This window comes from Gymnogyps californianus, chromosome 5, assembly GCF_018139145.2.
Source record: "Gymnogyps californianus isolate 813 chromosome 5, ASM1813914v2, whole genome shotgun sequence".
NCBI lineage: Eukaryota > Metazoa > Chordata > Aves > Accipitriformes > Cathartidae > Gymnogyps > Gymnogyps californianus.
Genome location: NC_059475.1, coordinates 60,081,470 through 60,200,214, shown reverse-complemented (window position 1 = coordinate 60,200,214; position 118,745 = coordinate 60,081,470). Strand labels below are relative to the sequence as shown.

The 118,745-nt window shown below is 43.9% G+C and overlaps 2 protein-coding genes across 12 annotated transcripts; one reads left to right on the top strand and one right to left on the bottom strand.

The window, feature by feature from the left end:
- The first annotated feature begins 629 nt into the window (after nucleotides 1-629).
- Nucleotides 630-8,843, top strand: CKB (creatine kinase B). 2 transcript variants are annotated; one of them, XM_050897132.1, is made up of 8 exons: nucleotides 630-668; nucleotides 1,648-1,860; nucleotides 2,999-3,153; nucleotides 4,076-4,208; nucleotides 5,122-5,293; nucleotides 6,856-6,979; nucleotides 7,703-7,892; nucleotides 8,479-8,843. In XM_050897132.1, exons 2-8 carry the CDS (start codon nucleotides 1,668-1,670, stop codon nucleotides 8,655-8,657), a joined length of 1,146 nt encoding a protein of 381 aa, XP_050753089.1. In that variant the 5' UTR covers nucleotides 630-668; nucleotides 1,648-1,667; the 3' UTR covers nucleotides 8,658-8,843. The 2 variants fall into 2 exon arrangements, with proteins under 2 accessions (XP_050753089.1, XP_050753090.1); XM_050897133.1 differs by lacking the exons at nucleotides 630-668; nucleotides 1,648-1,860 and adding an exon at nucleotides 2,336-2,514.
- Nucleotides 8,844-31,210: 22,367 nt separating this feature from the next.
- On the bottom strand, nucleotides 31,211-95,512 carry MARK3 (microtubule affinity regulating kinase 3). 10 transcript variants are annotated; one of them, XM_050898498.1, is made up of 19 exons: nucleotides 95,171-95,512; nucleotides 82,180-82,371; nucleotides 76,177-76,230; nucleotides 68,567-68,615; nucleotides 67,767-67,832; nucleotides 65,186-65,256; nucleotides 59,632-59,688; nucleotides 58,471-58,707; nucleotides 58,264-58,383; nucleotides 57,433-57,532; nucleotides 57,066-57,178; nucleotides 56,132-56,285; nucleotides 54,353-54,570; nucleotides 49,120-49,223; nucleotides 44,182-44,346; nucleotides 43,198-43,455; nucleotides 40,804-40,830; nucleotides 35,967-36,011; nucleotides 31,211-33,714 (listed from the first exon to the last, which is right to left on the bottom strand). In XM_050898498.1, exons 1-19 carry the CDS (start codon nucleotides 95,219-95,221, stop codon nucleotides 33,369-33,371), a joined length of 2,427 nt encoding a protein of 808 aa, XP_050754455.1. In that variant the 5' UTR covers nucleotides 95,222-95,512; the 3' UTR covers nucleotides 31,211-33,368. The 10 variants fall into 10 exon arrangements, with proteins under 10 accessions (XP_050754455.1, XP_050754457.1, XP_050754459.1 ...); XM_050898500.1 differs by lacking the exon at nucleotides 35,967-36,011; XM_050898502.1 differs by lacking the exon at nucleotides 44,182-44,346 and having other exon boundaries at nucleotides 95,171-95,511.
- Between the last annotated feature and the right edge of the window lie 23,233 nt (nucleotides 95,513-118,745).

Sequence of the window (118,745 nt, the reverse complement as noted above, 5' to 3'; positions counted from 1 at the left end):
CGGCAGGTCCTTCCCCTGCGGGACGAGGCCGCCGCTCTTGGGTGCCGGGGGCTGAGTGCCAGATCCACAGGGGGATCTGCCAAGCCAACTCGGGGGCAGTTAATCACTCACGCAACTCAGGGCATGCAGGGCCTGGCGCTACAAAGCCCTTATTTTTAGGATGGCAGGTGATTACACCCGTTATGGAATCCTCAACCAAGGTGTGAAGCCTGAACGGCAACAGGGCACGTCCCTGTGTCGGTGTGCAATGGCACCGCCACCTGCGGACAACCCTTGGCCGATGGAACGTGGAGATGGATTTCCGCATGCATGTATGTGTTTAATGAAGTCCCCAAGGCCGCCGCTGCCTCTCCGCTGAGGGGACCAGCCCCGGCGGAGTCCCGCCGCGCCCCCCACCGCCTCCCATCCCCCACCGCCCTGCCTTCCCGCCTCCCCGAGGCCAAGCAAAATGGCGGCAAGCCTGGGCCCGGGCAGCGGCAGGGCGCTCGCCCCGCCCTCCCGCGCCTGGCCCAATGGAATGAATGGGCTATAAATAGCGGCCAATGGGGCAGCGGGTCGCGCTCTATATAAAAGAGGCGCGGCGGTGGTGCTGGGGCTCCACTTCGGCTAGGGCAGCAGTGAGGCGCTGAGCGGGCGCGGAGGTCCTTGCTTTGGCTGCGGAGCCCTCGGTAAGTCCCGGGGCAGTCGAGCCGTCCTGCAGCTTTAAAATAGGACTTTTTTTTTTTCTCCTTTTTTTTTTTTTTTCTTCTCTCCTCCTCTTCTTCTTTTCGCTGTGTGGGGTACAACCGGTCCGGCGGAGGAGGGGGAGCGGGGCGGCGGGGGGCAGCGCGGGGCAGGGGCGCCCGGCGTGCAGCCGAGGCGGGGGACGTGAGGCGGGGGACGTGGCGCGGAGCTCCAGTGGGGCGCGGCGCAGGTGCTTACGGGGCTTGCCCCCAGCTGGAGCGGGCCCCGCTCTAAAACCAGATTAACCCGGTATTTAGCAGGGTAGTTACATATGCTCGCCCCAGTCAGGTCCCCCGAGGGAGCCGTCTGTTGTATAATGGCTTGTTGGATGCTTCCCACCCCTCCGCTCCCAAGTCGGGGAGCAGCCGGGGCTCCGCGGGCGCGGAGGGCGCCGGACGCTATCGCTCCTCCGGCCGGGGCGCGGCGGGACCTGCTCCCCCCCCCCCCCCCCCCGCCCGGCAGCGGCGTGAGGAGGTGTGACCGCACACCGAGGGCGTCGCGGTGCCGCCCCGCTCACCTGCCGCCCGGCCCGGGCTCCCGGCGGGTCCGAGCCCCTCAGCCGCGCGGCGGCCCGGACGCTTCCCCCCGCCCCAGAGCCGCCGGCGGGGTCTGCCCGGCGCTGCCGCGGCTGCTCTGCGCGACCTTGGGCGCATCCCTTCAGCCGGGCGGTGCCCCGGAGGAGCGGGGAGAGCCCCTGCCCTTGCGGCTGGGATGTTTAAGGACGGGGCAAGGCTGGCGGAGGTGAAGAACTTTTTTCTTTCCTCCTTCCTGGCTCCTGTGGAGGGTGGTGTAGCGGCAAAGGTGTAAAAGGCACGGGTGGAACAGCAGCCAAGGTGACCTTGCCTGGGTGCCTGGCTTCCCACCTCGGGCAGTTCGGAGGCCTGCCAAGCCCCCGGTGATAGGCTTCCCCTCTTTCTCCCCCAGTGACTGCAGTAGGGTCAGACATGCCCTTCTCAAACAGCCACAACCTCCTGAAGATGAAGTACTCTGCTGATGACGAGTTCCCTGACCTGAGCGTTCACAACAATCACATGGCCAAGGTGCTGACCCTGGACCTGTACAAGAAATTGAGGGATAAACAGACTTCCAGTGGATTTACGCTGGATGATGTCATCCAGACTGGGGTTGATAACCCAGGTAATGGCTGGGGACCGTTAGATCTGCATAACAATCTGTTCTCCCTCCTTACTGGAAGTGCTTCTTGACAACGGCACCCAAAGCTCTTGAGCTGCTGAGAGGCAAATCTCATAAAGCATTGAGAGATGGCTCTAAACACATGGCTGTGTTAAGAGGCCTTGTTCTATCAAGCCATGTTCCTTGCTGTGATCTGACATATCAGTTCCCAGACACTTCAATTATGTAACTGCTCTGCTAAATACTTTCAATCTGGAAAAAAAAAACCCAACCAAAAAACCAAACCAAAACCCAAACTAAATGCATTCTAATTATAACACAACTGGGGGGGGGAAATGTTGGCTTACCTGGCTGTTCTGGTCTATTCCTATTCCAGACTAGTTATGTCATATTCTCTAGCACTTCTATGAAAAAAGGGGGAGCAGATGTGGTTTACATGTTAACATTACAGTATTTATTTTTACTCTAGCAATATCAAAATGGCCCAACTAAATAATCAGAGACTGCCTCCTGATGAGGAGTACCCGGACCTGAGCACCCACAACAACCACATGGCCAAAGTTCTAACCCTGGATTTATACAAGAAACTGAGAGACAGAGTCACGCCCAGTGGCTTCACCCTGGATGATGTCATTCAGACTGGGGTTGATAATCCTGGTAAAATGCGTTGAGAATATTCTGTGTGAGCCAGCTGAAGTAACTGGTGCTTTTGAATATGGTGACTTAAAACTAATCTTGTGGAGGTGGTATTTATGAGCAGACTACAGAAATGCAGCTCTGTCTGTAGCAGAAGCAACAAAAAGCAAAGCATGCTTGCTTACAGCAAAGCATGATTGTTTAGACATAGTTCTATCCAGTGGTCTAAATTCGCTAGTGAAATTGGATGTGCTATGCAAATTTGTCCTAAACCAAGCTTGACAAATGAGTGTGGTTTAATGGCAACAGCTATGGGTTTCCATAGCACTGCATTTTACTAACTGGATGAAGTGTAAAATGTAGGGTCTCTCCAAATGTTTTTAATGTAAGAATGCATTTCTAAGTGACTAGACCTGCCACTAAAGAACTTGCCTGGTTGGTGCTGCGCTGGAGTACAGCCAAACATCACCCGAACTTAGCTCTTCTGACTTTATTACCACTCCAGGCCATCCCTTCATAATGACAGTAGGATGCGTAGCTGGTGATGAAGAATCCTATGATGTGTTTAAGGAACTCTTTGATCCAGTTATTGAAGACAGGCATGGTGGCTACAAACCAACTGATGAGCACAAGACTGACCTGAACGCTGATAACCTGCAGGTATAAACTTTTGATCAGTTACTGATGCCTACTGGTCTGAGGACTGTGTAAAGTTGTTGGCAGCCGCCTAAACTGATTGCTCAGGCTCTGTCCCATCACTTTCACCCAGCACAGGCCCACAGGCTGTGTGTCCAGTGCAATAAGACTAAAGAGCTCGCTGCTGTAGGCTGTCAGTGGCTGGGTAGAACCAGGCAGCTGACATGCAGCAGGAGCTTGCTTCATGTGCTGCTGCAACGTAGGTCATGTCAAACATGTTCAACACATATTTCCATGAACTGTGGGCTGTAGTAGTCAAGCTAAACAACACTGTCCTAGGAGTCAAGGACTGTCGTAAAACTTAACAGTTTCTGCTATCTGATCTTGGCTCTTAAATATCAACTGGTAATCTCATACTATAGAATAGACATTGTTATGGCTAGGAGTAAGGATTTCTGCCCATTTTATGGATTTCAAATGTTAATGACTCTAGGAATTCCTAATGCCATGTTGATTGGCTAGCCGTAGGTCATCTTGAAAATAAGAGACTTTGGATGACAGTAGTGAATAATTCTCATTTGCAAGAGTAGACACCTACCTAAACAACAGGGGTTTGCCTCATGTTGGTACCTCTGGATTGCAGATCTGAAGGGGTAACAGAAGCCCGGACTGTAGTCTGAAAGGGGCATAAAACTGATGGTCTGGTGGTATCCCTGTCTTCTAGCACTACTTAGTAGCTGTAGCCTTAGCCTCAAAACAAGGGTTGTGTTACACAGATACTTGAGCTAATGCTGAAGGAAATAGTGCTGAAGTAAGATGCTGGCTTACAGGCCAAGTAGTCAATATCTCAAGTATAAGGTGCATGCTTAAATGCATGGGAGCTACATGTATTTAGGGTAGGTTTCTTGGCAACAGGGTTGTACTCACTGGTTTCCTAATCTTGTAGGGAGGTGATGACCTGGATCCCAATTACGTGCTAAGTTCCCGTGTCAGAACGGGTAGAAGCATCCGTGGATTCTGTCTTCCCCCGCACTGTAGTCGAGGAGAGAGGCGGGCTATCGAAAAGCTCTCTGTTGAAGGTAAAGTGAGAACTGGGTGCATTGGGGAAACTACTTATGTGCTTTGCGCAGGAGGTATTCTTTGCAGTTTGAAAATGGAGGCAGTTGGCAAAAGCCGCCTCCCTCAAGACTTAGTCTGAACATGGAGCCTTCCCTGAAAAAGGCTCATTACATTACAGCTGCCTCAGCATTGCAGTTTGTAGCTGAGAGCAAGAGCACATGTCAGAGAGAAGTTGGAGTGCATTAAGTTGACCCTTGCTGATCTTGAAAGCTGCTTTCTGTGTGTGTGGGGGGAAAGAGGTTGGTTCATCATGGCTCAGACCTGAAGTGTAACAGGTATGTAGCAACTTCAGGGCTTGAGTCATGGTTGCAGTATTTTGTGGCTGCTTTTAATTGACTTTCATTAATGTTCAGCTTGCTTAGAGGTGTAATCTTGCTCCAAATGTGCAGTTGACTAGAGTAAGCCCTAGTTTTCAGTGGAACTACTCAACTGCGGTTTTTTCTATTGCCTCCCAACTCCATTAAGTGAGAGGAAAGGATACACTCAAGGTGCAATTCTGGAGACTGGGTGTAGTTGTTCCAAAACCTCTCAAGGGCAGGGTAACAGTCCTTGACTAGAATAATACTGTTTATTGTATTCATGACCTTGAGTCTCCTTGGAAAAAAGCACTGCTTCTACAGTTAAGGAGCAGTAATGATTCTATACTGCATTTAAGGGAACAAAGGCTACTTGTATAAGCCTGGAAGGTGCAGACAAATCATCTGATACTGCCTTGAGTTCTGTAATGCCACAAAGGCATTGCCATTGCAGATGAAAGCAAGGGAGGAACCAAACCCAGCAGATCAGACATTGCCATACTTTGTGTGTGGTCTCTGAAGTGCTGGGAATGTCTATCATCTTTCGTCCCATCCTAAAAGTGACTCTCTCTTTCAGCTCTGGGTAGCCTGGAAGGTGATCTCAAGGGGAAGTACTATGCTCTGAGGAACATGACTGATGCAGAGCAGCAGCAGCTGATTGATGATCACTTCTTGTTTGACAAGCCAGTTTCTCCCCTTCTGTTGGCATCTGGGATGGCACGAGATTGGCCTGATGCCAGGGGTATCTGGTGAGTATGCCTGGAAGGGAGGAGTTGTACAAAGTCCCTGCAAAAAAAATCTTGCAGTTTTGGTTGTGGCTCATACTGTTGGGCAAAATAGCAGCTTCTGAACTCATATTATGGAATCTAATGAGAAACTTGTGTGGTATCCTCTGGGGAAGTTGCATCTAAACCAGCAGAATTTGGACAAGTGTTACCATGCATCACATTGGGCTGGTAGGAACAGGCCAGCTTGGCTAGCCTGTAACCAGAGCTACCCATCCAGCACAGGTTAGTGAAGCACCAGGCAATAATTGAAGCAGCTTATGAAAGTAGGTGACTTCTAAAGGAGTAGATGGGCCACTACATTCAGCTCTTGTCCCAGGAGCTTAGAGTAACTTGTGGTAACAAACCATAGCGTTGACTTAGCTCAGACTTGGTACTGGATGCATAGTTGCTCCCTTGTAGTCTCATCACTTCTGCTTGCAGAAACTCACTGATGCTGGACTAGTATGGCTTTACCTGTGCAAGTGATAAGATTTCCCCCCCTGCCCCCAGAGACTCTGTGACATGAGTTGACTGATGCAGAGGTGTGGAATGGAAGGATTCTGCTTGTCAGATGTAGGTCACCTACATAAAACTCTGCATCTCAGGAGCTTCTGCAGCGCAATTAACTTGCTCCCTTGTAAGCCAAGGGCTAGGTTTTTATCAACTGAAATACTCCTATCTTATTACTGTAGCTGCTTCAGTACAACCCAGAGGAAGCATGCTTTGTTTCTGTAGGTCACCTTTAAGATTGCATCATCTACCTGCAGATTGCCAGCACTAGATAGTGCTGTCATCTGAGCATGACTAATCTACAAGCTTGAAGTGTAAAGTCTCAGTGTTGTCTGCATAAATAACTTTCCTCAGGTACTAGTTAATTTTTGATCCTAATCAAGCTGAGAAATTATCGGCATGATAAATATTGACGATAGTACTTGCTGCCAGCTGCAAGCTAGGACAAGAGGGGCCCATTGGTGTTCAGAGGTTTTTATAGCACCTCTGAAGAGCCCCGATCTAAAATTAATAGTGAAAACTCAGCTTAGTTCTCTGATAAGGTACAAAGTGCAGTTTAACAGAATCTGACAAAATTCTGATAAAAGGCTTTGTTACACATTGTCAACATGGTGTCATTATGAAGATCACTGTACAGGGCTGCCTCGAAGTCTGTACTGATCACCCTTCTGCAAACTCTGCTGAACAGATGAAATCTCTTAAATTTGTAAACTCAGGCCACAATTGAGCTAGGGGGATGACTGGATTTTTAGGATTGGATACTGTAAGACTGGCTAATGTCATGTTATTACTCATTCTGACCTGTTTAGATACAGGCCAATTCAGACTACCTCTTGAAAAGAGCAGGGTAAAAACTACTAGCTTAACTCTGTTAGGTCCTGCATGGACAAAAGAAGTAAGATTAATTTCTTTGAAGAAGCAACTAAGCGAGCCTCTCGAAATAAAAACTACAATGATGAGTAATTTGGTGCTATTACAATTATCTTGAAAATGTCAGGTGGGACGGACAATAAGTTGTTTGCCTTGTCTCCTAGGCACAATGATAACAAGACCTTCCTTGTTTGGATCAATGAGGAGGATCACCTTAGAGTTATTTCCATGCAGAAAGGTGGCAATATGAAGGAAGTATTTACCCGCTTCTGTACTGGGCTAACACAGGTAAATCAATGTTGCCTGAGCTGCGCGTTCAGATGGTACACGTTTCTCTGGTTAGAGCTGAGAATGCAAACTCTTTCAAGCCCCCTCTGGAGTCCTGCATGGTGGTTTTTCATAGCCTGGGTCTCCGGGAACACCCTGATGAGGTGCAGAGCTGTGAGGGCTCTGAAACACCTATATTGGCAAAGCATTGTGGCTATCAGATCTAGAATGTGTCCTCTGATGTGGCACCCTTATCCAAATATCTAAACTGTACTTAAAGGTTTTCTATGTGGTTCTATAAATCAAGCATTGAGAGACCCTGGGTGGGAGGAGAAATTGCTTGAATGTGGATTGGCAAAGCTGGACTGAAGCTTCTAGACTGAATGCTTTTTGCAGCTTCTAGTCTTGATATGAACTTGAGCTTTACCAGTCCCTTCCCTAATCCTAACAGACGTGCTGACTTGACATGTACTAAATCAAGCTTCCCAACAGATAGTGACTTCAGATTTTGTAGTGTAGCTTGAACTTAGCCTGTCTCCCTGCTAGGAGCAAGATTAAGGCCTTAAAAGCCCCTTGTTGGTGGCCCTTTTTTCTAAATGGATGGCGCTTAGTGACTGACTTAAATAGCTGTTGAAACTGTTGTGGCTGTTGCTATGTAACTGAAGCTGTAAGTGAGCACTAATGGGTCACCTACATCCTTCAGGCAGAGAACAATCTCTAAACATCCATTCTCTCTATTTATAGATAGAAACTCTCTTCAAGTCCAAAAACTACGAGTTCATGTGGAACCCACACTTGGGCTACATCCTGACCTGCCCATCCAACCTTGGAACAGGGCTCCGTGCTGGTGTGCACATCAAGCTACCAAACCTTGGGAAACATGAGAAGTTTGGAGATGTCCTTAAGAGGCTTCGGCTGCAGAAACGAGGCACAGGTGAGGTGATACAGGGAGGTCCTACTCAGGCTGCCCTAAGACACCAGCAGAAGTCTGGCTACAGCCAGAGCCATGTCTTGGTTCACACTGGCAATGCCTGTCAGACCATCCAAAAGGTACCCTTGTAAAGCACATGGAGAGAACCAAGCCTTAAAGTCATATCTTGGAGGAGCTGGGGATGCCAGTGCTCTGCTTATACCTTACTGCCTCTGGCTATGTAGGTATGTCCTTCTGTGTGGTCTTTCTGAGCACCAGAAAAGGTGGACCTGGTGGCAGCCGTTTCTGTTGTAAGCAGGGATGGGAATCCTGATTTAACTTCTGGCTAGGAAATAGCTACAGTGGGTACTTCTGACCACAGGTTAGATTGCTCATGGGTTAGAATAATAAAGAGCTGGCCTAATGGCATGCTCAGTGGCTCATGTTGGCAGTCACATGCAGCTTTATCTCCCTGCACGTAGGAGGAGGCAGCAGTGGCAGCTTGTAGACAATTGTCTTGCTGTGTTCCCACCTCAAGCTAGTGAGGGAAGAACGGCAGACTCACCTGCTCTGGCAGTGGTCAGTGTACTAACCAAATTTCTTGCTCCAGGTGGTGTGGACACAGCTGCTGTCGGAGGAGTGTTTGATGTCTCCAATGCTGATCGTCTTGGCTTCTCTGAGGTGGAGCTGGTGCAGATGGTGGTGGATGGTGTGAAGCTGCTTATTGAAATGGAAAAACGCCTTGAAAAAGGCCAGTCCATTGATGACCTCATACCAGCTCAGAAATAAAGCACTTTATTCTCATGCTTCCTAAGTTATTGGATGAATAATAAAATGTCACTCCAGTTCAAACCCCTGGGGTCAGAGCCCACTTAGTTACACTGTAGAGAAGTCTTCCATCCATCTGTGTTAGAGTTTATTTTTTTGATGGCTGATATGTTGCTGAAAATGAAATAAACTATTGTTTTGGCCTGAGATGTCTTAAATGTGTTAACTGAATGTCTTTGAGATTTAAGTCACTTGGTTTTCTTAGTTATGCTAGATGGGCTGGGTTTGTGTGCTAGCACATCTTCCTGGCTGTGCTGCTGCAGTCTGCTTGAGTTGGAGTGTGGTTAAAATAGCGTCAAAAGTGAACCTTTAACTTGATTGTAGTTGCTGTAAACTTGAGAACTAGTGTTAAACATGAGTCACTGCAAACATGCCCTACCTCCAAGGCTTTGAGTTGTGCATCTGCTCGTGGCAACTGTAAACTGTCATTATCCTGACTGCAGCAAGCCAGGCTGGCTCCTGTAAGGGAAGGGAGACAGATCTGGGTACAAAGGGCTGCTGTTTTCAGACAGGTCCTGGGGCTGCAGGGCAATGCTCTGAGGTCAGACTTCAGCCCATAATAATAGTGACACTAACCTAGTTAGTGGGGAGAAGATCACATCTTTAATCTAGAGATGTGCAGAGAGTTGGTGTAAACAACTAATCACTCTTGGGTGTAAGGAGCGAGGGGAAACTTAGATTAAACCCATGCTTCTCTCTTAAGTGGTTTCAGCTCAGCCAGGGAAGAGATGGGGGCTGTAAGCTGGCAGTTACAGGAACATATCAGATAACTGTAGCTGGCTTCAGCTGACTTGTTGGCCTGTGTGCCGTTTGTCCCATGAACCTAAAGACAAGCAGTATAGTCAATTAAAATATGCTAAATAGTTGGGCTTTTTTTCCAAGCAGGCTGGCTTGCAAGCTCAGGCTGTTCTCTGGGTGTGAGCTTACAGTGTTGTATCAAGTAGGTCTGTTCTCCAGAATGGCTGTAGTCAGAGCACATGTGTGCTTGCTGTGTGGAAGCATCACATTATTAACCTCTAAGAGCAACATTTTCCAGAAGTATTGATAGCTAGGAGTGTCAGACCTGCAGTAACAACAGCTTTTGCAGCTTGTGCAACCTGGGAAGCAGATAGCACCTGCTCAACAGCTCTACCCACTGCTAAAACCTGGCTTTTATAGAGGGAGCGTGATGAAAGGTTGATACATAGCTTCACAGCGTGCAGCTTTATATAGGTTTGCATAGATAACTGAAGCTTTCTTTTGTAGAGGCTGCGATATTTCTAAGGCTGTGATTGCAGGCTGTCACTTAGCTGAAGTGATGACTCCAGTTGGGGTAAGCTAATTAAATTTTGGTGAGGGAAAGGCAGAGTGAACATCTCAGATGAGATATTTTTTTTTTTTAATACAGCTTTCTATGTGATTCAAATTTAACTGGGTGGGGGAGAGGAGATCACATGTAAGAGTTTTGTTCTGTGCTGGGTGATGTTCCTGTATTTGAGTTAATCAGCACAGGGATTTTTCTGTACAAGGCTTGTGAAAGCAAGGAAGGGAAAATGGTGCAAGAGACAACTGGTTGGTTCTGTATATTCTTTAGATCCCCCTCGCTGTGCTTCATGTCACTGTTCACAGACGCTTGGCAAATAGCTGGTGCTGCATCTTGTAATCAGAGAGTGTTCATTTAGTGGTGCCTCTCCTCAACATGGTGGTGTTACTGTGCTCACAGCAATTATCTAATGGAAGGAGGTGCCTGAAAACTTGTCTATTTTTTTCTAGCTATATCAGCTGGACTAATAAAAACATGTCTCTCCGTGTGCATCTTGTTTCTCCTATGTCCTTAGCCCATCAAAGCTGCTACATCTCTGTCTTGTTTTAGCCCCTCGGTCCCCACAGTCTGAGGCAGGACCTGTAGCTGGCTAAAAAATTATGGTCAAAGCAGCAAGCTAGTCTTTAATGCTTGCATCCAACTAGAAAATATTTCTCTTTAATTGGTTTTCTTTCCCACCCACCACCTTTGCTGTGTTCCCTCCTGTTGCTGCCACGAGGAATAACACGACTGTGCTTTTGTTTCAGCTTGTACAAAGCAATTGAAAATATTCCAGGGAACGAACGTGTCACGGCAAAAGGCTGGACACAGCGACCTACCCCAGCTGGGACTTGCTAAAAACCTGTGATCAAGAGAGAAATTAAGCCTCCCACCCCCTCGCCTTAAAAGCTTTGGTTTGATTCTCAGCATTACTCACCGTTGTGCCCGGGGTGCCTACCCTGGGTCACTCAGATACTGCGGCCGTACAAAGTAGGTCATATGGAGTAGCTGCTCACTCGTGCCTCGGGCACCTGAAATTGTGCTGGGCAATGGCAAGCTGCCGTGGGTCAGGGGTGCCTCAGCCTTAAACTGGGGGGAGGAGAGGGAGGTCATCAGTCGCTGTTGTGCTTTATATAGGGGAACTGCAATTAGCCTGGCTGGCGGAGCCACCCGTGTCATGTAGCTTTTGGGAAGGACGCGGGAGCTGGCGTGGCCAGCAGAGCCCTCTGGACGGGTGAGCTCATGCTCTGCATCCCACCCAGTGCTGATGGCGTCATTCCTCACCAAGCCTGGAGCGGTGCACAGGCTCCTCCGTTGGCCAAAAAAGTGCTGACGATGTGTGGGTGCAGGCTAGGGGAGGAGAGGGGCCGGGAAGCCCTTCGGGCCGTGCAGGCGTGTGTTGCATCTCTGGGCTTTCCTGTGAAGTTTCAGCTGAACTTTTCTCACTTACAGATTCAGGAGGAGCGATCGTCGCTGCCGTCCCGCTGCCAGGGAGAGCCGCTGAGCTCTGCCGGCTGTAACACGGGCCTTGTTGTGTTGTCCTCTTTCGCTGCCTTCACACGCCCTGCTCCCACAGGCTGGCATGCTGTCCCTCGGCTGCCGGCTCGCCACTTGAAACACACACCGTTTTTATAACGTTTTTCAAGGGGAATTTCTTTTTGTCATTGTCTTTTTCTTCTGAACGTTTCTGCTCTCCTCAGGGGAGCAGCTGCCTAGCCCCGGCCTGCCTGCGATGCCCATGCAGGGCAATGCCTGTGCCGGCAGCAGTCAGCCAGCCCACTCCCCTTCCCTCTCGGCACACGTGGCACAGGCAGCACATTGCCTGCTGGGACCCCAGGGTTCTTATTCAAGAAATTAAGCTGCTTGGGAAACCATTTACCTCTCACATTACACTTACTGGCAGTAGACTGCCCATAAATGCTCCTTATTCCACTTTCGTGCTATGTACTGGAAAATTATTCATGGTCTTTCACCCGCTTGTGGACTAAGCCACACAGAGGATGGTGGTAAGCCCAGCATTACGGCATCAACCCTGGGCACCCTGCCATGGTGTGGGAAGATCCCAGGCCTGAGTGAAGTGGTCAAACTCCCCGCACACTCCATTGTGCCCCAGCCAAGAGAGGGGACAGGATGGCTGCTTCATGAGGAGGTCCGTGTGCTGCAGGGAGGCTCCTGCTTCCTGGGACGAGGTGGCCAAACCGTGTGACTCCTCTCTCACAAAAACAAAGTATGGAGCAAGGTGGTTTTATCTGCTGGACACCTGGCGAGAGCCCTGCCTCGGGCGTGGGAGGCTGCTGCTCAAGTCCTACCCTCCGCCGGGGATCCTCGCTCAGCTCAGCTCAGCTCGGCTTGGCTCAGCGCGGCTCAGCTCAGCTCAGCCCCAACCACAGCTGAGGCCAGGGCAATGCTTTCCTCCGGCTTTCCATTTTGCTCAGTGTAATTAATCCATCACTAGACCAAGAAGAAAAAGGAAGGTGCTATTGCCTAATGTCTCCGGCAGCCATCTGGGAGGGAGGAGATGTAGGCTCCAGCCTGTCCTCAGATGAGCGTTACCATATTTTTACGCAACGTGGAATAGCTTGAGCAGAAGTTTGAATGATTTTTTTTTTTTTTTGCTCCACCCACCCACCCACACACAAAAAATGTGGTAGCGTGGTGGGCAGGGCACTGTTCTGGGAATGGAGACGGCATCACAGCCTTTTCATCTCCTGTTTGCTTTTCTTTTTCCCCTGGGGAAGCAGCAGGCCAGCAGGCTCCTTTGGCTGCTCTGCGTTCCTCTGGCTAGTCTGCCTTCCCTCCTCTCCTAAAAAATCGTAGTTACAAAGCTGGAAATAGCCTGGATGACCATTTACTGCAGCCTTCCACCAGTGGGAGAGGGCACTTGTCCACCATCCTGGGGCTTCGTTGGGTTTATTTGTCCCCAGTGAAGGGGGAGCCAAGCCCAGTGATGGAGGAGGACACCCCATAGCCTAGGATGTTGAGATGAGAGGCTAATCAGAATGAGGTCTCTTGCACCGCTTGACCCTCTTCCTCTGTCTTTGACATTTTGGGGTTTATTTTCTTGCACAGAAATTAGGCAAGCTCCTGCCCAGCTCCATTTCGAGGCCCAGCCTGCTTGCCCTGGGTTCCCGGCCCCACAGCACCTCTGCCTCACCGGCTGCGAGCCGCTGGCCGCTGCACAGGAAAACCCAATGGTGAGGGCTGCCCTTGGGCCGCAGGGGTGTTTGGACGTGGAGATACTGGGTTTCCCCCGCCTTTTGAAAGACCATCTTTTTTTTTATTCAAATGCTGCATAGAGCCAGGTCAAGTGCATCAGGTGAGAAGCCGTATCTACTACACCCACAGCGTGGGTCTAGTAATTAAATTGGCAGCGTGGGCTCAGACTGGGATCGACAATTAACGGGGAAAATCTGCATTACCAGACAGGGTAAAAATAAACAGAGATGCATCCAAACCTACTGAAGATTTTTGTTTTCCTCCTCCAGCCAGTGAGTAAGACTATGAGAAACCATGTATATATATGTATGTATATTTTTATATATACATATATATGTATTTTTTAATATATGTGTGTATATATATATGAATATAAACTTTCAAAGGGCAAAATGTCTCATACTTAACACTCGGGAAAATGGATAGAAAGGGTAACACTCAGAAAAATGTGAACGTTGAGGTTTTTATAATGTCAAAAGCTTCAGCTAAAAATAGAGAATAGGCAACCCCGAGCTTTCTATGATGCAATTTCAGAATGAAACCAGAACTGAAGATTGACAGATGATACACATGCAAGGCCCAGATCTGTGTAAAGACTTCAGCTTCTCACTGTGTTTAGTGCAGGTGGGTGCGAGGTTCGGCCAACGGCTGCAGTCTGATCGCTCTTTCCACATCCATTATTGATGACCAGAGAGTAAAACTGAGAATAACCTGTGCTGAGGAGGCCTTGGAAGTGTCAGCTTATATTTTTGCAGTGACTTATTGTGATGGTGTTTGATGGTAGTACTCAAGCACAACAAAGCTTTCCTGGATTACTGGGGAATGAGCGAGACTGAAAAATAAGTGAATTAACTCAACTGAAACCCCATGTTCTTTAGCCTGATCCAGCAGAGCGGTTAGCACATACACTGAGGACAGTTTTGCTGGGATGTAAATAGTGGCTGTTTGCAGTTCAAATGCTTCCGTGTGTTCAAAGCGCAGTGAAACTGGAGGGGAAACCGACAGCAGGTTCAGCGCTGGTGCCAGCCCTGCCCGTGGGAGCTGATGGAGGCTGTGCACCAGCTTCGGCACAGAGGGGATTTCTCCTGCTTCACTGGCCCAGCTGGCCTGGGACAAAGCTGGAGGCGACCACAGCAGTGAGAAGCAAACGAGATGGTTTTAGGGCACTGGGTGGTGAAGTCATCTTGGGCAGGAAAGCTGGTGTTTCAGTAAGCGTGGGCCAGGCTGCGTCTGCCCACGGAAACTGGCCGGTCTCCCTCCACGGCTATGGTGAAATCCCCTGAATCATCGCTAATCACCGCTCGGGCTGATGACGTTCCCAGGCTGCTGGGCAGAGCGCGCCTGCGATTGCTGGGAAGCCAGCAGAGCCGTCCTGCGCTGGCAGTGCCGATCCGGAGGGATGCGCTGGGAGCAAGTGACTGAACGTGTCCAGATGGGCACGAGAGGAGAGGTCTCCAGTGGGGATGGACACCAGGAGAGCTGTGGGACCACGCTGCTCCACAAGTGGGCTGTCTTCAGCAAAGGGCATCGGGATACCATTGTATCGGATTGCTGCTGTAACAGCCTCCAAGTTGGGACTTGTCTGGGGAGAGACGGCTCCAGAGATACTCGTGGGAATGTGCATGAGAAGAGGATTGAGATGGATGGGAGCGCTCATGGCCCCAGAGTGTCAGCTCCTCTCCATGGAAGAGTGATGGCAGGCTTTTTTTTTATAAGCCATTGTTTTAAGGCAAAATATTGTTGAGGATCTTGAGGATGCTCTTTCTCCCAGAGCTGGAATAAGTGCCTTACTTCCTCCCCTCTGCCTCTGGGACATCCCTCCTGCCCCCCTGCCAGGCCAAGGGGACATGCTGCTGCCAGCACCATTTCCTCTCCTCTGTCTGGTGGGTGGCATGAGGTGCTCTCTGCTCCCACAGAGGGGTGGCTGGTGGGGCCCCAGCAGTGCCCCAAACCTTGCACCTACCTAGAGAGTGGAAAGGGCCATGAGGAATCAACAGCTCAGCTATTTCCCACTGCTGAAAGCCTCGGGGGAGGCTTGAGGATTTCTTACAGCTGTCCTGGAGGCCGGAGGAGAGCAGAGGAGGGAACGCAAGGCCAGGCACGTGTGGATGTGTGTGCAAGTGCTGCAGTGTACCCAGCCGGCTCCGGCGCTCAGCCTCAGTGCCCACTGGGTGCTCTGGGCACCTCCCCATTCTGCCTGTGCCTCTCCACAGGCTGATCCCCAGCCTGCGCTGGCTCTCACAGCATCCCAGAACGTCCATTCTTCCCCCCACCAAACTCTTATGAAGCCCCATCTCAGCAGCAGGAGGTAAGTGCTGGCGAAGGGTGCACCTCCCCACCGCAGTGATGTCCCAAAGGGCTGTGTCCTGGCCAGTGTCCCTGGCCACCGGTGACCATACAGACCATTTCTCACTGCAAGGCACCTCCTGATTGCATTAACATGGAAGACAGTCAGGTTGAGAGGCAGTAGGGATTGCACCAGCCAGCTCTCTGCAGGGCTGTGTGAGAAGCACACTAATGCAGCAGCGGCTGCGTATCACGCCTTGCATCTGAGTATCACTCATCCTTGTGCAAAAGCTAAACCACCACCGGTTATCTCACCAAAGTGCTCGCTTTGACTTACTCATGCTGTGGGGTGCTATGAAGTGGGGCAGGGCTGAGGGCTCATCTAGGCGAAAGGCTGAGCTAACTTCACAGCCAGCAAGTGGGGGACGTGACCAACCCAGAGCCGTAAGCTACATGTTTTCTGTTACTTGGTGGTTTGGCCTTTTTTGGCGCTTCTTTTTTTGGTGGTTTTTATTTGCAGTGATGAACCCTGTGGTTTGCAAAGAAGAGACTTGTCAGCAGGACGGAGACCTTGCAGCTTAGCATGGGGGGAGCTGCCTGCCTCGGATTGCAGGCAACAGTCTGTGTCATCACTGAGCTGGAACAAGGTGATGAGGACAACCTCAGCAGGGGACGGAGAAGGTCCATCTCCGCCGGACCTGCTGCTTGCTGCTGTGTGGCAGCACCCCCAGCACAGGGGGCTGGTTTCCAAGTATGTCAGAGGGGAAGGGTCCCTGAGGCAGCACAGGGCTCTGCCTTGGTTCATGTGCCTCATTTCCTGGCAGTAACCTAAATTTTGGACAAAGCCAGGCCCCAGCCCCAGCAGCCACCCCTAGAGCATCCAGCCTCTTCCCCTGCCGGCAGTCACAGATGCTCAGCAGCGTTTTGTGCCGGTGGTCACTTGTGTCCTCACACAGGCAACAGGATTGCATGTTTTGGGATGCAGCCCTGGGCTGCTACGCACTGTTGGAAAGGTGCCACATCCCTCCCCTCTCCTGGGGGGACCAGGACGTCTCCAGGGGCTGAGCACCCCTCCCCACAGCCCCTTCCTGCTCCCCTTGAAATGCCTTCGAATTGATTCGGGTGGTCCTGGTGCTTGGGCATGACACCCCTGAACGCCTGGCTGGGAAGACCCTTGCATGTAGAATAAAACACAGTTTTAAAAGCAGACAAAAGTTGTACTTTGTTTTTCCTCACAAGGTATAAAGGATCAGCCCTCAAGCAGTATTTACGAGAAATTACACCAAGCGGTGGGTCAGCTGGAGCCCCTGAAGAGGCATAAGACAGCAGACGTCCAGTGTATCTTTTCCAAATACTTTTAGATGATCAGTGTCAAAGCCAGCAATGACATGTCTTTGTAGTTAGCCTATGTGCCCTTTCAGCCTTTACTTTCCTGGGGTACCTGTACACCGTCCTTCTCTTTTGAGATCATTTCCATTTCGCTTGCAGTTGATGAGGCCACATAGAGATTTTTCCTACAACTTAGTTCAGGAGTGAAACCTCCACCAAGAACAACTCCTCTGGAGAGCCATCATATCGTACAGGAGTTGTTTAAATGCCCAGCTGATGTGCCTTTCAGCTCGGTTTACTCACTTTCAGTTAACGCCAGCCCTGAGCAGGGACCACTGAAAACACAAATTAGATTAAATTACCTAAAAGGGATTTGGAATAAACACATCAAGAAGATATAGAGAAACAGTGAAATACATTTATAAACCCAAGAGCTATTTGAGGCTGAATGGGCATGGGAACAGTTATTAAAAAGACTCATAAAACTAGGAAGTAAGGTAAAACAATTTTTAAGATACTAAGAAACATCTTCCAGTGGGTACCAGTGAGGTGGGAAACACTTTGTTGTTTGCCGGCACTCTTAGTCCCATGACACAAACATCCACCATTAAACCTTTATTAATCATCTTCCCTCCTGATTTTTCTGTGGGTCATTTAGCATTACTTAATACTGAGCTTAGGGGAAAACCTAATAAGTCAACCACTAATCTTTGAACTTGGCACATAATTCTCCGTTTGCTATTCCTCAACATGTTCTTTCTTGTCCTTCCACCCCACTGAGAAAAACCCTGGAGTGCTGGCAGAGGTAACTGCGGACGGCAGCAGCAAGCCGGCCGCGGCAGCGAGCCTGTGCTCACACCAGCACCCGGGACACGGTGGCCGTGGCCGAGTGGCTGCAGTTTCCAAACGAGCTGTTGCGAGAGATATTTTGGGACTTGGAAATGAGCCTCTCAGAAAAGGTAACCTGTGGTGACGGACTGTTATCAAGCCACACTGCGACTGTGGGATCTTTGGAAAATAAGACAAGAAAATTAAATACATGTATATTTATTTTAAGCAACAGCACTTACACTCTGCATGAAGCATGCAGCTAGAGCATATTTGAGAAGTGGCTGAAACCTTGTCAGTATTTTCTTTCCTTTCCAAGGTAGAAAAGCCCCCTGCCACCCCCTCAGGGGGGGACACGATGCTAACCCAGGAGAAGGACACCTCCAGGGCTGGGATTTGGGGGCATCAACAACAGTGAAAGCCCAACTCTGGCTTGGGAAAGAAAACAAGATTGCTCCTTCAGCTTATGCCAGGCTTAGCGCTAACAGTACTTTGCATTTGTATGATGTTGCATTCAGCAAAGCATCATGCAGGCTTTTAATGGGCCCTTGGAGAGTATCATTAGCCCCATTTCACAGTGTGGAGGAAGCAGCTTTACTGAGGCTGGGGACAGGGTGGCCAAGGCAGCTCTCGGACATGGTCCTCTGCCTTCCCACTCACCGTCTTCAGAGATAAGGGTTAACCTGGTCACTCTTCTTCTTCTCCAGATGGAATATAGAAAAAAAAAAAAATACTGGTTTGAGATGCAGACTCCTCCCTTAGCTGACTGTCTCTCTCACGTACAAACTCACTCACAGCCCTGGGCGAGGATTTTGACTCAGTGTTTTTGTCCCAACTAGCTGGATTTTATTTATGCCCCTTTTAGTCTGTTCCTTCCTCAAGATGAAAAAAAAACCCCAACAACAAAAGTAAAAATACAGTACAAAGGTCTCAAGAGAGCTCAACCTTTCCTCTCCCCGCTGCCTCTCCTGCAGAAATAGAAAATTCCTGCAGAATTTCTCTTGGGAACGGAAAAGACTGTAAAAAGCATGAAGAGCCTTGTGGTCCACTCACATCTGGAGATCCTGGTCCCCACAGGTCACCTCCCACCAGCGTGGGGAGGGCACCAAAGGGGACATCACCCTCCAGCACAGCTCAGGGCAGGCCCTTGCACCAACCCAAGCACTGGCGGCAATAAAACCCTGCAGTAGATGTGGCTGACTCCTGGTTCCCAGCCCCCAGCTCCTTGTTTCAGGTGCTGGTCTTTGTCCTCCAAGCCATTTTGGGGTGTGGGACCCCTTGTGCCCCACACCCTGGGGTGCCGGTGGTGGCAGGACGGGGCTTTGCTGCCCCAGGAAGGCTGGGAAGGCTTGGGGGGCAGCAGGAGTAGTTGCAGAGAGCAGGGACCACAGTGAGGGTCCACCCGAAGGAGCCCCAATAAGGAAAGGGGGTAAAAGCAGGAAAGAGCCAGGGAGAAATCTCCTTGCAGGGTGAAAGTGGGGTCAGAAAGCCGAGGCGGAGCGGCACTGCCCTGGCAGGCTGCGTTCCCTCGTTCTCATGGAAACAGGAGCGATGCCCTCCAGCTTGGCTGTTTTCTCAGCTTATTTTTAAAGGCGGCTCCTGTTTACGCTGGCGAGTTTCAGCAGCCCCCTTCCCGGGGGCTCCCCCCGGCAGGACCCCGGGGTGGCCTTCGAGGAGCAAGGCAGTGCCGTGAGGCACAGGAGAGCGAGCTGCCCCTGCACTGGGAGAGCACTATCTAATCAGGGCGATGGCTGGAGCCCCATAAATGGCAGCGCCGGCGAGCCCTGGCCCCGCACGCCGAGGAGGCTCTGACAAGCCGGTGGTAACTCCCGTGTCTGCTGTAGGTCAAAGTCACATTCGGCGGAAGCCAGGAGCGCGAGCTGGTGTATTTTGACTTCCCCTCTACGCTGAGCAGGCGAGGAATCTTCTAAGTAAAAAATCTCCCTTGGCCCAAGCGCAGGGAACAGCCGCCTTTTGAATAGTTGGGTCGAGCAAGAGACTTCCAAATCAGGGCATCCCGGTCCCCCCGTGGCCCTCACGCTGCCTGCGTGTGAGCTCTGAATGGGGAATGCTCTTTTCTCCCCGTGCTAGAAACGGGTGCCCGTCTGTTCCTATTAAAGGATATTGTTTAATCTCTGGCTGGGCTGATGTTCGCGCAGGCTGGAAGCTGCAGCCCAGGAGAAATCCTTGGCAAGTCACGTTAGGACCTTGGGTCTGTTTGGAGATGCTCATATTTTTGTGAAGGGTGCAGCTCCAAAACACAGCAGGGTGTTGCTGTTACAGGCAGGGGTCCTTGCAGCAGAGCTGATGGGTCCCAGGAACTGAGCCCCCATCCCACCGCTTGGGTGGTGCTTCCATGGGGCAGCACCCTCCTGCCCTGCCCTGGGGCAGCCCCCCACCAGTGGGGGCTTGCAAGACCTGCAGGTCTGAGGGATGCTTTGTGAGCCTGAACATCACTCCGCAGGTGACAAGAACACAGCCCAGGAGAGGGGGACGTGGCACCAGCCCCTTGAGGTCCTGCAGGACTGCCTCCACCCCGGGGGAGGACAGGTCAGGTGAGCACCCACCAGACACGAGGAGCTGGCAGCAGGGGACTGCACTGCTTGCAGTGAGCAGGGTCACGGCACACGAGTGCACCTGCCACGGGAAACCCCAGCATCCAGCTGGATTTGGGCCGGGCTCAGGGACACTTAGCTTGGCAGGCGGTGAAAGCTGCCACCACCACCGGCCATGACCGAATGGTGCCAGCAGGCAGGGCACAGCCCTTCGCTGTCCAGGATTTGGTTACCTCCAACTGCATTGCTCTCCAAACCCAGGCTGACTCCACAGCAGCAGGCTGCGGACGGGTCTCCACTCACCTTTGGAGCTGTATTTCCAGACCATCCATCTGCAGGCCACAAACCCAGGGCCACCACGAGTTTCTGCAGTTTGGGGCTGACCTGTTTTAAATCACAGATGGTCCCTACTGTCACCTCAGAGTCCACCAAGCTGAACAGGGCCAAACCTGACATGATGTTTCCTGCAAAGCAGGACATGTTCGCCCCACTGAGGTTCAGCTTGGCCCAGAGGTTCACAAAAGCCATAGCTGACATTGTCTGGGAGCAGTGAGCGGGGAAAAGAACTCCCTTGCTTTTTCCTACATGCACACCAAGGCATTGAGCTTTGCCTTTAGCTCAGGCACAGCCAGGTCTGGCTGCCAGCGTGCTGAGCCACCTCTGTCCTTCCTGTCTTCTCCTCCTCCCAGCTCCCCAAAGGCAAGGAGGGGCGCAGGCTCATCACAGCAGCAGATGACTTTTTCCACGGAAACAGATGCCTGCTTCAGCCGACGTGTTGTCTTTGTGTTGAGCTTGATCCCACCTATTCTGATGGTGACTGTTGTTATTATTTCCATGACCATTTTTCCTCCAGACTTCCGGCGTGTTCCTGCTCTGGGAACACATTACTTCAGCCCTGCCCGCTCCTGGGGCTCGGAGGCTTCAAAAGGCACCTGAGAGACCTGTCTTTCCTGGTAACAAGTGCTCCTTCTCTTGGATCCTCTGGGGACGTCCTCTGCAGCACGTCACACGTGGGGAGGAGCTGCCCAAGAGAGCAGGACCATGGCTGTGGCCACAGGAGGAGGCACGGCCCGCCAGCAGCCACCCCGGGAACTGCTCAGGCTGGGGCAGGAGGGGAAGCGGTGATGCTCCTGGCTAGCACGAAACCAGAGGCTGGCTTCGCTCCTTCTCTGCCAAGGGAGAAAACTTTGCTTGAATTCAAGCATATGATGGTCTAAACAAGAGCCATTGCTCAGGGTTTTTCTGGGTTGCTGCAGGCTAAGTGATTCACAAAACAGCTTGCTGCTTCCTTCAGCGGTGGTGGTGAGATGGTCACAGTTATCCACCCAGGGAGACTTCAGCATACATCCCCCAGCTCCCTCCCTGGGATGTGCACAGGACACCTCCGGTCCAGCTGACACAAGCGGCCATGCTTTGGCCATAGCCAGGGCTGTGAACAAGATGGACAGCCCTTTTCAGTGCCGCTTCAGATACGAGCTCCTTACAGCAAGGATCCAAGAGACTTTCTGGCTCCCCAGAGACATCACTGGCCAACCATCTGCCTGAGTCGACTGTGAATATTTATGACTTCCAGAGAGGACAGCAGCAAATAACCATGGGGTTGATGTATGGTGCCTCTTCCTAGTTCTTTGCTGAGCTGTATGACTATAATACAAGCTTGAAGGTCCTCCTGACAGTGTCCTTGGATGCTGTGAACCCCTTTCTCTTCCCTTCTCTAGGAGAGAAAATTTCAGCAAAGTTCTCACAACGCTGTGAAAAATTATCACTTTACTTTCCTGAGAAGAAAATTTGGGACCTTCTCAAACTACTCCACTTACATCTACCAACAGAGAGCTTTTGTTGTCCTACACGTCAGCCTACCCACACTCATCACGGCGGCCAGAAAGAGATCTAACTTGAGACTTGGGAAGTCTGACTCCTACTCTTCCTGCCTTGTGACAGACACTTGCACAAGCTGCATCACTCGCCGTGTGCGAGGCCAGGACCTTCCCTTCCTCTTTCACACAGGGGCTAGCCTGGCCCACGTGGAAGGTCCTTCTGAAGAACGGCCAGCAGAAGAGCATCCATCCAGCCAAAAGAGAAGTTGGTCTAGCAACTAGACAAGAAGCCAGAGCTAGGAAGTGTCCTGGCCCCAACCCAGCCTGGATTTCGGCCAGAAAAGAGAAATGAAACCAGCTGAGATAAGAAGAGGCTTTTTGCTATGATTAAGCAGCGGTTTGTCCTTCACCCTCCAGCTCGCCTCCATCCTGGGGCAGCACCCACCCCTGCCAGGCACGGCTGCTGCGCTATGGGGTAAGACAGCAGCAGACCAGGGTGCTTTTTTGTGGCAAACCATAACCAGAGAAGGATGCGTCAGTGGGTGATCTTATTTCTTCTGGGTACTCCCCCACACCTGCGAGGCCAGAGCCTTGCTGCGGGCAGGCAGTGGTGGTGGGCGCTGGTGACCATGCATTGGTTGTATGGGGATTGCCCCAGAGGGGTGCAGCATGAGGCGACCCCTGTTACAAGCACTAGACGGGGAGGAGGAACAAGTTACTGTCCCAAAAACTGACCCAATCCCATGCCTAGGAGGAGGGTGCTGAGGGAGGGAACTCCTGTTACTCCATTTTCAAATCCATTGATCTATTCTACCTACTTGAAAGCAGAATAGAAGCAGAGATCAGATCACTCCAGCCTTTCCTCTTCTGAACTCGGCTCCACTCCTGCTCAGTCTCCTGCTTCAGGAAATGGCCTAGTTAGGGACCCCATCACCCGCAAAGACAGATTTTAGTACCTTTTCCTGAATCTCAGCCCACTCTGGGATTTTCTGCGCAGCAGCTGGTGAGTGGGATTGCTGGCAGGCCTTTTTGTCTCTGATGGCATCAAGGCTGAGCAGGGCTGTGTTCTGGCTCCTACTGCATTTAACACCTCATTTCCTTTGCTGTCTGCCCCAGAAACATGGGGAAAGGAGGCTACGTGCCCTTTAGGCTCAACAACAAATTGTACACCACCACGCAAGGGCAGACAGCTTGCTGTGTTATGAACTGAAGAACTGGTTTGGGAGCTCAGATTTGCTGGTGACCGCATCCTCTTTGCGCGTATGCTGATTTCTAAATGGGTGCAAGCCCTTCATCAGAGCGCCAGAGAGCTGGCAGAGGGCCTCCTAAGCTGCACAAAGAGCATCTTTGCTGCAGAGGCTGCTCATGCCTCAGCCCTTTGCCCTTGCACCAGAAGCCAGGCTGGAGGGTGCTCTGCAGCCAGGGTGGGTGTCAGGCACCGCTCAGAGAAGAGGCTGAGAGAGGCAACCAGAAAATCCTCCTCTAGCACAGTCGGTTTGACATGGCCAGTATTGCATAAGAGGTCCTTGCCAGCATGACCCACATTTGGAGATGTCTCCAGCCATATACTTGACACATGGTAATTAAAGAAAGGGCAAGTTACAGCAATGAGTGTTGACTTTGCATGCTCAGTTCGCTGTAATCTTCAGAGCTGTCTCCTGCACTAGAGTAATTTCATTTGAAAGGACTGACTGGCAGTATTGTTTCCAAGACATTGCTGTGGACATGAAGAAGTGGAAACTCCTGGTTCTGCCCTGCCGGCAGGCTGCAGGGTGCTCGGGCTGGGCAGAGGACATGGTTTCAGGTATCCCAGCCCCAGCAAAGGGTTCAATAAAGATTTGGATGTCATACCAAAAGTACACACAAATTTGAGCAGATGTTGGTAAAAAGGTTTGAGCTGTTGGAAAAACAACATTGAACTCTTAACAGAGATGGACCAGCATCCCCTTACCCCTCCTTACTTCTCTCCCTGTATTCTGTGGGAAGCCACTTTCAAACTGAATCAGGGTCTCCCACCTCTCAGGCCATAGGGCTTCTGCAGGTTCAAGCTGTGTAGAAGTGGAACTCTCCAGAGCTCTGGTTGGAGCAGGCCAGTGTAGCTTAGACTTGCTAAGTAAGGGCAAGAAACTACCATTTTCTGTCTCCAGGCATATACTCCTTGCTCTAATAAGCTGCAAAGGTTGAGCACTGCTGGTTGCAGAGAAAGGAGAGCCCTAGCACAGTGTCCCACACAGTCTTTGGGTGAGAGGGAGGGGGGAAATCAGACCCTTTCAGAGGTCAGAATTTGGCCTCCAACCTCAGCAATGCCCTACCCACAGCCCTATCACCAGTGAGTTTAGCAGCACAAAACCCCATTTCTCTGCAACCAGCCGATACCACGGAAGAGGTGACTGCCACCACGCTCCACGCGTCCCCAGCTAGGACGCTTGCACGTGCCGTAAGTAATGATAAAAGGACACGTTACAGCAGTGAGCGTAACAGGTGCAATTACAATAACCACAAATTTCAATGCAATACCATGCTGATCCAGAGCTTTACTTCCAGGTTTTTGGTTTTCCATTTAGCAGCATGTCTATCTTTGGTTCAGTCCAAATTTAGGATTTGTTTTCATCCCCTGCCTTCCCTGAATTCAGCTGCTAAATCAATGAAACTCAGTGTTGCAGTGAAATGCTGAACGCTACTGCTTCCAAGACAGAGAACTGGGAAAAGGCATCATCCAAGCGACAAAACAAGGCGAGGATGAAACATTCTTTATTCTCACATGTTGCAGGAAAGAAGGGGAGGGTAAGGTAGAGGTAACACTAAGTTAACGAGAAATGCTGGATGCTGGTTAAATAAACAGCGTGTCTCCCCATAAACCTTGGCTCTCATCCCTCTGCTTTATTTTTATCTTTGACGAATGCTTTTGTCACTGCCTTTACTTTTACTGCTTTGCAAAGGTGGTTCCACATTTCCCCGCTTCTTCAGCGGAATTAGCCAGATATAAAATAGTCAGGAAAGAAATAATAATGTCTTACATCATGCAACACTCACCCTGGCAGACCAAGCTAATAATGTCAGCAATAAAAAGAAAATTGGAGAACAGCCTTTAGTATTTTAAGTTACCCAAGTCATTGGGTGCACAGACTAGAGCTGGGCTCCCGTTTGTGCACAGCAGAATCCATCCCTATTCCATCAGGATTCACCCTCAGCACAGCTCTGACCTGAGAAGTGACCTTTTAAGGAGAGCTGCCTCTTGATCGGCAGATCTGGTCCCTGCTGTGAACTGTCATGGTTTTTAGGCTAGTTTCCCAGAGAAACAAGCCTTACGTAGCCATGCACTGTGTGAGAGCGCCTGTGCTCGATCTGCCCTCCCTGTAGCTGCTGAACCTGCAAGCTAGCTTCAACCAGGGCCGGCGGATGAATCAGAGATAAACATCCCTGCAAGTCCCCTGAAAACAGAGCTCAGAGGAGGAACAGGCCTTTCCACGCAGCCCCTGCGAGCTGCAGCTTCACCCCCAAGAGCCGTTTGCACCAATGAACACAGTGTGAGACGATATGGGAAATGGTACGCTGAGCCCCAGCCACAAATCCACGTGAACCGGGGGGCACTTGAGGTGGTGCTCACCGAGCTCCTTGTCTGCCACCAGTAAGCTCCCACCATCTCTCCCTTTCACCTTGCAATACTCCTTTTAATGTCTCTCCTAAGCAGAACCAAAGGGCCATCGGGGAGAAAAATGGACGTGGTTCCCTACAGAAACATGGCCAGGACAAGCTTTTCCTCCTGCTTATGGAGGCCTCACAGTGAGAGCAGGCTGCTCCCTGAAGAGCCACAACAACAGGACAGCCCTGCCCCGTTCATTGGTACATAAAGCCCACACAGCTCCTCGCTGGGGCATTTTGTTGTCGTACATGTTGCCCACCACTGTGCAGGCCCTGCATGCATTACAGAATACACCTAATTCATTACAGAATACACCTAATTAAGTATGCATTCTGGTGAGGTGTTTGATTCCGTAACGAGAAGTCTGGAAAGCACCTAGGAACTGAAGTCATCCAGAAGAGATGACTCTCCTTCCTCCTCATCCTAGGGACTGCTCTAAATTCAACCATTCATTACAGCCTTGCACTTGAGCTAAACTATCTGCCAGGTCTGAAGAATCACTTCAGCAACTGAACACTGAGGAGATCCCTTTGCATTTGCCATGCTCTGCACCACAGACCAGCGTTGAGATGCTTCAGGGGGCCCTGGAGCACTTGTACTCTTTCCCCAGCTAGAAGAGCACTTACAGACCCGATCTGGAGAGATTCACAGAGCTCTGACACCACAGGAGACCTCAAAAAGGGACTGTCTCTTGAATCGAGACTTTAGCCTGAAGAAGCATTCAGCCAGAAGGGTTCAGCCAGGGCTCAACTCTGGAGATAAGGAGAAAGCAACAAGTTTTAGATGCCAGGGATAAAGAGGTTCATAAAAGGGTCAGTTAGATAAAACCACTAAAATATATATATTTGACCCAACAAATTTGCTCTGGTGGCTGCTCCCAGATAGGTGACGAGGAACAGAACTTCCCAACAGCAAAATTCTGGTTTTGCTGCTCCCACCGCACGGCCACGCACAAAGCGATGAGCACTGCGCACGCCGCTCGCTGTGAATCCCAACGCAACCAATGCTTTAGGGCATCGCCTCGGGAGGCACAGAAAAGGGCTCGGCGGCAGCAGCCGATGGGGTCTGGGACTGCAGGAAGGAGGGGACGAGTCGCAGGGCTCCTGCACAGAAAGAACACGGAGGAGCCTGAGATCGACCAAAATAAACAGCTTCTCCTTTTTCACTTGCCAAATCCAAACATCCCAATGATAAATATTAGTACCAGTCACTATTAATCCCCCAATGGCAAAATTTTGATTACAATAAAAGTGAAAGCTGCAGCAAAATATGTAATTTGAAAAAAATTCTGAGCAAATAAGGAAGTTTCACTTCTTGCCTATTTGAAGCACAAGTGACAATATTTCTCTGCAGGCATAGAAAATGCAAGGCATAAAGCTTTAGAGTTACTTAATACAGTGAAATACAAATGGCAAGTGATCCCAGATTATTTTAGAAAAGGCTGGCTGCAATTTACAGCCTTCATTAGGCTGATTACTAAAGGATGAACAACAAAATAGCTTCAGTAATTAAATTTATGAACAGGAAAACAAAGAGTCTTACTCTTTAAAAAGCTGGAAATGAATTTAAATATTCAATATTCCTTTTACCCTTCTCAGCAGAAAAACCTGCTGCCCGACACAGTCATTTTCTAGGAAAGGAGACAGAACAGGGCTTGACAAAGAAGTGGAAAAGAATTTTGCAGCCCTACAGGTTTTCTATGGCAAAGCTAAAGACCATTTAACTACACCTCAGCTCTGAAAGCAATAGAACATAATGGGAAGTTAGATGTAGCATTATGGTATTTTTCAACCTGAAAAATATGCAACTTCCGTCACCATCTTGTGGTGCATTTTTCCCTAATGCTTTTAACAATAAGTCAAAGTTGTCCGAGCGGATGGTAACACTGATAACCGATGTGAAATCGCCGCTCTGCATGGAGCAAGTGATCCTTGGAGCTCTTTTCTAAAAACATTCCAGATGAACACCAACCAGAGCGGTGTTTCTGCATTTGAGAGACATCCTGTGGCCACTGCAGACACTGCAACGTCCCTCTGCAGCTCGCCTTTCCTTGCAGAAGGGACCATCCATCCACCCATCCATCCACCCACCCACCACTCCACCCTGCCGGGCAGCCTCCAGCTTTTCAGCAGGCGCCCCACACCGCCAGCCCCTGCTCCTTTGGGCACCGAAGACAGAGGACAATTAAAACACATGCTTGCAAGTGTCTCCAAGCTCCTATCAGGCTGGCGTTTTTCCCATCTATGTGGAAACATGTGTGAAAGCACTTCATCTCATGCCTTTTGGCTGGGTAAGGCGGGGGGGAAATAATTCTGTGCTTAGAAAGACTTTGCTGTTTGTAGTTGGTTACAATGCTCACGCTGAGCTGAGGTCTTGGTAAGAGACACCTCCAGGCAAACAGGACTTTACCTCGAGACAGGCAAATGATTGAAAACCATGCGATTGTAACACCAGTAGCATTTTACTTTCCGATTTTGCATCCCCATGTTTTAACAGAATTATTTTCATGGTGAGATATTTCATTACCTTTTATTCACCTAATACATTCAGTGTGACCAGCAACTACAAGGAAACATGAACTGTACGAATATTTTGGTTTTATGCCCTGAATTTCATAAGGATATTATTAAATGATAACATAAGGGTATTAATGGGATGAGAACTGCAACATGTCTACGCCTTGAAATTCAATGCCGTGGTTCCCACAGCAACCATAACCATGGCCACTCTGCATGAATTTTACATCTGAGTCTCAGAACACACGGTTCCAAGTGTTCAACACACATAAGCAAAAAACAAGCAAAAGCGTTTTTTTCCCCTGTAATAAATATCTTACCTGCTAAGTCACAACCACTACAAGGTGTTAATGGCACCTGTAGGTGAAGATGAACTCCCAGCTGGCAATTAATGCCCTGAACATGGCTTCGGTGCACAGATACTTACAGGATTCATAGTGTTGGTATTGACACAGCTTCTCTTTTCAGTTGTTTCTGGAACAAGAGCTCACTGTTTGTACCAAAGGTTAAAGGTTAACCTCTTAGAAGGCTAAAAAAGACCAGTTAAGGGCCTTTCAAATACCATACTGTTGCAACTTCAGCAGCATTGGGTGAAGAGACTGCTCCTCCATGGTTTTGCTCATTTTATCCAGCCCCTTTGCTTGAAGGCAGTACCTGGTAGTACATTAAGAAGAGACCAGCAGAAACAGGAACATGAAAACCATCGAGTTATCTGAGCTTTTTTCTGCTCTTGTCAGAAGTAAGGAGCACACACATGGAGAACAATTACTGTATCTGTCTTGTGTTTCTTGGATTTCTCTAAGCATTTACTGCTGCTGTAATGCAGGACGCTGCTGGGCCTTTGGTATGAAGAAGTGTAACTTTTAAAAAATTCTCATTAATTGCACTAGGTTAAGCTTTTATCCAAAGCTTATGCCCCTTCCTGCTAGATAACAGTTCCTTCTCTGAAGCGATGGAGTAATGGTCAGTGGTGAAATCAATGAAACAATTCACTGCTATCGGAGGGAAAAATTCCAGTCAAAGGTGGAATTTTCACAACCACACTTCATCAGAATGTCACATCAGGGGTTTAACTGGCAGCACCAGTGACTTGTAATAACATGAACCTATCTTTACAGGAAAGCTCCAGGGTTTTTCTATGAAAACTTACAGAAATGAGATTGCATTGACAGTTGGAAATACGGGAAATTGCAAATCTACATGCTTAAAATTAAACGTTAATCTACAGTGGGATCAGCTTTCCAAAACTGTATTTAGTATTTCCTAAACATCTGCAATGTGAATTAGAAAACAAACATCTTACATTAGTGTGAACCCCCCCCTCCCCCCCCCAAATAGCAGAAATACCATCTACTACGAAGATTCTCTAAATATTTAACTCTTAGGCTACTAAGAAAAGACACGGTCTTGGATAGCTGATCACAGACTGCACAGCAAGAAACACCCAACCACCCCACCCTTGAAATACAAAGAACGACACTAGTCCGTAGGTGGCCTCTGCCCATAGCCAGCGAGGTACCTGAGCCCTTCAGGAACCAAAACCAGCATGACCAAGCGGGTTTTAATTCGAAGTGGCCATGTACATACTGCTGCTCCAGACCAGGGCTTAACAGAGAAAATGGTTCTCTGGGTTGGCTGCAGTTCTAATTAAATTGCAATCCACAACACGGTGTATGACACAGCAGCTGTGGGAAAAGACTCATTAAAAGCCTCTACACATTATCCCAATAGGCCCAGGTATATCTGAATTTTAACTGAATTGGAGAGATCTCTATTTAAATTCCAGATCTGCTACAATCTTTCCATATGACTAGAAGGACTCCTGAACCTCTGACTTCATTTCTTTAGCATAAACATGTGGATACTAATTTCAGATTATTTTTTTTTAATAATCTATCTTGAACAAAAAATGCTGCAATTAAAAAAATTTGGGATACAGTATCTCACTATATTTGATCTTGAAATTTCACTGTAATACAAGAGAAAAAGGTGAACCTTGCCCAAATCTGTACTAAAAATCTTTGAACCCACAAAGACGGGACCAGATGCTGTAGCTTGAATAGAAGTAGTATGCAAAACACTTAGAGCAGCAGGACTAGCTGTTCCTCTAACATACCCCTCTCTACTTCTCAACATGGTCGAGGACCTTAGACCTTGTAAAGAGGTCCAACAGAAGTGTTTTCGAAAGCCTAAGTACAGTGAAGGTTTGCATGAGAAAAAGTTTATCTGAACTTGTTTGTTCCTGCTCAGCATTTAGATTTTTTTTTTAATGTACGTATCTAAACACTTTTATTTAAAGCAGTCAAACCCTCGCAACCCAAACTCTTAACACATTTTTCCCTGCCAGACCCAGCAACCAAAAGACATCTTCAGAGTTGGATGACATGAGTTTTAGCAGTGCAAACCTTTAGTCACAAGCCCATTATAAACACCCCCCAACACACCATTCGGACCACACATTCCAGGACACCAGTCATGCCATTACATAAAACCACTTCTCAGTTGCTAGACACATCTCAAAATGCCTAGGCCTGCTGCCACCTCCTCACCACACACTGACCTCCAATTATTTTTAAAACTTGTCTCTTAAGGAGAGAAAAAACAGCTGTAGTTCTGCAGAGTCGTATCAGCAGCAGTGCTGATAAACCTACACAGATCCCCAAGGAATATGAACAAGTAAAAGGCCTGTGTTTGGGAAGAAGTTCGTCTTTGGTTTGGAGATCTGAACAAAGCAGTGTTCCTTTCCAGGCAACTCCTAGAGCCTTGAACAGCAAGCGTGCAGTATGATAAAGAAACAAGGGTAACTTTCTTGCAACTTGGTAATTTTACAAGGCATTTGGGAAGGAAGCTGTTAAAAATCTGTTTCCAATTAGAATAAGTAATTTTTTTTTTTTAATACCTCAAATACAGATTTACTCTGAAAGAACCTTTTGAGAACACTTTAAGAAAAATACTTAAGTACAAACTTTAAATATCCAAAGTATGATACTGGTGCACTTTTTAGAAACAATTACATACTTAACAGGTGAAGTAGGAAGAGAGTATTTCAGAAAACATTTAATATGAAACCTTTTGGAACGTCCATCGAATACAGATTTACATCATTTATCAGAACACTTTTTCAGTTCAGACAACAAAGTGCACTGCCAGGTGAAAAAAATACATTTGGAGGAGTGCTTAAAACGCAGGAAGTGAAAGGATAGGTGACCATTCACCTGAGAAAGTACAATGACTGCCCTGAAATGTCTTATTGCTATTACAAAACGGAGTCTTCATGGAAAAAACCATACTGAGCAGCACAGGCACGGGCAGAGCACTGAAAGCCAACTGAACTCCGGTAGCACCTGGAGTTCTCAAGCCATGGCATGATACAGAATATACAGAGAATAAAATGCAAATTCAGGAATATTTACTACATTTAACAACTACGATTACCCTTTAAACTAGCATAATCAATATCAATGCTTAGGGGGAAAGAGAGGGGAAGTCTGCTGCCTTCACAGACTACAGATCACAAGAACTAACTTGCAAAATACTAAGGATTTTGCATTTTCACCTTGGGTCAAATCTGAACTGTGTACTATGAGTAACTATTAGCTCACTGCAAATTTAAAATGCAAATTTAGGCTCCAGTTTAAAGCACATGTTAAGTACATGCTTAAGTGCTTCACTGAAATATAACCATAAAACATTAATACAAGAAGTCAAGTAGATAATGCAGGATATTATCTACAGAAGTCCTTGATGAAATAAACCGAGTATCAGTAGGAAACAATGCATGAAGAAATCTCTTCATTCTAGTTTGCAAAATCAAATCCGGCTCACCACAGTGATGGTTAAAAAGTGGGGACCATCCCAGATTAGCTTCACGTCCTACAGAAAGCTAGTTGGCCATCAGAGGAGTTCATCAAGGGCGGGTTTCCACACTGCACATTAGAAGAGCGACAGTGGACTCCCTCCGCAGCAGAAGCTAGGAGACACAACTGGCACAAAGCCATCAAAAGCAATACAACCAGAGCCAAGTGGAAGCACGCTGGAAGAGAGCTGCAAGGAAAAGTTTTAACTGCTACTGCCTATGGCTGTAGTTTAGCAAGGTGGATGTTACAACAGAGGAGATCAGTAGCCAATTTGATTCCCACTTTTGGGTTTCAATACTGTGCGCGCCCAGAACGCAAAGGACAGTACTGCCACATGTGCAGCAATACCTCAGAACGGCACTGACTCGGACGTGGCGACTTGCATCAAAATACGGTCGTTATTTGAAAGTCCTTTTGTGCTTTGTATCAGTCTGACCTAGTCTAACGTGGAGAACTTGGTCTGAAAGAAAAAGTCACTAGTCAGCATTTAGCACATCCTTTTAGACTGCCTCATTCTGTAGAGGAACGGTGGAACAACAGAAAAGTGTTCTTAGCTGCAATCAATACTCATAAGCCAAAAGGACAAAGATACAATTTTAGTAGTTTAGCAGAAGCAGAAGAATGGAAGCGTTTACCCAAATTTTAATGCACAAATCAACTACATTTTTAAAATTTGATTCAGACTTAAATAATAAATAGGTGGGCAAAATATAATGCAAGACTTACTCAGTAAAAGTGAATTTTTAATAATCTCATGAGATCTACTTAGAAAACAGGACTAATAATGTTCACAACCGTAAATCCAAACCCTTCACACACTTTTTTTTCTTAACACAGCAGTGAACTGTAAACCTGCATTTACTGGTTATCGCTTCAGTTATTTTAAATATTAACTCAAGTGTTTCCTCCTTGGCCATTTCAATTTTTAGCACCAAAATTAGCCCAAAAAGAGGTACTGGTACAGCTCGATGTCGTAAATGAATTGTTTACATATAATACTTTATATATTATACACACATACTGTACATTCACACGTCCACACAAACAGGAGGCATATTTAAATGAATATATTCTGTGTTTCAATTTGTTGTCAAAGACTTAGGAGCAATGGAAATAAAGCAGAAGGGGTAATATTTTACATAGTAGGCAACTTTAATGCTGTAGTGCACTTATAAAAAAAGTCCAACTCTCCCTCCCAGCTCAGCAGCTTTTTTTCTTTTTTTAATATCACTATTCAGAAGGATGCAGAAGTTATTGCCTAAATGTTATTCTATACATTTCCATTGGAATTCTCAAAAACACTTGAAATTGCTAACTAATTTACAACTTAACTATTTTTCTTGTTACAGCTTTAACTCATTGGCAATTTTGGAAGCAATGTTTTTAAAAGCTATGGATGTTCCCGATATCCGCTTAAAGCGAACTCCATTCAGGGACAGTCTTGGCAGTTTACACACCTCCATCTCCCACTGTACAAGGTTTTCCGCATGCCCATCTCCATGGACACAGAAAAGCAAGAAACGCTCTCTTTGTTCATAGTCACAATTATTGGCATCCAGGACCTTTCGTATTTCCCTCATCATGTCATTGGGATCCATGGAGCTGGTGGTTTTCATGCTCCAGGTAAAACGCAGCGACCGAGGCTTGGCTTCCTTGTTCTCATCCTTCTGATCCACAGCTACATTGCGGCTGAAAGACAGGAATTTATGAGTTAGCAGGGCCAGCTACCTTCTCTGCGTTTCATGTTAGTGAAGCAAACTAACACTCAATGCACGCTACCGGTATTAGAACAGCACCTAGAGGCTCCGGCTGCGAGTAATGCCCCGCTTTCCTAGCTGCTGTACAAACACACAGTCAAGGTAAAGCATTAGCTGTTGGGGCTGAAACGAAGGTGTGGTACGACAGGTGACACAACTGGAAGTCACTGGAGTCAGGAGCACGAGGGAAATGACTTTGCGAAGGCAGAACTACATGCATCACCTACGACTCGATTTTACGGCAGGTTCTGCTCAAACCCCTATTCTCGGGCCACATGGACAGCTGAAATGCCAGCTCTGTGCTAGAAGTTTCTGGAACATTCAAATACCGGCAACTTGTGACAAAAGGGTGCTCAGCCCAGGTCGTGGGAGTGCCAGTCCATGGGAGGCGCCCACTCATATGGAATGGGAATGAGCCCGTGCAGAAAGATCCTGGGGGTTCCTCTGCACCTCCTCCTGAGCAGCAGGATGGACACCAAGCACTGGGAGGGCCCATGGAGTCCCACAGTAGTTAGCTGCTAGCAGGACAAAGGACAACAGGACCGGGGGACCTTGCCAGGGGTCACCCACCTACTACCCCAGGGCCAACATGTGCCACCCAGTTCTGGGCTGGTTCAGTTTCACTCTGGCCTCCCTGCACTGGTAAGTGTTTGAGATGATCACTAGAGACCCATCACGCTGTAGGCTACTGGGGTTACCTTCAACAGGGAGGAAATACTTCATCTCTAAGTTGGTCAGTAATTTCTTTAATACCAACAACTGATGGAGTTAAAGTGATGAAATCTTTTGCTGCTACAAGCTATGCAGCTAAGTGCTTTTGAGGCTGAAATGCAGGAAGGAGAGTTGGAAGTCACTATTAGACACCTCCTCAACGTTGTTAGTAAAGATGGCAAGTAAGAGGGTTACTATTACTGTCACAGTTTTAAGAGATAAAGCACAAAATATTGAGGTTGCATTTCCCAAGTCTGCAACTTTTTTTTTTTTTTTAATTAAAAAAGCTTTTCCTTTGGTAAGGATAAATAAAGTTATACAGGACAAAGAAAAGAAACGTTCCAGAAATTTCTAGTTTGCGATGGTTCTTCTACTTCAATTAAAATCAGTGGTCACGCAGCTAAAGAATAAGGAACTACATTTGGACCTCCATGGAAAAAATATCACAGATTTGCTTTATGAATATTTGCACGCTGTCAGTCGCCTCTTCAAATTTACTTGTCCTCAGGAAAAGAGACTTAAATATATTGACGGTCATGCTTAAGTATTTTCTGAAAATACCGAACCTAACTGACCCCAAACCATGCAGTTTAGGTCTCATGTTGAGCTTCAAAGTTCAATTTGCAATATTAAGTCAAGCTGATCTTCAAAATAGTTGGCAATGAATTTCTAGTTACACAAGGCTTTTGTTCTACCACCATTAAGCAGGCAATTATGAAGAAGTTAAATAAAAAGTGATAGCAAGGTCAAAACTAAATAAATACATTTCTCAAAGATAACCTATTTCATAATTTTACCTTCTATTAGAAAGGCTTCCAGTAACTGCGAGAGTCATAGGATTATGCCGTCAAATCCAGCTACGGGATTTCCCAGATGTTATAAAATTCAGCAAGCAAATTAAAGAGTACTTTGTTTTAACTTTAAGGTTTTAATTTAATAAGGCTGTAAGGGGGCAGGGGGAACACCAACTTTTATTCAGTGCTCATTTTATTTTTGAAAGCTTTTTCTACTTGAAAACAGCTGGCAGAACCAGCACAAGTTTGATAATTTCTAGTATTTTTTGATATGCAGATTTTGGAAGAAGAGTATAACATGAAAAACATTGTTTAACTATGTGATTTTGGAGATGAGAAGTATCTTATCACCCTTCAGTGGTTATCCCACACGTTTGCAGCCTCCCTAGAGACCACTTACCTACACATCTACAAGACAACAGCAAATTATAACGACTAAAATGCAAAAAAAAAAAAACCAACAACCACACAAGGGAAAAGGCAACAGGAAAGATGAAAGTTTAGAATCGAGTCAGTTAGTGCTTTAATAGCTGTTTTGCAGACAGAAATGCTTCTTTGTTTAGTTTCAAAGCCTTACACGAAACAAAAGCTGCTGCCTGAAGCCACTATGCCACATAATCAAGGGGAGAAAGGTTCAAACTCACCTAAGTAACATTTTAAACAAAAATTTTACCCTCACCTTGAGCCCTCAAATCTCCCGTTCCTCTCATATTCAGTCGGGAGCCTCATTGAAAAGAATGCAGAAGCAAAAGGAAGTGGGAAAGAGAAGACAAATCTTACACTACAATATACAATATCTGAGTAGTTCCTAAAAGATACTGCAATCATACCAAAGGTGTGTTAAAATACAAAGCAACAAAGATGTAAAGAACTTCATAGGTTAGACCAAATTCAGAATATAACATACTGTCAAACCAAATGGAAGTCTATAAACTACAGTTTTTAAAAAGGCCATAACTGATTTTTACAATGTATGTTTATATATATTAATACTGTAGAACTCACTGAATGAAGTTGAACTAAAAGCAGAAAATGTGAAACTAAAGTTACAAAGCATATTGAAGTTATTGTATTTAGTAAGTACCTCCTAAAAGAGAAATAACTCCCAATTATTTTTCAGCTAATGATATTTAAGTGTTTTATCTGGGAATACAATATATATTTGAAAAAATACCCTATTTACAGACAAGTCTGGTCACCCTGTGTGTTTGCGTGCACATCAGATCTGAGGTATTAGGAACAATATCAATTACGTTCACGCAAACGAACAAGATGCATATACATTTTAACAAAAGTTTAGAGGTAAATCCAAGATTTCTCAAGCTGTGGTAACTCCATCCTATTAATTCCCACACTGACGCATCTTCCACATCCAAGAGTAAGCTTAAAATTTCTGTCTTCTTGCATCGCTTAAAGCTACATTGCTGATCACTACCATTTTTTAAAAGCCCAGTATCAAGCAGAATTAACAGGAAAATCATCTTCCTCTAGCTTCCCATTATTGCAGTACTATGGTTCAACATCTCAGCATTAATTCTGCTTGCAGGGAATCTGCCTTTATAAGGCTCTTATCAAGACTACTTTAAGCTAGTACATGGCTTCACTGAATAACGTAAATTATTAAAGCAGTTTGGTTGACAGGTGTCTAGGGACAGGAATGTAAGACAGGAAGCTTATTTTTTGATGCACAGCGGTATTTATATCAGGGTGTGTGGGGTGTTACAAGGCTTAATTTCCTCCTTTCCCTCCTTTTGAGGGTTGCGGTGAGGGAACAGGCTTGTAAGATGACTCTGTGCAGTCTCTGTCACGAGTGAACAGACACTGTGCTAGCACTGCGAGGAGCATGGTGGCAGCACTCGCTGTATAGGCTATGGAGCCTGCTCCTTGTTCAAAATTCATACTGCTGCTGCAACAGAAACCCAATTAAGAAAGTGGTAAGTCACTCAGCTATGAACTGCTTGTCACAACAGCATCTGATCAGAACCCTGCTCTCTGAGGTACTGCACAGCACATGGTATGACGGGGTCTTTGCTAGGAAACGTTTGCCATTGACTAATGAACAACTGTCACAAGCAAAAAGGATAAGGAAGATAATGAGAAGATAACAACTGACAAGTCCTCAACTAATTCTAGTGCTTCAAAGTGGGTTTTTAATGGTAGTTATCTTCATGAGATATCATGCTACTTATCTATGGTAGATATAGGAGAAGGTGGAAAAAGATTTTTAAGCTCTGCATATACAGTCCATGAACTCATCCCTTTATGACAACTCTGTAAGACTGAGAAGGGGGTAGGTGGGAAGGGAGAAACCATCACGTGTACCAACTGAACAAATCTACACCTTTCAGATGACCTGAGAAAGGCTTGTTTTATGGGGCAAAACAAGCAACAAGTTTGAAGACACTGCTCAGTTGAGAAACTGAGAGTACTTGAACTTTAAAGAGCCTACTGTGTTCCTACGAAGTGGAAGATGACAGCTTTGTTAAGAGCTGCAAGTATTTATGGATTTTTGGTTTTTTGTGTTGGTTTTTTTTTTGTTTTTTTTTTTTTTTTGAAACTTGCCAAAGGTTGTAGAAAACAGGAGCATAACCAGTCTCCCCAACAACAAATAGCCTTACTGTTACTGGAATCTGTCCAGAAAAGTCTGAGAGGAAAAATCCCTAATGATGTTCTTAGACCCTTTTTAGGTTGAAATTAAGCCAAACTGTTCAGTTTTTAAACCACTATACTCTAAATCTAAGAAAGGTCATTATTTACAAAATACCTGCCGCTTTGAAATAATAAACAGTCTTTCATGGAAGCCTCTCGGAAAATTCTTACTTTGTTCAGTTTTTCCATGCATCAGTGTTCCATTCATTTAGCACGAGAAACTGCATTCGGTGACACGCACCCTCAAATATGAGCCATCATGCCAAGCTTTGGAGAGCTGCGCCAGTCTCTCTAGATCCTCCTTCCTTCATGAAGGACAAGGTTATGGTCCAGTTCTACAGCCCAGCACTGGTGCTTCGGGTACAGTCACGTACTGTACTGCCAGTATTGTTTCGGTGGGTCTGCAAGTCAGATGCAGCCCTGAGGCCTCCTCACTGCTAATACAATCGTCACTTCTGCAGGAACCGCAAATTGCTAGTTTATGCTCTAAATTTTCTGCTTTTGCTTGTATTTTTACATAAATTATTTTTATGGACCAAGACACTCCTTGGTCTTGAGAATGGACCAAATATATAGGAAAGTTATGTTCTCATTTGTCATGCAATGCCTACACACTATCTCCTTTATGGTTTGTGAAAGGCTTTCAAAAATAAGAATGTTTCCATACATCTGTCCTGAGTTATGCTGTGTTTTCTGTTCTTTACATCTTTGTACACTCAGTGTTAAAAATCCAAATAAACACAAAGAAAACTGTCTAAAAAGATACGGAAAAACAGCAAGAAGTGCACGACGCTAAAATAAGATCAATATATGGAAACGGAGAAAAGATGCTGTAATAAAATCCAGAACACAGAAAGTGATTTTTGCTGTCAGAAAAAGAGTCAGACTTCCACAATATGCAGATTGGCAAGGACAGTGCATGGTACAAGAGATATATACATATTTTATACCTCTGTGTACCGAGTACAATATTAGAACTCAGTAGTTCAAAAAGGAGTAACTGATTAGCTACTTTTGTTCAGCTCCCTAGAATGATATTGCAGTACTAAATATACGTGCTATTGGGTTACAGTAGTTCTTTCAGTATCAAAGACAGTGAGCTTAGGTAAGATTCACAGCATATAAAGCAAGAAAAAATTGCCAAAATCCCCAACATTTTCAATTTAATTTTATACCTACATACAGATCAGGTATGGAGGGACACCACGCACACTTAAAACAGAATTTAAACAGCACACTCTGGTCCTGTGTAGGTGGTGTAAGACTCTGCAAATCTCTTACTCAAAAGACACATTCATGGAAGCCGTAGCAGCTATTTCCACAATAGTCTAAGATTCCTGGCCTCAAGTCAAAGGAAAGTTTTTAAAAATGAGTAAAAAATTACCTTTTTTAAGTCTCAAATTTGAACAGTAACCTTCTAGTTTAAAAGTGTACTCATATTAGCATTTTCCATCTTTCTTCAGAGCAGCAGTGTAACAAACTTATATGCATCCAGTTCTGGAGGTTGCACAGATCACAATCCTCTGTTTTAAAAGCAATGTGACTACAGAGAGACAAAAGCTCCCTCTTACAAAGTGGTATGCACCCCACAGCTCATGATGCATGCTGGGTTAAAACTATTGTTGCTGCTCAGTTGCATCTGTATGCTGTGTTGGATGGTTTCTTTCCTTAACTAACAGTTGGTGCATGTTCCTTTTCTCACGTTAGCTGTGACAATGCCAGCCAACCCGACCAACATCAGTTCTAAACACAGTCATGTTTGGAAGAGCTCTGATTATTATTACCATGGCATGGAATTTACTCCTTTAATTGGGTAGGGTACCTTTAGACTTGGACTGTACATAATAAACCCAAATTTATGCAGCAATTTACATATCTCAGGTCTCCCTGATCTAAGTATTTCCTTGAAATGGTCTGACAAACTTCAAATTACAGTCACATGCATAGCCTTGCATTTTGAAAGTTAAAACAGATGTCTGGTTTTCAGTCTCCCTATTTTTGATCAGTAGTTGGAAACTGAAAGTATCACCCTTTAAGAAGCTCCAAGATATGATACAACTAAACAGAGTATTACAAAATTCTACTGGAAAATTTACCTGCGGATCAAAATTGTATAACCAACTTTCATGAGTCATAATGGATTAACAAGATATATAGCAGCTTGATTCATTCCCAAATTGTAAAACTAAATTCAATCCTTTGGGCTTGAAATGTGAATCAAGACTTCCGAGCTTTTCCCTTTTGTTAATAAATTTGCATAGATGTTATACTTTTTGTTTATAACTGAAGTGCTCTATTTGCACTTCAGCTGCAATTCTCTTCAACAAATACATCCCATTTTAAAATAAATACACAGCCATTGCATCTTCGTTCAATCTTCCATACAAAACTGTTATTCACAACCACGTTCAGTTTGCTTTCTATTTTATCAACTGCAGAAAATACTTCAAACTGATTTTTTTTTAATAAAATATCATAAAACAAAGAGAGAATGTACATTTAGCATCACTTACCTTTATTTGCTTGTAACCTTATGTTTTGTTTATACTTTCATCATTGTTATCAAACACCTCATTCTTCAAACATAAGCATGCTAAGTGTATTAGTACAGAGAACAGAATTACTTTGGTACTACCAACTCTATCAAAGAAAGAAGAATTCACAAGGCATGCTTAGCATCTTGTTATACAGGTGCCACAGATTCTTAAGTATCATCATGAGTTAATGGATTTATTTTATGCTTTCCTCTCGAGAAAGAAGTATTTAGTTCTCAGCAGAAAGTTTAGTTTTCAGAAAACCAAGGCTAGAAAGCCATATCTGTTGTTAATTGCAGGAGCCACTTTTTTTTAAATATAAATAAATCCTACCTTTTGATAAACCTGAATGACATGTTTCTAAAAGAAATTAAGCCAAAATAATAATTAACAAAAAGTTTTGTACAAAATAAATTGAAAAAGCCATTTAGAGTGAAACATGCAAAAAGATCTCATTTAAAATGCACAATGAAATTACACTTCAATACATTCTGAGATTAGGCAGATGATCTAGGGTCTGAAGAGCCAAACTCTTAGCACTGCTATTTCCAAACTTAATTTTTCTGGGAAATATGCCACCAGTAGTTATGAATTAAAATACGTACTGGTGTCAAAACACTTTAAAACTCATAATCTGCAAGGTCACATAAAAATGTTTGGATTTTCTTCATGTATTTCAAATAGAAAGCAAAAATCAGTAACTCTACTATAATTAGATCTTGAGCATCTTCAGAGTTAGGTTTCTTACATCCTTCATAACATTAGGTCAGCCAGGTTGTGCCAAAAACTGCCTTAAATATTTAGTTACTTCAGTGGCAGAAGCTGTAACAATTGCCTACACCAGAACATAAGCAGTTCATAATCAAAAGGATTCTGATTCCCCATAGAGAATGCCAGAATAAATTAACAGGTTTTAAGGGTTTTTTAATTTATTTAAAGAGAAGAAACATAACCATGTCCTTTGATGGCACTATCCACCTCCTTAGTAGTTTGTTCAGTACCTAGTATAACAGAGCCCCAACTGTAAGAGGTCCTCCAAGTGCAAACTTAACCATCTGTAACAGTGCTATTGTGTTACAACTGCATGTTATTTAATCAAGTCCAGATGGAATTTAAACTATTGTCAGAAGCAGTGGGGAAAAGCTTCAAGAAAGCCACACTGCACTGCAAAAGTTGAAACTCGGAGGTAATGATAGAAGTTTGAATGCTGCCTAAACAACTGTGAAAAGCTTGCACGTTCACAGTTTGAGCGTCCACATTTGGAACGTCGGATGGAAAATTAAGTAAGGATATTACAAACAAAAGTACAGAAAGAAAGATGTGCCAAAAGGATGTGTCTGATTAAGACTTCACTTGACAAAAAGCAGATGACTTAATTCTTAAAAAAAAATTTTCAAATTAATCTTTTCTCTCTCTCTCAATAGAAAAGGGGGGTGGGGAGGGCGAGAATTTCATACAGCACAGTATTTCCCAGGGAAGTGTTAGCTGGCAGGGAGCTGAGCAGGGTAAAACATTTACCAAAGGCTAGGCTGTCACATTGTCATTTTTCACAGAAACAACTTCTACATTTTTAAAGAAATTCACTCTCTAAATTGAAATCAGCCAGTTGTGAAAAACTGGAGTTTGGCTTAGCATTATTTTGTAGGAATGGGAGACTATAAAGAAGATGCTGAGAGGGAGGCATGTATAGTCACAGAACAGACAGGAAGGAAATGGCTTGGTGCTGATGTCATATAAGCCTAAAACAAAAGCAAGCAGGTCAAGATCAGAATGATATATTCCAAAAAATGTCACATGACGAGGAGGGTACAAAAGCATGGATATTATCTTAAGGCAAAGATAAACAAACCCTCACTTCTGCGAACACAAGTTGTGGATATCAGAGTGGTCTGAAGTATGTGGTATGTGAACAGACAGGTTTTAAATATAGAAGGAAAATAGGTGGTTTTCAATTTTAGGGTTTGTAGGAACTAATTTAAATCATACATGGATTTGAAACTAGAAGTCCAATTAGAATAAAAACTGTTAGTGCAGGAACAACACCTGCTTAAGCTAGGCTTTGGCTAGACCAACATACCTGCACACCAAAGCCAGAATCTGCACATGAACTAAAGGTCAAAATAGGAGTAAGTTTTTCAAGGTTTGACCAGACTCCTGCCTAGACTGAAACTATAGTACTGCCATTATTTTAAGATGACCTATGCTAGCACTACCGCCAAAAGAAGCTTTTGTCTCCTGCCCCTACCCTTTCACCTGTGGTATTTCTATTCGTGTGTTGCCAGCAAGGTTATTCTGGAAACACTGATAGCCTAAGTGATTAGGAAACACAACCTGAGCTTCTAACACTACATTAAATATCAAGACTGGGATCCTAGTTTATGCCATCTACTGATAGACCATGCAGTCAGAGTGAGCAGCTTTTGAACTGAGCTGAAAAGTTTCAGCTCTGCAGCATTTGTACCTCAGACAGGAGGATGAAGAGCACAGAAGAAATAGCACAGACCAAACTGTCTCACTTTTTATCCCATTTGATTCAACTGCTAAAAACAAATGGCTTCTGTAACCGAAAAGAACTATGAAGAAATCATAAGCCAGTGAATTTAAATTGCAGAAATTGTCAAGCCTTTAATCAGAGAATGTGGACAAAACCACCTAAGCAATGAACTACTAGGTATTTCTGCTACTGGATAAAAAGGAAACGTTGCATTACCGTTTTAAGAGGCTTACCTTCTTGTTAGTTTTGAAGTTAGTTTACTAAATAGATTAGTGGAACCCCTGGTTCGAGTCTGTGAGAGTGGTGTTGCTTCATGGGACAGACTGGGGGAGGCTGGTGGTCCGTTGTAGGTAGCAGTACGTCGCTCTCTGAGCTGGCCATGGAAAGTGCTCCGACTAGCCGTTCCTCTGGGGAAACGAATACGATCAGGTGTGGTTGCACTGCTAATGCTGTGAGTTGAAGCAACAGGAGTTCTTTGATCGGGAATAGTGCTAGAGCAGAAAACAAACAAACAAAAATGCTAGAACTTCTTTACAGAAGCACTATGGTTCTGCAGGAAACACAAAACACTACGTTCTACAGTAAAGCATAAGCAGACACTTTTATATAGGCCAGGGCTGGAAGTATCAACATTATCACAGCACTGTATGGAATCAAAACTTGTAAGAAGTTAGGATTAAAAGGCTGCCGAAACAGAAACCTACATAGGCAGAAAAATGCAACAGGAGTATCCTGGAAAAGACCAGATAAACTAGGCATACAATGTTACACTGAGACAACTGATAAAAGAATAGATGAGTAAAGTTTTCCCCCAGGAAAGAGAAGCAATAGGTAACTTTAGTGTCTCTCCCTCCACATTCTATACATCTTTGAAAATCTTGCTAATTTGAAAGTATCCTACACAAAATTCTCTACAAGTGAACTGCTCCAAGTAGTGAAGTCCTTCAGGATACACAGTTAAAGTCTCCCACAAATTTTGACAATAGGGAATGTCCAATACTCCTAACACTAGGAAAAAAATTAAGGTTCATTATTGCAGGATTATGTCACAGACAGCCTGACACACCACAAGACAAATGTAAACAAGACTAAAAAAAATGAGGAAACACACATCTTGTGGGCAATATATACTAGAACAATCTAGGACTAAAATTCCACAGCACAAAGTTAAGAAGCAGTGGGTATAAGTTAGTTTCACAACGATTTCAGGTTCTTACATAGGCCTGAAGTTATCTGCGCCATTGTCTATTGGAGGCAACATCATCTTCGTGTGCACAGAGGCTGACATGGACATCGACTTCTGATGTCGCAGCCGAACACTGGAGAAGGATGTAGTACAAACTGAAGAAGGGCTAGCTGCGTAAGCGAACATTTCTGTCAGGCTGTGAGAGGGTTTGGGTTCAGGCAGAGGCAGAAAGAAGAGCATGATGGACCAACAACAAACTACTGCATAGAAAAAAAGCAAACTTTTCCTTCTATTAACTGATTTATCAAAGAACACGAACTCTAACAGCTCTCTTCTATGTAAACAGCAGTAACTACCCTACACTCCCCTTAAAAAGCATCCTTACTATAGCACTTGCATCTATGAAGTGATCATTCTCTTACCATTAGCATTAATTTGTGGTGATACCCTCCTTGACGTACAGAACCTGAATAACTCAGTGTTCTGTGCCAAAGCACTAGTATAAAGCACTGATGTAACTCGTATTGGTCTTAACATTAAAAAATGCATTAAAAAACCCACCAACTGCACTTTCCAAAAGACTGATGATAGCTCCATTACTGCAGTGAAATATTTTGTTTTCTGAATGTATCCACGTTAAAAGAAATCAGTGTAAGTTGGGCAAGCTGTCACATCTCAATCTACATCTGATAACTGAGGGACTTCAAAGGCGCAATCGAAAACAACAATATCATGATCTTTAACAAGTCCAGAGAGGCCCTAACAAAAAGGCTACTATTAATCAACCTGTACATGCAGGAGGCAATGAATAATGCTTGGCGTTCTCTGAAGAAAGAGGTATGACTGTTGAAGAGCATCTCATATTGCTTGGCCATGAATCTTAAATTCTCCAAATTACCATTCAGGCTTTGAAGGAAGGTATACAGTGCTGTCTTCGCAGAATGGCCAGTAAGCTGCGAGCTGTATAGTATGTTAAAAACAGGAGCATGGAATCTTTTTCTTTCTTTGGGCCAAAATACTCTTTGCAGCCTTCACACTATCTAAGTAATGGTAAGGATGGGAGAAAACTGAGAGGCCACGAGATGTATTGGGCCTTTCATGCTACAACACCGTATGCCATTCATCTTAAGTTTGTCTTAAAAGGCAACTGTAATTCAGAAATATTGTTCGAGGTTAAGAAATCAGTAATTGTCAGTGACAGTTTCATGACACTGCATGTTCACTTCCAAGTTACTTCATGGTTACACATACTGAAATCCAAGTCCTGTTATCTCATTCTGGTATGTCAGACTTTGAGAAGGAGAATGCTAGTCCAGCTACAAGTATCAGCTGACCCACTTCTCCGGCTTAGCTCCCAAAGCACTAGTAGAAAACACCTCACAGCTCAGACATCAGAACTGCTGGCTAAAATGGTTAGCAAAATCTACTTCTTTTTGTTTTGTTTTTAACTTTTCAGAACCTGGAAAACTTCATTTGAGTCATGCATGCATCTCCCTACAATGCTGAATCCAGCAGGATGCCAACTACAGGCACTACTACAATGAAGCCTGCAACACAGCCCAGCTTTTACATCACCCCAGTGTATTAAGACATTGTAAGGAAATGAACATTCATCTCAAAAGCAATACCTGAAGTCAAGTAATCCCCAAATAATTGGTCACTAGCCTCTCAAGCACTTCTAGCTCCTTTCCTCTCAATTTGTTGCAAAAGAAAGGAGAACGAATCTAGTTTTAAAATACATTAGACTCCAGTTTTATTTAGTCACCTGCCTCCAAAGATGTGATAGCTAAATGTATCAATAAGGTACCAGAGCACATATTAAAGCATTTTTCTCTCTTCCTCTGAAGCTTTCCTTGGATTACTAGCCTGGGAACACAGAAACAGCGAGCTAAGATTCACCAATTAGTGCCAAGGCTTATTAAAAATCTGAGGCTGTTGTAAATCATTTGTAACACAAATGATTTAAAGCAATTGCCTATCATTATGAAGAGTGTTTCACGAGTCCCCAAGTGCGTTAATTAATGCTCAGGCTTTGGAGGAAAGCCAACAGAGTCATCTCCAGCAGAACGCCTGTGTCAGCCACACAATGTGTTAAAATATGGATGTGAGACTTAAAAACTCTTTTGCTTCTACCAGTCTGGCATGGGGTCTTCAAGACTACTTTCTCCAACATCAAGTCCACTAGCTGACTATCGATTCTTCCAAGTTTCCATACCTTCAGAAATAGTGCCTTCTCAGAATTCAATGTGCAAGATAAAAATAGAACAAGCAACATTTTAACACTTTCTCTACAGAAAGAATGGAGACTTCAAATGTGCACATCTTGCCTCTTAAGGCAAGTCTCCCAAGTTTTCACTGGGTCACAGTCAGTATCTGACTGGCTATGGAAAATCTAAAATCCAATCTGTAACAAATCATTTATAGTAATTATTCCTACCTTTAACATTTGCCACCAACAGACATTTCAAAAGCACAGAAAGCATTTTTAACAAAACCTTGGATTTATACAAAGCCCAGGTTCTACTTCAGATCTTGCTTCACAGAAGAAAAACCATTACAAGTTTCTAAAGTTGCTTTCTGCCAAGTTGAGAGTACAATAATATTAGAGATACTACAGAAACACCTGAAGGCAGGCAGAATTCATTCTGAAGAGCCAGTCCTATCAATAGCCATGTTGATTTAGCCTGCATTAAAGGACCCTGCATTTCACGTGATCAGTCAAGCCTTTGCCCAGTCAGAGCAACAAAACATATTCAGACATAAATTCTGAATTCTGCGCCAAATCACAGTAATTCTGAAACTGTGCCAAAATGAATGTGCAGTTTAGTGTTGAAGTGTTTCAGACAATGAGAAGTCTCCAATTGTAAAACAATTAGCAATGCATTCTCATTATCTTTTCTCATTTTAACCCTCTATAAAGAGTAACAAAAGTAGTAATCAAAAATACATGATAAAAGCTATAAAGATTTTCTTTTTTCCTAACAGTTAAAATATAAATTTCAAACATTTCAACGTTTCAAATGACCCAAAATGGGCTAAAGTTTGCAGGATAAGCAAATCATGTTTGGATACCATATTGACAATAAAAGGTAAATTGTATAAGGATAACCAATTATGGATATAAAATAGAATTAATATAGTTGCCAAGTACTACTCAATGTTAACTTTGAGCTTAATGCCCATACGTGACAAACCAGAAAGACAGCAGTTTGCTGAGAAACTCAAAGCTGGGGAAAAAAAATAACTTCAAAAGACAGCTCGTTAGGAGCATGAAGTTACTCCTAAATTAAGGGGACATCCGAATCTCAAGCATTCCTAGTAAACAATATCTAATAAATTTTAAACATGTAATAAAGAAATTATAGATGAGATATTGCAAAGATACTAGTTTAAAGATGAACAAAAATGTTATTAAACCAAGAAATCAAGTAATCAAATCAGATCAAAATTATTTTGGACAGAAAGATTCATTTTTCAAAGAGAGTTTGGAAAGAAAAAAAGCTATTAACATACCAAATCAAAGAAAGGATGGTGAGCTTTAATCTAAACAAACTTGGTAACATTAACAAGGACTAACCAATGAAGGCTGAGACAGACACACTAAGAGACAGTACCAAATAGCTGTGCTGTACTTCACAAGACAGTTGACTGCAGGCCCAGCTGACCAGCTAGACTTTTGGCACTCTTCAAATCTACACTTGACTTTTTCCTTAATTACTTTCAGTTTGCAGAAAGCTAGGAGGAAGAGACAGGGTCAAAATCATGTTCTTTATCCCTAGGCTCCAGGAGTCAAACAAGCAACAGACACACTTTCCATTCAACATCGTAACTTTGCCACTCTTCCTTATAAACTGCCGAAAGGAAGGGGAAAAATTCTGTGCAAAAAATGGCAGATCCTTCACCAACTTCAACACGAGCTAGAAGAAAAGTATTTTCTTCTCACCCTTTACAATATATCATAAAATTAGGAAGGGGTGGAGAAAATTGGGAAGAGTAGGAGAGAGGTACACATTCCTCCAAGCTTAAGCATTTTTATTAAGTACTAGCTATCTGGGCGCTCTCCTGGCAATGGTCAACTACTTAATTGTTACCAGCTTCTGAGACCAGTAAAATTCTGTGAAGAACAGCTGGTTGGAACTTAAAACACCTCAGCCAACCAGGAAATTTGGTGGTACTCTTCACAAGTGTTACTCTATACCTAACGTCTACATTCACTATTATATTTATTTTCTACAGCTCTCCTCAGTCTTTGGTCCACAGTGAAGGACGGCACTAGATGTGGCTATGGTGTTAACACGTGAACTGGTTAACTTCAATTCCATTGCATGCTCCAGTCAGGCTTTCATTCACTAAAGTAAGAGGAAACCTTTTATTTCTCTGACTGTTTTCACTCAGAATACGGAGATACCAGTGCTTCCCTTCTCAAGATGAGTTCTGTAAATACTGAGCAGCAATTAGACTACAAGAATATCAGTAAGGAACGTTATTAGTCCAAGACAATGGCCTATCACTGTTTCATCTTTGCTCAGAAAAAATCAACTTTCTCCCCGAGACTCTGTAGAAAAAACGGTATTCCAAATAATCCCACCAAAGTAGGTTAGAGTGAAATGTAAAAAGAGAATGGCCCAAGAGAGATGGACTTTGTAGTTTGACACTAAACATGCCTCTTCTGCAAGCGTATGTTGTTTAGCCACAGGAGTTAACAACTTATTTAAGATGAAGTACAAATATGACATGTATTTAACCAGAAATTAGGAACTTCCTTTTACATTCTAAGTACAAAGACTGTATGAATTAAGTATAGAAAAAAAGCCCCCAGCATACTTACAGGTGCTCCATAACTGAAGATCTGTACTCACCTTTCATTAAGAATTACACTAGAATATTATTGCTTTTTAAATTAGGCATTGCAATTTTTTTGGAAATGTGAAGACGAGGGACATACACCATAGGAAGACATTTCATATACCTGTTCTCCTTGCCATTTTGTATCACTGAATGCCTATCAGCAGTGGTTCTTTCACTACAAACATATGTGTTGCGCCGTGTCATTGCTCCGGGGGCAGTATTATTCTACAATTAAAAAACATAAGCTTGTTATTCCCCACAAAAAGCTTTTCTGGGGTTAAGTCTACATGTAATTGAAGGCTGTTTTACTTCATGCTAGTTCTACACAGTTATAAAACTTAAAATAATTAATATACAAACATCTTCCAGTATTTTTAAGGAATAATGCAACCAGAAAAACAATTCTAGTAAGTTGTTCTTGTATTTCATGTTGATGCCTCAAAATTAATATCGCTTGAAGTTTTTAATTACCAATGTTCTGAATTACAAATTCTCAGCACGTATAGCATTTGTCTACATCTGGATAGCCTATTTTTGAAATACTTTACCACTTGTAGATTGTAGAATTTTCCTTTAAGTTAAAATCATACCCTTAAACAAGATAGGAAAAGCAAAGACTTAAGAAACAAATGTGGTAAAATTCAGTGGGAAGGTAAACACGGACTTTTAAATATTAAAATACTATAAAACACTAGACAAGTTTTAAAAACAGGGAAGAATAAGTCAAATTAAAGAGACAAATTGCAGAGAATTTTAATAAGACATTTTAAAAAATATACATTTAAATACAAGCGTAATACATTGAGGACAAGAGAACCAGGGGAACTTAAACTACAGACCTTACTTTATAGGGGAGAAAAGAAATAGAATTACTTTGCCTCTGTCTTTACAGAGAAAGAGGGTGGAGATATGCCCAAGTTGGCGGTCAATTTTCCAGGAACGACTGAGAAGCTAGGTAATTCATAGATAACAGAATTATAAAAAGTTAGATGCAATTACTGTAGGAAAAGCATGGTGGTCCAGATAAACATGCACCCCCAGGTTGTAGAGGAAGTAAAAGCCGGCAAGCCTTATATTTTTTCTCCCCACCCCAAGAACGTAACACAGGAAATTGTATATGGTTGGAAAGTGGAAAAAACCTTTAAAAATTTTCTTTAAAGAAAAGGATCACAGGGCAAAGCAGGAAGCAATATAGGCTATTAACTTTAAACATCACTGCTGGGGAAAGTCTTGGAGGAGGCTAGCTTAAGGGAATGACTGGTCAGCACCTGGATAAGCACACGTTCAGTAAGGATGGCCACTAAGAATCAGGCAGGGGACTTCATGCTCAACTAACCTTTTGGAGTTCTTTGAAGAATTACTGCTATGACAGACAAGGGAAATTCAGCGGATTTTTAAAATAGCATTAAGAAAAAGTTTCACATAAATGGCCACAGTAGAGAATCATGGGAAGAAGGATAAAAAAAAAAAGGAAAAACTAGTTCAAGCACAGAAGGAGAGCAGCCAAACCTTTTTTGTTTCCAAACCTGAAATAAAACTGTTAAAGTGGAGTATTCTCAATAACCAGCAAAAGCTCCTCCAGTACCTTAAGGCAAAATATTTGCTATACAGGGAGTCTCAAGCAACGCAATCCCTGAGCTGCAGATTTAACATCTTCTCTGTTTAAAAGACTGCTGACCTGTTATACATCCTCATGTGAATATACAAATAAAAAAGAAAAAGTGAACTGCGCAACCTCCTGGTGTTAAAAAGTACGAAGAGTATCAAGAGTATTTTAGATTAGCAGAACTATTAATTAAATCATAAGATGTATGTAGTTGTCTCAAGGGTTCTCAAGTATTCTTCACTGGATATTCCTTAGGGATAGGCATGTGCCAAGCATCAGCAGAAGTCCTCCTGGCCCTTTCCTTGTACTTTATTCCTTACACATCCCTTGTCTTCAAATCTGTTTATTTCTTAAAAAAAAAAATAAAATTTGATTCTTCTACTTTCCTCTGACATTTGTCATTGTGCAAACGCCCCTCTCTTTACTAAACTTGCTAGCAATGAAAGCTCTGCACCTAAGGTGAAGTTTTGTTTGTATGTTCTTGAGAGGTCACGCTGTGCAAGACACTTTGTGGAGCCCTCGCAAACCAATGGTACATTGAAGTATTGCATATTAATATTTGCATATAATTTTGTTCTGTGTTCCTGAACACATTAGAGAATGAAGCACCTACAATATCCGACAGTGTTTTTCTGGTGGGAAATATGCACAATAATGGGTGCTCCCTTCTTTCCACCTGCTCCCTTAGAACATTAAATATTTGTTTCCTTTGAGAAGACACCACATAACATTAAAACGTACTGTGATGTTGCACATCTAGAAATACAAGACAGCAATCTCTGTGCTGGATCAAACTTAAAAGACTATGCGTTTTCAGGTTTGGGAGTGGACAAGTTTTGGTATTTGTATCTGAAATGAGAGGACTCTAAAGATGCACTTTCCCAGCTCTTTCTGGAATGCAAAGACAGAAGGATCAGTATATATTTTTTCTGTTTGGCTCAGATTTCAGAGGTCGCAAGAGGAGATTTAAGCATTTCAAGCTTTCAAGTTTCAGTTTTGGCAAGAATACAGTCTTGGTATTGGGGCCTTTACACTTTTTAGTGTACGACCTTTCATAGTTCAAGGAAGTTCTTCAGCTACGACTTTTTTGTTCAGCCAATCTACAGACTATTAATCTCTGGACATGTCTAAGTTGCACAGGTGCACAGCACAGGAAGCCTGAAACTGGTGTCAACAGCGCCACACTCCTTGATGGAATGACAACCCCTAGGGTCAGGGTTAGCTGCCTAAGTTCATCCTCATGACGTCATCTGCCTTCTTTGCAGGAGGTGTTGACACTGCAAAAGCACATCTTAAGAGACTTCTGAGCATACGCACAAGGTCCAATCACAGCACAGAGGAGGAATTTGTGGTACAGAGCCCTCCTCTCTCCCTAGAGAGTCTTGTGTCCACTGCTTAGGCAGGCTATTTTCACATTAAGAGACACCAAGTTGAGGACTGATGAAAAACTGAAAGAATCAGCTTCTGACTTACAGTAATGTACCAATCTATTTTCTTAAGAGCACTAGTATGTTTTTTGGTCCTAAATGATTTTCCAAACATATCATCTATTCTCCTTTTCCAGTTTTCTTAAAGCTATACTAAGGGCTCTGTGGCAGCCTTATTACAAGCATTGAGGAAAAATCCAAAGCTGTGAGTAATAAACAGGGAGTTATTAAACCAAGGAATTATTAAAACAAGGAGTTATTAGTTGCTGCTAACTATGCAACCCCTGTAGCAGGTTTTCGTTATTAACTTGGTATTTGCCCAATGAACTTGAAGATTTTTGATGTGCACTTGTTCAGCTTGCAGAACTATTTAGTTTGCAAGAGTTAAAATGCTCTGTCAACATTAGAAGTACAGTTTGGAGCCCCTTACTCCAACCCCAGACTTAGCTCTATCTGCTCTACAAGCACAACTCTTATCCTTAAGTGCATGCTTGTAAGCTTTGTTATTTAATAAGAGCAGCACACAACTGGCTAAGGGTCTCCAGTGAGGACCAGTTCTACTACTTTCGCTGTATCTGTCAAAGTAGTAAGTGTTTTTAAACAGTATTTTTTCTGTCTCTTCAGTGATTTTCTCATCATATTACTGATTTTAGGGCTTAAGTGCTCAGTGAGAACACAAACTCTCTCCACCTCAAGCTTTGTTCGGCTTCAAGACAATATGGTAACTCCAACATCCTTTTTTTCCTTCTAGGTGCATGCCAATACTGTAAGAAATAAAACTCCCTAATCAGTTCCAGGAATTGTGTAAAAAAAGTCAGTGCTTCCCTCCATCCCCAACAGCCAGAAAGCAAAAGACTAATCTCTAGCAGGGGTGGGGGGGGGAAGGGGAAGTTCGCACTGTCTGACATGAAGAGCTATAAACAGAGACAATTTTAAACACTAATTAATTGAATGACATCACAAGTCTGATTCCATATTCACCACCTTGTACCACTGCTTGTAAAAGATCAGTTGGATCAGTTGCACACTGAATCAGAAGAGAGAAGTATCTTATGGTTATGAGCTCAAGTTTCAAGCTACAGTAGTACGAAATTTGAAATAAGACTACTGGAATAAATCCCCAGGATTTGCAAGTGGTGTAGAACAGCAGATCAAAATACTAAAGATACCAAATGTAAAATGCATTGTAACTGTGATGCAAAGCTCTTGAATAAGGCACTATACAATACTGAGGAAAGTCCAATGTAGGACAAAACAGATTTGATTATCCTACCATTTTGAGACTCAGTAGCTAAGAACCGTCATGTAAGAAGAAATAAAATCTGAATGGTTTCTGGACTGATCAGAAACCAAGGGAAAGGGCAGGGGACCACAAAAATCAGAAAAGAGTCCCCCAAAATCATGAGCTCTTGTTCACATTTATGAATGACAGCTGCTACAGTAGAAGACATGTCTTTCCAAGGAATCTCTTTGGCTGAAATCCTCCAGCCAAGTCGCTATCAGCCACTGAGCCAACTGACAATACAGAGCCAATAAAGTAAAACAAATCTTATTTTACTTCTTTTGCTTCAGATTGTCAAAAAAGCTGTGAGCTCAGGAAGTTCTGTTCTCATTTGTTGTAAGTAATGGTGCTAGGTATATGACCAATCAGGACAGCTTTGTGGGATAAGTTTTTTAAAAAAAAAAATAAATAAAAAAAAAAAAATCACGCCATTGCAAGTTGAATAAAGGACTGGGAAGTTATTTCGTCTGAAAAGAAGGAAGTTTTTCAATACAAAATCCCAAAGTTTTAGAAATTAAATGTTACAAGACTCAAGAGTTATTATGTGAAAACAGATTTCCAACTTTGCCTCAGAGGGAGGCACCACAGAATATACAAGTTAAAGCCAAACTGAACAAAGGATTTTCTTTCTTTTGGCACACTGCCTACTGCTTGACCCTGTAAATTCACTAGTTATGCACCTTACTGTGTTTTTTTTGTTGTTGTTGTTGAGGTTTAGGGGCAGGCGGGGGAAGCCCACAGTTCAGTTTCTTTTTTCTTTTTTTTTTTTTTTTTAATGATTTTTTAATACCCAGACTATGTCTGTTCACTAACAGCTACTACTGCTAATTATTAATACCTACTAACTACTTCAGGAATATTAAGAGGTTACTTGAGCAGCTGACTGATGCAGGGGGAAAAAAGGCAACAGTGTGAGATACCTACGTTTACTCTTGATGAATGAAAAGCAAAATCAGCACCACTGATATATCACAGGTTTAACACCTCTTCACCCCTCAAAAACATTTCATAGTTTTGATAAACAAGCATTTCTACTTACACTAGGAACAGCCGAACTTTTCTTACGTTCAGGAATATCAGCCTTATTGGGATTGCTGGCATTTCCAAGCATTGGACTAGCTGGTGCAATTCCTCTTCCTGCAACAGCACTACTGCTGGATTTTCTTGACTGAATTCCTTCCTCTTTGAGGTCACTGTCTGTAGTACTAGTCTGGCTTCTTTTGGGATATGCCACTACTGAGGGGATGGATGGTCCAGCTTAAAAAACAAACAAAAGAAACAGGAAAAGGATTTTTCTTCTCAGAAGTTCAGTAGCTATTTTTCACTACAATGGAAATATATTCACAGATGAGAATCAAAATAATTAACACTGGGAATCAGAGTTGCAAAAACGTAATTATTCAAATTATCGAAATACGCGTATTTCAGAAGACAGTAAAGTATTGTTAAAAACAAAAACTTCTCCAGGTGAAGATAGTACTTGATTTCCATGAAAGAATTATGAATTTCATGGAGGCTTCTGGTGTTTGAGTACTGACACTGGTTTGGCTTGCTAGGAAAAACCCTTTAGAGTCACCTTAAAGACACTTAACAAGTAACTGATTCATTCAAAGCAGACGATCCTTCATTAGCACAAAGCTGGCACATGCTGTTCAAGCCAATTCCTGATAAAACCAGGCTCCTGAGACAGGTACCTGGTGACACAACCCTGGACGACCAGCAGCACTAAGGGTCGGCGGACTGTGCTCCTGGAACACCCCAGAAGCAGCAGCAGTTTTCCACCAGTCTCCCCGGGTGTGCTAAGAACAGAAAACTGCTCCGGCACACCTGAGAATGAGGCAGCCCCTTCAACAGTCCCAAGCTCCCTCTCGCTGTAATAGGTTCCTGGACACTGGGAAAAACCTGTGGGGATGTCAGGACTGTGTTTTCTGCTGCCTCAATTACATCTCCTCAGAAGACGATACATCAAGATAAATCAACTTTGTAGTTAGTGTTTTAATAACAATTAATCAAAACGTGTATGTATATACACACACATATAAAAATACATCTAAATAGCTATAAAATATATAAATATATATATAGAATATATATATAAAAAAGCATCACAAAACACAGTAACCATCATCCCAGGAGACTCCCCAAGGAAAGCAACCTCTGAATGCACTTGAGGTATTTAAAAGTAGACCTAAACAGAGACTCCTTTTATGAGTTAGTGTCTGAGCAGGAAGATGTTTAAGATATTTAGAAAACCCTAAGCTACTATCTTGCACACTATTAAGCAGAAGAGTTCTAAGTTTGTCTGAGTCACTGTTCTTTAGAAATTTAATTCCTGCAGGACAATCAAGTGACACTACCCTCAGGAAACAGGAAACAACAAATATTGGCAAACTGACATTTCTTCAAGTTTTAGACATAAGCTGACCTACTAGTGTCAAAAGAAAACAAAAACTGAACAGACATACAAGAGCATGGGGGAGGAGTGCTGTGCTTTTAATGAAAAGGGGGTTGCAACATTCTCTTCAATTTGTGTAACAAGACTTTCCCAGCACGGTCAGGAATGCAAGGGACAACACAAGGCAGAATAACAGAATTAAGTTGGTGTATTCAGCATTCCTCTAGAAGCTGTTTTTGAAGGCTTTGTAACAAAACCATTTAAAAAAAAATAGTAGTTATTCAGTAAATTATTTAACCACCATGTTGTGAGCTACACTGTTGTCATCCTCCTTACCTTTCTTTAGGGGATGGAGACAAATTCAGAAACCGATAGAACTGGAAGTCACTATATTCTGCAACACTGAAAATGAGAATTGCTCACCGTGATCACTGTACCGCCGCTGTTTCTGGCTAGAAGATATGCTTCTCTGAACTTTGTGATGAGGAGATTGTCCAGTGCTATTATTAAGATCACTACTTGGCCTAACTTTGGCAAGTGAAAGATTGCTGCTGGAGCTTGAATCACTTGCATCCAACTACAATACAAATGAGAGTATTAAAACAAGGAGTTCAGACAAAACAAATTAAACATCCACCACATTATGGAAGCAGTAACAGGGAGGCAGAAGGAAGATGGCTCTGGTACATAGGAAATTTTGTGACAGCAAGGAAGTTGCTTAGAGGCCCTAACTTTTTAGATTCTTGTGCAACTGTCTTAGGTAAAACTCAGTGGAATTTGCAGCTCCTCAAAGGACAATCAGATAAAGAAAATCCATCTCTACTTTCAGTACTCTCTCCTCAGAGTTCTCTAAGATTTTAACAGGAAGAGAGGATACATTTCGTAGAAGCCACCACACCAACTCCTCCAGCAGAGGAACCAAGAGCAGCTTACTGATGCCGAGTCCTCTCACCATCATATGGAAAGGTAATCTACAATGCAAGAACTTTTTTAGGTTGATCGGTCCTGCTCCTTGGTTCTCTTAAAATATTTACAGCTGGCACATTCACACTTGAGCTCCTAGGCTAGACAGGACAGTAACTGGCATAAAAGTCCTTCAGAGGAGTAACTGCTGAGCAAGCAGGGTAGCTTTGGGGAGCCTAAAGGCAAGAGTTTACTGACTCAGATCAGAGTGAGAACAAACACAGCATCATTTAGACAGCTGACAGTGATGATTAGAATAATGTGATTTTAAGTGTAATGGATTTCTGTGCAGGAATGCAATGCCTATAGTTACTGACTTAATTTTTGCTTCTAACTTTGCAAAGGACACTTTCTGATTCCTTTGTTTCTTTGCATTTGTAAGAATGGTACTTACCTCTGACGATTTCCTTCCCAGCAGTAAGTATGTAGCTGTGATTTCATCATACTTCATTTTACTAAGAGATTCTTGAATTTCTTCTTGAGAATATCCCATTCCTACCATAATATCTGAAAACAAACACATTCTGTAAGTGACAGAAACACTCTGACGTTTAGGCTGGCTGGGTGTTTAAGTTCAAGAGAAAGAATGGAACATTTAAAGAATTAAACAAAACGATTAAGTGTGAGAACATAAGCCTGATGAAATATCAGTATTAAAAGATTAGTTACTTTTTCCAAATGGCAAACCAATAGAGTGCTGGAGGAAAAAAACCCACCCACACCATGCAAACAGTATCATATTCTGAAAAATGCTTGATTACCTATTCTTTTCTGGTCCGAGATGTCTAGTTCTGGTTCAACAAAAGGTTTAAGTTCATCCTCCTCATGCCCTGCATTGATCCACCTGTCCTTCATAATTTGCTACGGAAGAAAGGGTTTTGTTAGTACAATACACTTACCAACAAAGAAAACGAGCTGTTGAAAGAACAACTCCCCTATCTACCAAACACTAAGGCCTTTTCTTATTTTTCTTTTCCAGAACAGGCCCCAGCACCTACTCAGTTTTGTTTTGCTCCACTGAGGAGAATCAACTATGCACATCAAGCCAAGCTGCTTCCCAGTCAGCTGTATTCTAGCACACAGCTGAAAGCTAAAAGTCTGTAACACAGACCAGCAGCAGGGCAACAACTCCGACAAGTTCAGTAGGTCCAGGCTCGACTATGGAAGTCCATGGAAGACAGTATTGTTTTGGCCTTTCTCCTCCATGATGGTACAAAATGCAGGTGGAAGGCAATTACATCATAACCTAGCAGCCAATACTTCCAGTTCACATTTGAAAATGTGGAAAATGCCCTGGTGGATCATCCATTAATGCAGGAATCCACAAGGTAACCATCAGGAAAAGTCACATGACATATGCAGTGTAGTCTCACATTCATTTTGAAAGTAACTGTGGAGTCACGTGCCTTGTAAACCCAGTAAACAAAATCTTAAAAAAAAAAGTCATATGCTTCACTCAACAATGCCCCCCTCCTGAACCCACTCCAAATAAACTATTCAGGAACAATATGACAATAGTAAGTTACAGCTCAAAAATACAGTTTGCAAAATATAACGTCTAGCTTTCAGATGCACCTTATTTGCACCATTACCTCTAGAGTGCCTCTTTTTGTTGGGTTTAGCACCAGGAAACGTTTGAGGAGGTTTTCACAGTCTGTGGACATGTAGAAAGGAATCCTGTATTTTCCCCTTAGCACTCTTTCTCTAAGTTCCTTGGTAACAGAAGAACAACAGACAGTAAGTTGTAAGCAGCAAATCGCTTATCATAAACATGCCCAACAAGTTCTACAAAAACGCACCTTTAAGTTCTGTCCATCGAAAGGAAGAGATCCGCTCACAAGAGTATAAAGAATAACACCTAAACTCCAAACATCTACTTCAGGTCCATCGTATTTCTTCCCTTGAAAGAGCTCTGGAGCAGCATATGGTGGGCTGCCACAAAAGGTGTCCAGTTTATTTCCAACTGTAAACTCATTGCTAAAACCAAAGTCAGCTATTTTAATGTTCATATCTGCATCTAGCAATAGATTTTCAGCCTGGAAGAGAAAGAATGGTTTGTAAGATGAACTTAAAATACTTGATTTAGAATGCTATTGTCTGTTTTTACTCATTTTTAAAAGGCAAAAAGCTGAAATATCTGTTAACATTCCCTTCCTTGCAAGGTCTTTAGGTATGCTTTAGTCTATCATTCACATATCCCCTATTTTAAAAATCTCTGTACAATGGCTTCAGACTATGGGGGCTGTTATGCTACCTGAAAACTGTGTTATTACCATCTATCTGTTTTCTCCACAGAAATGCATCCTGAGCTATTGTAACTTACATTTTGATCTATTAAGATGGAAACAAGATATAGACTCACTATCCATACTTTATATGGCATTCTTGCAAAAGTTTGGTAATACACGTAACCTTTAAACTTTTTTCAAGTGTTTTTTTTTGTTGGTCGTGGTGTTTTGTTTATTTTTTTTTTAAGTTACAAAGCTATGTTGAACAAGTTATGTGGCAACACTATTAATATAAAAGGCACAGTTTAAAGAAGGGATATACCATTTCATGCCAAGCTACAAAGAAGCCATACTTCAGTTTCATCAACACAACTGGTAATTCATTCTGTTTGAGACCAAAACTTGTCATACCTCTGTCAAACTACCTTTTTTTTTTTTTTTAAAGATCTCTCAGCTAACACTGACCTGCATCAGATTTGAATCTGACCACAGGGTGAGAGGCTAGCTTTCAGCAGCCATTAAATTTCTGTATTTAAAAGCCTTACAAATCCTCTTCCTTTTATTTGAAATGGTTCTATACTGTAAACATTCCTCAAAACTTGCTATAACACATGCCAAAAAAAAAAAAAATTCAGAAAGCTTAAGATACACTACATTTTATCGGCACAATAAAGACCATACCCACAGGTACAGACGCTGACACACACACTTCATGCACTTTTTCCTACTCACCTTGAGATCCCTATGAACAATATGCTTTTGATGGCAATACTGCACTGCAGATACTATCTGGATAGAAAACAAGCCCAATTATATAAGTGACATCTCAAAGAAACAGGAGTTTTAATCAAAAAGTTCAACATTTATTACTAAAGTTGACATGTACTTATCCACTCAGGGCTACATAACCAACTACTACAGTGACCAGCGTATTTGGGGAAAAGCTGCTAAATAACTTAGGTGTTTGTTATTTGATCTATTTGGTTTCTACTATACTTGAAAGAGGATTTTGTTTTTCCTGTGTGGCTAATTATAGACCAGTACAAGCAATGACTTTCAGAAAGGTTACTGAAGTATTTCCATTCCAATACTGTATACAGCTATAAAAGCTTTCCCTCTAGACTGAAGTTTTCCAGTCCCTCTCCAAAGGTGATTTTTCATGGTGCAGCATGGAGAGAAAAGGGTAAGAAGTGGGCTTAGCTACTGGAGAATCTACTGGGAAACAGCTTGTTTGTCAAAACTTATGCAGTGAGAAGCACCTATACATCTCACAGATGTCTGCTGTCTAAGTGCATATGGTTTATTGCATTTTGTATACCGGACAAGAGTAGCAAGCTCAATGGAAAAAACTCTCTGTGTCGCTCAAGTGTAACAAAATAATTTCTTCCATCGTAATTTCCAAACATCATTAAGTTTTCCCTGCTTTATACAGCAAACTATATAAGCTATTTACACAGTACAGTGGCCTAGTACATTGCTTTAGAGTCATAAGCATTGCTACAGAACTCCACATGTATGGAAAAGCTGGATAAAGTCTTACTGTTACATGATCACAAATGCAGTCAAATACATTTTATTGTCATGCATACATAGTCAGAATTGAGGCAGATGTTATGACTTCTTAAAATAAGTGGAACTGCACATAAAAATAATTCACTGTAATAACTATGCTTAAATAAATGTATTTCCATTCTTCGTTCAAGATTAAGATGATTTCCAACACAGAAAGATGAGGTACCATTACTGTTACAAAAAATAACTCATGATCAGACCACCCAGATTAGGATAAGGATCCTCCTGTACTGGTAGGAAGCAATGGTTTTCTCTCCCAGTATTCAGAGTAGGTGAAAGTAAAGTTCTTGGTAGGTCAAAGAACTGACCTACCAGTTAATTTTGCATTCGAAACTTAAGCACCAATGTTATGATCTTTGTGCCCCTGTATTATTGAATCATGCATGTGCAAAATGCAACCTTAGAAACCAAGCAGTCTATGAAAAGTTGAAGTATTTCTATTCCCGACACTTTCATTCTGTTTTTGCTTGTTCCTTTATGGATTGGCTCCCTCTTTCAGACTCCAAGTTCAGCTTTTTAGTTACTGAAACTGCCAAAGTGCTCCCACACCACCACTTGTACCACCATCCTTTTGGCTTTCCTTCCTTTCCTCTCCGCTACCATTACTTTAGCGCCAGTCACAAGCTCCCTCTGCAGGGGCTTCCAAGGCTGACAGCATGACAAACACCTCAAGCTTTACTCAGGACTGCAGAGACTCAGCACTATACCACTTGCTCCTAAACTGCTTTTACTCTACCTAAGAGCGGAAGGTCTAGCAGATGATCAATCAGTAGTTTCCTTTGGAGATGCTTTTGAACTACTCTGCATTGCAACAGGATAGCACAGAGACTGCAGAACTGAGTCCAATCTAAATGAAATGGAAATAATGCAATGTGTATGACATTAATAATTGAAGAACAGCAGTCATCACTGAATGAAAAATAGCACAAAGCATGGCTGCACCGGATTGACTCCCTTGTCTTCCACCTTCCATCACTGCTTCCATTGACAGCCCCCTCACCCCCAACCTACTTGAGTGTGAGAAATTTGCTGACGCTTGGCAGGTGGGGAGAAGAGGGGAAGAAACAGCAGACCTTTTTGCTAGAGGTAACAACTGGAGCATTGAAATACATTTCTTGGGAGGGATTTCAAAAATCTGTAATCATAGGTTTTAAAGAACAAGTTAGAACAAGTTATCTCCAGGCAGAAAAACCATTCTTCATGAGCATTAAATGACAAAAGGATTGATAAATGACCTCTCAAGGTCCCTTCCACACTGCCGCAAGTATTTTGTTTCTTAACTGGAACATACAAGTAAGACATATTTTGTGGATTTTTTTATTTTCCAAGATCTGTCCTAACATCTACCAGCATTACAAATTCTAAACTGCTTCTGCAGGGAAACAGTGGGAAGACTGAAGGAGGCCAGATCTAATTGGCTGCAGTAACGGAAGAGAGGGAATTAATATACAGGAGTTTTGGGAGACCCTCTGCCCTGAGTCTTGGCTTCCCATTTTTGCATTAATTCTTATCCAGATGGGCAGATTTTTCTATGGAAAAAGGATGGTAAGATTGAACCAGAACTGCCTGGAAGTCTGTAATAGGGGAAGAAAAACGAGGTGACATTAAGAATGCAAAACGTTCTGGATTTGAATTTCTCACACATGGCTGCACAAAGGGAGTTTGAAATGGAGAACTGCAGAGCATGGCTGTATTTTTAGTGTTTGTACCCTCTCCTGTGTTCCTTGTCAAGCGTGACTGGAATAACGTGATCACTGCCTTTTACATTCTTTTTTCCTGCTAAAAAATCTTAAGTATGCGTAACAAAACGGACCAAAAAAAAATTTTTGTTTTTTTAACAAGCAAAGAGGGGAGAATTACCAAATTCTGCTCTTTGCCTGCTAGAGAGGAAGTGTCTCCTCAGATAAAACACAAGTGTTTGATCCAGAAATCACATCTACTGAAAGAAGAAACATGATCTGAAAACAAGACATAATACAACCTATTGTAAGAACTAAGCTCAATACCATGGCACAACTGTTTCTTCAGTTTAAAGAAAGCCACCGTCTGTTAAACCAGTTAGCAAATTAAAAAAAATAAATCCCTATTATGTCGTAAGTCTCCATCTAACATAAGAACAGCTGCACTGAATCAGATAAGATCACTACAGTAAGGTAAAATGAATAGTTTTATGACCTGTAAACCCAGTAAGATCTAGTTTCCTTCGACACTGTCCCAGAAAGTCCTAATGTCTAATAAATGCCAACCTCTGATCAAAGTTGCCTGACTGCTGTCCTGCACGCATGGCTCTTCTCTCTAGCAAAGCGCAATGAGCTCGTGCTATAGTTTCTCTCCTCGGGTTATTACTATGGCTGTCTCTTTTTTTCCAGGCACTCATGCTTTTGAAGCTCTCAAGAACCTCTCATCTTTGAGATCAAGGTCCTCTAAAATTGGTTGAGCTCGGTAGCCAGGAAGTCAGCTGTTGAGGGAGGACAGAGCACAGCTGCCTGCGCCAGGAGACAAGACTTATAAGAAGAAACTGAAAACATACTTCTGTGTATTTCAGTGGATTCAATTGAGGCCATCTATATATCTTTACAAATAGCATTTAGTCTACTGAAGTACCAAGGGGGGGGGGGGGGGGGAAATCAAGCTGAGAATCTGAAATACATAAAATCAACTCTTGATAGGTCAAATACCCAGCTCAGCAGGTAACTACCTTTTAAATTGTATCCCCTCACATCTGTTTCTGAAAAATGAAGTTACATATATCCTGTACTACCCACATTTCCCCATAATATTAAGCACTAAGTGTACCTGTAAAACATGTTTGACCTGTTTCCACAAGTTTTCACTTAAAGGGGAGTCAAATTGTTAGAAAAAAACCCAGGTAATTGTTGAACAAACATGCAATTTCAATGGAATTACTGCAAGATCTTTTTCCACACAGGTCCTGATAAAAGAAACTGAGGACAAAGAGCAGAGAACCACACCAGCAGAAGTTTTCAACATTCACATCAGAGAGAGAACAGCAAATCATCTCAAGTTACTCTCAAGCTCTTCAAGTGACATTACAAAGAGCAAGGCAACAGTCTGGGATTTAGAAGAGACAGCTGACGTGGGAACGACTGCTCCACAACCCATCACACCTACTCCAACACAGCACAGAAACACATACCAGAAACCCTCAGTCACAAAGGAAAGTTCTCTACCTGAAGGAATACAAAAGGGAGGGAAGCAGCTTTAAAAAGACATGTAAGATTTTGTTGACGAGGAAGAAAAACTTTTCTTACTATCAAGCTGTATAACTCCAGTAATCACAAATCACTTCTCGGGATATGAAGTCTGCAGCTGCTTTTTTTGGGTTGTTTTGTTTGTTTGGTTTTTGGTGGTTTTTGGTTTTGGTTCCTCCCCCCCCCCCCCCCCCGAAGATTAAAGAGGGTAAATACAAGATTTAAAGAGATGAGAGAAAACAAAGGAACAAGGATTCCACAGAAACGCTTTTGTTGCCTCCTTATATTGGGTTAAATACCTTTCTATTTTTCTTTATTTTCATTGAGTAAAGTTTACATTTCACTTGAGCTTACTGCTTATATTGCTTTCACACAATTCTTACTATACGAGACAGAGGGAGTAAAACAGTTGTGGCACAGTTTCCTAGTTCCCAAATTGTTCCTTTCAGTCACACTACCCACACTAGAGAAGTGCAAAAGTTTTCTTTACAAGGCATTTTGTGAAAGTCATTAATTAATTTCCTGGAAGTCTCATATATCGTATCAAATTTCTTCTACTTTTGTACGGCTACGCTTAAGAAGTGAAGCTATCGGAGCCTCTCCTTCCACCAGTGAAACTATCATGTCATTGCCACAATTCACCAGTTTAAAACCCCTACATATCATTCACTAAAACACTCTTATCCCTGTTCATTAAAGTGTCATTAAGCAGAAGCATAATTTTGATATTTACTTTTCACAACGTTATCCAGGTTATCCAAGTGACCAAAGGGATGGAAATAATGTAGGCATTTACAAACTTCTGCACAAGAGCAGAAAACAAAGTATATCGGACCAGTCAGATCTGCAAATGAAACTCTAGATGCTGCAAGAGCAGAGATTTGGATTTAAATTAATTATGCAAAAATATTTGGTTATGTTCAATACTGCTTTACTGTAGAATGGAAGTGCTTTTTACAGATCAATGAAGTTCCAACGTCTTTGCAGGGCTAGTTTATCCATCATAAAGCAAGCTAAACTAACAAGCCTAGAAATTACTTTTCCATGATTTTTTAGAACAACTATTAAACTGCATCTTTTCATGTAAGCGGATGGATGTGAACGGATCCCTGTTACATGCACTGCCAGCATTTTGAAACTGGCTTGTTTGTAGCCTGTTACATTTGAATAACTTCCAAAATGTTACAGACCAGCTGAACTAAGGATATATGAAATCAACCCAGAGGAAATGCATTTTGGAACGGAATACACTTCCAAATCAAGCAGTTACTGTGTTCTGGCACTCCTGGACACCCTGGCACACAGCACTAAGAAAACTAGCACCACTGAATGGACTACTAACCCCTTCAAAGTACTACCACAGTTCTTTTTGCTCACTCAGGGCTACAAGTCTACAACATGCTGAACACTGCTAGAAGTCAAACGCAAAGGACAGCCGTTTTACTCATTTCAGCATTAAAAACAGGGGGGTAAAACCTTATCTATAGGAATGTTATACATACCTGTCTAAATTTAGCTCTAGCCTCCTTTTCCTTCATTCTTCCATGTGCAACCAGATAGTCAAACACTTCCCCTACAATTCAATAACGAGATACATTAATGTCAATTTCAGGATCTAGAGATTCCACTCTAGCAGTTGCCCACAGCAGCTTCACTGGAATGATTATACTTCAAGTTTATGATTACAGGTTAGCTCAAGAGAACAAGGCACAACTGCTATGCAATGTACTACACTGTCATCTCTTATGCAAGAAAATAATAAGACTTAATGAATGACTGGATATAGACAAAAAACCCATTTCCTTCCAATTATTTATGATAGAAACTGAGCAGCATACTTCTGTTCTGTAAATAAAGATGACACGTACCCCTTCACAGACTTTCTCACATGGGTTTCTTTTGCCCCACAAAAAAACTTCATATATGAGAACATCTGGATATTTGTAAATATTGTCATACCAGCACTAGAATTTTTCTTTGTGCATGTGTATAAAATTATTCTAACCAAAATCAGAAATCTTAGCTTTAACCTAGGCTTGGAAGAGGTACTCACAAGGAAGGTCACAATAACGAGCACAGCAGGACACGTTGACATAATCCACCACACAACCATCAGATCCGTAAGATACACTGAGAAGGATTACTCCTGAACAAGCCCAATGTTGTATGGCTGTGGACGACTAAAGGAGATTACTAAAGATCTGTTGTGTTTTGGTTTTTTTTCCCCTTTAACCAATCCAGTCATTTTATAGCACGTCAATACAGACTACAGCATTTGGGCTTTAGGTGCAGCCAACTGGCCCATGAAACACTGACATGTTTGTGAGAGTATGGGAGATTTTCTTTACTAAAAACCAATAGTCACGTACATAAGAACTCCTACAAACACAGACTAGCACACAGTTTGAAAAATTCTTTGCTAATATGCAAAATTAATAAAAACTTTAGAAGTGGATCAAATATCTAAATATTCTCTACTGAGCATGAAAACATTTTTTGTACCACCTCACAAAGGAAGAGCTGAGTAACTTCACATTTATTTTTGAAAAGAAGCAACTCTACCAAATTGGAATAAAAAACCCAGAGTCATACAGCAGGAAAAGCAACAACTGAGCAATGTGAGGGAAAGTCAGGATTTTCTACAAAATAGCCTTACCTCCCTCTGCAGTGTATAATTTAATACTCAACTCATAACTCTCTCAGCTGTATTTCACAGCTGTTTCTTCAAAAACCTTGAAGAAACAAACCTGAACATATCTTCATAATTCAGGGAAAATGACACCGGAGAAAGAGTTATCCCCAATTTATGCAACGCGTTGCAGTTGTAGCAACAGTTTCTTTCATCCTGCAGCCACAGAGTTCATATGCATCATGCATGACCAGTATGTTGATAAAGAGGAAATATGGGAAATTGATGCCTGCCACTGAGATTACCAGCCACTCCTGTCTTGCACAACATGGCGCATGCTCACGGCCTTTTAGACCAGTACAGTATGTATCTTTCCATTACTCTAATAAAGATCCTCACTGCTTTAGAGAACTGCTGGCCCTTCTACCTCCTAGAAGCTAATCACTAGATGGCAATAGGACTTCACTTTTAAGTCTAGTGCCATCAAACAGCACAGAGATGCCTCCACAAACACCTGTACTAGCTAATATTTTAACAGTATTTTACCAGCTTTGTTTCTGTTTAGACAAATCTTGGCTGAGCATTTAGTGAGATGCTAGAAGAAAACATAGGCAGGTAGAAAATCATTACCTGATTTATAGTAATTTGTTAAACTTCGTGTAATCTAACATCAGAGTCAGAATTCAATGCTGATTTTCTCTGAAAAGAAGTCTCTCTATCTCCCTCCCAAAACTAAAGAAAAGCCTCAACTATTTGAGATTCCCAGCTGCTGATGCTAAAGGGTCACACTGACAAACTGAGTGCTATTAGGTTTTAGCCAGCAAGGAGTAACTTAAGCCTGAATGCCTTAATTCCAGCCCTGGTGAAAATATCTGACATTGCATGATGCGCACTTTCCCCTCCTCCTGCCCCCTGCAATCAGGAATAAATGTTTAAGTTTCTCCTAAAATGGCATAAGGCTAAGCCTAACAATTCTTGACAGTAGAAGGTCTGTGACTAAGATACATCAAATGTCATCAACATCTAAAAACAGAAGTTGCACTACTCGTGCTTTTGAAAGCAACAGTTAAAGAAACACAGAAATATTTCATTTGAACATGTTTTTACCAAGTATCTTACACAAAATAGGACACCAGAGGTAGGGAGCTGAATACAATAAATTGAGAAGGTTAGCATTTGTTATGGACAGGAACAATCAATGGCCAAATAAAGATTCCCATTAAATTTGAGTTGTGAAAACAAAGCAAATGTTACTAAGTTGCAATAACTTCAGAAGCTGGTTTTACAAGTTATAATTAATTATGTTGCCCAAAGAAGTCCCAGAGAATATTAAAGATTTTGCTGAATATTTTACACTACCATGACATTAGTATTTGCTGAAAAAGAAAGCAAAACAAGTGCTTTCTCTCACTTTGCAATTTGTTTACATGTGTCATCACAGCAGAGGTACTTACCCCCACTTGCATATTCCATTATTAAATAGAGAGTTTTTTCGGTTTCAATGACTTCAAATAGCTTCACTAGAAAAGAAAGACATTTATTAATCAGTTAACTAGTTGCAGAAGTATTATGTTAACCCCACTGAGAATTCTGTCAGAGACAAAAAAAGACCACCTGTTTGCTTGCTGCTTGACAATATCAGACTATTATTCTAAAGAAGCTTTTTCTGTCTAATGTTCCTAAATGGAAAATACTGTAACACATTTGGTCGACTCATACAGAACAACATTTTCTCAAGAAACAATACTTTGCTTCTGTTACATAGGAAAAGCAACTAAATTAAGCAGAACTTGCACAGATTTGAGCATCACCAATAGCCATTTTTATGCACTAAACTGGCACACACGGTGACAAATGAGTTATCAGTCAGTTTGCTGACAGTCCCATAACAATACTATATCATTTAGACGTACAATCCTGAACAATTTCTTGACCACTTCTTGCTTTTGGTATATGCTTATTTTTAATGAGAGCCTGAATTCAGTCAAAATCAGCATTATACTCAAAAGGAGCAAAATTATCAGTTAGCTATGCAGTAACAGTTTTGTGCAAAGGGACCAAAACGTTTTTTGGGGGTTTTTTTGTTTGTTTGTTTTAAAAAACACACAGCTCTGAAAAAGTATTTTACTGCTATTTTACAGTAAATTGGCCCCCTAGTCCAGAATCATCTTTTAAACTCGTACCACAACAATTTTAACAGTGAAAAAGCTAAAATTTCTCCAGAGTTGGAAATTATGTGAAAGAAACAATGTACCTATATTTGGATGATTTAAGATCTTCATTATTCTTACTTCTCTAAAGAGCTGAAAGAAACATAAAACATGAAATAAGTTAATGAAATAGGTAATACCCATTCTTCCTAAAGCCTGATCACTTTGATATACTTATTTAAACACAAAGGGCAAACATTATTATTAGCATTTCAATGAAGTTCATGAAATAAGTACTTATTGGAGGGAAGAGTTTAGTGCCTGCTTCTTTTAACATCCTGCCCCAAACAAATCAACCCTCAAAAACCTGAACACACCCACGAAGCGCTCCAGATAGCTCAAGAGAGAAGTGATCTTAGCTCTGTGGTTTGCAGACTTTTGGGGCCAGAAGACCATTATGAGCCCATGCAGCTTCTTGGGGCCAGCACATCTCACACCATCTTTCACCCCCTTCACAGAAAATACTGTTTCCAAAGCTTCGTGAACCCCAACCAGAGCACCTTGTGAAGACCACTGCAGTATGTTACTGGTATGAATTCATCGCTCTTCGGTACTTCGTTAAAGCCATGGAATTACTGTGCTACAACAGGAACTCACAGGTGAAAAATCAGCTGCTTATATTGCACAGAAAGCGTTATCCAACTACACCTGCAAGGAGCAAGTTTTAAGGGGAGATTGGGAGGCAAGGCTGCCCTTCGGCCCTTCAGAAGCGTTCCTGCAAGGCGACTGAGGCACAGTAGCATCTAGTCCTGGGTTTGTCACCGCAGCTCCACTGACTCACTGCCAGACATCCAGCCTCCAAGCCTGCTCAGCCAGTATAACATGCTGAACGTATTTGCCAAAATTAATAGGGCAGAACACAAATGGTGTTTTCCTGACCGCAGCAGACAGAAGAAACACCATTACTTCAGGGGTACATTCTGAAAGGGATCAGCCTGCTCCCACCCTCTTCACCATCCACCTTCTCATGCAACAGGATAGTACCGCTTCCCTTTATGCAAGCATTGGTGTTAACCCAGACTGACACACAAGGTCCAGGAATGAATTTAACAGAAAAATCTCACAAAACACACAACTCCACCAAATAAAAACACTCCACCTCTAAGTTTTCTGTTGCAGCTCCCTTGCCCACCCCAGCACATCTATTTTGGCAGGATGGGTGGTGAGGGAGTACAACTGCCCATTTCAAGCTGCAGCGTGACGTTACATCAACGGTGCTGCACCCAGAGACCACATACTGATTGTAAGGATCTTGTCCCGTTCCCCCCTCCCTGCCCCCCGCAACACCAATACCCATGTGAAGAGGGTTTTGCTTGAGTACTTATTTCCAAACAGTTCAACTTTGCCTGTCACACCGAGTAAACTCTGTCCTCCTGCAACTGGACGATAATATGGGAATGACATTTAACAAACCACAAACGAAAGCAAAGTCTATTACTGATCAGCTGTTAATTTTTTTCACCTCTGAAAACTCTTCTGCAAAAGACAATTATAAGATGCACATAAATCCATAAGCGTAGTACTAAAAACGCCACAGGTGGTGTTACTGCAATATAAAACATTGCTTTTAATGAAGTTGGTTAATAGCAGATGAAGTAAAAGTAGTCCCACTTCTTCTCCCAGAAAAGACCCAAGATAAAAAATTATTACAAAAAACCTTGAAGGGCAAATACTACTGTATTCAGAAAACCCAAAGAATTATCTTTTGAAGCAGTATGCTATATGGCAGCCAAGTGCGTAGCTGTTCTCCCTCTGCAGCTCCCCCCATGCCAGGTCAAGACTCCAGAGGGTTGACATTCTTAAGCCTTGATTATTTTCTAGCAGCATGCTTCAAAAAGCGGGAGTAATCAAGAGGTTTTATTATAAACCTAACACCAGCTTCTACAGGAACACCAGTAATGTAACAGATCATATTGAACTTAATGTAAAGAGACTGAAGCAGAATGAAAGTTCACAGCTCCACAGGAATGCAGACACGGGAGAAAAGAAAGAGTTTTGTAAATAAGAGATAACAGCATTGTTATTAACAGTAAGGAAGCAAAAAGTGCTGCTACAAGATTTGCCTCAGGTCAGATTTCAGATAAAGTGAAGACATATCATATGTCTACATGTATCACTAACGACTCAAAAATCTGTAGGTGTACTTACTCAATAAAAGCAAAAAAAGAAGTGAAACATAGGAAACAAACAGAAAACCACCAAAAAGTCAAGAAAACAAAATCCTTGTGCCTTTGTGTCTTTTAATAAAAGAAAATGCAGGGGGTGGGATTTAAATAAATAAATAGGGAAAAAAAAAAAAATCACAATTTGGAGACCAGTTGTTCTAACAGTTCTCTGCTTTCTGATGTTTCTGTAAAGGCTAAGATTTGGGGACCAATCCTCATTCCACCACCCAACAGACCTTCTCCCCCATGCTACAGCCACGGCTGTGAACGGCACACTACCTGAACACAGAGTAAAACCAAACAGTTTTCCAGATGCTTTTAATTATCTTATTATCATTATCCAGGTCTATGCCTGACACTTCGCTATATGACAAGCCGCTTAAATGCAACCAGGATTGATTGATCAAGTAAATTTTTGGCTGTGCAAAATAGAGTTTCAAAAACTACACATGCGTGTTTTCTTTTCCCCCCCGAGAGGTAAATTGCCTTTTTTAAAAAACTATGTTATTTTTGGAGCTTTTTCATATATAATTAGACAAGGTAGACTACTTCATTGTCTCTCTCTGATCATCAGAAATTTAAAAGCAGTTGAATCTATAGCTATTTTTTTCTTATTTTTCATTCAGTTCAGCTGAACTGGTGTACAATATATTCTGAATACTCCATTAATACTTTTAATCACAGTTTATATAACTGAAAGCCTCTGGTCAGCTTTTAAGGCTTTGAAGACAGTTTGCTTCACTCACTCTCAATTGATTGTTGATATCTTCCATCCCCAATACTCAGATAAAGCCTATTGGGTCAGACTCTCATCAAGGGCAACTCCACTGCTGCACAGATGAAGATCTTGGCTGTTATTCAGCCATTAGCCTATTTATCATCACCCACCAAAAAAAACCCCCCATTCATAGGATTAAGTATGGGAATATAGTCAGTTATAATTGCTGCCACCAAACAAGAACAGTCAACCAAGGGTAATATAGAATAAGACAGTAAAAATGAGGCTAGAATTCACAATATCATCATGTAAATGAATATATACATTTCTCTTTTTTTTTTTTTTTTTAAATAAAGTATACTGACTTGGCTGGAGCTAGCCTCCACTGTACACTGTACACTTTGATGGTCTAACGTGATAAAGTCAGGCCTCATACGACATTTTGGGCTGTTCTAAATATAACATTGGTCCACAAGACGACTACTCTGCATTACTAACCCGAATGAGCATGTCGAAAAGTAGCTTCTACATATGAGCCATTTGTTGAAGTGGGTGACTAGAAACAAGCTTTTTTAAAAAAAAGACTATTTTTGCCTCAGAGGAAATTAAAAATAAAAATACTTGAGAATAGGATACAACCACCACCAAATTCTTTATTATAACTTTAGTTAGATAAACGCACTTCAGATTGTGCTCCCCTGGTCAGTTTAAATGTTATGTGTGGCATTTTGACAAAGATAGCAACTTCCACAGGGGTATCTGCAAATGCTTGACATTGTCTTCATCTGTCAGAAATAGACTATAATACATAGCACAATGTAAAACATCATACAACTTTCACACAGTATACTGAAAAAAGGTTTCCCAGATTTCATTCCTCCAAAATATTATGTGCATCAACTTCTAGCAAATGAAGCAGTAATTATCATCACACAGTAAAATTCATTGCAAACAGCCAGGTATTATAAAAGCCCACACATCCGAGGTTCTCTGCCACAGGAATGCAGAAGGCGGCGTAACATCAGAAGATGTAACGTGAAGGTTCTCAATACAGAAAATAATTTTCTTAGTTTTAGGAACTTACTTGTCATAATGAGGCCATAAAGGCAGACAATCAACTGAAAACAGTGCTTATCAGTTTAATTTCTAATACCGAGATTAAAAACTACTCCCAAATTGTTGAACAGCTCATTTTCCATCAACAGGAGCTCTACAAATGCTCCTAGGCAAAGACAAACATCCTTAGTCTGCCAAACAAATGGCTTTCAGCTTTGTTGTGGTCTGGTCCTTTGACTGTAAGCCACGTTAGATACAGGGAAAGAATTACACTTAACTAATGGTGCTAGCCGACAAACTGAGTAAAAAAAAAACCCAACAAACCAGCAATGGAAGCACAGACACACACTGAGTAATAATCGTGAATCAATTTTACTTGAACTTTATTATGCTGACATGTCCGAAACAACAAGGGAGTGAGGGGGAAAGAAGGACCCACCTTTTAAGCCAACTCTCTTTGAACACAGCTAAAGACAAATTAGAAGTGTTCCTGCATTAGCTATTGCAAGAGTTTCATAACAAATTATTTCAAAAATACCAAAAAAAAGTTTGCTAAAAAGCAAGTCAGTACACTCATCAGATGCAGAGCACCAACATATCCTGGCCTCCTTCCTCCCAAAGGGGGGAAGCTTTTCATGAGATGTTGTCCCAAGCCAGGTCAAGCTTGACCTGTGTATTAGGCTCCTCCTGATAACTGCTCACTGAAATATGCCCTACATATCATCAGGAGCCTCAAAAGCAGGAAGCCTTTACACAATACAAGTTTGCCTCAGACAAACCACAACTTGAAAACAGAAAATATACTTGTCATAAACAGAAAAGCCTAGGCATTTTAAATTCTCATCCTTTTCTTGCAGTTTTTAAAATACTGATTGACCCATGGTCAGAAAGGACATGGTCCATGTTAAAATTGATGTTTAAGAACTCTAAAAAGCTTTAACAAAAAAATGGCCCAAACAAGTGGCAAAACATCTGCACATAATGAACAAAAATATTTGGCTGAGGAGCCAAGTTCTAAAAAAGGAAAATTAGAAGTGATTTAGTGCTATTACATTGGCTTGGTAAAAAAAACTTGCGTATAATGGCATTGCTAATTCAAAAGAAAAAAAAACAAACAATTTTTTTTTTTTTTTTGGTCTAGGAGGACGTGAAGTACTGTAGCATCAGCACTTGTTTCCAGTGAGACCGATATTCACTGGAACTGGGTACACAAGTACATTTGTGTAGAATAGTGATTATGACTACCACCACAGCATGGGAAAAAAGCTCTAAGAATTCCCTTTTCTTTCAAAGCAGGGAAGTACTGGTTACAGTTTCCTCTTCACTAAACAAGAGCAGCAGAGTAGTAATTAGGTCCTAAAACAACAGTTAAGAGACACTGCATGTGGCTACCACAGACTTGCTCAGCAGCAGACAAGAAACCTGACTCTTCTGAAGAGCTGCGCTGCTGAATATTGAGCTGTCAGGACTGCAGCCGCCTGTAGTTTACTGAGAGGGCATACCAAGAATTACTGCTCCAGAAAGCAAAGCAAGTCCTTAACAAGGTTAACTTCTTTCTAGCAGCTGAATTATCAGTGTGGAAGATGTAATACAAAGAAATCAGAACCGGCAGCCTTAATCACCATTTGTTTCCCCACCTAAGGATGACTAGGGTATGCAGCTACACTGCAGCTGAGACACTATATACCACACCCTCTTCTCGGCACAGCCCTTCCCTCCCCACCATACCTCAAATATTTTATCGCTCTCTCCAGAAGTGCAAGATCAGAAGCACTTCCCTCTTAGCTTCCCCTGCATCTATAGGTCGCGTGCGCAGTTGGCTTCAAATGCACTGAGGCTATGGCACTGCTGACAGTACTGGGGGAAAAGGGGCAAGGGTTTGCAAAAAAGCCTTGATCAAGCAAAATTGTAAGTAATGGGTTGTGCATTCACTCTGCTTACTATGACAAGCAGGCATTTAATTTTAAGAAAATTACTTTCAATTTTTGAACTGAGAACACCGACATATCTTGCTAAATTTTTTCTGTGCCTATGTAACAAATGAGCTTAGAGAGGAGAGCACATTAGCAATCTCACTCCCCAAATTTGATGTGATTTCTACCCTGCTATTTTGTACTGTTCTTCCAGACTCCCATTTAAGAAACCCAGTGGCAGACAAGACCAATCTACAAATCATACTTTATAATCTCATTTTATAAATTGTAAATAAAAATGAAATTACAACGGAGAGACAAGTGGCCACTGAGCAGGGTGAAACCCAGGAACCAAAGGGCCAGCAAGCACGTTTCCAGCTTGTGGCCTTGCCAACTGAACACCTGTGACTTGTAAAAGGTTTGCTTTGTACCTGAATATGAGCTCAAGCTAGCATTACAGCCCAATCTCAAGATAACACCATCTGAAGGACTAAGATTTTACATTTTTGTCTGAAAACATGGCCTCTTACTTTTCTCTGACCATTCTTCCCATGCCCTGATCCCTCCCCTTCAAATCACACAGTTTTTATTTCTCTTCCAAGTGCTTCAAGCATTTAACAATTTTTTCAGGTATTCCAAGTTGCACAGATCTGCCACACAAATCAACTTTATCTAATCCATCATATTACCTAATTTGCATTTCATTTCCTTGCTGCTTACCCAGAAACTACCAATAACCTCAAGGATTAAGCTGAAAAAAATTCTGACAAAACTGGAACCACATTATCTCCTTTTACCCAGTCTACAGAGTCAGTAGGAAGTTGCTACCTGCTCAGACAATGGAGCCTTTCTTCTATAGGTTATTCTTTGCCTCTCAACCAAATCATACAATTTCAGAACTTGTGTGTTTCTCAAATTTATTTTTGCACCATTAATTTTAATGAAAACATCTTGTCATGTGATCTTTTTAGTATTTGCATAAAATCCAAATGTGTTTATTCTCCAGTTTACTCTGGTTATGCTATTTCATTTAGTTTGCTGTTAAGTTCTGGGTATTCTCTTGTTCAAACAGAAATATTGCAAGGGGCTTTTTTATCAAAGTACTCAAAAGTAAATAAAAAGCCTTTGACTGCAGCACTTAAAAGGACAGAGTTAGAAAAGTCCCAGGTAAAAGTGACATTTAAATGTACTTCCTGCAAGCACTCCAAAGCAGACTGGCTTGCTTGATGAAAGAGTAGGATTTATCACTACTTACTAAAATAGATAAGGCGATACAACTGTAACAGCACATTAAACATTTGAGGCTAGAGGGAAGAAACCAGAATAGCCATGCCCCAATTTGTTCCATAAAACTGCATCACCTTTCCTGCTGCAAACTACATAAAAGGCACAGATACTGCTTGGCCTTCAGTCCAGAGGCAGTATTTTCAAGGCCAGTTTAAGAGGACAGAACATAAGCTTTGTATTTCTAAGTTCAACAAAGTGACCAGCATGAAGGAGACATGGGGGCATGACACTAAACGATGAACGTCCTATCTACAGAGTTAGCTATGCTTGGGAGTCAAAGGAAGTGGCTAACACCACTGTTTTCTCAGTTTACAGCTCTGTACGAGTTCATCTTGAACAACTGCAGGGTTGTCAAAAACATCTGTTACAAAACTAGTTATTAAATACAGCAGTCAGATGTGTGCAAGGTATGCAATGCTTCAGATTCTCTAGCACAGACATTCAGGGTTAATAGAAGAAGGTGGTGAAACGAAACAAGTTACAATACAGCTGAAAGATTAAATGTAAAAACCTACCTTTTGTAGACTAGTTGGGTTCAGTTGTGTTTTGTCAATTATTTTTATGGCAACCTAAAGGAAGAGTTCATAATCAGTATTTTCCATATGAACAATGCAGCTTTATTACAAGATGGTCAAATCCAGTAACAGAAATGGAAAACATGAGAATTACACAAAAAACACTCAAGTTTCTTCAGCAAATTATGTACTTTTATTTAAACTAAAAACATTTGGAATTAATGGCTAAAGTGTAATTTACCTCTACTGCAACAAGCTAAACAGGACAGTGGAAAAAAACCCTAGTATTTTAAGCATATTAAGACAAGAAGCCCACTTAGTCTTTTGCTTGACATTAAGACCATCACACTTATTACAGTGGAAGCTCCAGCACCAGACAGTGCCCCAACAGAGAGCAGTGTGCCTACAGATAATATTTACACAGTATAATTACACAACAGATTACACAGTACTGACTGGGCATTGGCAGTTTGTGAAAATGCTTCTAAAAGCAGAGATTTCAGAGCAAATTGAAAGTAATTACACAGAGATTTTGGAAGAACTAAGTTCACTTTTGGAAATTCACTGAGTATTTGTATCAATTTGCTCCCTGACAGATATGAAAAGAAGTATCACTTCTGCATCAACAAAAACCCATTGGCTGTAGTACAACAATTCAGGCAAGTTCATGCCTTTACTGGTTCTCATCTTTTCAGTAAATACTGCACAGAAACACTAAAGAACAAAGTAAAAATTTCACAAAATAATCAAGACAAATTCAGTACCATGGTAACTAGTCAGAACCTGAAGATTTGAGGCAATGAATAGGCAGAGGTGAGCTTCAGTGCAATGCAATTTGGATACAGGATGAGTTAGAACAGGAAACAGGAATCTTTCTAGAATTACACGCCAATTGGTATTTTTCCTTTCTAAATTAGAGACTAAACATACCAGAAGAAACTCTACAGAAGCCAAGGAGATCGTGCCTCTAAAAGAGGCAAGATGCTGCAACTCAGCTGATTATAATACCTCACTGGTGCAAAGCAAGGGCTTTCAATTCCCCTTGAATATTTGGCTCAAACAGTAGATACTGCTCCTTCCCATGCCACAGCTCCCGTTTCCCTGCATTGCTTTGTGTTGTCTTTGTCATCTTATTAACTTGGGGTTGGCAACATATGGAATAAAGAATATCTTACATCAAAGCAAATTTATATCCCTACATTCAACTGCAAAAACACACGGATGGATCATCATGATGGAGAGGGAAAGAGGGGAACACAGTGTTCAACACTTGGGTGTATCACAGAATTATATGATGGATGTAGTGTTTTCTGAAACTGAGATTCAAGATTTATTTTGAGCCCTTCTAGATGTAAGATACGATGAGATGTCACCAAGCAGCCATCTAAGAATACTTTTGCTTTGGGGAGCATTTTCTTCTAAGGTATGCTACTGAAATTAAAGATCACTATTTCCCGAGGCAAAATTCCATGGCAATACCTTGAGAAATCACTTCAAAAATACAAACAAGAGATAAACACATTAAGCAATAGGTATTTTTATATTAGCAGCTGTGCACGAAACCAAGAAAGATTTTTATCTCTACCTTTACGCCTGTTGAACTATTGCCATGAAGGTAAAGTTATTAACTTCCTGCAATCTCTTATAAATCCATGCTGGATGTAGAGTGACCACTGCCTTTGTCAACAGCAGATAATGTTATTTGAAAGTCACTTGGTGTCCCAAGACCACCCATGCCACAGAAGATGGCTGTTTGCTTGATACGCGCATTCCACTCAGAAATAAGTTGCATTTGTGTTCTGAGCTGTACCATTCCGGCCAATCTTTGAAAGATGTGAACTTGTTTCAACCTACAAAGTCTTAAGGTATTGGGTTTCTGCAAAACACAGCTCACCTCTCACACTGTGCATTGGTGCCAGATGATCAGAGGGGTCTGACACTGGCAAACCAATTCAGCCCTGGAGATACAGGGAAGGTACACACCTCAGTTTTCTGAAAGGCAGACTCACTGGCCTGTTCAGTGCACTAATTATAGCCTTAAAGGCAGGATGAATTTAGAGAATTCCTATCCATGTGAACACTGAGAGTACAATGTGTTAACACTGACTTTGAGAGCCTGAACCCATCATCAGAACAGGGAGCAATTTCAGGTGCCTTGATAAGGTCTCCACATCACAGGCAAAGGGAGCCTGCCCTCAAGAATAGTTCTGAGGAGCCTGAGAAAGAAAATCCTCCATTTTTACTAAGCACAGTTAATAAAGCATGAAACTGCCTTCCAAAGCAGAAACTTTTCTCTCTTCACACAAAGTGAATCTGGAACAGTTTCAAGTATCGTGTGCTACGGCTGATGTTGGAGGAATGCAAGTCCACCTACACCGTTACACCGCTGCATCAGCCATGATATTCGTTAGTAGAATTAAAATTAACTTTGCTTTCACCATTCACAATAACATGACTTAAAACATTCCTCCTACATGACTTGAATGAGGGAGTTAAAGCAATCAGAAGTTGAAACACTGAGCAAATGGGCCAAACTGCTACCATTCAGGGTGTTCTCTCCCTCTTAAATTTCACTTTTTCCAAGGGAAGAACAGAAAGAAGATGACAATAGATTCCCTGGAGTCAGACTTGGATCCTGAAGGAATCCTGTCTCACTAGGAAACCTCAGCTTCCTGGCTATTAACTGAACACATGCCTTTAACCAACAGAAGGATCCATATATTTTTGGCTGTGATTCCAACCACCTCAGTAACAGCAAAACGTAGTTTTATCTTTTAGATTAATTTTGGCAAGTATGGAAAACTTGTCAGAGGAAATAACCTTTGATAAATTACAACAGAAAATACATGGCTTAAAGTCAAAGAATTAACAAAAGCAGATTTACAATGAAGATTCTTGGTTTCAAAAGGGCAGACAGACTACAAATAATACTCTCCTGACAGAGGATCTCGAAGGAGTGTGCTTCCAAACACCAACTCTAGTGCAGTGAAGCTAACCCTCCCTCCATACCTCTGCAGTGAGCAGAAGGCCACACACTCCTTGGCAGGATAATTCAACCTCCTCAAGTTAGGCTGATGTTCTGATCACCCCCGAAGGGCTAAATTTGAGGCTGGGCTCTCATCATACATCCTGCAGACACATTAAAGATGGAAATGAAAAGAAGTCCTGGAACCTACTCCAGTTGGAAACATGAAAGCTGTATCTCAAGCAACAGGAAAATTCATAGGGAATGACTCCAGATGTAAAAAGATGAGCAACTACCCTAGAAGAATGCTTGAACAAACATACCCTCCTCCCAAGAAGTGACAGAAAAGTGCTGATCTGCTGCATGACTTAAAAGTTAATCAGTGCAGAGATATAAAGAAGGAATTGCCATAAAGTGAAACTGAACCAGACACTTAAAAGAACATTAAGAATAGCCACACAGATAACAAGGAGAAGATAAGTAGGGTTCAAATACAGCAAGGATTCATCAGAGATGAAAACTCATTTAAATGTGACTCCCACAACTAAGCATTTTATTTTAGGTTTTGGTACATAAGATGGAAAAAAGAACAGGAACAAAGACAGGACAGCCAGCAGGAATGAGTGTGTAAAGCAGGAAATCACAAATTCAGGAAGATGAGTGCCGTCTGGCTGAGGCCAGACTGAGAACATTATCCTAGGATTCTTAAGAGTGGCAGGTTTAAAGAAAAAAAAAAAAAAAAAGAAAAAAGCATTCTTGTAGCACAGATTTCTAACATCAATCATGAACAAAATGGCAGCACAGGTTTAGAAATTACCAGACTTAACTGTTTGTTAACTTTTTTTCTAGTAGAGCCATTTACTACAAAATTCTTGAGCTCGAAACTTGCAGGGAAAAAACAGGGAAACAGACAGAAGAGTTAAATGCAACATATTTTCCTACAGTTAATTGTGCCCTATGGAGACACAAGATATGACTATCTGGACTATTGTGAAGCCTCATCTAGGAGGATGCACGGAAATTATTGAACCAGATAAGCTGAAATGTGCACAGAGCTTTTTTAATTTAAAAAAAATGGCTAAAGAGATATCAGGTTGGAAATAAATGAGTACAAGTTTTTCAAGGACAAGACTTGGGACCAATCTTGTTTAATATCTGTATCAGTGGCCTTGGCACTGGAAGTCAAACCATAACGATTAAGTCTGTTGAAGGAGTTAAGAGGCACCATCAAATACAATGGAAAACTGATATAAACAACCTTGGAGATGAGTTAGCAAAGAACGTAAGATTCAACGAAGTACAAGGTGGTGTTGCTGATCACCCCCCCCCCCAAAAAAAAAAAAAAAAAAAAAAAAAATCAATGTGACAGCCATGAAAAAGGTTAGCACAATCTAAAGACTGATCAGATAAATACTTCTGTAAGGGCAAGGGTAAATTAATGACACTGGGGAAATTGTTATCCAGAATATTGTGAACAATTCTGGTCACACACATCTAAAATGTAATTATTATTCATGTTGTACAGTTCACCTAGCAAGAAGAGAAACTTTTACTCATCTCTCTTACAAAGCAAAAAAAAAGTTTAAAATACCTTCAAGATATTCCTATAAAACTAGCTTAATCATTCCCCTCAAAAGAGGGCCGCTCATTCTAGGTAACCAGGACCAATGGCCACATCCATTTATGCTCTGAATTGACTGAATGACATCTATTCCATGAGAGTTAAAGAAACTTAGTACTTAAATCTTTCCAAATTTGGCCAAAGATTTTACACTGTCACTTTGCGGAAATTTCAAACAAAAATAATGAACCAGATGTCAACACACAGTTATGTGCAAGTAAAAGAGAATGTACTTCAATTTTTGCGAAGCAGTGTGTGACACAATACCTATCTCCAACTCCTATGCCTATAATAACAGCAAAGAAATACTAACCAAGTACTTGCATTTCCTGTGTTAAGTATCAGTAAAAAGAGGAGGGAACTTAAGTGGAAAGCAATTAACCAAAAACTTTGTCTACAAATGAACACCAGAAGACAACTGCTGATCACTGGAACCATTAGCTTACCAAAAAAAAAAAAAAATCCCTCCCAACAATTCCTGCAAAATGATGTCCCCTCTGTTCCTCCTAGTGCTACTGAACTCCATATTAGCTCAGAAAAAAGAAATTCCCTTAAAGTGCTGCAGTCAGTGTGCCACACACACTTAAAAGTCCTTGCTGGTATCAGCAAACATTCACTTCATTAGACAGGTTTGGCAAGAAAAGGTCAACAAGGTGTTTCTCCCTCTTTCAGTACATAGAGTTGCTATTAATAAAACAGCACCAAGAAACACCTTCTTGTAACAAGCAAACAGGACTATAGCTCACCAAATCAGAATCATCATTAAGTGCAAGTTATTAATTACATTGCAATGGCATGCAGAAACTAATTATGGACCCGAGTTAGACACTATGAAGAGATACAAGAGAAAGCTTGTCTACACCACACAACACTGAGCAAGACACACAAACCGGCTCTGAACAAACTGGAGTGTCTTCCCAAGGCTGCCCAGCACTGCATACACTAGCAGAACTCCTGGGAGATACATTGCTTTGGCAAGAAAATACTGCGTTTGGGCTACTCAGACCATAACCAAGAAGATGTATCAGTTCTCATTCCTGACTTCCCCTCCAATACAGCCCTGCACTGTGCAGTATAAAGACACCAAAAGATAGTCTTTCCAGCAAGCTTATTTAATTGCTATATATTGAGCCCTTTTTCGGGAATGGAGGTTTTAGCAGACAATTCTAGTAGCAAACTTGAACACAATTCAGTTGGACAGGGACTTGTCAAAAATGCAAATTTAAGAGACAATTTTCAAGAGAAATTGTTTTGTAATCATTACTAAAGAAATAGTTCTCCATTTCTATTTTTTTCTACATCAGTGGCAATTTCTCTAGTAAAATGTGCTAAATGTTCACAGGCTTAGATGATGCTATTCTAAGAGAACCTTCACACCTACTGCAATTCACTACTGTTTACGCCCATACCACTTTACCTCTCTGCCAGTTAGGATGTGCCTTGCCAGTTTTACTTTTGCAAAATTCCCCTTTCCAATCGTTTTAAGGAGTCTGTAATTTCCAATATGTGGCTGCTCATCTGCGCAGGAAGCTATAGAGTTCCTGCAGCGAGCTCCAGAGCGCCCAGTTCGAGAGGAAACTTCCTGCCGTCCGTCTCCATGGGATGTGTGCTGCAATAAAAACATACACAGATAAGGCTGAGAAATAAAGACAAAACACATCAATGATGAGAAGCATACAACATTCAAAATCATTAGCAACTCAAACTTCAAATTCACGCTGAACTTTGCCCTGATGGGGGCAATAAAGAGGTTCCCAGTTCATAACACAATATCCTTTTATCATCTGGTAAAGACCAAGTGGAACATCACCTGAACTGCACCAATAGTTGAGCGTTTTTAAGTAACTTACATGGACTGCCGAATCAGTTATGGAACATGGAGGTGTTTGATATTACTTCCCATTTGCATTACTGTGCCTAATTAGAGCAGGAAAGCCTTTGGAAAGGAGACAAACAAAGCTTTTCCAAAAGCACACACAGTAAAATGTTCACCCTTATTGGACACTTTAACACTACTGATAAAATAATAAAAGGCTTTTTTTTCCTCTTGTACTCGACTTCTGTTCCTACAAAACCTCATGACTGAAAATACCCAGGATGGCCTGGAGAACAAGGGAAGAAATCTTACCTAACGTGTAGAAACCTCGGATATTAATAGGCTGAGCACCACTTACAGAGATCTAAGATACTGTCTGCAATCTGTTAAGTTCCTTTCACTCAGCTTCCCTGAACAGCTATTAATTGTAAAAATGAATGGGTATATATCATACCCATAATAGTCTTTATTCATTAGATCACATGGTTAAGATAACAGTAAAGTATTTTTTCACTTCCTGACAGCCTGTTTATGAAAGAGCAGGTCCCTTCATGTTCTCAACTCATGGCTGAGGTCTATACACCAACTTCACTAGTTAAAGTATTAGTCAGAAATGCTCCGTAGTCTGCAAATGTGGAACAAACGTCTGGCTACACAGAAGATGACATGCTAAATTCACAGTCATCCCAGAAATCCCAGATCTTGCTCTTCTACTGCTACTACTCTTGCTGAAACCCAGCAGGGACAACCAGGAATCTGGCATACAGCAACACTCAGTCTGAAAATCACTGTAGCATAAGGATGTGAGATCATAATTCAAGAGCTAACAACCATGCTACAAGCACAAATGAACAAATCCATGCTTGCATGACACTTTGCAAGTTTCACACTCCATTTAATAACCTGATGTAACCTTGTGACCATATACTCTGGCATCTTAAGTTCCTTGGTTTGTTAATTTGAGTGCAACAGCTGTGATGAAATTATTTTTAAAAACACATTCATTTCATTTAAGAAATACTACTGACAGAAGTCTATGGCAACTCTTGGAAAATTGTTTCAATAGTTACTATTTAAAAAAAACCACGCACACTGTGGTGCATGTAATGTTTTAGTATCAATCCGATTTTAGCTTCTCCTTACTGCCTGGCTACTGCATTGTCACCAGATCTGTACTTCCCATATACGTACTTAATTACTATAATCACATTACTCCTTCACTTAATAAGTTATATATATTGAGCTCCCTAAACAGGCTGCTGTAAGAATGATTAAAGACAAAGAAACATTTCTTATAGTTCTTTTCAGAACCCCCTCCTATTTTTCCAACATCTTTTTGTGGGGCTCATGCTAGAACTGGACATGCCATATCAACAGTAGGTGCAGCAGGACTAAACACAGAGACTGCATCTTCTGTTCAACACTCCACTGATTTTACATGGACAGAACTAGCCTTCTTGGCAGAAGACCATCTGTATCTGACCACCCAGCACTGACCCTAACTCTTTTTAAGAATTACTGCTTCCCATTCCCTTACCACACATAATGACTTTCATTCCTGGTTCCTTACATGCATGATCTCACATTTGGCTGAAGTGAAATGCAGTTTCCTTACATGCAGGTTATTACGTGTTCCCGATGACTGGCCCATCCTGCCCTATTTAATATTCTAGCAATCTTTATCCTAGTTTTCAGGAGCAGCAGTATACACTTCTTCCAAACCACTAACTGGCACAGGAACAAGAAGCACACCCGTAACAAGATCCAGTAAAAATTCAATGCTTGATAACAATTCATTGTTCTCAATAATATCTCGAGACCTGTAACAACTGCATAAGTGTTTATCAATCAATAATTCTCAAGGAGAGGAAGGACAAGAGCAGTCGCCCAGCTGAAGGAACTACTAAAGCCAGTGAAATCCTGTATCAACAATTTCACTATTTTGCATGCCCTTAATGCCAAGCTGGTGCTGGTTGTTAAGGCCATCTTATTTACCCCTGTATGTACTGGCACAGCAATGCCAATTCTCTGTACTTCCCTAAACTTTGACTTCTAACAAACCTTGCAGCACACAATGCAGAGAACTTCTGTCAGCTCCTTTGGTACCTTCTAGTGTCAAATTATTCAGACCAGCTAGAAAAAAGCAGCAATTGCTGATGCTAGATGTTAACATCCTCCTACATTGCTACCCCCAGTGATCAGGGACCGGGATGTTCTGTACAGGGCCACGAGGATATTTCTTGCATACGTTAGAGTAAGGCTCACTTTTAGTTCAAGTACAGCATCCCAGGCATACAGCTGTACTATTTACATTGCACCACACTGAGGTGATAACCTACCTCGGAAAAAGAAGTATATCAGGACTATTTAGACTACAGCCCTTTCACACCTGGGCACGTGGCACAGGCACACAAGCTGGCTTCAGCAAGAGCCAGCCTGCCTCCAAGCAGGGCTTATTAGCGTACGCTCTCCAGCAGACAGGTTCAACAAGTAGGTTGCTTTTGAACCACACAGCTGACTCCGAAAACAGAGCATCTGTATCTGTGCTGTCTTGTGCTTGAACTAATAACTGTGTTAAACCAGAGCTAGCTTATGAGGCAGCTGAGATGTAGGCATCAGGTACCATGTATTCCCGAACCAGAGAACCTGTGTACAGGTTATTCAGAACTGATCTTACTCATATCCTACTTTATATAAACAATATTAGGTAAAAGAAAGATTCTGTTATACTAACAAATTCTATTCCACATAGTAAACCACCCCAGTTAATATAACTTGAGAGTTTCACCGTCCTCTGTTGAGGAATGACTTCTTGTGTCCTATCATTTTTTTCATGCTTTCTAGCTTTGCACTTAAAGGGAGGAATTAACAGCTGTGAACTTATTTGGACTAGCGTTGATAAATTTAACACAATCTCCTTGTACGGAGGTTTGCATTTCCACCCTAACCCAGATTATTTCTTTTCAAGAATATGACCTTTTTCAGCTGTGGTTTTTGAACATCAAGCCGTGTGTTCCTAGGCAGTTCAGTTATCTCCAACTGACTTGCTCATAGCTGCGTTTCGCTCTGTAGAAATCTGTCCATTTGCAACCGTATCTAATTTGAACTTTATTTCACTTCACATAAGTAAATCTATCACCAAGTCCTTCCTCTGTCAAATACAAGATTATAATATTGAGCTTTCTAAAAACTGCAGAAAACAGCTTCCCAGTTTCAACATGGATTTTCTTTTGCTTATGGAAATGAAGGAAGAAGAGGGCTTGGTAGTATACAGTACTAAAAGGCATAAACTCAAAACTGAGTAGAATTGTTTCTCCCACCCAAGTCATTTTCAAGAAGCCATGATAGACAGATGGGAAGTTAAATGGTGTAGGCAAAAAGCAAAAATATAGATGGTCCAGGAAAAGTTCAAGTCAGACACTGGCTTGTACAGCATTTGGCTGTACTCAGCTACTTCCCAGGGTAGTTTCCTCAGCAAGCAGATTAACAGCTCCAATCTCAGCTTGGGGAAATAGTAATAGCATCCTCTGCTCTCTAAATTGAGATGCAGGTCATTTGTCTTTTCCCAAGCAGACCCTCAACTCTGCAGATTTTGCCTCCCTCAACCCCTGACCCCCAAAGATTCTGTTCAATTTCAGGCTTCTTTCCCAGGTCCACATTTATATGGCTTCAATAAGAAAGGGAACATTTGTATTAAAACCATAAGATTTAAAACAAGCATGTGTTTATTTGTAGTAAGTTTCCATACGTTGTGGTAGGTGAGCTGTATCTCCTGGACATGTGTTCTGTGTAAGGGTAACACTTGTTCATGACACTCACCATGGCTGAGGGATTCCCAAAATACCTGTCTTCACACAAAGACAGACCATTACACAGCACATGGGGAACTGAAGCAAGGAGACTGGGTACTTTGTGCGGCTTCAGGCTAGCCAGTCTCACCATCTCTCTTAAAAGAAAAGTCTCCTGAAATCCACTCATGACAAGAAAGCACTTTCTTCCATATCTTGGCATGCATCAGGTTCCATTTAAAAATGTTTTAAATACTTTAAAGGGGTTTTTTTTGCACATAGTAGAAGGGTTCCCGAAAAAACTATGCATTTTCAAGCCAACAAGACAACCTCTCAAAAAAAAAAAAGCATTCTCCTCCTCCTCCCCCCAGCCCCACCCTGGTATTACTCAACACAGAAGGAAATGGGGTAAAACATCTCCATTTGTGAGAGACCTCACTGCAAGGAAGGGACTGAGCCTAAGACCAACTATATTTGGAACACAACGCAAAACCCACCTTTTCACAAAAGCCTTCCCCCAATGATGAGCCGACATCCTTTCAGAGCCAGATAATGATTAGCATGAAGAGAAAGAAAAAGAAAAGAAAAGGAAGTAAAAAGCAAATGAAGTATGAAGGTGCTGATAACTGAAATCTTTCTGGTGGATGTTAGCTTTATCCAGTATCTGTATGATTAGAGATATCTTAACATTCAGAGCATTAGAAACACAAAGGGCAGAGGATGACTAGTATCCAAGTTCTTATACTGCTTAAGAAGATGCCAACAGCTGAGAAAAACCTGGAAGAGACAGAATCTGATATCCATTCGAAGAGCTGAAAAACATTAAGAAATTAGAATGCCCAAGACCTGCAAAAATCCATGTTTATTTACAGTAAATAGAAAGCTTTCTTTCTAAAACAGGGAGGACAAATGGTATCAACATTTTTTTTAAAGCACTTATTTTATACAATAGTGAAAACTACCTTCTCAGCCAAATGAACTAATAAAATGTAATCTTACAAAAGTCTCTAGGAATGCTTATTACCTTAGCTGTTACCTCATCTTTGTATGAAATACCACGAAGTGATATTATAGAATTTCTTGGAAAGCTGTCAGACCAGTAACAATCATGATAGCCTCATTCGATTCAGCATTTTTAATTATAATAAGAAAAAATTGTACTTAAAGCCTATCCCTTACAATGTTAATAATCTAAACATTCAAGGACACGATGAACATTTGAGACACTAAATTGCTTCATTACCCTAACTTGGGCACACAGCATATAAATACATGGTAATTTCTGGCTGAGCACTCCCCACCAGCACTCTTATTTATAGAAAAACTTATCAGGAAACATATCATAGGTTTTTAAAACACAAAAATATTTTAAATGAAACATGTGAAGACAAATTTCACTGCAGCCCTTCCTAACAATGTGCTGTATTTTATTTCCCATTTATCATTAACATCTTTAAGAACATACAGACTGCTGAGTACTACTCAGTGTAAGAGAAAAAAGGTTAGCCCTAAGGATATTCACAGAGATAGCGTCTTATTGCGCAGATATATCCGTGAAACAGCACAGCAGGGCATCCTGCGACTGCTGACGAAGGAATTCTACTGGAAAGTCAAAACACAGACTTACATTTCTGGCAACCACCAAGAGGTGTCACAGCAAACACTCAACCACAATTGTCTATATACCAGTTACTGCTCTGGGAATCCCAAAGTCATCATATATTATAAAATATTACATTATTTTCCTATACTATAAAATAGGCAGACATCAAGTGAAGATGTCCTGTACTTGTCCTCATTTCACTTCCCTCCTACCACTGACCAGGGCACAAATCAGGACGCGGAGCAAGGTGGATTTTGTCAGACCCAGTATGCCTGTGCTGATGTTTGCATAACCAATTCTTTGGTTCCAGCACATACAATTAAAAGGCAGTTTTTAGACTAGCTTGCTACATAATCAATCTTAAGGATGAACAGTCATGGCTTCCATCTCATGAAATTTTAAACGCTGTCCTACAAAGGAAAATGCTATCCAACATAGCACTAAAGTTATCAATCCATGAAGGCAGATTTATTCACTGAAGTGTGCTACAGCCCTACCATTATGGATGCTGCAATTGAGTGGAACAACTGAGAGGGTCAGAACTCAGCAAGGGAGACAAACAGACCTTCCAGAAATACATTATAGGTGGTAAAAAAGATAAAACCCTAATTTGGATGCTTCCGTTGTCAAAAGGTGAAGAATTCACTGCGCAATTCTCAGCCTACCATAGTACTCATTCATTTAACTGGTATGACACTTCATGAAAATGAGTGGCTAGTTTAATTAGGTCATATTTGTCAAACAACCAGTTTAAAGGGAGAACCGGAAGAGTAAATACAGCCTTTAGCACACACAGGCTATACCTTTTGACACACATTCCTAATTCCCCCTAACCTCAGCAGGGAGGGTGAAATAAAGGAAAAACAGGAGTAACAGTCAGGACAAGGCAGCTACAGCTCAAACCAAGCACAGCAATGCAACTCCCTACGCTGGGCAGCCTAATAGAGGCGGACCGTATGGACTGACATACAGGAGACTTTCACTTGGCAGAGGGAGCATTGCTACCCAAAGCAACACCTGCAAGCTCACAATTCTGGCCACAGACCAGCAGTGGGAAGAGCTAGTGACAACTGCACCATTGCCCTGAAGATCAGAGTGGGAGAGCGCCGATAGCAAAGCACTAACAGCCTTCAGCAAAGGAAAGATGCTCCCCTTTGCAGACATACAGGGTCTGGCTCAGGAGTCCTTTGCATGTATAACCACTACAGCCTCTGCCGATGTATTTGACATCATTTGGTTCATACTCTATACAGCATACGAAAGAGAGTGAACCTGTAATGCCATGATTAGCACTGAACAACACAACAGCAAAGAAATCCTGCTTATATAATCAAAAAGATAAGTCTGGTGCTGGTTAGAAAAGCTTTTTAAAAGCTCTTTTGTTGCTTCACATTATCAAGATCTGACATTCATCATATCTTTCCAGCCAAAGTTTCTTTACTGCTGATTAAAATGGATATTTATTGACATCAGCCTGGGGAATAATAGCTGAAGAGTCAACCATATTCTATTCTTCATCAACAATACTGCCAACTAAGTTGTTTCCAGAATCATCACTGTCAGTAATTACATGCTAAACAAAAAAACCCCTCACAGTTGGTTTTCAAAGACCACATTGAGCTTGCAGATAGAAAACTTTGTTTAGGCTTTAACCCTGCAGGAACAAATTTTATTTGAAAGTTAATTTTTGTTTATATGTATATATACACACACAGAGCTCAACAAGTTGCTGCCTTACGGGCCAAGAATTCTTCCTAACCAAGGGTTTCATCCAGGAGACTGACTGGAGTATTATCACAGGTGTACTCAGTACCTTTCAGGTTTATGTTTTAAGAGCAGTAAGCATCTATTCATCATACATTCTAAAGATTTTTAGTGGCAGATGATCTCCACACTAAGCAGAGCCAACCTTGATATGCCATGAGCCTAAAAAAAAAAAGTGACCTCCATTTTTGACCTGGCTGACATCCATGAGGCAGCATTACTTGACTGAAGAAGAAGAGGAAGTTGCAGACACATGCTACTTATATATCATATGAAAGGGAGATGTGGAGAGACAAATGCCTCCACTCTTAGAATTCCTTTGACTTGAGTCACCTGAGACGTGCAGTCAACAGGAATTGTCCGCTTACATCAACAGGAATATTTGACTAGAATAAAAATGGAGAATTGAGCAGGTAAGGATATTAGGTAAGTGGGTAAGAAAGCCTAGGAAGAAGTCTATGAAGTTTAGTGTACTAAACCCCATACTTCCTCTTATTTTCTTTCAATAATTTCTGTAGTTGTGTTCTGTTTTTCAGACTGCTACTTCTAAGGCCACAATTTAAGTCATGTTCAGTGGTGCTAATAAAATACACGAACTAAGTCTGACTTTTTAACAACTTCTGAAGTAAGGTCCTGCAGCTTAGTTTTTCTGAGTTACTGAAATAATGTAAAAAAGGAAAAAAAGAAGTTTGTTTCCAGGAGCAGAACACCACAATTTGTGAAAGGTGCACCACTGCAGTCATATATCTCTGTTTGTAGTTGTGGCACAACTCAAGTTATCTTAGCCCTAGGGTGCTGTGCTATGACTGGCTTAAATCAAACCAAAACAAAAATAGTGAGAAGCATTTCTAGCCTTCCCCACCTGAACTGGGCATTCCCATCCTCTCCTCTGTGTCAGTATTTGCAGCCACAAACAATGGCAATAAACCCACTTTTCTTAAGGGTTCATTTCAGCCAGATCAGAGAGCTGACGAGACTCTTCATACAGCCCTGCAGTAATTAGCGCCGGCATAAACCACAGGCGGGAAGAAGCAGCCTCCTATCAGTTCGAGCTGACAGTGAAACCAAATGATTAAACAGCACAGCACAGGCTGTTCAGCAGAGCTGAAGAATGAAACTTCTCACTTCAAAATGTGAAAATACTAGCAGTCGGTGACTCGCAATGTCACACAACCCAATCAGGTATTTTTTGAGTACAAACACAATACTGGACCTATCAGGCATCCCAGGCAGTAAGAAATGCACAAAAAGCATTTTCCTGCTCTGTGAAAATTTGGAATTAAAAGATACATCCCAGATGAATTCCTAAAACATACTTTATTTCTAGTTATTTTGCCACCTTCACCTAATTTAATTCAAACCAGAACATTTATGACAACCGGCGAAAAATATGGAAGAACGTAGATGGTCCCTGTAGAAGAAAATCTACCAGAACTCTTGGCCACAGGCACACTTCCCTCCTCAGCCCCTTTAAAAAAAAAAAACCAACAAAAAACCCCAAAAAACCAACAGGATTTCACACTATGGAAGAAAGCATTCTGATTACAGATCTATTTGTAATAGGAGAAGACTGATAAATAATATATAGAATAATGCGAGCTTGCATATTGTCTGCAAATGCTCTAATGCATTTCATAGCTATTGGTAATAAACCAAGACGTACCGCACTAACCTTCACAGTATCTTAAAAGTAAATTTTTGAACCTAACTCTGCCTTTATTAAATCTTTTCAAATAAAAAAAAATTAAATGAGACACTTTTGCTGCACGGAATCCTTTTGTATAGGCTTGTACAAGCACAGTTGCCATCACACTGGCATTTTTCAATAGCAAATTTTTCACATTAGGCACAGTCATGGAGACAAAAGTATATATTAGTCTCGCTTTTCCTCAAATTACTTGAATTTTTAATTCAGATTGGCTTGCAGTACCAACACATTCAAAACAGTTACCTTTTTTCCCCCAAACAACACAGCTGTGCAATGAACACAGAGGTTCAAATTAAACTGTTTAGTCTAAGATTTTTCTTTTCTATTTCATGCTCTTAAAAAAAAAAATCTACCAACCTCCATACTACCTGTATTTCCTTGTTTCTATCTACAGTTCGCTATCATCTTCCCACTCTTTGGGAATTTTTTTTAATGAGTATTTGTCCTACTCCCCACAGTCTTGTTCCTTCTGTTCCTATTTCTTTGTCACTGGTTGTCCTCCATCCTGCCATATGCATGTTCCTCTGTGTCTCCTCTTATCTTTTGTTTTCCACCATCTATCTTCCTTTCCCATTATATTTCCACACTCTTTCCTCCTCCATTTTCTCTCCCTTCCTCCCCATCCCTAGTAGAACAGGTTTACTCATTCTTCTGTCACCTAAAGGTCTTTCTTCCATGTCTACCTTGTCTCCCAGTTTTGGATGAAGGAGGTCTCCGCTGCCTCTGTTGCTTTTTCTCATGCAGGACATAATTCTCAAGAAGACAGAAAAGATCCGATCCTCTCATTCACTTCTGTACCCTAAGCAGCTGGCAGCCACTGCTGCACAAGCCACAGCCAGAGAGGAGCTGCTCTACCTTTGCAGTGAGAAGCCAGCTCATCGCAGGCCAGCAGCCAGCTTCCAACTGCCCAAGTGTGAAGTTCCTATGATCACAGATCATCTGGGATGCCTTTCCTCTCAAAACCAGGTGACTCTGAGCCAAATTCTTTAATCTAAAAGGCACTAAAGGCTTGATAGCTGTGAGTGGCTTTTGGGGAAAGTCACTGTGACAGTATTTCCACTTCAGCATTACATGTCTCGGTAAGAAGTGGTATACACTGCCTTAAAAAAAAAAAAAAAAAAAAAAAAAATCAAGTACCAACAATTAGACCTTGTCTATTCAACAGGAGTTGCCAACTGCTGAACGTGGTTAACTGCAAGCACAGACAACGATAATTTACGCTCACCGTCATTCTGGAGGCTAACTTCATTTTCAAAACTGCAAGTATAGGCATGGATAAGCTATGATCAGCATGCTTCAACCAGATTCAACAGCAGCCAAGCCTTTGTCAGCAGTGGTAACCTTCCAAGCAGAGAGAAGGCATTAAGGGGGTCCACAACCATGGCCCAAAGGCTAACTTAATACCTTGGTACCTCTTAAGCCTCTTCCCACCTGAGCTTCAAAGAGTCCTACGAATATTAACTAATTAGACTTCTCTTATGTGAAAGAGAATCAAGGGCTCAATTTACCTGCCAACACATCACACCCAGCTTTAGGGTGGAAGAACAGTTAGTTGAAGTATCAAAATCGTCACATGTGGTATTAAAGAAGAGACCTGGCATTCACAACTGTAGGGATAAGTCAGACAGATTAAATGTCAGATTTAAATTTAGTTTTAAGCAAGGCTGAACAGAATGCATTTTGGTGAATTTCTAGATAGCTGATGGCCAGAACATCAAAGACAGCTTCTTGAGGGATACAGTATTGTACTGGGGGGTTGGTTCAATGGATTTGGCGAGTACTCGGATTAATCGCTATCTGTCAGTATCACTACCTACAGGTATTTCTGTGGTCACCAGCCCAGATTACAGCAGTTGAGAAATACGCCTTAACCTAAACCTAAGGCAATTCATCTGCAAGCAAGACAATCCATCTATGTTAAACTATGAAGATTACTAAAGAGAAGTGTTAGATCAATATTTTGAAGTGAGAACAAGGTGCCTTAAGTGGAAGACATGTAAAAATCTAACTTCAAGTGCTAGAACACACAGCCTGTGAATAATGTATTTCCTCGAGCACATACTAAGTCTTTCCATCGTTAAGTTATCCATAGTAGAGTCTGAATTAATTACATTAGAGAACCTGATCTGAACACTTCCCAAAATGATTTGCTGGGTGGCCTCCACACATATACGTGGATCTTGCAAACCTCAGTCAGGTTTGCTTATAGACTAAAACAATTACCCAAATAAACTTTGTATAGTATTTTGTAGAGTATGCTACAACTTCAACTCTCCCCATGGCATAGGAAGGGCCACATAATATTTTAATTATTTTCTTCCACAAGGCAGGAAGCTCATTGAGATTTTACAACCAAATATGCTTAGCTGGCTTTTTGCTCAATACAGCCCTTAGCCTGCAGGTTGCATCTAGTGCTAAAACAAATAAAGATCACAGAAGTTAGAAGTGCCTATTATGTCAATAAAATCTAAATCCCTAGTAATGCAGTAATTGTTCCATGCAGCATGTTTTCTAACGCTTTGTCTGGTCTTGTTTTAAACAATGGGGCTACCATCACTTTTCTTGGACTATTTATGGTCTGGAACAATCCAACAGTTTTTCCTGATCTTTAACCAAAGTTTCCACTTTTTACACCAGTCCAAAACATAAGCAGTCCTTGCAAAAAAAGCCTCCTCTGTCAAGCTTAGCATCTGTCTTTTAGAGATTATTAGATAGCCTTTACAGAAAGCTGGATATAAAGTTCGCTGATCAACTCATTTTAGACTACAGTGAGTGACAACTCCCTTCTGTTTATCATTTAGGGACGTGTCAGAACCTATGCAGAAAAATGGTTAGACAGGATACATGGGGATCAAGTAAGTTTTAACTTAAAAGAAATACATTTCCTATCTGCAGAAAGGGAGTCTCCTACTGAGCCTCGTTTGTGGCTATCTACTCATGCAGTAGGACTACTTTTTTTTTTCTTTCTTCCTTTAGCATACAACCTGTGCAATCGTTAATATAGTGTTTGACTCAATCTTGTAAATACAATGTCAATTCCTAAACCCCGGGTTTGTTAAGGGAAAAAAAAGGGGGGGGGGGGGGAGGAGGAACATGCTCCCTTATCTGCAAGATAATTCTAATAAAGAAACCCTTTTAATGTCATCTGAACAGGTGACTAGTCTAACAGCGTCATTATCATCGAGAACCCTGCAAATTAAGCAGGGAAGAGGCCTATTATCTAGGTCACCTAGCCCACCCCTACTAAAGCTGAATTATTCCCATCTGTTTACCAGAGGTTTATTCGGCTGCTTTTAGCAGTAAGTTTGCATATTAGGAGAAGACAGCAACCCACCAGGACCCCCCTCCCCACTGCGGATCTTCTCTTCCCCGTTACCAACATAACAAACCCGATCCTCTCGCCACCGAGAGATACTTGAATGAAGCGTTAGAGAGGGGACACCGGGCTTGGGGGAGGGATGCCCGCAAATGCTACTAAATAGGCGAACCGTGCTGTGGGCGAGTTAAAAAAGAATTACTTTAAAATAAATCGTTAATTTGGGAACTGTACAAGCGGCAAGGGGTTAATGACAGCCCTCCGCAGGGCGATGCCCCCCCTCCCCCCCCCGGCTGGCCGGGGCCCGGTGCCCCCGGGCCGCGCCCCGGACCGGCGCCCCCAAAGCCGGCGGCGCCGGCGGGGTGGGGGGGGGTGTGCGCGGGCCGATCCCCCCCGCGGCCGGCGGTACTCACGTTCTCGGTGTCGCGCTCGTTCACCGTGGGCAATGGAGTCCGAGTGGACATTTTACTTCACTCGGGCGGCCGCGCTGCCCGCGACGGCGGCGCGCACACACACACACACGGGCCCCCGGGCCGGGCTGTGCGTCTGCTCCGAGATGGTGGTCGCAGGGAGCCACCATGAAGGACGAGGTGGCTGGCGGGGGGCGGCGTCGCGTCGGTGCCCCCCACCCTCCGGCGGCGCCCCACGCCCGAGCTAGATCCCCCTCAGGGAGCGGAGCGGCCTCGCCCCCTCCGAGTCCTCCGGGCTCATCCTACAGCCAGGCCGGGGTCCGCGGGGGTCAGCAGCGGGGAGGGGGGCGCCTCATCAAGCGGGGAGGGATGGAGCCGGGGGAAGGGAGGCGGCGAGGGAGCGGCACCGGGGGGGGGGGGGGGGGGGAAACGCGGGGGGGGGGGGGGGGGACGCAGGGCGGGTGGGCGGGGAGGAGGAGGAGGCAGCGGGGCGCCGCGCAGCCCGGCTCCTCTTGCCGGCGCCTCTCCGCTGCAGCCGGGGCACGGCGGCTAGCGCAGGCCCGCCGCCAAGGGGGCTCCCCTCTCCTTCCCCCGCCGCGGCCCCGTTTCACCGGGCTGCGGCTCGCATCCCGGCCCGCCTCTACCCGCCCGCCCCAGGCTCCGAGAAGACCGGCACCCCGCGGGCCGCGGCCGGGCTGGGGAAGCTGAGTGCCCGCCCGACGCTCGCCCGCCTGCCCCCCGCCCCTCCACCGCTCCCGGACGAGCCAAGATGGCCGCCCGGCTTCCTCCGCGCCGAGCCCAGCTCCGACATGAACCGGAAGGGCCCGCCCCCCGCCCGGCCGCGCCGAGGAGGCCGGCGCCGGCGGCTTGTTGCTAGGGGCCGCGGTGGGGCGGGGCGGGGATGCTGCCGGGGGGGGCAACCGCGGCCGGGCCGGGTCCTTCCTCGTGTGGCGACCCCCCCGCCCCGTCCTCCGGGGACCGGTCAGCGGGAGCCCTGCCCGTCTCCAGGGCCCGACCTGGCGCCGCGCAGGCAGAGCTCGGCCGCCCTTCGCCTCCCCCCCCCCCCGGAGCAGCCCCGGGGCGGCGCGGCCTGGAGGGGAGGTTTCCTAAACAGGCCTTGGGGGAGCTGCGGGCCCCCCGGGGCGGCCGGGCCGGGCGTGAGAGGAGAAACGGTGTGAGCCGGGGCGGGGAGCTCAGGTGTTGGGGAGCACCGTGGGGCAGAGGGGATGAAGCCGTGGAGGGTGGCTGGAGAAATGGCAGCGTCTCCTCCTTGGGGAGAGGGGACGCGGGAACAGACCCTGCTGCCCGCTCACGGCCAGGAGCGGGAGCACTAGCATGTGTAGGCCAGAAACGTGTCTGCGGTACAGCGGTGTTCAGGATTTGGTCCTCAGGGCGTCTTCTGCCAAAGCATGTCCTCCCTTTTCGTGGCCTTTGCCAGCCCAGAAGATGGTGTGTGGTAAAGAAGGGAGCTGACACCTGGCGGGGAGGGTCTGAGGCTGGCGTTAGCAGATCTCGCCTGGTGCAGTCAGGCGCCCATACAGTGTTACAGCACTGCGTTTTCATACCAACTTGATGCTTGGTTCATTTGGTGGAGGAGGGTGGAAGCCTGAGCTATCAAAACATGCTTCGTATATCCAGTAGTTACTCTGCACAATCATTTTTAAGTGTACAAGGAAGATCTCGGTATAGTCGTGAGTAGATCTAATTATGAATTAAAAATGAGAAAGAGACGTAACTTGTGTATATTCAGTATATAGGTGGTTTAGAAACAAACCTATTTTTGTTTTTTACAGAGAAAATATGAACCTCTGTAGAAAAAAATGCTAGATCTGGTGGGATTTATAGAAACTTGGCATCTCTGGGGATCTGGCAGCCTGGCGATAACATTTTGTCTTTCTAAAGCGTAGTTTATCTGACAAACTTTATGTCTCTCATAAATATTTACCAGCTTAGCCTTGAAATCCATCCTACAATGTAGGTAATATTTTCCTCGCTTTTAGAGACATGGGCAAGGAAAGATAGCCTTTGAACACTACCCAATAAATAAGTTGCTTGCCTGTTACTTCATCATCAGGACTACAAAATGCTCCACAACACCTGACCTGCGGAAGGAGAAACCCAGTAGGCTTGCATGGCATCTTATCTTCCTTCCTTGCTCTGAAGTTAAGCTAACGCCTTGCTCTGTGTCAACGACAGGAATTTTGGATTTGCATACTTGCCTCTTGTGCAAATGATCCGTATTTCTGTGTGTAGATATATGTCCGTGTGTGTATACGCTCAGATGGTACATACTCGTAGCGGAGCTGCTCTCTCTGGGTAGCAGGCAGGACCCTTTGCACGGATAAGGGAGTGGGATTTGCCTCTATCTGTCTGGCTTGCCGAGGTCAGTCACAAAGTCTGAAGCAAAGCCAAGAAAAGTATCCAGATCTCCTGACTCTCTGCTTTTGCCACAGGGCTGCTGCTTCATCTTTTTCTTTTCGGTTGCCAGTACAATATGTTCTTTACAATGTGTTTGTAAAAAATTGTAATTGACTTACGACAGAGTCAGAAAAAGGGTAAGAAATAGGCAGAGGCTTACTTGGGTTGGTAACCAGACTAATGCTCTCACCCTGCACTCATGGGCACTCCAGCCAGCATGAGAAGGCTGAACCGCAGGCGTTGGAGCCAGGGAGCGATTTGCAGAGTGTGAGCAGCACACTGAGCTCAGTAATGCTGTTTGCACCTACGGGTTTGCTTGTCCCAAATCTCAGCAAAACTGAGACCTGTGGAAGTTCTGTGCACAGGCATGAAGAGATATTAAAGTAGGCTAAGCATCGTGTTATACGTACTTGTGTTGCCATTCCATGGAAGCAGTAGTCACTCAGATAAAATCTGAACTATACAATGGTGGGTAGTTAGGTGAAAATCCTAGGCCTGTTGATACAATAGGAGTTCCGCTATCACCCTCAATAAAGCCCACATTTAATACTCGCGGTCCAAATTAAAAGAAGCTGGGGAAAGGGTGCAGGGGGAAGGAGAATTGTGGGGAAGGACTGTTTGTGTCTTTCAGAGTCGTGTTTCTGATTGGCAAAGTGATTTTGAAATGAGAACTTTTGAAGAAATGCTTGAGACCACAAAAATGACAGCAGCTGATTTTGCTGTTTTATTGCCGATAAATAACAACATTGATTAGTGCTGTTTTTTCCGTGTAGCAAAACTTGCACACGGAATGACAAACTGCATATCAGCTACTTTATTTTATATTTCATTGTTGCTATATTCTGTTTCTCCTGTTTAAACAGATGAGTTCATTTCAAAGTGTATTCATTTGCTTCTTAGAAATTGGGCCATAGTAAAAAAACTGATTGCATGGGTTTCCTATTTCTTTGTTGTCCGTAAATATTCTGCATATTATCAGGTACTACTTAAGCCACATTCACAAATCAGAAGCTGATTTTTTTCCTACCTAAAGGCTCTGAAAACTCAGAAAGCAATCTGATAATTGAATCATGCTTTCTGGTTCTTGCGCTATCGCTAGCGATAGTGACAGTGATTTCGTAAGTGGGACTTAGATGACAATGTTTGTATGTTATCCAGAATAACTGCAACTTGCGCTTTGAGCTGTACTGGCTATAGTGCTAACAGTTGTAAAAACTTGTTTTTGCCAGTAGAGTTGGAGAATATGACTCAAAGACACACAGGAAGCAGATCTGCTAGTTAAGGTGCATTTTTTATGTCACTCTTCTGGCTGTCACCACACATAGAAAACAAAAGAAAACAATACAATGTAACACAACATCATTGTGGTGAAGAATTTAGATTTTTTTTTTTCTTCTGGACATTAAAAGTCCCACTAAGAATTTCTTAGCACTGCACTGCACAGGCAGAGTAGACCCTAACTTTAACAGCGTTTGCGATCAGAACAAAAACTGTTGGAATTGATTACAGTTGCTGGACAAAACATAAGGATTGATTTTAATGTATTCGAATGCACAGGTTTTGAGTCTTAGTTCTGGAAGAAGGATTGCAAATGCCGAGCTGACTGAGGAATTTCTATTCCCCTCACCTCACTTTAAAGGCTGGGGACTGAAAGACTGGTAGAGGCAAGTAGAGAATCAGCTAATGTAAGTGTTATAGCTGCCTCGTTGTGCACTGCAGCTATGACAGTATACACCAGCTGGGAATCTGCCCAAATATTAAATCATTTTAGTTTATACAAAAATATTAATTTAGACTGGTAATTGTTAGACCTGATGTGACTTTTTGCTGTTTCTTTAGGCCTTTACAAAACACATTTTAAAATGTGTTACATCCACAGGGTTGTAACCAGTATTATTCATTCTTATTCCAATGCCTTATTGTTTTTTTTCTTGTAGAAATTCCAAGATAATCCCATGCAGTGGAAGATTGCCGGGACTGTTTCATCATCAGTGTTGCCTTTAAAACTAAAGTCATTATATGTATTTGTTTTTAAAATTTTAAATTCCACAGAATACATAATCTTAACAGTGTTTTATAGTAGGAAGAAGTGTGTGATTTTGAAAATGGCGACGACAAAGCTATTGATAGAAAAGGACTGATTACTGTCTGCAACCTGAATCAATAGTCCATGCTCAATTATAATGAGGCCCAAGTGCAACGCACTGCAATGCCAGGGCGAAATGTGTTTTTGTGGGCAGAGAAAACAATGGAAAGAGAAAAGATCTTCCTCCTCAACTTCATGTCCCGCAGAGAATGAGATCTGAAAGGTGGGAGAAGATTTTGTGTGTGTTGATTTCTTCCTTTGATCTGTGCCCATTTAACGTCCGAGCTTGCCTTTCCATACAGGAGAAGAGCAAGTCCCTGGGGACAACCGAGTGGCTGTGGCAGTTCAATTGCTTTGCATTCCTCAGGTATCGGAGAGGTTCAGGCACTGGGCTGTAACTATGAGAAAGCAGGAGCAAACGGTGGTTCCTGGACTGCATGCCTCATTTAATGCCTTACCTGTAAGGCCAAGCACGCTGTGCTTTGCCTGCAGAGCCATATGGCATGGTGCATGAGACATGAACCCTCGTGATGGGATCACTATCAAGTGCCTGAACTGCACTAATTCCACCACCATTTGACACAAATGCCTATATGGATCATAGGCTCTGGGACAGAATCACACTGCTCCAGAGAGCTGGGTGAGAGCATTGCTCTCATGGATTGGCACAAGGTCAGTGTTTAGAAAAGTGAGAGAACTGAAAATACCTCCTTAGCTTTCCATAAACGTGACGCCTTGTGGGTTACAAAGGAAATGCAAAGGACAAGTAGCGAGTTGGTGGTGATGCTAGCTCTGAATGTGACTCCGTATGTTTGAATCTAAAATAGGTGTTTTATAACAAGCCTCTACCATTCCTACTAGTGCATGACTCCAACAGAGCTGCGTCTTAAACATAAATCCTTTTGGATGCTTTGCCATCTGAGTCAGGCATGTTACTGTTCCTCCTGCGCCGTTTCCTGTGTGGTTGATACTGAAGCAAAGACTCCATTCACAATGATGGGAAAAGAATAGATGACTCTAGCACATGTAAGGTTTTCAAGCGCAAATTAATAATTGGTGTGCCCAAGCGTTAGTGGGAAGTAATTGTTTTGTAGCGGTGAGATAAATTCCAGGGTTTTTGAGCACAGGTTATCTAAAAATGGTATGTTCAAATGCTTGTTTGAAAAGGAACATCTAAAATTGTCGACAGGCTTATGGAAAGCACACAGCTCAGCTGAAATTCCCAGGGCCCATGATAAGCCCCAGGAGCTGGGTTTTGCATGGAGAGACTTGCCAAGGAGTTGTTAGACAGAGCTTCCTTCTCCGTCTCCAGCCCTGGAGCATCTAGCATCCAACCTGCAGCTCCCACCTGTAATAACTATTTGCACCTTCAGTGGTCAGCGGAGCCTCTCGGCTGCTGTCCCTGTTTGTTATACCCTTCCCTGCTCTTCTCTGAAAAGAATCCTTTATTCTCCAGAGACCTCCAAGTGTGTCTACACAGACAGATCAGTGTACACCCAAACCCACGTGTAAATCCACCTTGTTTATACAAGAGTGTGTGTTCAGGTCCAAGCTTGGGCTGAGCCTCAGTGGTCTCTGAAGGCACCTCAGGTGAAGGCCCAGGTTCTTGCTTGTATGGTCTCCAAAGCTTTGGCAGAACCAAGCCCTGAAGTCCCTCTGCGTGGATGTCCCTGAAGTAACTTGTGTTTGACTTAGATTGTATCTTTCGTTTGAATATTGCCAGAGGCAAGGAATCCATGAGCAATCCAGGAAAACTGTCCATGTGATTGTTCCCCCTCACCGTTAGAAACCTTTGCTTCTGCTCTGGATGTGGCTACTAATAACAGCTTCCAGCTATGGGATCTCTCCTGCTTTTGTCTCGTGGATGATCAAACTTTTACTCCCAACCAGGACTCAGCTCAGCCCACAGCCATCTCTTTAAGAGACTGAAGAGATTGAAATCTTGGGGTCTGTGACCAAAAGGCATCCTATTGCAATTTGTAAGCACTAGCGTGCTTGTTTTCTCTGATTCGTCTCCGCCTTATCTAGTGGTTTGTGCTGCAGATACCAGACGTGAACATGGTATTCCAGCTGTAATAACACGAAACCCAAATACAGATGTGATATAGCTTATTTTGCTGATGCCACAGCCAAAGAACCCATTTAGCACTCTCAGATACTGTAACTCTGAACTCTGGAAACTCATGTTCAGCTGTGACTCACGTGCCCTTTTCAGTATCTCTGACCCTTCCCCTCCACACACATATCTCCTGTCTTGAAACTATACTTTATTATTCCTACAAGTATGATTTTTAACTTTGGTCACACTCAAATGTGTGTCGTTCACCTGAACACAATTTTGCAAACTGGTTTGCTCTGCACCAGTGACACATCCTTTAATTTCCACCTGTTCTCTCTGTCTTGGTGTCATCTGCAAAGTGTATCAGTAATCCTTTTGTTTCTTTACAGTCCTTGATAAAATATCAGTTGGTGCAGATGAAGAACCAATTGTGCAGGATTACAGGACTATATTGCATTTTTCTGCCTTAAAAAAATTCTTGATAAGTAGTTGCCACCTTGAAAATTCATGCAACACACCGGCCATCCCAGGGTGGGAAAGGGTTAGAGGGAAAATAAATAACTCTGAGAAAAACCAGCTGATTACCGGGGTCTGCCAGCGAGCAAAGGGAAGGGGTGCAAGGACTGAGGGCTTGATAAATGGTTGGAGGGGGACACTGAGCCAAACGTCCCGGAGTAGCACCCAGGGAGCAGTGCCTGCTGCCCGCGGTGCCCTGAGCACCCTTCCAGGAACACCACGGTGGTGTTTAAGGTATGATTAGTTAGACAACCATTTTATATGTGTCACGTTGGGTTTGTGTTGTTCCGGTTTCTTAATCAACGTGTCCTGCTGCAACAAGTTGAAGACCTTGAAGAAGTCCAGGTGTTTTACATCAGCTTCGTTACATTTATCACTCAATCTTGCAATCTCCTTGGTGAAAGATAACAAGTCAGTTTGAAAGGGTCTGTTCCCATAAACTCCTGTTGATTGGCATTAATTATATTTCCCTCCCTTAATTCTTTGTTAATCTAGATCCATATGAGTCATTCCATTATACTGCTGGGACTCATGTCAGGAGACAGGCCTATAAATACTTAGATCTTTCTCTCTACCTTTTCCAAAAACTTTCCCAACATCTGCTTTCCTCTGGAGCTTCCCTACTGCCCAGAAAGTTACTGGAGATCACAAGCAGCTGTAGTGCTGTGCTTATGCATTGAAGACATCCTTGATAATCACCCTGACAAAGCCAGCCACTTTATATATTCTGCTGAAACGAGGTTTTGAACAATGAATTAACTCTACAATCATAAACAACCTTTGCAAAAGCATGGGAAGAAATATTTCATTTGCATGTTTGAGTTTCTATATCACAACCTAGTACTATGGCTACAAAGGGTCTTTTTTAAATGCATGGATGATTTAAAAAAAGGATTTATAGAAGACCAGCCAGAGGGATGCACAGCACAGACGGGTTTTGTGTGTGGTCCCCAGCATAGTGCTTCACAGCACCTTTGCTCTTCCAGTGCTAAACCACCTTTTGCCTTCCATTCTCCTCAAACAATGACAGCAACCCAGGAGATGAAGAAACAGCCCCATACTTACTACTGTTACTGTAGATGTGTAGTAACATCATCACTTCTTTTTTTTTTGGTTTGTTTCAGAACATCAAGGAGATGACAAATACATAACATATTTGGGCTTGTTTTGTAGGAGAAGATGAGCTGCTGGTTTGAAAATATCTGCTAGAAGGTCAACAGCTTCAAATTGAATTGGAAAAATATCACATTAATGTTGTTGCCCCAATCCTGGTTAGAATTCATATCACACAAGAACATTAAAACACTTTCGGAGAGAGAGAGAGAATGTTTTATCATCTAAGCACAGGACAGTTTTCAAGATGCATAGAAGAACAAAATTAATTAGAAGGAATGTTTTAATATTATCAAAATAAAAAGCAAGAATTAGGACTATCATAATTTCAAACACACACAAATAATAAACTTGAGTCCCGTATTCATCTGCATCTGTATTTATCTGAACAGGTATCTGAAGTTGCTGGTGAGGGCCAGGTTCCCCCCGGCTGCCCCTACAGCGAGCCTGGCCGGTGCTCCCCGGCGGGGAAGACATGCTCCCAGCTCAGGCTTTGGGGGAACGGGACACCTTCATCCCAAAATAGTCAGGGCACCGACTCTGCTTCTTCCTGGCCAAGAGTGCCAGTCACAGCTTAGCCTTTTTTTCACTGATGACAATAAACGTTTCGGGATTAGGTCTGCGGTCGGTATGAATCACATAGCTCTGTATGACTTGCTTGAAGTGCCTGGCGCTATATAAACCTAATAAATGAATAGTCCGTTTTGGCAGTGAAGTCTGTGCATGCTGCAGGTATTGTCTGTGGAGAAAATTCAGCCTGCAGTGTACAGCTGAAGAGTTTTCTCCGTGTATCATGGAGTTTCCCTTTGACTAGCTTGCATTGGTTTTCTTTTCACACGTTATACAGCATCACATGATTTACAGGCAAACATCTAACTACAGCTGTGTTACATTAATTAACATTCATTGCTTTTCTTCCCTTTTGTCCTTCCCTTTTTTAGCCTGGTACTTCTCCTGGGACTTGTTGGACCAGAGTCTCCTTTCACCATTCATAAAAATGCCATCGGAGTGGCCACAGCCGCGAGCTGGTGGGAGCAGGGCAGGCGGGGAGCCCTAGGAACCCTCTTGCCTGGGGAGTGCTGCTTTTGGTGGGCTCTGCACCCCTCCCCTGCCCTCACTGAATGCCCGCTTTGCCACCTACCTTCTCCCTGGCCTCTTTGCTAGTCTGGCAACGGAGCAATAAGTCTTGCTGGCAGGATTTACCCTTGCAAATATAGGATCCCGTTGAGCTAATAAATACTTCCCGTCATTGCCTAAGGTTGCCAACAGTAACATTCCCTTCCCCATTTATAGGACATGCTGAATATGGCATTGGTACTATTAACACCTTTAATGTTTCTCCCATTAACATCTTCTGCCTGTAAAAGGATTTTCGTATTTTCTGTTGGTTCTACTTTTACTTTCTTTTGTGGCTACTGAAGCTTGAGCCACCTGAACTTTGAGGAGCCAGCCCTTTAAATTTGTTTTAAAACTTTCACAATAATTACAGATTTTTTAATCTGATTTTGAAAAGCAAAATAATATTGGAGAGAAATGTGGGGGGATGACTTTGAATGCTTTGGGAACCTTTTATATTTACCCTTCTTTTCAGTAGCAAGATGGGAAAAAGGAAGCGAGAACCAAAACACCCATGAAAAAGAGCCACAAATAATTTTTAATATAAAACTTTTCTAAGACTTGCTGAACAAAGGAAAGATTCCTCCCTCTGGAAGCCAGCAGAATGGAGAGGACTTTGCAGATTTTTAAAGATTCAGTAAAAGCTTGCTCCTATTTTTCAAACAGCTCTTGCTGAAAGCGCTTTGGTGCGTCTACATTAGCAGATGAAATGGTTTCAACCCCAGCAAGCAGGGAGATGGGAACAGTGCTGTTTCCTGCTGCTTTGCCCCGGGAGGGGAAGGACGGCCTCGGAGGGGCCGGGGCTGGGTGGGCTGCGGGAGGCTTCCGGGGGGAGAGGAGGAAGGGAACACACATGCGGGACACGAAGGAAGATCTGACAAACTGGAAAAGCACGTGGATCTGAGGGATGGGGAAAGAGCTAGCAGCTGGAAAAACATGCAGGCACTAACCCTGCTCCTTTTGAGTAAATCTGCTCCTCTCGTAAGGAGGAGTGAACTGAGAGGCCACATTAGGTCCCACTCTGTGTATGATCCTGGATGGTTTGAGTTCTTGTTTCCTAATACTACCTGCCTTCAGTGAATATTGCAGTTGGTTATTGCGGGGATGAGCCTCTAGGACACCCTTTAAGAGGAGGAAAATCATTGTGCCTCCTTACATGAGGCAGACGATCTGCTAGGGCACTTGTCCCCAGGGGACATTGCTGAAGGTCTGAGGTGTCACCTGCAGCCACCTGAGACCAAGCCTGGGCTCACCTGGGACCGAAGTCTGACTGCGATGAGTTGAGCAGGGGTGTTTGGAGGACATTAAAGGGCTCCTTTAACGGGGCTGCCTGTTAGAGGAAAATGTGTTGTTTCCACAGGGCTACGTTTGCTCCGTCTTTGCCATGCGCTGCCATGTCCCATAGCCCCCTCCATGGCATTGTGCCCTTGGACTTCAGGATCTCTCTCAGGGCTTCTTCGGGAAGACCCAGCACAGACTGGGAGAGGACTTGGGAAATGCTCTCTGTCCTCGGTGGATAGCGGTGTGGGGCAGACACAGCCAATGCACCTCGGCAGTGCTGACAAATGGTATGTAAGCATCCATACACAGACATACATATACTTATATCCCCGTGTGTGTGCATACATATAACAGGAAAACCACCTTCTGCTCCCTTCATAACAGACCCTCCTGGTATCTGCAAGTGTGACACACACTCCCCTTGGGAATCCATGGAGGCTGTAATGTATAACAGAGTAGGATTTATCACGTTCTCTAACACCTAGGGAAAAGACTAATACTATTTTCTAAAGTACTGCATTGGTTTTGGGTTCAGCTATATTGCTTTTAATATTTTATGTACGTGAATATGATGTACTGCAATGAAAACACCCTTATATCTTTTTCTAGTAAGTGAGTCTTTCAAAACAAGGAACAATGTCAAATGATGGAGAGGAGCTCTGGGTCTGGAAGGCACAAGAAAATGCATAAAAGATGAAGTCCTATTTATGTTTCTCGCATGCATGAAAAAAAACCCAACCAAAAAAACAACCCACCTACATTAAAGAAATCCTATTCAAGCTACAAAGTAAATCAGCTGGCATGTGGCCTCTCTGTGCTTGCACATTAGGATCCAGGCTTTAATTATAGGACTGCACGCTGCCTTTCCAGAGGCCCCCGCATACAGGACCTGCTCTGGGGGCACAGAGCTGCATGTGGGAGAGGAATCCTCTTTGCTTTGCTGCGGGAGGTAGTGAGGCTGCAGAGCTGGGGGGGAAGGTGTCTCTCCAGGGAACGGCAGCCTGCAAAGCTGAGTCCAACAGGGACTGCAAAACTCCCGGATGCTGAAGTCCAAGGGAAGTTTGTGCAATCAATCAGCTGTAAAGGCAGCATGGTGCCAACACGCTGGCCAGCACGGAGAAAGGAAAATCTCAGAGCTGTTCACCAGGATACGCCGACAGCGCACGGCCGTGCTGTGTGGTTAGCTGGGTTAGAGTGGGTACATCTACCAGGAGTAATATAAGTGCATTAGTGCAATGCAGCGGGCTAATTTCCCCTAAGCTCAGCAGTTAAACTGCTTTCGTGCTCGCACCGGGCTGCTTCAGGTATCTCTACAAGCAGGATTTTCGCTTAGCCGTTGTCCTGCAGGTGGGAACCGTCCATTTTGTGCGTGGAGATGAGCCTGGGTGGGGAGCCTTGAGGAAACAGTGAAATGAGAAACATGCAGAGGCAGCCTTCGTTTGGCATCTCCTAACTCTGGAGCGGCCAGCTGTGCAACCTCACCTTTCTGAAGGTCGCTTGCACACGTGCTCACCCCTGCGTGGGCACTCCTGGATCACAGCAAAGCAAACTGGAGGTCCCCAGCAGGCCCACCATGCCTTGGTGATGGGGCCAGCAGCAGAGCCAGAGTGCCGAGACCACCAGGCAGAAGTGTTATGGGAGCTAACAAAGCATTTGTGGAAGGCTGCCATCCACGATGTGTCAACCAAAGTGAGATGTAGGACCAGAAGGTTTCAGCTGATGACGGAGGAGAAATGCAGATGGGAATATTTTGTTCATCCCATGCATTGCAGGGGACACGTCCTGAGAAGGGACTCCTCTTTCCTCCTTCTGTCCCATGTCCTCTGAGGTCCTTCTCTTCCTCTCCCTCAGCTCCTTATCCCAGCTTGCCCCTCCTCGTCCATCCCACCCCCATCTCAGACTTTCCCCCTCTGTCCCCAGGATACCCACATCTCTTCTCTTTACCTCTTCATCCCAGAGCTTTCCCAAAAGGTCAAGGACAAAACATGTCATCCCCCAGCCTCACCCTTGTCAAACTCACTTGACTGAGATCTCCCGGCACGGCAGCCAGCCAGCAAGTCCGAGGCCAGCCCGGGTGGTTAGAACCTGGCAAAAGGTAAGTAAGTGACTGAAACAGGTTTTACAGTAAGAAACACCGGGCCGCGTAGACAGCAGGCAGCACTGCCAGTCGGCGGAGACATCCTGTGCCCAAACAGCCCATGAGGCTGGCTGGCAAAGGCAGGGCATGTTCCTGCAGACTTAATTCGTGGTGGCCGTGTGGTTGTAGCCATTAGAACACAACTTGTGGATCCTTCCGCCTTATTAATCTGGGAAAATAATTGGCTTGCTTCTCATGAGCATCCTTCAGCGTCACCAGTGCTGGGCTTCATGGTGAGCCATTTCTGGGAACCGACTCTGCAGTTGGGAACAGACACTTCTGCTGAAGCCAGTGTCTTCTGCTTTCCAGCAGGCAAGGTTCTGGCTCTGAAATTGGTTTCAGTTGTCCTCTTTCCCGAGGAAGCTGAATGCTTGCATGGTTTTGTGGGCTTGTAAGCATTTCATAACTTAATAATAGGTCACATTAATTCATCTTTTTGCTCCGCCTTTACTCTTTAGAAAGATGGAAGTTATTTTTTAAAAATAAAGCATTGCATATGCCACATGTGGGAAGTGGTGATTTCTAGCTATGGACTGAGGGGGCAAAATTGTATAATTTATAACTGTATCATAAATAATGAGTCTGATGCCTGCGTTACTGTGATTTTACACTAGTCTAAAACTGGAGTCATGAAGCCGAGAGTCAGCCCCAATATGTTATCACTCCGCTGCAGAGCTACTAAACATTGGGAACAAGATCCTTGGCTGAACAAGAAGAGTTTCATTAACTTTATTTTTCAGTTCAGCTAATGAGGCAGACTGCAAATCCTTTGCATGATTCAAACCCAGCACTTTTGCACCAGAAGGTAGGCTGGGGTAGGTGTGGAGTCCTGGACAGAAATCAAGGACTGGCAAGACGTCAGGAAAATATCTGCTCATCTGGACTGCCTTCAGTGCAGCTACCCTGACTTGTCCCAACTGATGAGCTGGCCCTGAAGTCACAAGGCAGCACCCGAAGCTGCAGCGTGCTGTTCAGTGCCTCTGATTTCTTTGAGAGACACGAGTGCAAGGCAGGATGAGGCCCAAACCTCCTCGGCAGTGTGAGTTCAGAGGAGCAGACGTTTGCTGCTGACTTGCCAACGTTCAGTCTTCCTCCAACATACCCACATCTACAGCAACTCTGCTGCCTTGGCAGGGCTGAGATGTTTGAGCTCGATTCATGGCACATGCATTGAAACACAGAATATGGGCAGGGTGAAAAACCAAACCAAATCTTAGCAACACAAAATGCCAAGGTACAGCTGCCCAGGTGAGACTTGTGTCCTTCCAGCGGCTTCAGACGGTGAATAAGGAAGGAAGGTGAGGCTGGCACGAGGTCCCCTCTGCTCTGCCAGCCCCTGCCGTGCCCTGTGCTGCTGGGGATGCTGTCCCAGGAGATGGCAAAGTGTGGCAGACTGGACCGGGCTGCGAGGAGCCCAGGGCAGACTCCCTCCCCAGTACACAGGCACACACGTTCCCCTTCACAGCCTTTCGCACCAAGACGGAGCCATGTGCCATTTGCCCCTATGGGCTTATCCATCCTGACATCCTCGGGCTGCTCCATCCCCACCCCACTGCTGGGAATATCGCCCCCACTCCCAATGCTGCTGCCCGTGGGTGCCTGCACCCCTTGCTGCCACAAAGCGGGCTGCCTCTCGCCCTGCCCGCGCATCTGCTGCAAGCTCCAGGAGCTCCTCAAAGGCTTGATCCTCCTTTTGTGCCAGAGAGACAGCCGGTATCTCCACTGCTGGCAGCAAAGTCCATCCTGATGTTTCCCTGCTTAAATGAGAGAAAACTTAGGCTCCTTCACTGTGGGAGGAAGGCTTCCTGGCCGAGGGAAGAAGATATCCCCTTTCCTGCCCTCCTACCAACGAGCCCTTTCATTACAAGCACTAGCAGACCTTTCACTACAAGCACACAACAGGGAAAACCACAGGTTTGGATGCCAACCACAAATTTTCTAGTCCGATGAATCTCGTATTTTTCATTTCCCTGGCAGTCGCTCCGGTTGCAGGACCAACCCCATGGCAGGACTCCTTCCTCTCCCTATGCAAGAGGGATGGGATGGTCCTTCAGTGGGTTTACCTTTCCCCAGGAGGGGAGACCCCTGGGGCCGTGGCTCCCCCTCCCTGCTGCAGCTCCCCATCCCTGCGGCGGCTCCCCATCCCCGGGGCCGGCCGCAGCGTGCTTTCCCGGTGAGGTTACACAACGGCTGTGGGGAATGGCGTGTTAGGACAAGGCGTGTGAGTCACCAAAGGTACTGGAGTCTTATATAACCCCGGCATACATTTTTGGAGTGCACTTCAGCTGAAAGGGCTGTCAGGATCCCTGACAAAAGCGACAGCCTGGGAGGAGCAGGGCAGAAGAAAGCAAGTACTGCTGTTCCTTTTCCCCCACTCCTTACATTTGATCCTTCTGCCAAGACCTTCTCCAGATCCAGGAGGCCCTGGGCAGTTGGAGGACCAGGGCAGCCCTCATGTGTCCTGTGGTGTGTGGCGACAGCTCCTCCAGGATGGGCTTCTCTGTGGTGTTTTGGGTCTGAATCTGAAATCTCCATAAACAGACCAAATTTACCTCCAAGCCCGCTGTCCTCTGCTTCTGACCCAGGGCTTTACCTTCTCCTCCATCAGCTGAGCCTGCGTAATCCCACTTTTCCCTCTGTGTTCTTCTCCGTGCTGGTATTATGAGCCTTTCCTAGGATTTCTGCTATCCCGTCTGCACAAGCTGCCAGGGCTACTGGGATACGGCAACAGGCACCTGACCCACGGCTGACAACACACGTCTGAAACCCCTTGTACAGGACCCACGTCAGGATCTCAGCGGGGTCTGCCTGGGGAGAAGGGCTTTGCCTGACTTGCGGTCAGTCCTGCACACTGGCAAAGAAGGATGTGACACCAACCCAGCTGCCAGCCTGGGAGCGTGGCACGCTCAGAGGTGTAGTTTAAGAGAGCGTAGGCAGAGATCAGAAGAGTTTCCAAGTGATGGGGTAAATTTCCGATTGCTTTAACTTTGAACTGAACGCATCCTCCAGTTCCTGCATTAGGCCCCAAGTCTCATGATGCAGTTGACGGGTAAGCTTTCACCAGCAAATGCTCATTTGTGAAAGCCCAGATGTTTTGTGTTTCAGGTTCAGCTAAACTTTCATCAGGCATCTCTCCTGGCTCAGGGACGGACTCTCCAGGCAAACCCAGGGCCAGAGGAGTCTGAAGGGTTATGACACTCACCCAGACCACCCGGACCCCAAACCAAGCTCCATCGCACGCTTGCCACCTCCCACCAGCAGCCTGATCCGGAACTGGTGGGCTAAGGAGATGCAAGATGTCTGAACAGCTCTTGCTGGGTGTATTGGGTTTGTGTGGCAAGGACCCACGCTGGAGCAGTTCGTGAAGAGCTGTAGCTGGTGGGAAGGACTCATGTTGGAGAAGTTCTTGGAGGACTGTCTCCTGTGGGAGGAACCCCACGCTGCAGCAGGGGAAGAGTGTGAGGAGTCCTCCCCCCGAGGAGGAAGGAGCGGCAGAAACAACGTGTGATGAACTGACTGCGACCCCCATTCTCCGTCCCCCTGCGCCGCTGGGGGGGAGGAGGTAGAGAAAAGTGGGAGTAAAGTTAAGCCCGGGAAGAAGGGAGGGGTGGGGGGAAGGTGTTTTTAAGATTTGGTTTTATTTCTCATTATCCTACTCTGATTTGACTGGTAATAAATTAATTTTTTTTCCCCAAGTCGAGTCTGTTTTGCCCGTGACAGTAATTGGTGAGTGATCTCCCTGTCCTTATCTTGACCCATGAGCCTTTTGTTATATTTTCTCTCCCCTGTCCAGCTGAGGAGGGGAGTGATAGAGCGGCTTTGGTGGGCACCTGGCATCCAGCCAGGGTAAACCCACCACACTAGGTTGGTCACACTTCTCCACCAGCAGGAATTTAACCATTTGCATCATGATTCCAGCTCTCCCAGGGAGCGGGAAGCCTGGATCCAAGTCCTGCCCCTGCTGAGGTTGAGTTGTGTTAGTGGAGGGGAACAGGTCACTCAGGGGGGTGGGAGAGGGACAAGAGAGCAGGACAGGGCGCTTCTTGTGTAGGGGAGAAAGTGGCAAATGAGGGAATCTCTCTTTATGAATTGGATAATTTCTGCATAAACAAACCTTTAAGAAAGTCTTGGCTCCATCCCAGTGCAGAAGGGGAACACCGTCTGCAACCGCTATATTACAAGCTCCCCCAGATGGCTGAGGCTTTCTGCAGAGCAGCAGAGCATGGCTGCTGTGGAGGCAACCAGAACGGCCGGGAACTGACTCACCAGCAGCCAGGAATGACATGTGGGGCTGGGAAAACCAGGGGCACAGCTCGGAGTTGGACTTTGCCAAGCAGCGTCCACCACGGACGCCAGCATGGGGCTGGCATCTTTGCAGGGAAGCAGGGACTGTCCCCTGGCACAGCTCCCTCTCACCTCGCTGGGGTTTTCTCTACATGGAAGAGGGCCTTGGGATTGAGCTCGGAGGCTGCATGAATCACATAACGGATGGGACAGGTTCCCGGCGGGTGCTTCCTCCAGGCGTGCGCTAGCTCAGGCTGGGGCACCCTGTGCAGTGCCTTCCCCCTGCGATGCTCAGAGCTGACGAGGAGACTGAGAGGTGTCTCTCACGGGTGAGAAGTCCCTCTTCTTCTAGCCAAAAGAACCCAAACGTGTCCCCCACGCTTGGATGCTGTGAACCCGAGCTGCATACACGAGTATCTCCGTATTTTACAAACACAGGCTAACCCTGCAGGCATTACTCATTCCGGTGAGCCTGGAGGTGTCCTGCAAAAGAGCCAGCTGCTTCCACAGCTGGAGGGAAATGATGCACTTAGCGCCGCACCCCATGGCTGCAAAACAAAACCCGCATGCGCACACTAGCACCGAGCTCCCCTGCTTCCCGGGCCAGCCTGAGTTTAGGAAGGAAGCAGGGCTGAGAACTGACAACCTCCTCACAGTGGTGCTACTGCCTGGCCAGGAGGCTGGGGCTGCCCTTGCCCTGGGGCTCAGGTGGGAAGGTGCCACCACATCACGTGGGGCTGGTTCCTGGGTCTCTTCCCCTGCACCGCTGCTGGGCTGAGCAAACCCGGCGGCGGAGCCGGCCCTTTGGGGTTCTGCAAATTTTGACAGCCCAAGCGGCCTCCTGAAACGGGCCGGCCAGGTGCTGCTGTGACAGGGCAGGGAGGGACGGCTCCTGAGTCGGGGCTTCTCTTCCGCACGAAGCAGCTAATCTTAACGGGGTACATGAGTGTCAACAGGTGTCATGGAGGGAAGAGAGACGAGGGGATATTGGTGCAGCTGGAGGAAGTATTTATAGCTGCTTTTTAAAAAACCCCATATAGATCACATCTCTGTTAACGTATGTAACACAATCAGGAACCCGAGCTTTTCGTGATCCCATGGCTGCAGGATTTCCTGTGGAATCCTCTACGGGCCACAAAAACAAGCTAAAAATAAATGCATTAAAAATGAGACACATACTGAAACATGTGCATGCCCGTGCCTCCTCTCTGGCCGGTGAATTGGGTAGTGGCAAGAGGGGTAGGGAAGGGGACAGCCCCTGGAAAACTCTCTGTAATAACTGCTCTGGTGGGTCCCAGTCCCCAGAGAGCTCCCGGCATGCAAAGGTGAGAGCATTCGCTGTTGACAGGGATTGCAGGAGTCCTAAACATAAAAAGCAGAAGGAGTTATGAAAAGGTTATCCAAGAGGAAGAGAGCAGAAGCAGATTGGGATTACCCCAGCTGGAAAGCAAACCTGGCAAGCCTGTCTCTCCCCTGTGCAGGCTGGTCCCCAGCTCCTTCCAGCAGCACCTTCCAGCAGCCACACACCGAAGCAAACACTGTCACACAACCTAGAGCTCTGGAGAAGCAGATCTGCATATTTAGCACTCTCATGTATTTTAGAAAAAGATGCAGAAGTAATGTTTTCCCATGCACTGAGAGATGGACAGGGCCATCAGTTCACCCTTCACAGCTACTGGGCTGCCTGTCAGTCTGGCCAGCAAAAGGCAAGGAGAGGGTTTGGGCCCTGGTATGGATGCTCATGGGCCAACCCCCACAGGTAGCCCCATGAGAGAGCATTCATCACTGCTCTGCAGGGCCTTCCAAGCCCCCATGGGCACAATCCCCTGCCCCTACCACATCCCCACAGCCAGGCCCTGGACACCAGCTCCATTTGAAATCACAGCTGCGATACAATGCAATTTAGCTCCTGGAGGGAGCAGTGGGGAGCAGGCAGCACCTGGAGAGGATGACAGCATCAACTGGCAGCTCAGCTTTTCACCCTCCCTTGGGCTCCTCCCCTCCTGTGGAAGAGGACCACGATGCAGGACACCTTCTCCCCTTGGATGGGCAAACCCATCACCTTGCTGCTGCTGTCTGAATCACGACTGACACCTGCATTCACTGTGTAGGATCAGCCATTAACGGGATACATCGTTAATTAGGACAGCACCAGAGCTCCTCGGAGCTACAGTGTCCCTTGGAAGGAGGGGAACAAGATTCCCTGCAGCTGAACTGAGCCTGAGCTTCATACCCTCTAATTACCCCAGGCCGTTGTGATTCAGTTGTTACTTGCAGCAAACACCCTGCAGGCAGCAGAGTGAAGGAAGGTGGCTCTTTCTGGAGATTAATTCAGCCACTGCCTTTGTTCCAGCGCTGTCGCACTGCATAGCAGCTGCTTACCCTGCATACTCCTGTAACTGGACTTTTGGCAGAAGCACGTGCTCCTGGCTGCCACCAGCCTGTACTTTTTGTGGTATCACTTCAAACAGAGGTGGCTCTGTCCCCTGTCCCATCACAGAGCTGCCTCCTGCCACCAGCACAGAGGCAAAAGCATCACCTACAGCACAGAGAGAGGGGAGATATTCTGGTCACTGCTCTAACTGCATATCAAAACCTTTCTCTTGCTAGGGGGGCATGTAATGTTATTAGTAAGAAGGTGCCTTAGACGAGCTGCTTTGGCATATGGTCCCTTCCCCCAGCGCTCTGCTATTAGCTGCGAGAGACGAAAAGCCGTGATGTGCAGAGAGAGAGATGGAGGTGTCAGAGATGTCACCTGCAAGCTGCTCTTTGCGGGGATGGGGACAGGATGGGGATGGGGATGGGATGGGTGAGAGCAGCCAGCTGGAGGGACCAGAGCGGCCTCATACCGCAGGGGATGGCAGTCAGGGTTGGGGCTGCTCAGCCTTCTCTCACCCCGTGCCCACTCTGCATCCCCACCTCCTGCCCCACTTCTGCCTGCATCCCCCACGCTGCAGGGGGGATGAGCCTCTGGCATTTCGGGGATGCCTCCATGCGCTGGAGCAGCGGGCGGCGGGGGCAGGGCTGCCACAGCACGGGCACTGGGGAGCACAAAACGGGTTTCCTGCGGTTCACCAGGAAAACTCCCTTCCCAACAGGACGTCTTGCGCAGAATGAGCTACAGATGTGAGGGCTGATCACTGTTTTTAATTTTTGGAGTGATTTTTAAGCAGCACCAAGGGAAGGAAGGCAACCCATTGAGAGAGAAATAGTTTTACCCTTTCTGTGCTGGTGGGAAAGATGATCTACAGGTCTGCTGTTGTCTACCTCTGTTCAGCATTTGAAGGTCAGACCCTGTCTGCCTGGACATTTCTGAATATCCAAGCTGGAGAAGAGTCGGATAAAGTCCTTCACGTCTAGGGCAGCGTTGTCTCCCATCTTATGTACTTTAACTTCTCTGGCTCTGATACATCCCCTGTCACAGCATGTGCACCCATTCAAAGCATTTCTGCAAAGCTTCTTTTCCTGGCTTGTTGCTTTGGCAGGTTTTCTTTGCATGGCTTCCCTAGCTCTTCTTTCCTCACTGCATCCAGGAAAAAATGATCTGTCTTTTCCTGGAAGGCCCTTTACAGCCTTTTCACATAAAATCTGCGGTGCCAACCAGAGGCTGGTTGCTTCTTTGCTGGATACTTGCCATGTTTCCCAGCGAATGATCTTCCTCCTTCCTCCTACAGAGGTATTTCTACCTTGCAGAAAGGTTCTGTGAACGTCTCCTCGTCTTTTTTTCAAGCCTTCTTTAAAAACTTTCCATTAAACTTTAAACTGGAGACAAAGCAAATCGTGATACCCCCAAAGTCCCACCCGCTGCTGCAGCTGTGACCCTCCAGCAGGTCTGAACCATCACCCAACCCCATGGTTGCTGGATACCCCATGGATACATGGCTGCTCTGCACAGGCACAGCCCGTTTCAGTGTTTAGCCTCCCACAGCAGTTCTGCCAGCCTCAAGGAGCTCCTTGAACCTCTCCTGAAACCAAACCAGCTCAGCCCCTGCCATCGCCCTTGGTGGCTGGCGCTGGTGGCTGATGGATCCTGCCCCATCCCCAGCCTCTCCGCTAAGCTGCTGAGCCCGCCTTGTATGCATCCACCACCCAAATGTTTCTGGGTTTGCTTCCTTGCACAGGTGGGTGCCTGCAAAGCAGCCTGGGGCTCTGCTGGGTGCGATGGCTCTGAGCTGGCCGGGCTGCGAGGAGCTCTGCCGGAGCCACGCTGGGGGGTCGGGCTCCCTGGGATCTGATTCCTGAGGGAGCAACACACCCACGGGTGAAGCAAAAGGAGCCTGAGCCACCCCTCAGCTGTCTTCAGGTTGATGCCGAGACATCAAGAGTCCAAGGAAATGGCAGTTTCCAGAAATGGGAACCTACCTCCATATTTTTCTCTCCCTGCTGTGGACCGGAGCATGGCCCTGGTGAGGGCTGGCAGGTCCCAGCCACTGCGGTAGTGACTAGTCAGGCAGAGTGGATCCAGTGTCCCACTTGTCCTAGGCTTGGAGTACGAGGCTGCCCAAGCAGCTTGTCCCCTACTGAGGGCAATCCCTGCTTTCCCAGTAGCAAAAATGAGAAGAATCAGCCCCAAAACACCCTCCCACCCTGGGTCGATATACTCAGAATAGTGTCAGGAGCACTCAAAAAAGCACGATGCTATTAATACAGATGGGAGGGGGAAAAATATTGTTTTTCAGAGCTGGATTTTGGGGTGTTTGAATAAGAAAGACCTACTCAGAATCACCGTATGGCATCACAGCTGCTGTGGAGGCAGCCACATCAGCTAGTCCTCTCCCCATCCCAGCTGGATGGACTAGATGCAATCCAGTCCTCACAGAACTGCAAGGCTGGGGTTATTTTTCTGTAGAATTAACCATGACAGTCCCCAGCCCTCCCTCCAGCCTCCATTACATCCATTTTCCTATGAAACTGGAAACGTTGATTAGCAGCTTGCTAGGGGAGACAAATCCCTGGGGTCTTTCTGCATGCCCAGGAGACTGTCCCTGCTCCGGGGTAAACGTACACTTCATTTTTGCTCTGCAAAAGAGAGAAAGGACTGAGCTGTCTTCAAGCAAGATGACAGATTCACAGGAAAAACTTAAAAAAAAAGCAGTTTCTTTGGAAGTCATTTTCTCTTAAGAAGTTCTGTCTGCATTTTTTATTAATAATACAACACCCTGGATGTGTCAAAAAAATATGAGAATACATTTCCTGGTGGGGAGCTCCAGCCTCGCGGAGCCAAGCAGTGCAGCCGAGTTGTCATTTGCTTCTTGGAATTTCATTTCCTAATCAACACGTCTATGAAATCACTGTATTTTCAAAGCTTAGTTTCCAGAGCTGCTGGGATCAAAGCCTGGGGAGGTGGGGGGAGAGTGGGGAGGGGAAAACTTGCCATCTCCATCAGCAGCCCAGCATGGGGAAAATACCTGCCTGGGAAAGCCTAAACAAGGGGTGGTTTAATGTCCTGACCTGGGTTTAATGTTTGAGAGCCGAACAAGAAAATAGGGACACAGAGACCCAGCTCTCATCACACTCCCCCTTCGGGGAAAAAAATCCACTTAGAAATGTGGGGACCCCCTTGAGATTTGCAGGGTCTGGCTGGCCCCTCCTGGGGCGGGAGTGCTACGGAGAGCCCTGGAGCACAGGGGAGGGGGCTGCAGGGACCCTCCTGGAGCCACCCTGTCCTGCTGCGGGTGATGTGAGTGGCACTGCCTTCACGCTGTCCCTGCAAACGGCACCCAGCACCCAGGCCCAGGTTGACAACTCGCCCAGCTTTTTGTCTTCGGTGTCCAACTGGTCCCACCTCCCAGAGAGACTTGGGCCAAGCAGCCTTTCCCCAGGCATCTAATCTCACAGGTATCAAGCGAGAGGAGCTCAAATACATTAAAATTGCCCAAATCTGAGTCAGACAATCAGGTTTTTGCTTCTCTGACACCTGCAAGGCCATAAATTCGCTTGTCTGGCAGTCACCTGAAAGCCCTCCCAGAAGATGCAGGCTATGCTTGTGTTTGAAGCAGTTAGGAAGACTGGGGAAAAAAAAAATCTTTCAAAAAAAAAAAACCCTCTGGTGTCTTCATTTATCATGATTTTTTTTTTTTTTCCCATTTTCAAGAAAAGACATCACCCCAAAATTTTCCCTTTTCTCCGTGATGATCTTTTCTCTGCTCACTGCGTGTAGAGACGCCGGTCTGAGCTCACATGATGCTCAGCAGCTACTCGCACTGTGAAACTACCACGATGAGGAGCGTCCCTTTGGTTCCTAGGCAAGAGGGAGATGCCCACCCATGTCTCCCGGAAATATCCATAACCCCTGGGCGAGCAGAGTTACTTGGCTCCAGGACGCTGGCAGGAAAGGTCAGGTGAATCAACCAGAGGTGCTAAGGCGATGCACATATTGGGATTTGCACATGGATTTGCACCCACTGCTGGTTTGCAGCTACTTTTTGGCTGGCAGCTTGGTCAGCCCCTCCTCCGGGCACGGGCAGGTGCAGCATCCCGTGGGGAGAGGTGAATCCACGCTGGAGGCTGCATCCCCGCGGGATGCTGCGCCTGCCCATGCCTGGCAGAGCTACATGGATGCAGCCAC

What these genes read in the sequence shown, in the direction of transcription:
- CKB (XM_050897132.1), top strand. Translation starts at nt 1,668, where the DNA reads ATGCCCTTCTCAAACAGCCACAACCTCCTGAAGATGAAGTACTCTGCT. An exon ending in CGAAAAGCTCTCTGTTGAAG is followed by an intron (nt 4,209 to 5,121) that starts GTAAAGTGAGAA and finishes TCTCTCTTTCAG; the next exon opens with CTCTGGGTAGCCTGGAAGGT. An exon ending in TCTGTACTGGGCTAACACAG is followed by an intron (nt 6,980 to 7,702) that starts GTAAATCAATGT and finishes CTCTATTTATAG; the next exon opens with ATAGAAACTCTCTTCAAGTC.
- MARK3 (XM_050898498.1), bottom strand. Translation starts at nt 95,221, where the DNA reads ATGTCCACTCGGACTCCATTGCCCACGGTGAACGAGCGCGACACCGAG. An exon ending in TTGTTCATAGGGATCTCAAG is followed by an intron (nt 58,708 to 59,631) that starts GTGAGTAGGAAA and finishes TTTCTCTTCCAG; the next exon opens with GCTGAAAATCTATTGCTAGA. An exon ending in TGGGAAGGAAATCGTCAGAG is followed by an intron (nt 56,286 to 57,065) that starts GTAAGTACCATT and finishes TTTGTATTGTAG; the next exon opens with TTGGATGCAAGTGATTCAAG.